This window comes from Anolis sagrei, chromosome Y (genome assembly GCF_037176765.1).
Source record: "Anolis sagrei isolate rAnoSag1 chromosome Y, rAnoSag1.mat, whole genome shotgun sequence".
NCBI lineage: Eukaryota > Metazoa > Chordata > Lepidosauria > Squamata > Dactyloidae > Anolis > Anolis sagrei.
This window is the reverse complement of record NC_090035.1, coordinates 35,191,658-35,322,667: the sequence shown is the minus strand read 5'-3', so window position 1 is coordinate 35,322,667 and position 131,010 is coordinate 35,191,658. Positions and strand designations below refer to the sequence as shown.

General features: G+C 44.1%; 2 protein-coding genes across 3 annotated transcripts in view; both read right to left on the bottom strand.

The window, feature by feature from the left end:
* Positions 1-7,023, bottom strand: part of LOC137095133 (CAAX prenyl protease 1 homolog) — a 24,942-nt gene extending 17,919 nt beyond the window's left edge. The window contains exons 1-3 of one of the 2 annotated variants that reach the window (XM_067461433.1): positions 6,965-7,023; positions 1,229-1,375; positions 656-742 (exon numbers count right to left, since the gene is read on the bottom strand). In XM_067461433.1, the coding sequence (XP_067317534.1) occupies positions 656-742; positions 1,229-1,324 (183 nt within the window). In that variant the 5' untranslated portion in view covers positions 1,325-1,375; positions 6,965-7,023. Of the gene's footprint in view, positions 1-655; positions 743-1,228; positions 1,376-6,821 lie in introns of both variants that reach the window. The other variant, XM_067461432.1, reaches the window with a different exon arrangement.
* Positions 7,024-20,059: 13,036 nt separating this feature from the next.
* On the bottom strand, positions 20,060-100,779 carry LOC137095159 (zinc finger protein Rlf-like). The gene is made up of 8 exons (XM_067461489.1): positions 100,559-100,779; positions 42,387-42,541; positions 40,598-40,679; positions 38,889-39,021; positions 36,858-37,060; positions 33,084-33,220; positions 32,619-32,760; positions 20,060-25,329 (listed from the first exon to the last, which is right to left on the bottom strand). Exons 1-8 carry the CDS (start codon positions 100,718-100,720, stop codon positions 20,641-20,643), a joined length of 5,703 nt encoding a protein of 1,900 aa, XP_067317590.1. The 5' UTR covers positions 100,721-100,779; the 3' UTR covers positions 20,060-20,640.
* Positions 100,780-131,010: the final 30,231 nt, after the last annotated feature.

The following is a 131,010-nucleotide window of genomic DNA, read 5'->3' as shown; positions in this document are numbered from 1 at the left end:
CTTTTCTCTAGAATCTTTTTACATATCCAACAGGATCAATAATTTGCCCATTCCATGTAAAAGATATAGCAAGTTAGTTTCCTGTAGAAACTGGGGAATCAACGAATGAATTCAAATTGTAATGAAAGATATTTTATCACAATAAGAAAAAATGTCCTGATGGCAAGAACCATTCCACAAAGGAACAGAGTACCATGAAGTTATAGATTCTCCCTCATTAGAGGTATTTTAACAAATGTTGGATGTCCATTTATAGGAATACTTTAGCTGTATATTATGGACTAAATCAATGGTTGGTACTCCAGGTGTTTTGGACTTCAGCAACTTACTAGCTGTTAGGAATTGTGGGAGCTGAAACCAAAACACCTAGAGGACTAATGGTTGCGAACCACTGGACTAGATGACTATTGCAGTCCCTTCCAATTATATGATTCATTCTAATGTTCCAGAAAAATAAATATCCATGATTCATTTGCTACATTTGTTGCTTTTGGGTATCCTGGAGCCATATGGCTGGCCACTGTCAGAATGGGGATACAGGATTAAATTAATATAAAAAGCTAAAAAGAGGTCTCATGGATCAGATTAAAGGCAACATTTAAAGTCAGGGAAGTGAATATTTCAGTGTTCATGTAATACAAACAAATGAACTTACCTCATACTCGGACCCAAAGCCAGCATGGCTGGAAATATCACCTGAGAGAGACCAAAGGAATGGAATTCCTCCACAGAGAAGTATCACCTATAAAAACAAAAACACTGCAGGGATCAGACTGCTAATACCTTCAACAACGCTGGGGCCAAAGCTCAATGAAGCAATGCCTGGTTGTTGTTCTTTACTTTAGGCACCAGAGAAAAGCAAATAGGTTGGCTGACAATTTTTTTTAAAGCCAGAGCAATCCCTGACTAAAGAGGTGAGAACCCAGTGAACAAGGGGGGGAAATCAGCGTGACAAGAGAACGATTTTTAATATTAGGCATCACTCAAACAAAACAGAAGGAAAAACAGAATAAAAATACTGTAATGAACATGTGGCAAATTATGGAAATTTTAGCACAAAATACTTTTTTTTCAAGTTCTAGTAGTTGAAAGTCATTCCTAATTTCTGTCCCAGGACTAGAGTCATCCTTGGAATATTTTTACCAGGGCAGTAGAAATTTTACATAAAAAGGAAACTTCTTTATGTTCTGGATTGCTAGAAAACGTACAAAAAACAAAAGATACTTACTGTGCCCTCAATTTCTGAGTATAGGCCTGACCAAAAGCTGAAAGCACTTTTATCCAGTTGATAAAGGCGGGATTTTTCAAATGTTTCCAAGTCCATAATTGGACCCAACTCCAGTGGAACATGGGTAGTTGTCTTATACACAGTCCTCTGAAACACAGCAGTAATATTTGAAACATTACAGGCAACTTCTGCAGACACCAGACATTTACTCATGAACCTTTAGGGAAATTGTGAAATATTTGAAAAATACACCAAATAAAATTTTTCTATTATGGCTGGCAAAGACATAATTTTTAAAAAGGAAAAGGGTGCAGAAAGGCTGGAAACAATAGGCTTCAAAAATCTGGATCAGACCACAAATGGGAAAGATTTAATGAGAGAAGTTTTTGAAGTACCCAGCATGATTTCCTAGCTCTCCTTGGACATCAAACACACAATGTCTTCTCAAAGCACTGCCAACTGTATTTCCCTTATTCCACCACTGCTCTTTGTTTCAGTGAGAAAAAGTAGCAGTGCTAATTAATACGCATTATTCATGACTGCAATATCTAATCAATTGTTTCCCTTTGTCCCCTCCCACTTTGTACATTTTTCTTATGAAGCAACATAGATAGAATCATAGAATTGGAAGGGACCACATGGGCCATCTAGTCCAACCCCCTGCCAAACACTTAGCTTTATGTTAACATGTTGAATATAATCCATATATCTGGAAGAAAAGGCATATGTATCATCAAAAGAGGAACTTTATTTTCTGAGGGTTACTTCCCTTATTAATACAAAGCCTTCTACACTATTCTTCCGCCAACTAAAAACCCTGTGTGCTAGAGAGAAATCCCACTAACAAATTTATTTGATAATTTCAAAAGTGAGGACAACAACTAAGACTGCCTTATTTTGACCCAATCTATGTGTAACATGAAAGCTTTAAAACACCTGGTTGAGCCCAAGGCATTTAAGTCTCCATCACTTCCTCTTTGTGGTTATGCACTCCAAGATCTCAACGTAACGCTGCCAGGTTTTCAAAATAGGAATAAGAGTCAGTTGAAATTCATGACATGCACAGTTCATAATTAGGAAGTAGTTACTAACAAGTTTGTGTTCTACCTAAGTACCTAATGAAAGTATTGATTTCAGTTATGCATCTCTGTGTAAAATTAATACATTTTCTACATTCATAAAGTATTTGATGCAGACTTTTTTTGTTTTATGAACACATAAGATACGTGAGTCGTAAAAAGGCACAAGCTCCTCTAACAAGTAACATACATTTTAATAAAAGGCACCTGGCAACCTACCCCCAACATTAGAACACCCCCACGCCTGTTTGCATACATGTTTCCTGATGAAAAGATCTGAAGATCTCAAATGTTTGGTTTCTCAACTGTATACAGTTTCAGTTGATCCTAACAATCCATCTATTTTATTTTTTCTTATAGAACAACACAGATTATTTTCTTTTATTTTTACTCCTGTGCATCCCTTAAATTAAAACTACAATTAATTTACACGGGAAATTGTTATAACAGGAAAAACCTATTGTAGCTCAGTCAAGTCAAAAAATCCATTGGCATCCCTTATTTTTGTAAATCTCCAAACTACCCCTTTCTATTGTCGAATGTCACTTTAAATCCCTGGTCGCTTCTGTTGAGCAACGACCCCTCACAAACTAATACCCATGCCAACATAAAGGCAGATCAGATAGCACACCAACTCTTGAAGAATGGGAAACCCAACTTTGCCACGAAAGTAGAAAAGAAACCAATAGCCAGACAACCAGAGACTGAGAACAACAACCTTCATGAACCTTTACATCTACCGAATTGGACATGGCTCTCAATAAATGTAAAAATAGCAAAGCAGCTGGCCTGGATGATCTACGGATGGAACAAATCAAGAATTTTGGTCCAAAAGCAAGGCGCTGGCTACTGAAGCTGATGAACAACTGCACTGCATCCTGTCAGATCCCCAAAATCTGGAGGAAAGCAAGAGTCATCGCCATCTTGAAGCCAGGCAAAGACCGCAATGGCCCAAAAAGCTACAGACCAATCTCCCTGTTGTGCCACCTCTACAAAGTTCTGGAGATACTTATTTTGCATAGAATTACGGAAAAAATAGACCCATGTCTGATTCCATAGCAAGCTGGCTTCAGGAAAGGCAAAAGCCGCACATCGCAAGTGTTGAACCTGACTCAGCACATAGAAGACGGCTTTGAAAGGCAGCAGATCACAGGAGCTGTCTTCATAGACCTGTCAGCAGCCTATGACACTGTGAACCACCGCCTTCTCCTGAGAAAAATGTATAATATCACAAAGGACTACCACCTCACCTGCCTCATAGGAAACTGCTACAAAACAGGAGCTTCTTTGTTGAGTTCCAGGGCCAGAGAAGCAGATGGTGGAAACAGAAGAACGGCCTGACTCAGGGGAGCATGCTTGCTCCATCCATGTTCAATATCTACACAAATGACCAGCCACTGCCAGAAGGGACAGAGAGTTTCATCTATGCTGATGACCGTGCCATTACTGCTCAAGCAGGGAGCTTTGGGATGGTAGAACAGAAGCTTTCCGAAGCTCAAGGTGCTCTTACTGACTATTATAGGGAAAACCAGCTGATCCCCAACCCATCTAAAACACAGACATGTGCCTTTCATCTCAAGAACAGAGAAGCATCCCGAGCTCTGAAGATCACCTGGGAAGGAACCCCACTGGAGCATTGCAGCGCACCCAAATACCTGGGAGTAACTCTGGACCGTGCTCTTACCTACAAGAAGCACCGCCTGAACATCAAGCAAAAAGTGGGTACTAGAAACAATATCATACAAAAGCTGACTGGCACAACCTGGGGATCACAATCAGATACAGTGAAGACATCTGCCCTTGCGCTGTGCTACTCTGCTGCTGTGTATGCATGCCCAGTGTGGAACACATCTCGCCACACTAAAACAGTGGATGTGACTCTTAATGAGACATGACGCATTATCACGGGGTGTCTGCGCCCTACACCACTGGAGAAATTACACTGCTTATCCGGTATTGCACCACCTGACATCCGCCGGGAAGTGGCAGCCAATAGTGAAAGGACCAAGACAGAGACATCCCCAGCTCATCCCCTGTTTGGGTATCAGCCAGCACATCAACGACTTAAATCTAGAAATAGTTTTCTAAGATCTACAGAGACACTCGATGGAACACCTCAGCAAGCGAGAGTCCAAAACTGGCAGGCTCAAACCCAGAACCTCAAGCAATGGCTGATACCAAATGAGAGACACCCCCCTGGGCACACAGAGGACTGGGTGACTTGGAAGGCGCTGCGCTCTGGCACCACGAGATGCAGAGCCAACCTTCAGAAATGGGGCTACAAAGTGGAATCCTCGACATGCGAGTGTGGAGAAGAGCAAACCACTGACCACCTGCTGCAATGCAACCTGAGCCCTGCCACATGCACCATGGAGGACCTTCTTGCAGCAACACCAGAAGCACTCCAAGTGGCCAGATACTGGTCAAAGGACATTTCATCAACTACCAAACTCACAAATTTTGTATTCTGTATTTTGTCTGTTTGTTTGCTTTGTTCTGTTAGAAATGTAATATAACTGACTGGTTGCTGATGACTATATAAATAAATAAATACTTTAAATCCCACCCCACAGATGTTTTGGCATGCTCTTTATTTAAACGATAGGGGTAATTATAAGACAAGTTTCACACCCCAATTTTTAGGAGAATTGTTTTTAAAACCTGATCTGTTGGCTGCTTTTTAGCAAACCTGTAAACATGGTACAATGTTCCAGCTAACACGAAGAAAAAAAACTTTAATTCTTTTTGACACCATCTCCAAGGAGTGAATGAAATTCAAGAATATCTACCAAAAACATATACAGGCAGTCCCCAAGTTAAACATATCTGATTTACAAATGACTCATAGTTAAGAAAAGGGCTGAAACAACAGGAAGTGAGAGAAATCCCTCGGAAGGGAAATTCACCCCTGAAAGAGTTTTCATGGGGAAAAGGGGGCCAATTCCACACACCTGAATAAAATCCAACATTATGTGCTTTGAAATGGAATATATGGCAGTGCGGATTCAGATAACCCAATTCAAAGCAGATATTGTGGGATTTCCTGCCTTGATATTCTGGGTTATATGGCAGTGAGAAAGGCCATGGGATCTCCACTGAAGTTTTAGCACTGATCCTTGTTTCCAGAACAAGCCATTTTTTCAAAATCCAATTCTCACAAGGATGGAAAGTAAGGTGAAATCTTCTGAACAGGGGCACAGGTAGCAAAATAAACACCACAAGGATCTTAACTCTTACTTATGCTATAGATAGATAGCTGAAGTTACCTTTTCTGACTTACATAAAATTCAACTTAAGAACAAGCCAACAGAACCTATCTTGTTCATGATGTGGGGACCGCCTATATTAAACAAAACAATTACTCTTCTGCATGCTCCTTTGAACATGAAACCTGTCCCACACCTGCCTGAAAGCAGCTAGAACAGGCATGGGAAAACTTGGGCCCTCCAGGTGATTTGAACTTCAACTCCCACAGTTCCTCACAGCCTCAGGCCCCCTCCTTTCCCTTAAGCAGCTGGGGGAGGGGGGGGGGAGAAAGGGCCTGAGGCTGTGAGGAATTGTGACAGTTGAAGTCCAAAACACCTGGAGGGCACAAGTTTGAATTAGAATGAATAATGTGTGGGTCAGGCTGTTCTAAGAGAAAATTTCAGGATGTCTCTGTCTTGAACTTGCTATTAGTGCTTTGAGGATGACCACAGGGCTTTCATCACACTAGAGCAGTGGTCCTCAATCTGTAGGCCCCCAAATCATTTGGCCTCCAACTTTTAGAAATCCTAATAGCTGGTAAACTGGCTGGGATTTCTGGGAGTTGTAGGCCAAAACATCTTGGGACCCACAGGTTGAGAACAGGCCCTTTCACACAACCCTATGTCCCAGAACATCAAAGCAGAAAATCCTATATTATCTGAATCTGGACTCAGATAACCCAGTTCAAAGCAGATATTGTGGAATTTTCGGCCTTCATATTCTGGGATATAGGGCTGTATGGAAGGTCCCTGGGTTATCTGAGTCCACACTGCCATATATTCCAGTTCAAAGCAGATATTCTGGGATATAGGGCTGTGAAGAAGGGCCCTGGGTTATCTGAATCCACACTGCCATATATTCCAGTTCAAAGCAGATATTGTGGGAGTTTCGGCCTTGATATTCTGGAATATAGGGCTGTGTGGAAGGGCCCAACAACTACACTAGAGGATGTAACCACTTCAAATCTGGTTTAAAGTCTCCTCCTAAACTACAAACCCCAGAATTCTGCAGGAGGCAGAAACCAGATTTAAAGTGGGTTCATTCTCTAGTGTGATAAAGTAGCAGCTCACTTCTACTTCCGGGCAGCGGAATCTGCGGCTCCGCAGAGAATCCCTATTACAGCCCAGGAAAGCCCTGCCGTGGCAGTCAGCGGAGGCCCAGAACACTTAGAGGAGGAAATGGGCCTATTTGACAGCTTGAGGCCTGCCGACAGGCTCAGCCCTCTCGGGGGGAAAGGAGGGAGGGAGGCGCCTGATGGCGGGGCTGACCTGCCGCCGGGCGAGCAGCGCTTCCCAGAGGTAGACGGCCCACGAGAAGAGCAGCACCGCGGCGAAGATGCGGCTCTCCGGCGGCGCCGCCTCAGCCCAAAGGTCGCCCCGCAGCAACGCCGCCGCCATGCCTCCCGGCCTGCCTCTTTCTGCGGCCCAGCCCTGCAACCGGTTCCTGCCTTCCTCGGATGTGACGCCAGCTTCCGCCGGAAGTGCCCTTCTCTTTCCGCTCCCAAAGCTTCATGCGATTTATTTTAAAACAAAGACTTCCGGCTCCCCTTAGGACTGGGACCAGGGAAAGGAGAAGTGGGCAGGGGACAAGTAGGCCGAGAAGAGGCCCAAAGCCACCTTTCCCACTCTAAATGGTTTCTGGCTGAGACAGAATCCTGCAGGAAACATAGAATCATAGTTGGAAAAGACCTCATGGGCCATCCAGTCCAACCCCATTCGGCCAAGAAGCAGGAATATAGCATTCAAAGCACTTCTTACAAATGGCCATCCAGCCTCTGTTTAAAAACCTTCAAAGAAGGAGCATCTACCTCACTGCTGAACGGTTCTCACTGTCAGGAAGTTCTTCCTAATGTTCAGATGGAATCTCCTTTCTTGTAGTTTGAAGCCATTGTTCTGTGTCCTCATCTCCAGGGCAGCAGAAAACAAGCTTGCTCCCTCCTCCCTGTGACTTCCTCTCACATATTTTATACATGGCCCTCATCATGTCTCCTCTCAGCCTTCTCTTCTTCAGGCTAAACATGCCCAGCTCTTTAAGCCGCTTCTCATAGGGCTTGTCTCCAGATCCTTGATCATTTTAGTCACCTTCCTCTGGACACTTTCCAGCTTGTCAATATTTCTCTTCAATTGTGGTGCCCAATATTCCAGGTGCACTGCATGAACAGGTTGTTGTAAGCGTTTCGGGCCTCACAACCTCTGAGGATGCCTGCTACAGATGCAAGAGAGAATGATTCTATAACATGGCCATAAAGCCTGAAAAACCTACAACCCAGTGATTCGGGCCATGAAAGCCTTTGACAATACACTGCATGAACACAAAGCACGAAGTAGCTGCACGCAATAACAATCTTGAGGCAATTTACTGGCAATGCATGTGGAGCAGACCCAAAACATCAGATCTGGCCTTCTCTTACTCAACTGCAGAGTACTTACTTACTTAGGCGATCCCTCATAGCCCAAGGATGATGGCCCTCCAAGTGTAGTGTCTTGGCAGTGGGTCCATAGGTGACTATAGGGCCCTATTCTTGACCCACATATTCTCCCGCAGTGAGGGCATCGGTTTCCAGGTGGAAGGCGGTCCCGGTTAGGGATAGCTTGACACACCTTCCTCTTGGCACATTTCTCTCTTTTGCCCTCCATTCATGCCTCTTCAAATTCTGCAGCATTGCTGGTCACAGCCGACCTCCAGTTAGAGCACTCAAGGGCCAGGGCTTCCTAGTTCTCTGTGTCTATGCCACAGTTTTTAAGGTTAGCTTTGAGCCCATCTTTAAATCTCCTTTCCTCATCACCAACATTCCATTTCCCGTTCTTGAGTTCGGAGTAGAGCAACTGCTTTGGGAGACAGTGAGCGGGCCTTCAGACATCCTAGCAAGTCCAGCAGAGTTGATGGTGGAGGAGCATCCCTTCAATGCTGGTAGTCCTCTCTTCTTCCAACATGCTGACATTTGTCCGCCTGTCTTCCCAAGAGATTTGTAGGATTATTTGGAGGCAACACTGTTGGAATTGTTTCAGGAGTTGAGTGTGACATCTGTAGACAGTCCACGTTTCGCAGGCATATAACAGGCTTGGGGGGGACAATAGCTTTATAAACAAGCACCTTGGCATCCCTACAGATGTCCCAGTCCTCTAACACTCTCTGCTTCATTTGTAAAAATGCTGCACCCGCAGAGCTCAGGTGGTGTTGTATTTCAGTATCAATGTTGACTTTGGTGGAGAGGTGGCTGCCAAAGTAACAGAAATGGTCGACATTTTCTAACGTTGCACCATTAAGTTGTATTTCTGGTATTGCAGAGGAATTGGCTGGTGACTGCTGGAAATGCACTTTGGTTTTCTCAATGTTCAATGAGAGGCCAAGCTCCTCCTAAGCTTTTGCAAAAGTGTTTAGAGTGGCTTGTAGGTCATCATCTCAATGCGCACAGACTACATTCCACAACACATTGAGGAAGACCAGAATGGCTTAGATACTGATCAGTGGCTCGTCCTTGTGTCAGTGTGTGGGGGATAGCCCTGATTGGGACAACACTTCACAACATTCACACTTACACAATCATGCACGTGTAACATCCCCAACCATAGACCAGGTGCAACAGGAACACATACAGGAGAACCATAGGCTCTTGGACGAATCTCAATGGATTGTCCTTGATGAATGCACCGGGGATGTCGAGGAGGAGGACAACACTTTCCACCTACACAATTCACACCAACAGGGTCACTTTTCTGGGGACCTGCACGCTACATTGCGCAAAAGGGGCCCTGCCAATCCTGAAAGTAAACAGGTCTTGGTAGTAGGCGACTCCCTCCTTAGAGGAACGGAAGCCGTCATTTCCAGACTGGATGGGATGGCTCGAGAAATACGCTGCCGACTGGGGGCAAAAATACACCATATCACTCAGAGGCTCACCAGGCTCCTCAAGCCCCATCACCGTCCTCCCCTCATGTTGATTCATGTAGGAACCAATGATACTGCTAGGCATACTTTTCAAAAGATCACAAATGATTTTCGAGCTCTAGGAACAAAGCTAGAGCAATCTAATGTACAGGTGGTCTTTTCATCCCTCCTCCCAGTCTTAAAACACGGTCCTACAAGGGCCAGAAAAATAGTACAGGTCAATAACTGGCTTAGAAAATGGTGTCAGGAGGAACACTTTGACTTCCTTGACCATGGCCTGCTTTTCTAGGAGGATGGCCTACTGGGAAGGGATGGGGTGCATCTCACACAAGTAGGAAAACACCTTTTTGCTCGCAGATCTCCAAACCTCATTAGGCGCACTTTAAACTAGGCCCACTGGGGGAGGGGGACAACAGCCTTGCGAACACTACTTTACCCACAATGTCAGGGAACCGCCAGAAGGCTAAACGGAGGGCTGCACAAACACAAAAAGGAACAAGTACCGAAAGCACAATAATCCCAATTAAACAGCTCAGGGGAAGATCTCAGGGGCTCACATGTCTTTACACTAATGCACAGAGCATGGGAAATAAACATGACAAACTCCAACTTTTAGCACAACACCACAAATATGATATCATAGTCATCACTGAAACCTGGTGGGATGACTCCTATCGCTGGAATGTAAACATCGAGGGCTATAAACTCTTTCACAGAAACCGAACAAAGGGGAGAGGAGGCGGAGTAGCCTTATATGTCAAAAACTCTTATGCTGCAGAAGAAATGCATGACAGCAATCCGGGAAACCAGCTTGAAAGCATCTGGATAAGAATCAAGGGAACTGGGACTCAAAAAGATCTTGTTGTAGGAGTCTACTACAGACCTCCAAGCCAGGAGGAAGAACAGTTGACCAAACAGGCACAGAGAAGAGATGTAGTAATCATGGGCGATTTCAACTATCCCGATATTTGCTGGAAAACAAACTTGGCCAAGAGTACAAAGTCCAACAAATTCCTCGCTTGCCTTGCAGACAATTTCATGGTCCAGAAGGTAGAAGAGGCAACAAGGGGATTGGCTACTCTTGATCTCATCCTAACAAATGCGGAGGACCTGATTGATGCGGTTGAAGTGGTAGGATCCTTAGAGGCAAGTGACCATGTGCTCCTGCAATTTGAGGTACAAAGGAAGGCCGAAACGAAGACAAGTCAAACCCGCATTTTGGACTTTAGGAGAGCTAATTTCCAAAAAATGAAGGAAACACTGAGCAGCATTCCGTGGACACAGATACTAAAAGACAAGGGAGTTACGGATGGATGGGAGTTTCTCAAGAGTGAAATACTCAAGGCACAGTTGCAAATTGTGCCAACAAAAAGAAAAAATAGGACAAGTGCAAAGAAGCCAGAATGGATGTCCAAAGAACTTCTAACTGTGCTGAGACACAAAAGAGACATGCACAAGAACTGGAAAAAGGGAGAAATCACCAAAGAAAAATTCAAACAAATAGCCAGCACCTGTAGGGAAAAGGTCCGCAAGGCTAAATCACAAAACGAGCTCAGGCTTGCCAGGGACATTAAAAACAATAAAAAGGGATTCTTTTCTTATGTCAATAGAAAAAGGAAAAACAAGGAGGCGATAGGGCCTCTTCGAGGAGAAGATGGGGCAATACTGACAGGGAATAGGGAAAAGGCAGAACTGCTAAATACCTTCTTTGCCTCGGTCTTCTCACAAAAATAAAGTCATCTTCAACCTCAGCAAGACGGAGTGGATGAGGGATTTGAGGACATCCAACTCCAAATTGGGAAACAAGCCGTACAGGAATACCTGGCTGCTCTAAATGAGTTGAAGTCCCCAGGGCCAGATCAACTACACCCAAGAGTATTGAAGGAACTAGCGGAAGTCATTTTGGAACCATAGGCAACCATCTTTGAGAGTTCTTGGAGAACAGGAGAAGTTCCAGCAGATTGGAGGAGGGCCAATGTGGTCCCAATCTTACAGAAGGGAAAAAAGGATGACCCAAACAACTACCGTCCGGTCAGCCTCACGTCAATACCAGGCAAGATTCTGGAAAAGATTGTTAAGGAAGTAGTCTGCAAACACTTAGAAACAAATGCGGTCATTGCTAATAGTCAACATGGCTTTATCAAAAACAAGTCATGCCAGACTAATCTGATCTCTTTTTTTGATAGAGTTACAAGCTGGGTAGATGCAGGGAATGCTGTGGATGTAGCGTACCTGGACTTCGGTAAGGCCTTCGACAAGGTCCCCCATGACCTTCTGGCAAGGAAACTAGTCCAATGTGGGCTAGGCAAAACTACAGTGAGGTGGATCTCTAATTGGTTAAATGGACGAACCCAGAAGGTGCTCACCAATGCTTCCTCTTCATCCTGGAAAGAAGTGACGAGCAGAGTGCCGCAGGGTTGCGTCCTGGGCCCGATCCTGTTCAACATCTTTATTAATGACTTGGATGAAGGACTAGAAGGCAGGATCATCAAGTTTGCAGACGACACCAAATTGGGAGGGATAGCCAATACTCCAGAGGACAGGAGCAGGATTCAAAACAATCTTGACAGATTAGAGAGATGGGCCAAAATTAACAAAATGAAGTTCAACAGTGATAAATGCAAGATACTCCTCTTTAGCAGGAAAAACGAAATGTAAAGATGCAGAATGGGGGATGCCTGGTTCGAGAGCAGTACGTGTGAAAAAGATCTTGGAGTCCTCGTGGACAACAAGTTAAACATGAGCCAACAATGTGATGTGGCGGCAAAAAAAGCCAATGGGATTTTGGCCTGCATCAATAGGAGCATAGTGTCTAGATCTATGAAAGTAATGCTACCCCTCTATTCTGCTTTGGTTAGACCACACCTGGAATATTGTGTCCAATTCTGGGCACCACAATTCAAGAGAGATATTGACAAGCTGGAATGTGTCCAGAGGAGAGCGACTAAAATGATAAAAGGTCTGGAGAACAAGCCCTATGAGGAGCGGCTTAAGGAGCTGGGCATGTTTAGCCTGAAGAAGAGAAGGCTGAGAGGGGATATGATAGCCATGTATAAATATGTGGGAGAAAGCCACAGGGAGGAGGGAGCAAGCTTGTTTTCTGCTTCCCTGGAGACTAGGACGCGGAACAATGGCTTCAAACTACAAGAGAGGAGATTCCATCTGAACATGAGGAAGAACTTCCTGACTGTGAGAGCCGTTCAGCTGTGGAACTCTCTGCCCCGGAGTGTGGTGGAGGCTCCTTCTTTGAAAGCTTTTAAACAAAGGCTGGATGGCCATCTGTCAGGGGTGGTTTGAATGCAATATTCCTGCTTCTTGGCAGGGGGTTGGATTGGATGGCCCATGAGGTCTCTTCCAACTCTTTGATTCTATGATTCTACATTGTCATCAGCATATTGGGTTGGAGAGGCATCTTCCTAGCTCCTTGTAAGCTGCTCTGAACCTGTAAGTTTCGTAAGTATCTATAGAACAGATTTACTAAATTATTTGGGAAGTTCTCTGTCACTTCAATAACAAAGATCATGGACTAGATGGCCAACGTATAAGGATTTATTAATTAAAAATACTACTAGTTTAAAATCCCATGCAGATTTAAATCAAGAATATGGCAATATTTCTTGGTTACACTATTTGAAAAGAAATAATATTATAATCAAGATAAAAAAGAAGCTTTAACTTGAAAGACGTAGCTTGGGAAAGGATACTTCAGAGAGAGAGAAAAAACTCATCATCAAGCTACATAATAAGCTCCTGGAGTGGTCCATGGAAACAGAAGTGGTAAAGAACTGTATGATTAGATGGTAAAAAAATCTTAAAAGGCCCATCCATTTAAATGAATGGGAACAAATTTGGAACAAGAAACTAAAATATACCTATGCCATGGAACTTAAGAAAAATTGGCATAAGATGTTTCATAGGTGGTCTTCCCCAAACTCCACCGTGTTCAAATTTTGCCATCTTTCTGTTGGTTCACAGTGTTCTCCAGATGTAAGTGGACTGCTATTATTATTGGTGTTGTTGTTCTTATTCTTATTCTTAACCTGAAGCTGGCTATCTCTCAGGAGTGGTTAGATTGTGCTTCTCCCATTTCCCAAAAGGGACTGGTCTGGATGGCCCCTTCAGGTCTCTTCTATACTAGGATTCTTCTATTATTATTATTATTATTATTATTATTATTATTAAGTAGTAGTAGTAGTAGTAGTAGTATTATACTGAGGCTGAATGGCTATCTCTCAGGAGTGGTTTGATTGTGCTTTTCCCTTATGCCAGAAGGGGCTGGACTAGATGGCCCTTGGAGGTCTCTTCCATAAAAATGCTCTGTGCATAATGACTGCCTTAAAAACAAAAGAACCAATGAACGAAATCACGCCAAATTTGGCAAAAAAAATGTCTCACAACACAAGGAGTGACCATCACTCAAAAATTATGATTTTGTCATTTGGGAGTTGTAACTTCTGGGATTTATAGGTCACCTATATTCAAAGAGCATCCTGGACTCCACCAATGATGGAATTGAACCACACTTGGCATACAGGAATCCCCTGACCAACAGAAAATATTTGAAGGGTTTGGTGGGCCATTGACCTTCAGTTTTGGAGTTGTAGTTCACCTACATCCAGAGACCACTACGGACTCAAACAATGATGGATCTGGACCACACTTGGCACAAGCACTCAATACACCCAAATATGAATGCAGATGGAGTTTGGGGGAAATAGACCTTGACATTTGGGAGTTTTAGTTACTGGGATTTATGGTTCACCTGCAATCAAAGAGCATTCTGAACCCCACGAACGACAGAATCAGGGCAAACTTCCCACACAGAACCCCCATGACCAACAGAAAATACTTGAGGCTATCCAATCCAGCTCCCTTTATCAGGGCAAGAAAATGTAATCAAAGTCCTCCTCACAAAGACCCATCCAGCCGTAGACATAGATAGATAGATAGATAGATAGATAGATAGATAGATAGATATGATTCACACACAGAGATATAGTATCATAGATTTGAAAGGGACCCTTAAAGAAGGACAACAATATGTTCCATGTTCCAGGGTGGGCAAACCAGGCACTCTCCACATCAACACTGACAAAGAAACAGCAAGAAATATTGTTTACCCACAAGCAGAAAGAAATTACATATATTAGAAACCAACACTTTTTCATTACTTTATTTTCCAGATCAACAGACTGGGCCACAGCAACGTGTGGCAGGGGAAAGCTAGTACAATATAATGTTGCTACTATATATTACTATATTAAATAGACTCATAGAATAGAGTTAGAAGGGACTCTACCATGGTATTGGGGGAGAACAGACAGGAAGGAGAGAAGGAAGGAAGGAAAGAGTTACTGAAAGAAGGAAAAAGAAAACAATATGAAAGAAAAAGGAAAGGAAAGGCAGGAAAGAGATAAAGAAGGAAGGAAGGAGAAAAGGAAATAAAAAGAGAAAGAAGGAAGGAAACAGGGAGGAAAGAAAGGAGACGAAGAAGTAGAGAAGGGGAGGGAAGGAAGGAAAGAGAGAAAGAAGGATGAAATCAAAGAGCGAAACAAGGAATGAAAGAAAGAGGTAGAGAAGGAAGAAAGGAGAGAAAGGGAAAGGGGAAGAAAAAGGGGGAAAGAATAGGTAGGTACCTCTCTTTCATAATAGTTCAGATATCTACCTCTACTTCAAAAATTCTTACTATAGGCCACAGCAATGCGTGGCAGGGCACAGCTAGTATATTATATTATTAGATTTATTTATTTATTTTTCTCTGCAGATAAATCTAGGCACACAGAGCAAACTTACCAGGAAATCTGGACTGGCTCTTGACTCTTGCTATGGGGTTGTGTCCTGGTCCCAATCCCTGCATCCTTGCCTCCCGTCCTGAGCTTAAGAAACCAACTCAAGATTCCTCCAATGCGCCTAGCTCCCCTCTTCCTGCATAGTCACATTGCTCAGTCTGTGGGAAAGGAAGGAGTGATAACAGATACCTTTTTTGTTTCTTTTTTGGCAGAGAATAGAAATAGGAGGTCTGAAGGGCACTGTTCAAGAAATCTCTGCTAGGAATGTCTTGCTGTCACAGCTACACAAAGCCAAGGCAGACACTAGACTGGGGAACTAAGGGAAGCCTCCTCCTACCCGAGGCGTTCTGTAATTCTCTGCTACTGCAGATAAACCAATGATTCTTTGGTCAGATCTTGCAAAGCATTTCAGGTTTCTGCACTGCATTTGCTACTTAGAACTGAGAATATATTACAGTGTAGGAAGTCCTTAACAGTAAGAAAACAATGCCAAGGTGATTTGTATCTAATATAGGGAGACATATATAGAATCATAAAGTTGGAAGAGACTTTCTGGGCCATCCAGTCCAACCCCCTGCCAAGTAGTAGGAAAATCACATTCAAAGCACCCCCGAAAGATGGCCATTCAGCTTCTGCTTAAAAGCCTCCAAAGGAGGAGCCTCCATCACACTCTGGGCAGAGAGTTCCACTGCTGAACAGCTCTCACCATTAGGAAGTTCTTCCTAATGTTTAGGTGGAATCACATTTCCTGTAGTCTGAAGCCATTGTTCCCTTTCCTATAGTGTCATCACACTACAGCAGGGGTCCTCAAACTAAGGCCCGAGGGCCGGATACAGTTCTCCAGGTCATTTACCCGGCCCTCACTCAGGGTCAACCTAAGTCTGAAACGACTTGAAAGCACACAACAATCCTATCTCACCAGCCAACAGCAGGCTCACACTTCCCATTGAAATACTAATAAGTTTATATTTGTTAAAATTGTTCTTCATTTTAATTATTGTATTGTTTTCCACTACAAATAAGATATGTGCCATGTGCATAGGAATTCATTCATTTTTTTTTCCAAATTATAATCCAGCCCTCCAACAGTTTGAAGGACTGTGACCTGGCCCTCTGTTTAAAAAGTTTAAGGACCGTGGTACTAGAGAATGAATCCACTTTAAATCCGGTTGCTGTCTCCTGCAGAATTCTGGGGTTTGTAGTTTAGGGAGGAGCCTTTAACAGCATCATTAAACTACAAACCCCATAATTCTGCAGGAGGAAGAAGCCAGATATAAAGTGAATTCATTCTTGAGTGTGATGAGGTCCCTAGTCTCCAGGGCAGCAGAAAACAAGTTGTCTCCCTCTTCCCTATGACTTTCCCTCATATAATTATACATGGTCATCAATTCTCCTCTTGGCCTTCTCTTCTGCAGGCTAAACATGTCCAGCTCTTTAAGCCACTCCTCATAGGGCTTGTTCTCCAGACCTTTGATCATTTTGGTCACCCTCCTCTGGATACATTCCAGCTTGTCAACATCTCCCTTCAATTGCAGTGCCCAGAATTGAACACCATGTGACTCAGGTGTGGTCAGACCAAGGCAGAACAGAAGGGTAGCATGACTTCCCTGGATCTCGACACTAGGCCAAAATCCCATTGGATTTTTAATTTGCTGCATCATATTGTTGTTTAACTTGTTGTCTACAAGAACTCCAAGATTTTTCACACGTACTGCTGTCAAGCCAGGTGTCCCTCATTTTGTATCTTTGCATTTTATTTTTTTCTGCCTAAGTGAAGTATCTTGCATTTGTCCCTGTTGAACTTCATTTTGTTAGTTTTGGCCCATCTCTAGTCTGTTAAGATTGTTTTGGATTCTGCTCCTGTCTTCTGGAGCATTAGCTATCCCTCCCAATTTGATGTTGTCTGCAAACATGATGATTATGCCTTCTAACCCTTCATCTACGTCACTAATAATGTTGTTGAAGAGAACTGGGCCCTGCGGCACTCCCCTCATGACTTCTTTCCAGGATGAAGAGGAAGCACTGGCGAGCACTCATTGAGTTAATTCACTTACCCAATTACAAATCCACCTAACCGTAGTTTGGCTTAACCCATATTTGGCTATTTGTTTGCCAGGTCATGGGGGACCTTGTCGAATGCCTTACTGAAATCCAGATACGCTACATCCATGGCATTTCCTGCATCTACCCAGCTTGTAACTCTATTAAAAAAACAATCAGATGAGTTGTTTTTGATAAATTCATGTTGACTATTACAGATGACTGCATTCCTTTCTAAGTGTTTGCAGACCACTTCCTTAATTATCTTTTCCAGAATCTTGCTTGGTATCAACGTGTTCTTCCTTTTTCTACCAACGTAAGCAAAAAGCCCTTTATATTGTTTTTAATGTCCCTGGCAAGCCTGAATTCATTTTGCGCTTTAGCCTTGCAAGCTTTTTCCCTACAGGAGTTGGTTATTCATTTGAATTTTTTTTGGTGATTTCTCCCGTTTTCCACTTCTTGTGCATGTCTCTTTTGAGTCTTAGCCCAGTTAGAACTTCTTTGGACATCCATTCTGGCTTCTCTGCCCTTCTCTTATTTTTTCTCTTTTTTGGCACTCTTTGCAATTGCGCCTTGAGTATTTAACTCTTGAAAAACTCCCACCCATCCATAACTTCCATGTCCACAGAATGCCGCTCAGTATTTCCTTCATTTTTCAGAAGTTAGCTGAAGTTAGCAGATGGCGGGTTTAACTTGTCTTAGTTTCAGCCTTCCTTTGTATCGCAAACTGCAGGAGGACCTGGTCACTTGACCCTAAGGATCTGACCACTTCAACTGCATTGATCAGGTCCTCTGCATTAGCCAGGATGAGATCAAGAGTAGCCGATCCCCTTGTTGCGTCTTCTACCTTCTGGACGATAAAACTGTCTGCAAGATAGGCGAGGAATTTGTTGGACCTTGTACTCTTGGCCGAGTTTATTTTCCAGCAAATATCAGAATAATTGAAATCACGCATAACTATCTCTCTTCTTTGTGCCTATTTAGCTAACTGTTGACAGATTTTGTAGAGTTCTTCATCCTGGCTTGGAGATCTGTAGTAGACACCCACAACGAGATCTTTTTGAGTCCCAGTTCCCTTGATTCTTATCCAGATGCTTTCAAGCTGGTTTTCCAGATTGAATTCTTGCATCTCTTCTGCACAGTAACTGTTTTTGAGATATAAAGCTACTCCCCCTCCTCTCACCTTTTATCAATTACTGTACTTGGATGATGGAATAGAAGGCATACCTATCAAATCTGCAGATGACATCATATTGGGAAGGACAGCAAATACTGCAGAGGACAGGATCAGAATCCAAAATGACCATAACAGATTAGAGAGCTAAGCCCAAACTAACAAAAATGAATTTCAACGGGGAGAAATGTACACTACTACACTTTGGCAATAAAAATGAAATGCACAGGTCTAGGATGGGTGATGCCTGGATTGAAAACAGTCCATGTGTAAGGGATTTCAAGGTCTTAGTAGAACATGAGTCAACAGAGTGATCTGGCAACTAAAAAAGGCAATGGAATTCTAAGCTGCATCAACAGGACTATTGAGGGAACTCTATTCTGTTTTGGTGAGACCTCATCTGGAATACTGTGTCCAGTTCTGGGAACTACAATTTAAAAAGGAAATTAAAGAGCTAGAATGTGTATGGAGAAGAGCAACCCAAATGATCAAAGGTCTGGGGGTCACTTAGGGAGTCGGGAATGTTTAGCTTAGGGAAAGGAAGACATCAGGGGACATCAAAACATGGCAGGTTCCTGGACTGGATAACCCTTGTGGTCTCTTCCAAATCTAGGATTTTATTATTGTACCCCAAAGCTTGCTGTTTGTTTATTTGTTTTTTTTCCATTCAGGTTGAACAGATGTTTCACCTGGCAACAAATTCTGAATAAAGTGATTTCTTAACAGGTAGCCTTATATAGTAAATGGAAACCCCTTTTCCCCCTTGGGTTCTATTTTTTTCCATTTACCATTCACCACAATACAAAAGCAAACCTGGATTTTACCTGTTTATATAAGGGACACTATTTTACTAGATCACTGTATATACAGTAGACTCTCAAGTAACCAGAACTCTCAGGCAAATGGCAAAAGCTCAAAAAATAACAATTTAAATTAAAAGCCGTTTTTAATTTAAGAGAGTAAAATTGTGGTACATTAAGTTTGTATTTATTTGCTTATAATACTGTATTTCAATACTCAAGTCAGTAAACCGTTTATGGGGTATAGTATTAGAAAGAGGAGCCCCCAGTGGCACAATGGGTTAAACCATTGTGACGGCAGGACAGGTCGGAGGTTCGAATCCGGGGAGAGCAAAGATGAGCTCCCTCTGTCATCTCCAGCTCCCCCGTGCGGTCTAACCTCACAACCTCTGAGGAAGCCTGCCATAGATGCAGGCAAAATTTCAGGAGAGAATGCTTCCAGAACATGGCCATATAGCCTGAAAAACCTACAACAACCCAATTTCCTATGGTTCTCTTAAAACCCATCGCCAAAACTCAAAAGACCCAGAAAACGAGTTAGATGACGACCAGTGCAAATATGAGCTTCTTAAGTACATCCCAATAATCATCACAATTAGCTTGGTCCTTATTTCCTTCTTGACATACCTTATAACTATTGTACATTCAATTTTGTGAGAATTCTTTCCTCGACACCAGTGCTATCTTGACAGGTTTCCCTCCCATCACCCTTTGACTTAAAACACATGGTCACATTTTGATGTGCCGGAATCAAAATTACTACAGGCACTACTCAAATCAAATGAGTCTTAAGCTGACTCTGCAATCAACAGAAATGGGTGAAAAAATTCCTTTTATTGAAACTCATAACTCAAAAAATATAAGATGCTGTAGTGTACAATATGTTACACAAAGCACCCTGAGGTGCACATTCAAGTCAAGTAAGATTTTCCTCCTCCCACCCGCCTCCCACCCCAACCTTGGTACCCTAAGTACGTGTTTCATAGACAATCATGCACATTTACTTTGCAAGAGGAAGCCCCCTTCAATATTCTGTCAAGTAGCACCAAAATATCAACTCTTTCTTAATATAACAGGGCACCTGTTTTAACCAATACTGTAGAATATGGAGAATGGGGTTGCATCCCTCCATATCTTGTTGTACTGCAGAACTTGTAATCCCTCAATGTTGACCATGCCAGTAGGGCAGGCACGAGCTGCCGTCCAACAACTTTGAGTTCTACCAACTGACCAATGCTGCTTTAGACAGATGCCATACATTCATGGGACTATACAGTCAAATCTAACTTTTAACAACAGATGCAAACATCCAAATTAAACAATTTCCCCATTTAACAGTAGTGGAGGCAGTCTCTCTCTCTCTCTCTCTTTTTCTTTTAAATAGAAACAAAAAAAATTATGAACTTCCCACACAAAGATGATCTGCTTTTTTTGTTGGAAAAAAGTCTATGAGCGAAGTGGAAAATTTAGATCTTTCAAGAACAACTACTGGTCGCAAATAATGCAGTTGTTTTAAGGCATGGTCCCCACAGTTTGTAAGCGCTTTATCCAAGATGGCCCTCAGATTTTCCAGAGAAGGAATAGGAGAGTCAGTTGACAAGAGAGGTTGTACTCCTCTCAGCTGCCCTTGCGCTTTAGAGCCATTGCTCTTCTTGGACACAGCTGCTGATACATGTTCACATTTAGCTCTGCTCTGTGGCAAATCCCTTTTAATGTCTTTAGCTCTTTTTGCCATGCCACATCTTTCAGGTTGTTCAGGTGGTTCCCATTCATACTCAGAGTTGCCTTCATTGTCGTCATCATCATCTCCTCGTGCCTCACTTTCTTGGATGAATTTCAAGAATGAAGACTCAAATCCCATTGGTTTGAAGGACTTTAGATCAAAGGGCTTAGGTGTTGGCTGGTTCTGTAATTTGGTTTTTGAAGCAGAAAGAGGAAGCTTACTAGTATTTGGTTGCCAATCACTAGCATCCTTCTCCCTTGGTAACTGTGTATATGACCTCATGCAATAAGAGTTATTCTCTCTTTCATCGCTCTCTCTGTCCTGGGATGTTCCATGAATTTTTCCCAAGTTTGTTTTGCACTGCTGAGCTGATTCAACTGCACTACGTTCTTCAAAACATCTGGATGTGGGACTGTGGGTATGTTTTAAAGTGCCTGTACACAATAAGGCACCAGCTTCTGGAGGCTTGTCACTTGCAGAACATCTGCTATTTTTACTGTCTTTATCTTCATGATCAAAATCAGAGTTCAGACCAAGACACTCCTCCCTTCCATGCTGATATGCAGAGCGTAATGTCACATCCTGTTTAGCGTTATGATTTGCTTCTTTATTTGTACTCTGAGTCCCTTCTAAACAAGGATCATTTATCACAGTACCGCATTCAACACAAAGTACAAGCTGCTCATATTGCTTTTCTATATAAACACTGGCCATCTGATGGGTACGCTTGTAATGTCTCACAATACTGCTTTCCAGTTTTACTACTGAAGGACAGCCGTGAATCATGCATGGATACTGCGTCTGGTCGTAGTTGTCTCTGCACATCTGCAAGGCCTCTTCTCTTGTTCTGAAATTATAGAACTGCTTCCCTTTGTTTTTATTATTGTTCTTCTCAACCTTCTCACTGATATGTCTCATTTTGTTACTCACATTATGCCTTCCACACCGGTCTTTCAAGCAGCTTTGTCCTTTGGCACCTCCTATGACACCATGTCGAAAATAAACATGCTGACAATAACGGCTGTACGTTGTGAAAACTCTGTTACAGCCATTGAGATCACAATGGATTTCAATCTCTTTATTTACTTCTTCCTCCTTAGAATGTTCTTCCATCAAGTGGTGTTTTAATTTGTGAAAGGAATAAAATGCCGCTGTACAGTGAGGGTGATGACAGGGGAATCTAACAGAGTCAGTTTCAGAAAGCATTTTTGAATCTTCTCCATGATCAAGTGTATGAAAGTCACTGCAGTGCTTAGCAAGTGATTTAGGACACAGAAAACTCTTGCTACATGCCTTATCTTTTTTACATTTGGCAAGTTCCCTCTTTGTTCTCGCTTTGTCCTTTTCCAAACAGAGTTGCTCTTTGTTATACTGGTGTACAGTTCTATAGTGACGAATCAAGCCTTTCTGATTAGTAAATGCAGAACTGCAATTTTTATGAACACAATGGAATGGCTTGTGGTATTTATGTAAAATGTAACAAAGATTTCCTTTGGCAACTGTTCTTTTACTTCCCCTCCCCTCTCGTGCTTCTAGTCCTTTTCGGTGGCTTTCCAATGTGGAGAGTTTAGTCTGTTTCTCACTTACACAACTCTCTCCTTCCTCACTAGATTCCAGATCTGTTTCAGAACTGAGCTCCCCCTTCTTGGAATGACACCGTTGTTCATCAGTAAGTTTACTTTGGCCATCAAGTTCTTCCTCTGTATTGGCGTAGAAGGATGACATTGAAGCCGCACTGCTGTTCAGCATATCCTCCACGCAATCACCATCCTCAACACTTTCATTTCCAAACAGTTTTTGAGTGGCTGTCATATTGCCAAGTTTATGCTTGTTTCTATAATGAACTCTAAGATGTGTTTTCCTTGTAAATGATCTTTGGCAAATATGACATTTAAAGGGTGAATAGCGGTACTGAAACATGTTCAACTGAAGCACCATCTCTTTTGAATAATTATGTTTTCTAACATAATGTGTCAATAGTGCTTCTCTGGTCACAAATTCACAACTGCAACCTTGATGCTCACAGAAAAATGGTTTGGCTGCCAACTGAGTAAGGTATTGATTTGGTAGCTTGCCTTGATGCTCTTCAAGAAAATGGTCTGAGATAGATTCATCTTCAGAGTTGGAGCCCTTGGATGAGTATGACTGCAACAATCTGGAAAAACTTCCAAATCGGCCACTAGAATTTGTTAAACTTAAATGCTTTAAGCCCAAGAGCAGCTCCAACATTGCATTCTCTGTACTTCGTGCTTTAGCATATTCACAAAAGGATGTTTCCGGAGAAGGACAAGGTTCGTCTGTTAAAAAGCATTTGTCATTAGGGCTTGTATTACCATCTAAAATGTCTGGAGAATCTCCATTTGTATCTGAATGATTCTGGAGCTCTGAGCCAATTTCTCCAGCAGAGCTATTATACAGGCTTTTATTGAACTGACCAATATCTTTAGCCTTTAGGCTATGCCTCCTTTTAGGTTTGAAATTGTATGGATGAGCCCTTCGAAGGTGTTTCTGCATACCCTTTGAATTGTTGTATGTTGATCCACAGCCTTCAAAGCCACAAGTAAACATTTTCCCATCAAAATAGACAGCCACGTTAGAATACCGTTCTTTGAAATTGAATGGGTGGAAGACCTTCTCATGAAGTAATACAGCACTAGGAGCTGCCTGACCACAATCCACTGTTTCAGTTAGTAAAGCCACCTCATTCTCATTGGTTAAGGATTCAATATTGCTTCCCATACTACTATTACTTTTGCCATCTACCTCTTCATCAGACAAAGGCTCTTGTTTAACCATCAAGGTTCCTTCTGAATTTGTAGATCCAGAAGGCAAACTAGGACTCTCCTTGAGATGGGGAGGATCTTTTTGTTCAACCACTGCAGAATCGGAAAGACAGGCATGATTGTCCCTGGAAACGTGATCCTCGTGTTTAATCGGCATCTCCTTCATTTCACCATTTGAAATATGCATCGATAGGTGATTTGTAAACTCACTTTTGGAATAGTAAAACTTTTTACAGCCATAGAAATTACAAGTGTATGATGCATCTCTAAAATGCTGGGCTTCATGGTGGTAGAGTTGTCCTAAGTCACTGAAAAAAACATTACAGCCACTGAGCTCACATTTATAACGCAGATCATCATGCTGCTGCTTGTGATGTAGCAGCTCATTGACAGAATTAAACCTAGCATAGCAACCCACAGACACACACATGTAAGGCTGAGGTCCAGTGTGCATTTGCTCATGTTCCTGCAGATGGACTGCTGACATGAAATGTCGCCTGCAATACGAACACTTCTCACGCCGGTTTTTCATGTTTAAGTAATGCATTGCATTTTCATCATTGTTTTGGTGTTCAGCTTTTAAATGAACACTTAAGTACTTGAACTGCTTAAAAACTCTGGAACAATCTGTGCCTGGACATGGATATATATCTCTGTCTTGCAGGTGACAGTCTTCTAGTTTGCTAAATGTGACATAGTCTTGAGGATTTATCTTGGGCTTTTCACGCGGCATTATTTTCAAAGGCTGATTTTCTACATGTGCTGGATAAGCAAACCTTGACAGTCTACTGTTTGTCATTTTTTTTTTCTTTATCAGCATTTTTTTCTTTGCACGGTGTTTTCCACTAGGAGGCATTTTTACATGCTCCATCACATGACGCACAAAGACATCCTTACTTTTGAACTTTTTAATACACACTGGGCATGTAAAAAGACTGCCTTCTATATGCATCTTAGAATGGTGAAGTATTCTGGCCTCAATGCACTCCCTTTTGCAAATGGCACAGAAGAATTTGTACTGAAGCCATCGCTGGTATCTCTCTGAGGAACCAATTGGCTTTTTGATTCTCACTCTCATTTTTGGCTGATTTATGCCTTCAAACCTGCCTTCTTTCTTGCCTTCTTCACAGTCACTTAGGAGACTATCTAACAGTTCAGTCTCATTGAATGACATCTCATTACAACTCAGGTCATCCTCTGACTCAGAAACTTGTTTTCCTAACAATTTAAGACAATGCCGCCTCAGTGTCTTCCAATCCCAAAATTCTGGATCAAATGGCCAATAAGCTTTTAAAGCCAACAAGAGCTCACAACGGAGTGAGTTTGGAACAGGTGCATTTTCTTCATCAAACTTTTGATCTGGTAACAGGTAGAGGTCTTCAAGCAGATTATATCCTTCTTCCTTTGGGTCAAGCAAGTATTCAGTGAGCTGGCATGCTCTTCTGACTTCAAGATCTTCTGGCAAAAGGCATGCAATTGTTTTGCATACGGAGGACTTCATTTCATTGTTTTCATTTGATCTAAGTTGTAGGGCTCTTACACATAACAAAACAGATACAGCCAGGCCTGCTTCTTCTGCCTAATAGAAAAAATGGAGGGGGTGGGTGAGAAGAAAACATACATTAATGTAAATTCTCATCTTAGAAATCATTTTGTTCACACAATATGAAAAATGCCTGAAAACACTTATCCAGATAACATACAGATTGCTCTTCCATTAAGTTGATTACAGGGGACTCCATACTCATAACAATACTATTATTCTTTCAGCCAAATGTTCACCTCCAGACATGCTGCTGCTCTAGTAACCAGTTTTTTTGAAAGATACCTATGACATTTCATTTTCTAAAATCCAGCCAAATAATTTGGGCTAAGCATTATTTATTTATTTATTTATTTGCAGCATTTATATTATGCCATTCTCACCCCAAAGAGGACTCAGGGCGAATCACAGAAAACATACACGGCAAACATTCAATGTCATTAGACATACAGGACAGACAGATGTCCCTTTTTGGTATAACTCTCCAAATATGGTTTAGAAATTGTACATCCCTCTCTGTCCCTACAATCACTTGATAATCACTTCAAGATTAAGACAGATCAAACTGTCATCTACTTACTGTTCAGGCCAATACCACAATCCCCATACTACAGACTGCATGTGGCTGTTTAGATGTTCTTCCTCCAAAGTTAAACCTGGGATGCTATTACCTTAAGCATTATGTCACACCACCTGGCCAAGTTGGCTGTAAACACGCAGATCCCGCCGTAATACAACATACAATGCCTCATGGTAAAGCATTCCACATTGTATCAGAAACTACATGAAACTGTCCAGAAGTCATTAAGTGAGCTGCCTAAAGCAACAATCTCCCATTAGGCATCAATACTAGCACACATATTTTGGGTGCTTAACAAAACTCCCTTTACCTTGGCCTTTCCCCAGCCATGAACTGTTTGGAATTATAAGTTGCTGATACTGTGTTTTCATAGGACTTTGAAATTTATTTATTTATTTTATTTTATTTATTTAGCAATGTTGTATACTGGTCTTCTCCCCTCTATCAGGGGACTCGGGCCGGTTTCCAACAATAAAATCACAAAACTATCATTAAAAAATCATATAGCATATGATTTCAAATTCAATTCAATTAATAATTCAATTAAAACATTATAATAGCAAAATGCAATCACATAATAACAAAGGTCAGTCGTCATACTGAATTCGTTGTCCATCATTCATCGTCATCTATCCGATCACAGAAATATTTATTCACTCGTTGAAAGCCAAACCCCATAGCCAGGTTTTCACCCGTTTTCTGAATGACAGAATGGAGGAGGCAGTTCTGATCTCCAGTGGGAGAGAGTTTCAGAGTTGAGGGGCCACCACCGAGCAGGCCCTGTCCCTCGTCCCCACCAGACGCGCCTGAGAGGCCGGTGGGACCGAGAGCAGGGCCCCTCCAGACGATCTTAACAACCTAGATGGTTCATAGGGGAGAATACATTCAGACAGGTAAACTGGGCCGGAGTCGTTTAGGTCTTTATAAGTTAACACCAGCACTTTGAATTGTGTTCAGAAGCTAATTGGCAGCCAGTGGAGCTGGCGCAACAGAGGAGTAGTATGCTCCCTGTACCCTGCTCGTTTTAGCATTCTGGCTGCCGCACGTTGGACTAGTTGGAGCTTCCGGGGCGTCTTCATAGGCAACCCCATGTAGAGAGCGTTGCAGTAATCTAAACGGGATGTAACCAAAGCGTGGACCACCGTGGCCAAGTCAGACTTCCCAAGGTACGGGCGCAGCTGGCGCACAAGTTTTAATTGTGCAAAAGCTCCCCTGACCACCGCTGAAACCTGGGGCTCCAGGCTCAGCGATGAGTCTAGGATCACTCCCAAACTGCGAACCTGCGCCTTCAGGGGGAGTGTAACCCCGTCCAGCACAGGCTGTAACCCTATGCCCTGTTCAGCCTTTCGACTGACCAGGAGTACCTCTGTCTTGTCTGGATTAAGTTTCAATCTGTTGTCCCTCATCCAGTCCGTTACAGCGGCCAAGCACCGGTTCAGGACTTGAACAGCCTCCTTAGTAGCAGGTGGAAAGGAGTGACAGAGTTGGATATCATCTGCATACAGATGACACTGCACCCCGAAACTCCGGATGATCTCTCCCAAAGGCTTCATGTAAATGTTAAACAACACAGGGGAGAGTATTGAGCCCTGCGGGACTCCACAGTGCAATGGCCGTGGGGTCGAGCAGGAGTCGCCTAGCAACACCTTCTGGGATCGACCCTCGAGCAAGGACCGGAGCCATTGCAAAGCAGTACCCCCAAGGTCCATTCCCGCGAGGGGTCCCAGAAGGATACCATGGTTGACAGTATCGAAGGCCGATGAGAGGTCCAGCAGAACCAACAGGGACACACTCCCCCTGTCCAGTTCCCAACAAAGATCATCCACTAAGGTGACCAAGGCTGTCTCTGTACCATGCCCCAGCCTAAAGCCAGACTGCGCCGGATCTAGATAATCCGTGTCTACCAGGAACTCCTGGAGTTGCGAGGCCACCACACATTCCAGGACTTTGCCCAAATAGGGAAGATTGGAAACTGGCCGGAAGTTGACGAATTCAGTGGGGTCCAGTGATGGTTTTTTCAACAGCGGTTTAATAACAGCTTGTTTTAAGCTGGCTGGAATGTTGCCTTCCCGAAGGGAGGCATTAACCACCACCTTTACCCGCTCTGCCAAACCCCCTCTGGCTTCCTTGACCAGCCAGGATGGACAGGGGTCTAGGATGCATGTGGTAGGCCTCACCTTCCCAGAACCCTGATGACATCTTCGAGTTGAACAGATCGAAACGAATCCATCAAAACTGGACAAGCAGATGCTTGAGTTACATCCTCAGAGACTGCCGTTAACGTGGTGTCAAAGCCCAAACGGATCAAAGTGGCTTTGTCCGCAAAGTACTGAGCAAACGCTTCACAGTGAGCTGCCGAGTTGTCGAGGGACCCATCCTGAGAGGTGGGGTTCAACAACCCTCTGACTACTTGAAACAGCTCTGCTGGACGGTTCTTTGCGGACACAATATTAGCCGAATAGAAGGAATTTTGTGCGGCCTCTATTGCTGCGCCATACGCCCTTTGGTAAAGGCGCAGGCGTGTTCGGTTTGATTCGCTAGGGTCTTTTCGCCACACGCTTTCTAGCCACCTCTTAGTTCGCTTCAGCTCCACCAACTCCTCGTTGAACCAAGGAGATGGTTTAGTTCGGCTACTTAAGAGGGGGCGCTCCGGAGAAATTGTGTCTATTGCCCTAGTCAACTCACTATTCCAGTGGGAGACCAGGGCATCGACAGAATCACCAATCGAGATGACGGGAAAATCCCCAAGAGCCGTCAGGAGTCCCTCTGGATCCATAAGCCTCCTGGGGTGGACCATCTTAATGGGTCCACCACCCCTGCGAAGGTTAGAAGTTGCAGAAAGTCTAAACCCGATCAGATAGTTGTCGGTCCATGGCAAAGGCGTGATTAACAACTCCTCCACACCGCCACCTTCTGCCCAGCCCTGACAAAAGACCAAGTCTAGTGTATGTCCAGCACAGTGGGTAGGGCCAGATACTAGCTGGGACAGCCCCATAGTTGCCATGGTAGCCATGAAGTCCTGAGAAGCTCCTGAAAGAGTGGTCTCTGCGTGGACATTGAAGTCCCCCAGCACAATGAGCCGCTGGGACTCCAATGCCAGGCCTGAGACCAACTCTGCAAGCTCAGGTAGGGCGGCCATGGTGCAGCGGGGTGGTCGGTACACCAACAGCAACCCTATTCTGTCCCAGTCTCCTAACCTCAGGTGGACACATTCAAACAAGATCGACTGTAGGACAGGGCACCTGATCAAGTCGATGGAATTTTTATAGACTACTGCAACTCCGCCTCCCCCCCCCCCCCCCGATCTCGGTTGGTGCTGCACGGCATAACCTGGCGGGCAAAGCTGGGTGAGATTAATCCCTCCAGCTTCGTCCAACCAGGTCTCCGTGTTGCACGCCAGGCCTGTTTTTTCATCCAGTATTAAATCCTGAATGGTTGATGTTTTACCGTTGACAGACCTGGCATTCAACAGCACCACCTTTAATCCGGGAGGGCCGTCTACCTTGGTACCCAAATTTACCATGTCAGGAGAACATTTTGGAATTTTCCTTAGAGTTTGCTCACGAATTAACCGAATTGGCTTATTGACTCTCCCTTTCCCGTATCTTTCCCTCCCCATCATCACCTCTATGGGGGCCCCCCGAGGACTGGAACTCCCCCCTTCCCTCCAACCCCTGTCGTTCTCCACATCCTGATAGTCCAATATTGCACTGTTATATGATACATCAGTAACCCAGGCAGTAGTTAAGCCATCATTTCCATCTTTCTCATAGTTCCATTCCTCTGCTTCATAGAACCATCTCCAATTTTCCCCCGCCATTCGACCATTATTGAAGATGATTAAAAAGTGCACAGTGTAAAGTGCGAATGCAGACTTAGAGTGATAGTTCAATAGCAGCATTGGACTTAATAAACAACAGATATCTATCCATTGCTTAAAGTGCTAGCAAATCATCTATCTCAGCAATATAATGAGGAATTAAATTACAATGGCATTCATTCACAGTGCAATACTTTTGGCAAGCAGTTGGCAGTACAAATTAACACTGGGAGGGGGCACAAGGGAAAGTGCAAAGTGCAAGTCACAATAGTTCATGAGATACTCACAGCTTGACCTTGGGCTCCAGGAGGGAACCGTACAATTCCTCTGCTGATGACTTTCAGTCAATCCGCAGGTGTTAACAATCTTCTCTGAGCATAGATGGAACAGTAGCAACTTACATACAGTAAACACAGTCAGCCCAGTTAAGTCCCCTGCCCAGGATAGAATACAGCTCTAGTACTGTAGGTTAATCACTCCACACTCACAAAGCAGAGGAAAAAAGCAAATTCAACAAGTTAGGTGATCTAAACTCCTTAGTCAAAAAACTTCCTGTTGGTTGGAATGGATGGAAGGACGAACTGATCCTTGACAAGCCGAGGATGTCTAAGGAGTCAGCTGGCGACCGACGTCTGGTTACAAATATAGATAGTAAGAGAGCAGCTTCACAACTAACAAAACTAACACAACCACAGCCTAAGGAGAATAGTGGTCAAAGCCGTACGTTGCAGGCTCACAGCAGCCGCTACACACAGGAGTGGTCAGCACAAGGCGCTCCTAATCCAAAGATGGAGCACACTGTCATGGCCCCTGTGGGGCGGATCCTCCAACCGATTGTAGATGTAACAACCTCCAGAGGATGGCCCCTAGCTGCTGCAGGCACCTCGTAGGCTAACGTAGATGGTCACCAATCCGATGAAGCTCCCCGTCCAGTACAGACACCAGCCTCAGGAGGGACTCCGTCGCTGGGAGCCGCTGAACGTTTGTCGTCGGGGTGAGCCTTTGGAATGGCTTCTGGTGGCAAGCCGCCACCAGAAGCAGCCGGCCACTCACAAAAAGGCATGGTTTGTATAACTATATAACTGAATGCATAAGTAAACAAGATAGCAATGGAAGCCAGAGGATGATAGCTTGTTAAAAGCGGTATACATTCCTGGTAGAGACAAAACTTCTCCTAAGGTAAATGGGGTGTCTACTTTTGAATTACTATTTCCATGGTTTTTATCTCCATTTTCTCCCCAATATAGGGATTCAAAGCAGGTGAGAGGTTTCAGGCACAAAAGGCACTAACCCATATCCATTTCTCAAGTATTAGAATCAAAATAAAACTGGAACAGAAGTACAGCCTTCCACAAGTTGCCAGTCTGAAATTCTCATTAGAACTATCCACTATGGCCAATAGTAAAGACTGATGAGTTGCACCCAAGCCATATCAGGAGAGTTAAACATTTCCTATCCCTGTCATAGAATACTTTAATGTCAATTGAGACTATATGTGTGTTATGGTGACATTTTTTATGTTTATATTTTGTTTGTTAATTTTATGGTTATGTTGTTTTTACTCTGTATGTTTTGTGATATTACTTGAGATCCGCTCTGAGTCCCCACGGGGAGATGGAGTTGTATATAAATGAAGTTTTTTATTATTATTATTACCAGTTAAAGTCTATTACCACAGTCCCCTCTACTATAAGACAACAGAAATCTTTCCTTCCTTGTGTACTTATCCTTTACAATTCCCTGTTTCAATGCCAGAGTTTTGCTACTGATTTACTTCCCTTGTCTTTACAGAGAAGAGATAATGGAAAAAAATCAGCAATGGTGCTGTGAAGTCTCAGCCTAGTTTTTACCCCTCTGTTTATTTCCCTGGAGGTGGACTGTTCCATTCTGCTAAGTTTTAGAGTAGGAGCTTAGGATCCCCCTAGAGGCCGAGCTAGGTTGGTTCAGCCCATTCTGGCTCAGAGCCAGGTGGAAAGACTTTTTGCTCCATTCTTTTTGGGACATAACTTGTAGTAGTTTGCCAGAAAGTGTCTGGTCTGGCTTAGCAGTCTGAACAGGCAATCCTTAGTGCATACATGCCACATAGAACACAGAAATACATGCCTCAGAGAACGTAAAGAATAGTTGTATTTGCCCAAAGAACATAGATAGTACATGCCCCAGAGTTTATAGAGAGTGCTTACCTCATAGAAAATATAGTTTTTGTTACCTCAGAGCACATACCACCATTATATCTCATAGCCTCCTGTTATCTATGTTTTTCCTCAGTTATACCTTATACCTGTTCCTTACTATTCTGATTCTATACCATCAAGAATCAAACTGCACCTTTGTATACCTTATTTTGATTCACCTTGATTGTTCAGTAAACTTCATTGGCTAATTTTAGTCTCGTCTCTAGAGTTTTATTTTGGAGGTATTAAAGTATATTTAGGGCATACCGATGCTCACTGGGAAAATAGCCGGAAACATATAGTTTTCTCTTCAGCTTCCCGGTGTGCCATCATAGGTGCAAAAAAAAGGTAATATAAATGCAATAGTAGGGTAAAAGCCCAAGAGGAATTCTATATGATCTAATGTCATTTGAAGTCTGGAATAACACTGAATGATAGAAAATTTCACAAGGACTCCACATCTACAATAGGCACAAAGCAGGGTAAACTCAGTTGTGCATGAAACTAAAAATAAGAGAGTACACAGACAAAAGATCTACTCTGCTCTGCAGCAAAATTTTATGAAGGCCAACCTTCCTAAGAGTGGCACAATTTGTTTTATGTCCAGCCTTCAATGAGGTCTGCCTTGTGATCAAAGCAAAATACACCACTATTTGCGTATTTTCAGAAAATACAAAAATTACACCCGTGTCACTTTCTTTCATCCAGAGAATAAGCAACATCAGCCAGCATATCACAAGCAGGCACATACCTCAGCTTGTATGACTCTTATAAGAAAGAACAAGTGCTGCAACGTTCTCGCAATAATGCCAAATTGCCGACATCGCTCCAGAAAGGAGTCTAAAGATGGGTCAATCCTTCTTTGCAATTTGCTCCAACACAAAGTCAGTTCCCTAGAGAGAGGAGAGGGAATGTGTATGTTTAGGATTATTGGGTAATTAGCAGAAAAGATATATGCAACATTTTACAATTCAGCCATTGTGCTCAATTCTGAGGCAGACAACAGACATTTTGTGGGATTCCTGAATTGTAGAATATTGAACAGCATAAATGAATCCAGTAACATGTATGCTGATAAAGATATTTGATCTCAACTATATCACCCAGTGAGGTTGACATCACATCAATACCAGGATATATTCAAGAGCCAACCCATCAAACAGACAGAGAACAGTTACACTACTAATGTCAATATACATTTGGATCCTCTACTTACCAAGAGCAGTATACATTTCCAGTTTGAAGCTGCTGAGTGAGGTACGTTGTGCAAAGAATAAACGCAGTACTCTCTTGGCTCTCGGCTTCTAGATTACATATCATATCAAGAACCTCTTTGCAGTCCACTTTTGCAATCTTTTTAAAAAAAGAAACATAATTAAACTGTACATATACATTCACATCTTCCTTTTTGAGTAATCAGTGACTTAACAGGAGCCTATTTCTATTTTAGAGCAAAACCATACCTTAGTTCAGAAGAAGTGTGTTGAAAACTACTGTGTGCAGCAAAAGACATTCATGAACCACTATCTATACCAGCGTTTCTCAACCTGGGGGTCGTTAGGCCATTTCTGAGGGGTCGCCTCCTCCTCCTTTGGCCCCTCCCCCCCCCCCTCCCCGCAATGGCTGACTGGCTTATCTGGAGCCTGGAGTCAAAAAGAGCCACACAAAACAATTATCAATGCAATTCATCGTCTTCTTCTTCCTCCTCTCGGCCCTTCAGCACATGAAAAGCCTATCCCTGGAGGCGAGCCCCCCCCCCCCCATCTCTCTGCCTCTTCCTTCGTTCTTTTCCCTCCCTCCCAGGGGCCTGTGCGTCTTGCTGGCCCCTCCCTCCATTCAGACCTCCCTTCCTCGCTGGCTCTCTTCACCCAAGAGGGCAGCACGTGCCTGTTCCCTCTACGTCCAAGCGCCTCCTGACCCCACCAGTTCTCCAATTTCGGGGCATCAGGTATTTATAACAAATTTGGTCCAGATCCCTCATTGTTTGAGTCCACAGTTCTCTCTGGATATTAGTGAACTTGAGCTCTAAAAGTCTGGTGAATGCCCACCAAACCCATCCAGTGAATCCAAGGAGACTACTACTATTATTAGTAGTAGTATTAGTATTATTATTTGGAGCAGAAAGGATGGGAGAGCCTATCATAAGCTTTACTTACTGTTATTATCATTATCATTATTGTTGTTGCTCCTGCAGTAATTCTATCTCCCTGTCTGAGTCTTACAATAATAATAACAACAATAATAATGTATAATATAATAACAATTCGATCTTCCTGCCTGGCAGAAAGAAGGGGGCAGGACTAGATCGCCTTTGGGGTTTCCTTCCAACTGCCTTAGTCTGATGATTATGATGATGATGATGATGATGGAGCCTTGAGACCCTTCCAAACAGGTCCTATATCCCAAGATCTGAGCCCCAGGTTTTCTGTTTATCCCAGATTATCTGGCAGTGCAGACTCATATAATCCAGTACAAAGCAGATAACCTGGGATCAGATCCTGGGATATAGGGCCCATCTGGAAGGGCCCCAGGATGAACTAGCACTGGATTTTCTTAGCAAGATGTTTTCAGAAGGAGTCTGCCTTTGCCTTCTTTGAGGTTGAGAATGTGTGTCTTTCTCAAGGTCATCCAGTGGCACTCCATTGCCATTTATTAGAATCCAAGTCTCCAGACTCCTAGTTCAAAACACATGCACATAATTAATTAATTTATTAATTTCACATATTTCTATCCTGTGTAATGTATAACAATGATGATGAAGAAGAAGAAGATTATGTATAATAGAATAGTAATTCTATCTTCCTGCCTGGCAGAAAGATGGGGTCTGGATTTGGGGTTCCTTCCAACTGAGTTTAATAATAATAATAATAATAATAATAATAATAATAATAATCTCCTGGAGTGACTGTAAGAGCAAAAAACAAAAACAAAAAACCCTTCCAGTATTTTCTGTTGGTCATGAGAGTTCTGTGTGCCAAGTTCGGTTCAATTCAATCCTTGGTGGAGTTCAGAATGCTCTGATTGTAGGTTGACTATAAATCCAAGCACTACAACTCCCAAATGTCAAGGTCTTTTTTCCCAAAGCTCCACCAGTGTTCACATTGGGGCATATTGAGTATTCTTGCCAAGTTTGGTCCAGATCCATCACTGTTTGAGTCCACAGTGCTTTCTGGATGTAGGTGAACTACAACTCCAAAACCCAAGGTTAATGCCCACCAAACCCTTCCAGTATTTTCTGTTGGTCATGGGAGTTCTGTGTGCCAAATTAGGTTCAATATCATCATTCTTGGAATTCAGAATGCTCTGATTGTAGGTGAATTATCAATCCAAGCACTACAACTCCCAAATGGCAAGGTCTATTTTCCCCAAACTCCATCAGTGTTCAAATTTGGGCATACTGAGTATTTGTGCCAAGTTTGGTCCAGATCCATAACTACATCTCCCCTAAATCCCTGTGAATTCCGCCCAAACCCCTCCATATTTTCTGTTTGTCATGGCCAATCTGTGTGCCAAATTTCGTGGGGGTCTTACATTGCAATTCATAACAGTATTTGTTTGTTTGTTTGTTTGTTTGTTTAGGACATTTATATCCCGTCCTTCACATCCTGGGCCGGGGGGGTGGGAGGATGAGACTCCGGCTTATAACCGGTAACCATTAGATGCCAACAACAATAATAAAAAAGTCGGAGAAACATTAACTAAAACATTGTCATAAGTTAAAAGACCATTTAAAAGGGACAGTAACAAAATGACAGTTATGAATGAGCAACAAAAATAATTTTATGGTTAGGGGTCACCACGACATGAGGAACTGTATTTAGGGGTCACGGCATTAGGAAGGTTGAGAACCACTGATCTATACTATAAGCACAACAAAACGGGCTCTTTTAATCAATAAAACTGTAGTTGTTCTTGACTCCTCCAGATTCATAGGAGGACCTTGTTTTTACCCCAACCCAAAAAATACTGTGTAAATTACTCCTTCTGAAACCTTCCAGGAATGACGATTTCCCCTTTTAGAAAGATTACAAGGCCCCAATGCACTATTTTAACATAAAAAATGTTTTCTCTAAATTAGATTTGAACTTCTGGTTTTGCTTTTATGGCTTTTGGGGCAGGAAATTAACCCCCAAATCCACTGTAGTAGCCTAGACCAACTATACAAACAAGAATGGCAACTACAGAATTTAATAAGCACTGCTCTTCCAAATAATTTGAGGTCATAAGCAATAACAACTTGCAGGTTTATCCTGCAAGTTATTCACCACAGGGCAGAAATCCAATTTTAAAATTATTATCAAAAATACAATATTTATTTAAGCAAAAAATGGCCTTTCTAGCATTTATGTCCTTTCCATTATACTAAAAGCAAGCTGTTTGCAGTCTTCCAAGCAATGCAATTTGCCATTATTTCCATGCCATGTATCTATCTATTTATTTACTTACCATATTTATACTCCACCCTTCCCAACCCCGAAGGGCACTCAGGGCGGCTTTACAAATAGGCAACTATTCAATGCCTTGTGTAATTACCAAAAAGATTTCTGATCAGTGTGGGTCATTTATAAACTCACATGGACGCATTCATGTTCCCACTACCACAAGATGTAACACAGAATGAGCCAAGAAGCTATTGGTGAGGACTGTTGAAAACCAAGAAATGAACAGCCACAATGAACTGAAATTTCCACAAAAAATAAGATTAAAACTATTCACACATACCTTCATTTTTTTTTTTTTGCTAAAATCGAGAAAGGCAAATGGAAGAACTACTGTTTAAATCAGAGTAAGATAAAAACCACTGTGTTACTATTGTACTTCTATAGGAATAAATTTTTGAACCTTATATTAAGGGACAGGAATTATTAGACCTCTCGACATCCTAAAGAACAGAATGGGAGATAGGTCCGGCCTGTCACATTTAGGTGTCTAGTGAGTCTCACCTAATAGTTACCATGTACTTAGTTTTGCTAGAAAACACACTACTCACCTCTTTAAAGGACTCTTCATTTGGATGCATGGAACACAAGCATGTGATATAGGCTTGGAGAAAAGGTGATGTATCTGAAATTTCTGCAGAGTCTTTACACAGTTTAGCCAAGGAGGCAGCTTGAAGAAGGCAGTTAGTCTTCATTAAATGTTTTATTCGCACCTGGAGAAAGGTGGGTCCTTCCCGTTTGATCAGCTTGTTGACTATGAAAAAGAGACAACATATTATTACACATATATTTATTACAAGAATTTGGTAAGATGCACAAGTCACTGCCATCTAAATTCCTGTCTACTTGGTCTATTATTCTAGTAACTGTAAAAAAACCTCAGGACCAATGTTTCAAGATAATGAAATCAACATGAAAACTTTTACTGATGAAATTAATTGGATTTTAAAGTATATCAGTGAATTATATTAGGATTGCGTGGATTATGGTGATAATAACATTTTATAATGTTTTAATGTATTTGATTTTAATTTTAATTTTAATGCATTTTAATTGTATACTATGGTTAAGGCATTGAATTTTTGTAAGCTGCCTTGAGACCCCTTCAGGTTAGAGAAAGGCAGGATATAAATATTGTAAATAAATATATATATAAACGATAACACCTTTTACATCTTTTTAAAAAGTCATGCTTAAAGAAAACAAAAGCATGGAGGATAGAGAAAGTGAGTATGGAAGGAGCTCTAATTCCATTTCACTTTTATCTTTATCACTGCCAAGTAAAAAAATTGACAATGTTACTACCTGTAGAATACTGAAATCACAGTTCTATAAAGCAAGGCAATGACCTAAGAATGACCCAATGTAGCCAGCAAGGCTGCAAGAATGCATCAAAAACACTGGGATATAAAAATGGATTCAAAGGAGCTCCACAAGAGATAGTCCTTAGTTCAAAATTGGCACACTAATCCAATTGGCAATATATTTGAAAGCTAAACTGTAATCAAAAGGGACAACCAACTTAACAGTAGTGATTCCAAACCAACTTTATTTCAGTGAGACTCACAAGTTCCTGACATATTTTTAAAAACTGAGTCATAACATTGAACAAGCAATTAACAGGACTTTTTATATACTTTTTATACATAGGGCAGATTTTCTTATAGCAGAAAGAAGTTATAGAGAAAAGTAACGATGACAACCCAAGATTCAAGATAAGAATTAATATACCAATAAATTATTAACTTGTGTATGTCTTTCAATTAAGTTTCAATAACTGAAACTTAGCCTAGACAAGACTAAAATGTTCTTGATCATTCAAAGGGCAGATAAGGGAATAAGGGTTCAGCCTGTTCGTGATAAGCTTATACTCCCTCTTGAAAAGCAAATTAATAGTATGGATTCCCAGCTCTCAGCATAGTTAGGGAGTGCATTTGTAAAATTAAAGCTGGTGTGCCAGCTAGAGCCACTGTTATAAATGTTTAATTGGCCACACTGATACATACTTTAGTTTTACTTGGTGGGATTGCAGCAGCTGTGAGGTAAATATGGTTTTTTTAATCCCTGTAGATAGCCCAAGGACACAAAAGAACTTACTGACTCTATGGTAAGTAGTAGGGGTGTGCAAAATTAGCCTCCAAGTTGTTTCTGACCTAAGGGGACCCTGTCACAGGTTTTTTCTTGACTAGATATGTTCTGAAGAGATTTACCATTATCTTCCTCTGACGGATCATTAATCCGTCATAAGTCAGAATGTATTTGTTAAATTCATACTTACAATGCGATATCAGACACATGGGCCAAAAACCTTTGTGTTTTCAAATGAATTTTAATTGCCTTTATTGTTTTAATTATACCTTTAACCAGACACACAGTACCATTTATTTATTTATGTTAATTTTTGTACTCGCTTTGTTTTAAACTGATCAAAGTATGTGATTGTTAGCCACTTTGTGTTCCCTCAGGGGGAATGGTGGGGTATGAATAAAGATGATGATAATGATGATGTTGATGATGATAGTCCCCTGCAAAAGAACAAGCAGAACTCACACCGGAACATTCGAGCTGCAGTCACTTCTTACCTTCTTCTGCTTCTACTGGTTGCTGTGATATAATCTTTAAAAGAACTGGATTCTTCCAAATACCTTCCTTGCAGATTTCAGCCAGGACTTCAACACTATTATCTCCAAATTCAAGTAGAGCATTATGAGAATCCTACGTTGGATTAAAGAGAAAAGTATATTTTAAAATGCTGTAATTGACCATTAGGATCCCTTCTGCATCAGTTATCTTAATATGTATAAAATGAACTACAGAATAAATTTAATCTCATGTCAGCCTGGAAGAGTAAGAAAGGAAGGCTGGAATATCAATGTATGTATCTCAGAAATTAGAGAAATTAGAGAAATCTTATATCACAAATTAGAGAGCCTAATCACACAAAATTAGTTGTCAGAATTTCAGAGGTATTTCTTCTATACAGAATGCAGAACTATTGTATTTGTAAAAGCTCAGCATGGTATAGTAGTTTGAATGCTAGACTATGACTCTGGAGACCAGGGTTCAAATCCCTACTCATCCATGAAACTCATTGGATGACCTCAGTCAAGTCACACTCTCTCAGGCCCAGAGGAAGATAATGGTAAATCTCTTCAGAACATATCTAGTCAAGAAAAAACCTGTGACAGGGTCACCTTAGGTCAGAAACAACTTGGAGGCTAATAACAAGAAAAGCTCATAGAGATCCCCCCCCCAAATGATTGCTAACATACTCATCCACTTCCATGCTATGATCTCAGCTAGTTAACTGTCTCATATCCCCAAATGCTACTATAATTCCCACACCATCACCTAACTTCATCTGTCTCTTTAAATGTTGTAAATCTGCTTCAATTCATTGCATTTAGCACACATTCCCACCCACCCCACCCCGTTTGTAAAAATAATCCCTGACCCATACCTCTCTACCTCAATTTTGTGAAGAAGATTGCAGGTGAATAGCTACTAAATTTTACAAAAGAAGTATTCTTTCTTAACAACTTAACAGTTCATAACCGAGTTGTGCAAGCTCCATGCAAAACTAAAATAGCGAACAAGAAATGGGAAACGTAGAACCCTCCATGTATCGTATTTCATCACATAACAGTCGCCATCACATAATAGTCGCACCCCCCTTTTTGGGATCCCAGTTTGTAAAAATAATCCCTGACCCATACCTCTCTACCTCAATTTTGTGAAGAAGATTGCAGGTGAATAGCTACTAAATTTTACAAAAGAAGTATTCTTTCTTAACAACTTAACAAGCAGTTCATAACCAAGTTGTGCAAGCTCCATGCAAAACTAAAGGCGTGTGTAGGGGTGAAGGCTTACACTCATGCATATCTGCTGGTGAAAGCTACAGGGTCTCCTGAAGGCCTTGCTCACCCATGCCTGCTGGCAGGATAGAAAAGATGCCTTACTGGTTGGAACTTAGAGAAGCTATAGAACAGCAAGTCTGGAGATCACTAAGTTGTTTAATAACACAATTTAAACATGCACTCTAAATCACATTATTAGTAATTACAACTGATCTTTCATAACTGATAATATAATTGATCATAACTGATATTTCAATCATCTTTCAATGTTTCTTCCAATTGCATTTCTGTCTTCATTTTCCTTTCATAGTTTCTCAAATTCTTACTATGCCAGATGATACACTTGATTCCATGCACAAAAAAGAATTTAACAACAATTTGAAAAGACATTGTTTCTAAACAAATGCCTCAGAACAGAAATGAAATATACTTGCCTGTATGGACTGAAACAACCTTAACAATGGTTTTGACTGCTCTTCACTTTCAGGCACAGAAAGTAGTAGTTCAAAACAACTCCTGAAATTAAAAGTCACAAAATAAAATTGGTAGACATATCATCATCATCATCATCATCATCATCATCATTATTATTATCCCACTTTGATCTCTTGGTTGAGATGCCAATCAGCTCACAACATAAAAAATTCAATTTAAAATCCACCACATACATATATTAAAATTCCTAAACACAGAAATAATAATAAATAATAAAACTTTATTTGTACCCCATCAACATCTCTCCAAAGGGACTCGAGGCAATACAAATTTGACTGAATACAAGAAGGAAATCAATCAAAATCACTCTAAAATTAAAAACAGTTAAATATTCTTTTTACCCTTGACTGGCTCTTTCTTCATGCAGATTTCTTTTAAAATCTGCATGAAGAAAAAAGTTTTAGCTTGCCACTGGAAGGACAGCAAAGAGGGGCCCAGTCAGGCTTCCTTAAGCAGGGAATTCCAGAACTAAGGGGCGGTCACCGAGAAGGGCCTGTCTCACACCTCTCCCAACCATACTTGCGATGGTGGTGGACTAAAAGGAGCTGCCTTGAGAATCTCAGGGCCTGAACAGGGTAGTGCCAGAAGAAACAATCTGCAAAACACCCTGGCCCTGAGGACTTTATAGAATCATAACTAGAACTTTGATTTGAAACAAACTGAAAGCCAGTTAAGTGCTTATAACACATTGGGTGTACTCAGCCCCAGTTAATCATTTGGCCACAGCTCTTTGGACCAGCCAAAGTTTCCAAACACTTTTCAAATTCAGCCCCAATTTGAACATGTTATATTAATCCAAAAAGATGTAACCAAGGCAGGTGCCACCATATGCATATTTAGCATCTCAAATAACAGGTGCAGTTAGCACACATGTTTTAAATGTGCAAAGGCACTCCTGGTTACCACAGGAATGTGGGCCTCCAGGTTCAATGCCAAGTTCAGTAGATAACCCAAACTGCTGATCTCTATCTTTGGGGGAAGTGTAATTCCATCCAGCACAGGCTGGATCCATATTCCCTCATCTGCCTTCCGACAGACCAGGAGCACTCTGTCTTATCTGGATGAAGTTTCAATTCATTTGCCCTTTTCCAGTCCGTTACTGATGGCAGACTCTGCTTTAAGGCCAGGATAATTTCCTTGACTTGGATAGAAAGAAGTAGAGCTGGATGTCATCTGCATATAGATGGCATGGCATCCCAAAACTCTGGATAATATCTCCTAGTGGTTTTAAGTATATATTAAATGGTATTGGGGGGCATGAACATAAATCTAGGCAAAGGAGGTAATTTTGCTAGTTGTCCCTCAAGGGGATTTCCAAAAATTTTGCCATGGAAAAGTTGGAAACACACCCACAGGCTATGAATCCTCAAAACTCAGCCCACTCCCATCTTTTTGTCACAAGCTGAAGGAAGCAAAAATCCAAGATGCCAAATGTCCACTTCTTGGCAACATGGGCCCCAATTTCTGTGCTGATATCTTCTGCAACAGTCTTTTCTTGCCAAAATGTTTTAGGGGAGGGTACCTTTGTCTTTCTCTGAGGCCGAGACACTGTCACTGGCTCAAGGTTTCCATAGCTAAATGGGGATTTGAACCATGACCTCCAGAATCCTAGTCCACCATTCAAACCACTACACCATGACTCTCAGACACAGAGAAACAAATTTCAAAGATCTCCCAGAGAGCACATTTAATTGCTCATTAAAACTGAATTCCTCATGTCATACTTACAGCACTAGCCTGCCAAGTACCAGAAGAACATCTTCACATTCTGTAGTCAGGTAAGGTCGGGCACTGGCAAAGCTCTGAATGGCGACTTGATAAACTTCCAGAAAAGGCAAAATGTGCTCAGAAGCATCCCGATTGCCAGCATATTGTAGCAATATCTAAAAAACAAAACAAGGGGAGAATTCATAAGTTCAACAAACAAAGTAAACTCTGGGTTGTTGTTGGTTTTTCCGGGCTATATGGTCATGTTCTAGAGGCATTTTCTCCTGACGTTTCGCCTGCATCTACGGCAAGCAAGAGGATGCTTGCCATAGATGCAGGCGAAACGTCAGGAGAAAATGCCTCTAGAACATGGCCATGTAGCCCGGAATAACCTACAAAAACCCAGTGATTCCGGCCATGAAAGCCTTCAACAATACATTAAACAAAACTCTACTTATATAAACAATGTTATGATTGCATACTGAGGAAATTAAGTTTTGCAGTAAGAAATGGCAGGTTGTCATTCTACATCAGTGGTTCTCAACCTGTGGGTCCCCAGATGTTTTGGCCTTTAACTCCCAGAAATCCCAACAAATGATAAACTGGCTGGGATTTCTGGGAGCTATAGGCCAAAACCTGGGGACCCACAAGTTGAGAACCACAGCTCTACATATTGTGATATCCTGCTAAATCAGTGGTTCTCAACCTGTGGCCCATGGACCACCAGTGGTCCCCAAGCACTAAAATATGGTCCACATCCTCACTATTACTACACCGTTGCAATGAGAGCAACTAGTATCGCGAGACCCTCTTACAATGCTGAGGCAATGGGGATGTTGGGAAGGAAGAGACTGACTGACAACATCAGCTCTAGAGTATTAAATATGGTTTTCTGTGGGCGAACAGATGGCGACTACTGGATGGCATATGTTCTGTATCAGAAACTAGAGTTGATGTGGTCTATCCAATGCAGTTTTCTGAATCAGCACTCCCAAATAACCCAACCAAACCTGTTAAAATTCAGGATGTTTAGAATCAGTCAAGGCAACTATAACACCCATTTCCCTGCTCTTCTGTTGCTAATGGCAGCTTGTAGAAGGGTTAAGTTAAGGAAATAGTAGAAGGAAAAGTGCTACAAACGTGCTTCCTAATCAAAATCTCCTTCCACTATTACCTCATGGCTGCCTTTAATCAAAATTTCAAAGAAATAAATGACATCACAAATCTTTCTCTACTGTCAATACAATTTCTGTACTATTATTAACTATCAGTCCGATCTTCACCAAATCCCAGCTGTCTTTGGCTGTACCAGTAGATGAAACATTATTCCTATAAACATATAGGCATAAAGAAACATCAGTGTTCAAAGAGTGTGCCCCATGTTCACACCAGTTTCCAATAATACTTCTAATAAATGCTGGTACAATTTGCACTAAATCCAGATTTATTTCAATGGTGAGTTATCCATCTCTCAACTGATTCACATGACTTGGGGGTGGGGTGCAGGATGGGACAACACTTTATTTTCACAGAATCTAAAAAGGAAATAAGATCTACTATCTCCATGAGGTTACACCACTACATCTTAACCATTATTGAAGCAAGGCTGCATTTACTGCACAGAATGGCAGAATATAGTATTCACAGAACCCGTGCTTTTTAAAAAAAGGCTGTTAAAACAACAAGCACTGCTTTGACTTTTTAACATATATATTTGCATTCTAATGTCTTATAATTATATTATAAAGCATATCAGTAGTACCTCCAATGATTCCAACATAATTCAATATCATTAACTAATTGGATTTCTGAAAGATGTAATCAATTAATATATATGTCTTTTATAACTTACTAGCTTGGGGACCCGGCGCTGCCCGGGTTATTAGAGAACGTGGGTAATGGCGGTTCTGTATGCCAAGTTTGGTCTTAATTTGTCATTGGATAACAGCTGCATTGTTTTCAGGAAGTGAGTGAAGGAATTTGAAGTCCCATCATCCAAACAGCATCGGGATGTAGAGTGGGTCAAGGTGGCTCTGTGTGCCAACTTTGGTCTTGATCGGACATTAGTAAGGGTTGCAGCAGTCTTGGGAAGGGAGTGGAGGTACTTGAAGTCCCATCATCCATGGTCTGTCCTCCTCGAATGTGCACCAGGATGTAGAGTGGGTCATGGGGACTCTGTGTGCCAAGTTTGGTCTTGATCAGTCATTGGCGAGGGTCTCAGTGGTCTCAGGAAGTGAGTGAAGTGACTGCAAGTCCCATCATCCATTGTCAAATTCTTCCAATCCGCACCAGGATGTAGAGTGCGTCATGTGGGCTCTCTCTGTAAATTGTGGTCCTGATCCATCATTGTTAGCAGTTGTAATGGTCTTAGGAAGGGAGTGCAGGTATTGCAAGTCCCATAATCCATGGTCCATCCCCCGCCAAACGACACCAGGACGTAAAGTGGGTCATGAGAGGTCTATGTGCCAAGTTTGGTCCTGATCAGTCATTGGATGAGGTTAACAGCGGTCTCAGAATGTGAGTGATGGTACTGCAAGTCCCATCATCCATGGTTGCAGTAGGATGTCGAGTCAGTCTTGCAGGCTCTGTGTGCCAAGTGTGGTCTGTATTGGTAATTTTCTGACTCAGCCCCCTTTGGCCTTTTCCTTTCCTCTCTTTGTCATCTCGGAATCTTGGAATTGAGGCTGGCCAATCGGAGACCATACGCAAATTTCCTTCTAATGTCCCAGTTTTTGCCATGAACTCTTTTCTCCACCAGGGGCTCCTATTGAAGCTGGCCAATCAGAGACCATATGCAAATAGCACCACTGCGGCAGCCAATTCGAATGTTGGAACTTTCAGGCTGGCCAATCAGAATGCTGGCACAAACACCGCCACACCGCCACACTTTTGTCCTCCGCATACAAGTTTTGACTTTTATTATATACTAGCTTGGGGACCCGGCGCTGCCCGGGTTATTTGAGAAAGGAATTGTGTATCAAGGTTGGTCTTTATCAGTTATTTATATGCCTCGCAGTTGTCTCAGGAAGTTAGTGAAGTTACTGTGAGTCCCATTATCTGTGGTCCATCCCCCTCCAAACTGCTCCAGGATGGAGAGTTGGTCATGGGGGTTTTGTGTGCCAAGTTTGGACTTGATCGGTCATTAGATGAATGTTGCAGAGGTCTTGGGAAGTGAGTGGAGGTACTTGAAGTCCCATTATCCCCAAACCTCACCAGAATGTTGAGTTGGCCATGGGGGCTCTATGTTCCAAGTTTGGTCTTTATTGGTTTTTGAATGAGTGTCGCTATGGTTTCAGGAAGTGAGTGAATGTACTGCAAGTCCCATCATCCATCGTCCATCCTTCAAACAGCACCGGGATGTAGGGTGGGTCATGGGGGCTGTGTGTGCCAAGTTTGGTCTTGATCAGTCATTAGATGAGGGTTGCAGCAATCTTGGGAAGGGAGTGGAGGTACTTGAAGTCCCATCATCCATGGTCTGTCCTCCAAACTGCACCAGGGTGTAGAGTGGGTCATTGGGGCTCCGTGTGCCAAGTTTGGTCTTGATTAGTCATTGGCGAGGGTCTCAGTGGTCTCAGAAAGTGAGTGAGGTTACTGAAAGTCCCATCATCCATCTCCATTTTTTTCCAAATGACACCAGGACGTAAAGTGGGTCATGAGAGGTCTATGTGCGAAGTTTGGTCTTGATCAGTCATTGCATGAGGTTTGCAGAGGTCTCAGAATGTGAGTGAAGGTACTGGAAGTCACATCATCCATTGTCCGTCCTCCTCCAAAACTGCAACAGGATGTAGAGTGGGTCATGGGGGCTCTGTGTGCCAAGTTTGGTCTTGATCGGACATTAGGTGAGGGTTGTAGCAGTCTTGGGGAGTGGAGGTACTTGAAGTCCCATCATCCATGGTCTGTCCTCCTCGAAAGTGCACCAGGATGTAGAGTGGGTCATGGGGACTCTGTGTGCCAAATTTGGTATTGATCAGTCAGTGGTCTCAGGAAGTGAGTGAAGTGACTGCAAGTCCCATCATCCATTGACAATTTTTTCCTAACCGCACCAGGATGTAGAGTGGGTCATGCGGACTCTCTGTGTAAATTGTGGTCCTGATCCATCATTGTTGGCAGTTGTAATGGTCTTAAGAAAGAAGTGCAGGTACTGCAAGTCCCATCGTCCACGCTGCATCCTCCTCCAAACTGCACCAGGATGTAGAGTGCATCATGGAGACTCGGTGTGCCAAGTTTGGTCTTTATTGGTAATTGGATGAGGGTTGCAGTGGTCTCAGAAATTGAGCAAAGGTACTGCAAGTCCCATAATCCATGGTCCATCCCCGGCCAAACCACACCAGGACATAAGGTGGGTCATGAGAGGTCTATGTGCCAAGTTTGGTCCTGATCAGTCATTGGATGAGGTTAACACCGGTCTCAGAATGTGAGTGATGGTACTGCAAGTCCCATCATCCATGGTTGCAGTAGGATGTCGAGTCAGTCTTGCAGGCTCTGTGTGCCAAGTGTGGTCTGTATTGGTAATTTTCTGACTCAGCCCCCTTTGGCTTTTTCCTTTCCTCTCTTTGTCATCTCGGAATCTTGGAATTGAGGCTGGCCAATCAGAGACCATATGCAAATTTCCTTCTCATGTCCCCGTTTCTGTCATGAACTCTTTTCTCCACCAGGGGCTCCTCTTGAAGCTGGCCAATCAGAGACCATATGCAAATAGAACTGCTGCCCAGCCAATCGGAATCTTGGAATTTCAGGCTGGCCAATCAGAGACCACAGTGGCAGCCAATCAGAAAGCTAGCACATACACCGCCACACTTTTGTCCTCCTCCACATACAAACTTTCACCTTTATTATATATATAGACTAGCTTGGGGACCCGGCGCTGCCCGGGTTATTAGAGAAAGTGGGTAATGGTGGTTCTGTATGCCAAGTTTGGTCTTTATTGGTCATTGAATAATGACTGCATTGTTTTCAGGAAGTGAGTGAAGGTACTTGAAGTCCCATCATCCATGGTCCACCCTCCTCCAAACAGCAGCAGGATATAGAGTGGGTCATGGGGGCTGTGTGTGCCAAGTTTGGTCTTTAACAGTCATTGGATGAGGGTGGCAGTGGTTTCAGTTAAGTGAGTGAAGGTACTGCAAGTCCCATCATCCAAAGTCCATCCTCCTTCAAACTGCAACAGGATGTAGAGTGGGTCATGGGGGCTCTGTGTGCCAAGTTTGGTCTTGATTGGTCATTAGATGAGGGTTGCAGCAATCTTGGGAAGGAAGTGAAGGTACTTGAAGTCTGTTCTCCTCCAAACTGCACCAGGATGTAGAGTGGGTCATTGGGGCTCCATGTTCCAAGTTAGGTCTTGATTAGTCATTGGCGAGGGTTTCAGAAAGTGAGTGAAGTTACTGCAAGTCCCATCATCCATCTCCAATTTTTTCCAAACGACACCAGGATGTAAAGTGGGTCATGAGAGGTCTATGTACCAAGTTTGGTCTTGATCAGTCATTGGAAGAGGTTCGCAGAGGTCTCAGAATGTGAGTGAAGGTACTGGAAGTCCCATCATCCATGGTCAAACCTCCTACAAAATTGCAGCAAGATGTAGAGCAGGTCATGGGGGCTTGTGCGCCAAGTTTGGTCTTCATCAGCCATTGGCGAGGGTCTCAGTGGACCAAGTTTGGTCTTGATCAGTCATTGGAAGAGGTTCGCAGAGGTCTCAGAATGTGAGTGAAGGTCTGGAAGTCCCATCATCCATGGTCAACCCTCCTACAAAATTGCAGCAAGATGTAGAGCAGGTCATGGGGGCTTGTGTACCAAGTTTGGTCTTGATCAGTCATTGGAAGAGGTTCGCAGAGGTCTCAGAATGTGAGTGAAGGTACTGGAAGTCCCATCATCCATGGTCAACCCTCCTACAAAATTGCAGCAAGATGTAGAGCAGGTCATGGGGGCTTGTGTGCTAAGTTTGGTCTTGATCAGCCATTGGCGAGGGTCTCAGTGGTCTCAGGAAGTGAGTGAAGTGACTGCAAGTCGCATCATCCATTGTCAAATTCTTCCAAACTACACCAGGATGTAGAGTGGATCATGCGGGCTATCTGTGTAAATTGTGGTCCTGATCCATCATTGTTGGCAGTTGTAATGGTCTTAGGAAGGGAGTGCAGGTATTGCAAGTCCCATCGTCGATGGTGCATCCTCCTCCAAATTGCACCAGGATGTAGAATGTGTCATGGAGACTCAGTGTGCCAAGTTTGGTCTTTATCGGTAATTGGATGAGGGTTGCAGTGGTCTCAAGAATTGAGCAAAGGTACTGCAAGTCCCATAATCCATGCTCCATCCCCGGCCAAACCACATCAGGACATAAGATGGGTCATAAGAGGTCTATGTGCCAAGTTTGGTCCTGGTCAGTCATTAGATGAGGTTAACAGTGGTCTCAGAATGTGAGTGATGGTACTGCAAGTCCCAACATCCATGGCTCATGCTCTTCCAAACTGCAGTAGGATGTCGAGTGGGTGGTCTGTGTGCCAAGTGTGGTTCTGTATTGGTAATTTTCTGACTCTGCCCCCTCTGGCCTTTTCCTTTCCTCTCTTTGTCATCTCAGAATCTTGGAATTGAGGCTGGCCAATCAGACACCATATGCAAATTCCCTTCTCATGTCCCCGTTTCTGTCATTAACTCTTTTCTCCACCAGGGGCTCCTATTGAAGCTGGCCAATCAGAGACCATATGCAAATAGCACCACAGCAGCAGCCAATCAGAACGCTGGCACATACTCCTCCCGCCACACTTTTGTCCTCCGCATACAAGTTTTGACTTTTATTATATACATAGACATAGATAGATATATAGATATAGATATAGATATGTCTCTCTCTCTCTCTCTCTCTCTCTCTCTCTCTCTCTCTCTCTCTCTATATATATATATATATATATATATATAAATGCTCATATCGTAATGAGTGGCTTAAAAACAAAAGTACTGCTGGGCCTATATGCACCAAATTTGGCAACAAAACTCCTCACCATACAAAATAAAACTGAAAACAACTGAGAAATCCTTAATAAAAGGAGAAGCCATTACAGCACATGCGTGCAGCTGTGGGGGGAGCGCACGTGCATGTAAGAGAGCTCCTCCATCGTCTCGCGGCGGAACTTGTGGCGGCAAGGGCTGCTGGGCCTCCCGAAGCCAGCCACAGCTCCACCAAAATTTAAAATCTGAAACACCAGCCTGACCGACGGAGACAGAGGGGCCTCTTCGAAGGAGGGAGCAGAAGCAGGAGGCGCCTTCTCCACCCCGTCACCGTGCTGCTGGTGCTGAACCTGCCATAGCACCTGCGCCTGGGAGAGGCCTCCCCGCCTTTCCCAGGAGGAGTTGCAGGCAGAGAGGACTCCTGCTTCTGACCCCTCCGTCGCCAGAGATTTGGCCCTCACCACACAGCCGTTTTGGGCCCAGAAGTCCTCCCTCCCTCCGTTCCCCCCAAGAGGTCTCCCAGAGGCCCTGCACCAAGCCCCGCCCGGCTTTCCGATGCAGCACGCCTCTCCTCCGGAGCCCCACCAGCTTCCGGGCCATGTGTGGCTCTTTCACCCCCCACCCCCCCCCTGCTTCCCTGTAGCTCATAGGGCAGCCACAGTGATCTGATCCTTCCTTCCCTTATCTTCTGTTTTTCCTCCCTCCCCTCCTCTTTTTTTCCTTCCTTCCTTCCTTCCTTCCTTTACTTTATCTTCTGTTCTTTATTTCCTCCCCCCCTTCCCTTTCCTTCCATTCTTTCCCCTTCTGTCCTACCTTTCCTTTTCATTATTCCCTTCTTCACCTTATCTGTCCTTCCTTTCCTTCTTTGTTATCTTCTGCCCATTCTTTCCTTCCTTCCCTTCTTCCCCGTCTGTTTCTCTTCCTTCCTACCCTTCCCCTTCCTTCCTTCTTTCCTTCCATTTCCTTCTTCCCCTTCTGTCTTTCCCTCCCTTTTTCCCCCTTCTGTCCTACGTGGGGTGAAAGAGCGAAGAGCCCACAAGCAACTCCCAAATGTCAAGGTCTTCCCCAAACTCCACCGTGTTCAAATTTTACCATCTTTCTGTTGGTTCACAGTGTTCTCCAGATGTAAGTGGACTGCTATTATTATTATTATTATTATTATTAACTTTATTTGTACCCCGCTAGCATCTCCCGAAGGACTCGATGCGGCTTACACGGGCCGAAGCCACAAAACACAATACAATAGAAAACATAACACAGCAATAAACAAAGCAAATCAAACAATTAAGCAAAATAACCACAATGACAATACATCAAGACACTATTAAAACTGGTTCGGCCAGCGCAATGGGGTACAGGGTTAAAAGTGCTGAGATGGCAGGAGGAACGTAGGATTAAAAGTGCGGTGTGCAGCAGCATTAGTTGTGCTAAAGTGCATCTAGGACTTGAGATGGGGATTCCTAATCTGCGAAGGCATATCGGAACAGCCAAGTTTTTAGGTTCCTTCTGAAAACTGCCAGAGTAGGGGCCTGACGAAGCTCTTTTGGAAGGGCATTCCAAAGTCGGGGGGCCGCCACAGAGAAGGCCCTGTCCCGCGTCCCCACCAAGCGCGCTTGCGACGTAGGTGGGATAACGAGCAGGGCCTCCCCAGATGACCGGAGCGAGCGTGTGGGTTCGTAGATGGAAATGCGGTCACGCAGGTAGGGTGGTCCCAAACCGTTCAGGGCTTTGTAGGTGAGCACCTGCACCTTGAATTGGGCTCGGAAAATAAATGGCAGCCAGTGGAGCTCCTTGAACAAGAGGGTTGACCTCTCTTGATAATGAGCTCCAGTTAGCATCCTGGCTGCTGCCCGCTGGACCAATTGTAGTTTCCGAGCCGTCTTCAAGGGCAGCCCCACGTAGAGCGCATTGCAGTAATCCATTCTAGAGGTGACCAAGGCGTGGACCACCCCGGCCAGATCCGCCTTCACGAGGTACGGTCGCAGCTGGCGCACAAGTCTCAGTTGTGCAAAGGCCCTCCCGGATACCGCCGACACCTGAGCCTCAAGTGTAAGCGAAGAATCCAAGAGGACTCCCAAACTGCGGACCTGTGGCTTCAGGGGGAGTGTAACCCCGTCCAACACAGGTTGCCACCCTATACCCCGATCCGGTTTACGATCGACCAGGAGGACCTCTGTCTTGTCGGGATTGATCTTCAGCTTGTTCTTCCTCATCCAGATCGACACAGCGGCCAGGCACTCGTCCAGCACCCGAGAAGCCTCCTTGGAATTAGGTGGAAAGGAGTAGTAGAGTTGTGTGTCATCCGCATAGAGATGGCACCCAACTCCAAAACTCCGGATGACCTCTCCCAGCGGTTTCATGTAGATGTTGAAGAGCATGGGCGACAAGATAGATCCTTGCGGGACCCCACAGGTCAAAGGCCAGGGGTCCGAGCAGGCGTCTCCCAGCTTCACCAACTGGGTACGTCCCTCCAGGAAGGACCGGAGCCACGACAGAACCGTGCCCCCAAGGCCCATCCCAGAGAGACGACCCAGGAGGATACCATGATCGATGGTATCGAAAGCCGCTGAGATGTCCAGGAGAACCAACAGGGTCACACTCCCCCTGTCCAGCTCTCTACGGAGGTCATCCACCAAGGCGACCAAGGCTGTCTCGGTGCCATGACCAGGCCTGAAGCCAGACTGTGCCTGATCTAGGTAGTTGGTATCGTCTAGGAAGCCCTGGAGCTGCGAGGCGACCACCCGCTCCAGCACCTTACCCAGGAAAGGGAGGTTGGAGACTGGTCTGTAGTTATTCAGCACCGTGGAGTCAAGGGAAGCTTTTTTGAGGAGTGGACGAACCACTGCCTGTTTCAAACCAGATGGAAAAATCCCTTGCTCCAACGATGCATTGATAATCAATACAAACCAGTCAACCAACCCCTCCCTGGCTGATTTAATGAGCCAAGATGGGCATGGGTCTAGAGGTGAGGTGGTCGCCCTCACAGCCCCAAGAACCTCCTCTACGGTTTCAGGAAGAACAAGCCTAAAAGAATCCCACAAAATTGGACAAGCAGGTACCTCCGTCACCTCTTCAGGCACTGCGATGGAATTGGAGTCGAGCTCGAGGCGTATCTGGGCGACTTTATCTGCAAAATGGTGTGCGAAATCGCGACACCGAGCTGCGGGGTCGTCAGGGACCTCCTCCACCGCAGGTGGGTGAAGGAGTTCTCCCACGACCCGAAACAGCTCCGATGATCTATTTGCTGCAGATGCTATACGAGCGGTCGTGAATGACTTCCTGGCCGCCCGTATGGCCACGGAGTATGCCTTAAGAGAGGCTCTAGCCCGTGTTCGATCAGATACATCTCGAGATTTCCTCCATTTGCGCTCTAGCCCCCTTCTCGTGTGCTTCATCACAGCCAGCTCCTCGGTGAACCTTGGTGTTGTTGTTCTTATTCTTATTATTAACCTGAAGCTGGCTATCTCTCAGGAGTGGTTAGATTGTGCTTCTCCCATTTCCCAAAAGGGACTGGTCTGGATGGCCCCTTCAGGTCTCTTCTATACTAGGATTCTTCTATTATTATTATTATTATTATTATTATTATTATTATTATTATTATGTAGTAGTAGTAGTAGTAGTAGTAGTAGTATTATACTGAGGCTGAATGGCTATCTAACTGAAAAATGGCATGATCTATGAGGAGTGGTTTGATTGTGCTTTTCCCTTATGCCAGAAGGGGCTGGACTAGACGGCCCTTGGAGGTCTCTTCCATAAAAATGCTCTGTGCATAATGACTGCTTTAAAAACAAAAGAACCAATGAACGAAATCACACCAAATTTGGCAAAAAAAATGTCTCACAACACAAGGAGTGACCATAACTCAAAAAATTATGATTTTGTCATTTGGGAGTTGTAACTGCTGGGATTTATAGGTCACCTATATTCAAAGAGCATTCTGGACTCCACCAACGATGGAATTGAACCACAGTTGGCATACAGGAATCCCTGACCAGCAGAAAATATTTGAAGGGTTTGGTGGGCCATTGACCTTCAGTTTTGGAGTTGTAGTTCACCTACATCCAGAGACCACTACAGACTCAAACAATGATGGATCTGGACCACACTTGGCACAAGCACTCAATACACCTAAATATGAACACAGGTGGAGCTTGGGGAAAATAGACCTTGACATTTGGGAGTTTTAGTTACTGGGATTTATGGTTCACCTGCAATCAAAGAGCATTCTGAACCCCACGAACGACAGAATCAGGGCAAACTTCCCACACAGAACCCCCTTGACCAACAGAAAATACTTGAGGCCATCCAATCCAGCTCCCTTCATCAGGGCAAGAAAATGTAATCAAACTCCTCCTCACAAAGACCCATCTAGCCATAGACATAGAAAGAGAGATAGATAGATATGATTCACAAACAGAGATATAGTATCATAGATTTGAAAGGGACTCTTAAAGAAGGACAACTATATGTTCCATGTTCCAGGGTGGGCAAACCAGGCACTCTCCACATCAACACCGACAAAGAAACAGCAAGAAATACTGTTTATCCACAAGCAAAAAGAAGTTACATATATTAGAAACCAACACTTTCTCATTACTTTATTTTCCAGATCAACAGACTGGGCCACAGCAACGCGTGGCAGGGGACAGCTAGTTTCATTATAACATTGCACTGCTAATTGACAGTGGTTCAGCTGTCAAACCTCCAGTTTTTGGTATACATGCCATATAGCAAACCAGAGAGGAGTTTGCAATGCAGTTACAATTTTACTCAGGAATCTTTTGAAGTAAAAAACTCCACAGGCACCAAGAGACTCATACAAAGGAACTATATCAGATTATTTGATGAGTGGATTTAAACTCATCTTCTAAGCATCACCTAGCACTACAGGGAAATTTCAGGGTGTCCAAAGTATATCAGTCCACCTAGATCCCAGAATTTAGAAGAAACACAGGGCCACCATAGAAGAAATGTGGTGTCCCCTATGTTCCTCACTTCCAGTGGACAAGCCTGTGAATTGGATTTAACTGATGGCTAGAAATGAGTCTTATTTCTTATAGATGGCCAAGTGTTTAATTATCTGCTTGAACATTTGGTTAGGTTTAAAGAAGGCTGATCTTTTCCTGACTTCTGGAAAATGGCAAAGCTAAATATTTTTGGAATGTGCCCAGTTGGGTAGATGAAAGTAAATCCATTGGCTATATTCTCTGGACTATTTGACTCTTTGGCCTACTTTTCCTATTACTATCAACAGTAATCTCTCTCATCCCTTTTATCAAGTTTCAAAATAACTTATTTTAGGCTTTCTTCTTTATGAGGACTCAAGAAAAAAGATTCAGGCATGTTTGCGAGGAAACAAACAAGTAATTAAAGAACAGTGACTGGATCTACTGGCGGAGTCTTCTGACACAAGAGAAGAGACATCTTCCAAAAGGAGATCTCTGTGTATCCCCAAATTTAGCAATTTGTTCATGTTCAGCCCCTTCCTCAAATGCAAACACACACCCCCACACAACACACACACACACACACACATACATGCTGATGTTAGGAGCCCAGGATCCCTGTAAAAGTGGAAAGAAAGTGAATATTATAATGCCCAACCCCAACATGCATGCGAGACTCCTCTCCTACTAACAACCTCTGCCCATCTCTTTTCCCAACATCCCACCATGGTTTAACATCTGGTAGCAGAAGAAGAGTGGGGAGCATGTGGATCATTGGGGAAAGGGTTTAAAATTTGGTAGCAGAAGAGGGTATTCATGGTAGGAAGATGATAAATAAAGAAGGACAGAAGAAGTGAAGTGAGGAGACTGAGCTAGTTAAGCAGAAGCTATAAACTTGAAAACAATATAAGATATGAACACAGGAGGCTGACTGTATTGACACTCAGCATTCATTTAATTATCTTCTGTTCATGGGCGAACTTTTATTAGATTCGTTTCTGCTAATGGAACAGAAAGTGATACAATTTCCTTTAAAAAATAAAGTATATTTATTGTATGTTTCACACAAAACAAAACAAATAAAGAACAAAATAAAACAACTACAAACAGAGCAAATACTGTTGATGTTTTTGATGATGATGTTTTTGGTTATTGCTAGAGTGATATTTTAGATTGTGTCTTGAATTTTGAACCTTGTTCTTTCTATGTTGTACACCGCTGTGAGTCGCCCCCGGGCTGAGAACAGCGGTCTATAAGCAAAGTAAATAATAAATAAATAAATAAATAAATACTGATCTGCTCTCCTACAAACCCTCACAAAAGCCAAAGATAGAAAGTTATAGTATCATTCACTTTTTCCAAACTATTTACCATTTAAACTTCTGTCTGGCAATCATTCAAAAAACCTCCCCACTTTCAAAACCCACAAGTGTTATTTTCCCTTCTTTCTTCTTTATATAAAGAAAAAAAAAGTTCCCAATATTTCAAAATAAAATATCCAAAGATTTCTCAATTTTTCCATTTCTGCAATTTCAAAAAAATAATAATCTCAACTTTTTTCATTTCTGAGCACACAATAATATTGCTGTGAAAGTCATATAATGTAATCCTTTATAATTCAAGCCTTTACTCACATGGCAGCCTCAATCAAAACAACTCTGGCTTTAACTATATTCTAGTTTCTAAAATAGCTTGCATCAACTCATAGAATCATAGAATCATAGAATCAAAGAGTTGGAAGAGACCTCATGGGCCATCCAGTCCAACCCCCTGCCAAGAAGCAGGAATATTGCATTCAAATCACTCCTGACAAATGGCCATCTAGCCTCTGCTTAAAAGCTTCCAAAGAAGGAGCCTCCACCACACTCCGGGGCAGAGAGTTCCACTGCTGAACGGCTCTCACAGTCAGGAAGTTCTTCCTAATGTTCAGATGGAATCTCCTCTCTTGTAGTTTGAAGCCATTGTTCCATTGCGTCCTAGTCTCCAAGGAAGCAGAAAACAAGCTTGCTCCCTCCTCCCTGTGGCTTCCTCTCACATATTTATACATGGCTATCATATCTCCTCTCAGCCTTCTCTTCTTCAGGCTAAACATGCCCAGTTCCCTAAGCAGCTCCTCATAGGGCTTGTTCTCCAGACCCTTGATCATTTTAGTCGCCCTTCTCTGGACACATTCCAGCTTGTCAATATCTCTCTTGAATTGTGGTGCCCAGAATTGGACACAGTATTCCAGATGTGGTCTAACCAAAGCAGAATAGAGGGGTAGCATTACTTCCTTAGATCTAGACACTATGCTCCTATTGATGCAGGCCAAAATCCCATTGGCTTTTTTTGCTGCCACATCACATTGTTGGCTCATGTTTAACTTGTTGTCCACGAGGACTCCAAGATCTTTTTCACACGTACTGCTCTCGAGCCAGGCGTCCCCCATTCTGTATCTTTGCATTTCATTTTTTCTGCCAAAGTGGAGTATCTGCATTTGTCACTGTTGAACTTCATTTTGTTAGTTTTGACCCATCTCTCTAATCTGTCAAGATCGTTTTGAATTCTGCTCCTGTCCTCTGGAGTATTGGCTATCCCTCCCAATTTGGTGTCATCTGCAAACTTGATGATCATGCCTTCTAGCCATCTAGATCAAACTGTATTTACTTCCAATACTTCTTAGCTTTATCACATGCCCACATTTTATTACAGTATGTTTTTATTTATATCCCGCTTTTTCTCTCCATACGGAGACTCAAAGTGGCTCACAATAAAAAGCATTATGATACAACTTAAAATTTGGTACGTTACTCACCTGTAACCATCTTTCTTCAAGTGGTCCTCTGTGAATCCACACATATGGAGTTCTGTGCCTGCGCAGGCTCCAACGGAAAACTTCCCAAGTTGAAACTTTTAAGTTTTGGTGGTAACCCTGCCCAGCTGGGCATAAAAGGTGCCCCGCGCGCACTCCTGGTAGTTCCTATGCTGCATTAGCGAGGAAAAAGGGGGAGGTTTGAAGAGGGGATGGCCGAGCGGGTTTGTGTTCACAGAGGACCACTCGAATAAAGATGGTTACAGGTGAGTAACCTACAATTTTTCTTCGTGGCCTCTGTGAATTCACACATATGGAGAGCTAGCAAGCTAAGGTCCTGGATGGTGGGAACAAACCAAACCAAATTGAGGGCTAAACATATGGTTATTACAAAATAAAGCACGTACATGTCATGAAGAGGTATTGTCAAATGTATGTCATGAATCGGTTTGCATGCTGATAGGCATGACCTCTACATATGGATGGGCCCATAAAGAGAAACACAGTAACCATAGTAAACCTGAGGGGTCTTTGGGTAAAGAGGAAATATGCCCTTACCCAGTCATAGATGACCAGCATCGGCTGGCTAAAAACACCCGAGTTCAAACATATAGCCAACGTACAGATGGCTAGAGGCCAGGAGGGCCGAAGGAACAAGTGCAAATACATTGGATAAACATGTTAAATATCAACGTAGTGCTTTGGCATGTAAGATAGACACGGTACCCACAGGATATACATTATCTTGTTGCATAAACACAGTGAGAACAAGAGAAATCAACAACTGAGCAGGAAAGTATACACTAAATAAGTGGATCCTTAGCAAATTCAAGGTGGGCAGGTGGTCAAAATTGACCTGCCGAAAACAGTGTCTCTTCGAGATTGGGTGTCCAAACGATAATGAGACACAAACGTCATGGGAGTGGACCAAATGGCTGTTTTGCAAATCAAGTCAATGGGAACACCCTTGAGGAAGGCAGTTGTCGCAGTCATGCCCCTTGTTGATCTCGGGCGGATCGAGGTTGGAGGGGCTTTTCGGGCAAGTTCGTAACATAGTTCAATGGTTGCCCCAATCCATCGAGAGAGTCGTTGTGACGATATCAGTAGTCCAGCCTTATCCGGCGCACAGGCCAGGAATAGCCTAGGTGACTTACGGAAAGGGGCAGTTCTCTGTCTATAGAATAGCAGGGCCCTTCGAACATCGAGGGCGTAGATGGATGTTGGAAAAAAGATGGTAACACAATGTCCTCGTTCTGAGGACTACACGATCAGCATGGAACAACAGATAAGGTTCATCTATCCGCAATGGGGCCAACTCCGACGGCCTTCGGGCCAATGTAATAGCCACCAAGAAGGCAACTTTCCAGGAAAGCAACCTCAAATCAGTCGTGGCTAATGGTTCAAAGGGAGGGCCCACCAATTGAGCCAAGACAAGGTCTAGACTCCATCCCGGGGTGGGAGGGTGAACTGGAGGGTGGAGGTTGGTATATCTTTTCAGGAAGGTCTTAATAAGGTGGTTCTGGAACAAGGAGGGGGAACCCAGAGTCTGAAGGTACCAAGAGATGGCTGTAACATAGGACTTCAAAGATGACTAGGCTAGGTTCTGTGTAGCAAGGGATAAAAGGAAGTCCAGAATGGTCGATATAGAAGGAGGCATCTCCTTTCGAGACTGGTCTCGAAGAAAGGCGTGAAGGCGTCCGATGCGGTAAGTATATGCCTTTGATGTCGATGGTTTGTGTGCAGCTTTAAGAATTGACCGAACCTCTGGAGGGAGGGACATTATGGAAGGATCCTCCAGACAGTTAGGTGGAGGGATGGGATGTCCGGGTGGAGAAGAAGGTCCTGCTCTCTAGAGAGTAGGTCTGGTCTGGGGCGAAGGTGTAATGCTCGACCGCTGGCGAGTTGGAAAAGGGTTGGAAACCACACCTGTCGTGGCCACTCCAGCGCGATGGGTATGCAATTGGCTTGTGCCAGCTTGATCTTCTCGATCACTCGAAGGAGCAGCAGGATCGACGGGAAGATGTAGAGGAAATCGGTTGACCACTCGAGGAGAAAGGCGTCTCCAAGGCATTCCTTGCGATCGTCCCGGGGAAGCCGAACAGCAAATATTGGGAGATGGGTGTTCTCCGGAGAGGCGAAGAGGTCGATCGACAGCTGATCCCATGTGTTGAAGATGGTTTGTACCTCTGCTGGATCGAGTCTCCATTCGTGAGACGTCGATGTTGAGTGGCTCAGTGAGTCGGCCTGATCGTTCAATCGGCCAGGAAGATGCAGTGCAGTCGGGAGTATTGAGTGTCGACAACACCACTTCCAAATTTCTATGGAAAGCTTGAGGTGTTTTCTGGAACCTGTCCCCCCTTGCTTGTTTAGGTAGTACATTGCTACCATATTGTCAGTTTGTATTTGGACCCTCTGGCCCTGCAGGAGGGGAAGAAATGCCCTGAGAGCCTTGAAGGTGGCTAAGAGCTCCAGGTAGTTTATGTGATGACCCATCTCCTGCGTCGACCAGACATCTTGTATTAAGAATCGACCCGTGTGCGCCCCCCAGGCGAAGGTCGATGAGTCTGTTGTGAGAACGGCTGACGGTTGTCGAGGGTGGAAAGGAAGACCGCGACAAACATTCTTGCGGATCATCCACCATGTCAGGGACTGTCTCACTTTCATTGGGATTGTCAGTACTTTGAGATCGCAGTCTCGTTGGGGGTTGAAGTTGTCGAGAAACCACCTCTGGAGAGGGCACATCTTCAGCCTGGCTAATAGAGTGACCATTACCGTCGAGGCAATGTGGCCCAGAAGGACTTGAACATGTCATGCCCTTATCCTTGTGGAGGCTCTGCAATAGTTGACCTCTCTCTGTAAGGCTTGGTATCTGACCTTCGGTAACGAAACTGTCTCTGACCGGGAGTCGAACTCGGCTCCGATGAACTTTATCGATGTTGATGGAAGGAGACAAGACTTCTCGGTATTGAGCTGGAGACCGAGGTCTTTGAGGAGGCCTAGGGTAAAGTCGATCTGGGATTCTAGCAGATCTGGCGATGTCAAGACCAAAAGCCAATCGTCCAGGCATGGAAAAACCCGGATATTCCATCTTCTGAGGTATGCTGCTACTACCGACATACATTTTGTAAATGTCCTTGTGACCGTAACAAGGCCGAACGGCAGCATGGAGAAGGAGTAAATCTGTTGTCCGATTTTGAAGGACAGAAAACGCCTGTGGGCCCGCCTGATGGACAAATGGAAATAGGGGTCCTTTAAGTCTATCGATGCGAAGAAGTCGCCTCAATGTAACATGGGAGTTATTGACGATACCGTAACCATTCTGAACTTCGTTACTTGAATGAACTTGTTCAGCGCCCTGAGGTTGAGGATGGGACGAAGGGAGCCGTCGGGCTTCGGTACCGTGAAGTATTGTGAGAAAAAGGCTCGATTGTCCATATGAGATGGAGATCTTTGGATTGCCTCTTTTCGAAGGAGGGAGTCGACCTCTGCTAGAATTGCCGGTGATGGGTCTGTTCTGACAACCCATCCTGTGGGAGGAAGTTCTTTGAACTGTAAGGCATAGCCGTCTTCGACAACACGAAGCACCCACGCATCTGATGTGATGCGTCACCACGCATCAATGAACTTGGCGAGGTAATTTCCAAACTGTGGAAGCTCAGAGTTCGAGATGGCGGGTTCTCTGGGGCAAGGAAGAACGGAGAGGGTTGAGGTGGAGTTGGCAAAAGTAACGGAGACAGAAACGGTATTGTCGAGGAAGGCGTCAAACTCGACATCTGGAGTTGCCGTTGGCTGGAGGCTGGCGAGATCGAGATCTTTGGTTCTGCTGGCCCCAGCGTTGTTGTTGCTAGGGTTGGACTTGAGGAGTCGGGCTGGGACGTGGTGTCTGCCTCGTCAACTGCTGTCGATATGGGTAGTTGCCAAAACGTCGCTGGCGGTATGTGTTCCAGCGGTTTCTCTGGGCCTGTGGTGGATTGTCAAAACCACATTTTGTGGCCAAGTTTTAGTCTTGGTTAGACTTCAGTTTGTCGTCAGTCCCTGTATTAAAGAGGCCCAGTGCATCAAAAGGAAGATCTTCGATGACCTGTCAAGAAGAGTGGAAAGGCCCGATGATCAAAGCCAGGAGTGCCTCCGGATCGCTATTGCATGTGCGATCATTTTCCCAGCAGTGTCACCGGTATACTTCGCCATCTGTATCTGATGGTGAACTAGGGAGGTGGCCTCCTGGGAGAGGGCTGACATAACTGCCCTATCTTCCTCGGAGAGCTTTTCAAGGAAGGGTCAGGCTCTTTCCCAAATAATCTGTTGATAGGCGCCCATGCATGCCCCATAGTTCGCCATTCAGAGTAGAGCTTTCTTCCCACGGTGTCGAAACGTTTCCCTTTGCAATCTGAAGGGGTGTTCGACTGTCTCCCGGACTAGGCTGCCTTGACCACGACCGAGTTCAGGTCAGGATGATGTTTAAGCCACTCCAGTCCTTCGTCATCGCTGCGATACTATGCTTCAATTCTCTTTGAGGTAGGGGGTATCGATGAGGGGATCTTCCAAGATGCCTGAATGACCTCTAGGAGGTAAGGCAGGAAGGGGAGCAGTGGAGCTGGAGGAGCTTCAGACTGAACCCTCTTGAAGACTGGGTCAGTGACTGATTTTGAGGTCTGTTTGATTTCCAAACCTAGCGTCTCCGCCATTCTGGCCATTTGGTCGGCAAAGGCCTGAACATTGTCAGTTGGCGAAGGCAGGTTGGCTTCGTAGGCATCATGGGTTGGAGACCTCCCGAGGGCAAGAGAAATCACCGACTCTGAGTGTACAGAGCCCTGAATGTCTTTACCTTTATCGTCCTCCTCCGAAGGTTGAGGGGAGGACGATGTGTGCCTTGATGCGACTTGGGAGGGGCCTGGACACCCCGACAGGAGACGATGGTGGAGGCGGTTGTTTCGACGCCGAGGCCTGTGCTGCCCGCACCAACCGCATGGTTTGTCGTCCCCTTTCCAGAGTCGCTGGAGGGAACAGTTGTTGCCTTGCTGCTAGGGGTGGGTTTTCGATGACCGTCTGCATCGATTGAACCAGTGAAAGAGGTGGTTCTTCCTACATCTGGACGTCAGGAGTCGGGTCCACCACTGGTCTTGGCTTTTGTGCCGATTGGATGGGAGATGACCGAGATAACGACGTCGCCAACGATGTCTGGGTTGGGTGTTTTGAGGAGGAGGAGTACGATGACGATCACTGAAGTTGTGCCCTCTTCTTCGCTGGGGGCTGTTGGAAGGACTTCCCCGGTGTTGGAGGAATCGCGGGCGGAGTAGTCTTAGCCCTGCGGGATTCCTCGTGGGTCCTCTTAAAGGCAATCTTCATTGCCTAGGTCGATGGCGGCGGCACCGTAATAGACCTTGTCGAGCAGACGGAGGCCACTGAGCTCGAGGTGGAAGGTTGTCTTGCCAGCACTGTCTGGGTAGTCAATGTGCAAGGCTGTTTTTGAGGCCGTTTAGACGCCCTGGATGACATAGATGGCGGCTTTGAGGCCTGTATTGTCGAGGCCGACTTCGAAGGACCCGATGTCGAAAGAGATCGAGGTGCAGTCGTCGCCGATGTCGAGGACGTCGTTATCGAAGAAGGTCGAGACGTCGAGGCTGTCGATGTAGAGGGTTGAGGAGCTAGAGATTCTTCGTAGAGAAGAACCTTGAGGCGCGCCGCCCTGTTCTTTCTCGACTGGGCCGTCAGCGCCTGGCAATGTTTGCAGGTCGAAGTGTTATGGCCTTCTCCAAGGCAGCAGAGACCCTTCGAGTGTTTGTCTGAGTCAGGAATCTTTCTCGGGCATTGAGTGCAATGCTTGAAGCGCGTCGTGGACATAATCGAGGAAGCTTTTCCGAGCGAGCTATGCGGCGGAAAAACAGGAACTACCGGTAGTGCGCGCGGGGCGCCTTTTATGCCCGCCTGGGCAGCTGGGCAGGGTTACCGTCAAAACTGAAAAGTTTCAACTTGGGAAGTTTTCCATTGGAGCCTGCGCAAGTGCAGAACTCCATATGTGTGCATTCACAGAGCCCACGAAGAAAAAAATATTAAAACAGTATTAAACCTCATTAATATTAAAAACAATTTAAGTTAAAACCATAAAAGCATATAAAATCACAGCCGCCATTGGTGAGCTTAAAAACCTCCTCCTTGAAAACCCTGTCTGAATAAAAAGGGTATAACCCTTGTTTGTACCCAGCCCAAATTATCAAAATGGCATGTCTTATAAAATTATTATCAATATAATATACTATTATTATTATTATTGATATAATAATATATATTTTTTGTGTCAGGAACAACTTGAGAAACTACAAGTCTCAACTATAACGCTCTCTACGTGGGGCTGCCCTTGAAGACGGCCCGGAAGCTTCAGCTGGTTCAGCGCGCGGCAGCCATGTTACTAACTGGAGCGGGACGCAGGGAGCACACAACGCCCTTGTTGTCCCAGCTCCACTGGCTGCCGATTTGCTACCGGACCCAATTTAAGGTGCTGGTTTTGGCCTACAAAGCCCTAAACGGCTACGGCCCAAAATACCTTTCGGACCGCATCTTGGCCTACGAGCCCACGAGGACCTTGAGATTGTCTGGGGAGGCCCTTCTCTCGATCCCGCCTGCCTCACAGGCACGTCTGGCGGGGACGAGAGAGAGGGCCTTCTCGGTGGTGGCCCCCCAGCTGTGGAACACTCTCCCTGCAGACATCAGACAGGCGCCCTCCCTTATGTCCTTCCGAAAAAGCCTTAAGACATGGCTGTTCGAGAAGGCATTTAATTAAGTGCTATAACAATGTGGTAAAGACGACTGGAATGGAACACGGAATATGAGACTGGTTATGATTCTACTATGAGACGAAGCGGATTATTTAGTGTAACTTTGTAATTGTTTTATTGTTAATATGTTGTTGTAATTGCCTTTTTGTAAATTGCCTTTTATATGTGTTGTACACCGCCATGAGTCGCCCTAAAGGGCTGAGAATGGCGGTTAACAAATGCATCAAATAAATAAATAAATAAATAAGTCGCTTCTGGTGTGAGAGAATTGACTGTCTGCAAGGACGTTGCCCAGGGGACAACTGGATGTTCTGATGTTTTACCATCCTTGTGGGAGGCTTCTCTCATGTCCTTGAATGGAGAGCTGAAGCTGACAGAGGGAGCTCATCTGCACTCTCCTCAAATTCGAACCTCAGACCTGTTGGTCTTCAGTCCTGCCGGCATAAGGATTTAACCCATAGCACCACCAGGAGCTCCTATTACTATTAATAATATCCTACTTTCCTCACATAAAAGAGACTCAAAGCCACAACACTGCTAAAAACAATACAATGTACAATTTCAAAACGTACAACATAATAACAATACAAAAGAATTAAACATTGAATTAGTAAAATAGATAAAATCATCAACACCCTTAGAAACCATTGAAATACATAGAACACTACATAGCACGCCCTCACTAATTCTGAACTTTGGCATTTCCTTTATTAGAATGTCTAAGGCCCTTTCTACCATGCCCTATATTCCAGAATATCAAGGCAGAAAATCTCACATTATCTGAGTGTGGACTCTGATAACCCAGTTCAAAGCAGATATTGTGGGGTTTTCTGCCTTGATATGAGGAGCCCCCGGTGGGGCAGTGGGTTAAAGCACTGAGCTGCTGAATTTGTTGACCGGAAGATTGCAGGTTCAAATCCGGGGAATGGCATGAGCACCCACTGTTATCCCCAGCTTCTGCCAACCTAGAAGTTCAAAAACATACAAATGTGAGTAGATCAATAGGTACCACTTTGGCGGGAAGGTAACGGCGCTCCTTGCAGTCATGCCGGCCACATGACCTAGGGGGTGTCTACAGACAACGCTGGCTCTTCGGCTTAGAAATGGAGATGAGAACTCACACTCCAGAGTCAGACATGACTGGACTTAATGTCAGGGGAAAACCTTTCCTTTACCTATTCTGGGATATACAGCTGTGTGGAAGGGCCCCAATTTTGATGAAACAACTCCAATTTTTCAAAAGTATCAAATTTCAAAGAGCAATTCTAAATTAATGTTCATTTAATTCTCAAGATAGAGGGAACGTATTCTCAATGGTTGATTGGGTTGTGTTGATCATTAATGCATCATTGGAGCAGGGGGTTTTCCATCTCGACTAAAACAGGCTGTGGTTCGTCCACTCCTCAAAAAGGTCTCCCTTGGGACTCCACGGTGCTGAGCAACTCTAGACCAATCTCCAACCTCCCTTTCTTGGGCAAGGTGCTGGAGCTGGTGGTCGCCTCCCCGCTCCAGGGTTTTCTAGATGACATCAATTACCTGGATCAATCAGAGTCGGGTTTCAGGCCTGGCCACGGCACCGAGACAGCTTTGGTCGCCTTGGTGGATGACCTCCGTAGAGAGCTTGACAGGGGAGTGTGACCCTGTTGGTCCTCTTGGACATCTCAGCGGCTTTTGATACCATCGATCATGGTATCCTTCTGGGACGAATCTCTGGGATGGCTCTTGGGGGCATGGTTCTGTCCTGGCTCCGGTCCTTCCTGGAGGGTTGATCCCAGATGGTGAAGCTGGGAGATGCCAGCTCGAACCACTGGCCTTTGACCTGCGGGATCCCGCAAGGCTCTATTCTATCTCCCATGCTTTTTAACATCTACATGAAACCGCTGGGAGAGGTCATCCGGAGTTTTGGAGTTAGGTACCATCTCTACACAGAAGACACACAACTCTATTACTCTTTTCCACCTAATTCCAAGGAAGCCCCTCGAGTGCTGGATGAGTGCTTGGCCGCTGTGACTGTCTGGATGAGGAGGAACAAGCTGAAGATCAATCCTGACAAGACAAAGGTCCTCCTGGTCGATCGAAAACCAGATTGGGGTATAGGGTGGCAACCTGTGCTGGACGGGGTTACACTCCCCCTGAAGTCACAGGTCCACAGTTTGGGAGTCCTTCTGAATTCATCACTTACGCTTGAGGCTCAGGCGTTGGCGGTGTCCGGGAGGGCTTTTGCACAATTAAGACTCGTGCGCCAACTTCGACCTTACCTCACAAAGGCGGATCTGGCCGGGGTGGTCCATGCCTTGGTCACCTCTAGATTGGACTACTGTAATGCGCTCTATGTGGGGCTGCCCTTGAAAACGGCTCAGAAATTTCAGCTAGTCCAGCGGGCGGCAGCCTGGATGCTAACTGATGCTCCTTACAGAGAGAGGTCAACCCTCCTGTTCAAGGAGCTCCATTGCCTGCCATTTATTTTCCGATCCCAATTCAAGGTGCAGGTGCTTACCTACAAAGTCCTAAACGGTTTGGGACCTGCCTACCTGTGCGACCGTATCTTTGTCTACGAACCCGCACGCTCCCTCTGATCATCTGGAGAGGCCCTGGGAACAAGGGACAGGGCCTTCTCTGTGGTAGCCCCCCAACTCTGGAACTCTCTCCCCAAGGACATCAGACAAGCCCCAACATTGGCTGTCTTTAGGAAGAGTCTGAAGACCTGGCTGTTTCAGTGTGCCTTTCCAGAATAGGAAACTCCTGGCTTCAAGTCCCAAATGCACTTTACTAGAGATTCAGGATTATCTGCACATTGCACCTACCCCCGAAGACCTCTATATATTACCTGTCAAGCTCAGCACTTTTAAACTTTGTCCATTACATTTGGCCCGGCCTATCGTTTTAACTGTGTCATGGTTCTATGGTTTTACTGTTTTGCTTGATATTTTATTATTTCCTTATAAGTTTATTGTGTATTATGTATTGTATGTTGTGTTCTTGGCGGCCTTGGCCTTTGTAAGCCACATCGAGATTTTGCGGGGTATAAATATAGTTAATCTATATAAATAAAAATGTAATGTTAGTTCGTGCTACCATCAGAACTTAAAAACCACTGGGGGAATTGACACCAAATTTGGACACAAGACACCTAACAGTCCAATTTATGTCCTCCTCTAAAAAAAAATGTCCAGTTTCGATAAAATAGTGAAGAGTAGAGACATCAGATCCGCCTAGTCAAAGCCATGGTATTCCCTGTAGTCACCTACGGATGTGAGAGCTGGACCTTAGGGAAGGCTGAGCGAAGGAAGATCGATGCTTTTGAGCTGTGGTGTTGGAGGAAAGTTCTGAGAGTGCCTTGGACTGCGAGAAGATCCAACCAGTCCATCCTCCAAGAAATAAAGCCCGACTGCTCACTGGAGGGAAAGATACTAGAGACAAAGCTGAAGTACTTTGGCCACATCATGAGGAGACAGGAAAGCCTAGAGAAGACAATTATGCTGGGGAAAGTGGAAGGCAAAAGGAAGAGGGGCCGACCAAGGGCAAGATGGATGGATGGCATCCTTGAAGTGACTGGACTGACCTTGAGGGAGCTGGGGGTGGTAACGGCCGACAGGGAGCTCTGGCGTAGGCTGGTCCATGAGGTCACGAAGAGTCGGAGACGACTGAACGAATGAACAACTAAAAAAAAAATGATTTTGTCATTTGGAAATTGTTGTTGCTGGGATGTATAGTTTACCTACAATCAAAGAGCATTCTGAACTCCACCAATGATGGAATTTGGCCAAACTTAGCACACAGGGCTCCATGACCAACAGAAAAAAATGGAAAGGTTTGGTGGACATTGACCTTGAGTTTCGGAATTGTAGTTCACCCACATCCAGAGAGCACTTTGGATTCAAACAATGATGGATCTGGACCAAACTTGGCACGAATATTCTATATGCCCAAATATGAACACAGATGGAGTTTAAGGGAAATAGACCTTGACATTTGGGAGTTGTATTTGCTGGGATTTATAGTTCACTTACAATCAAAGAGCATTCTGAACTCCACCAATGATGGAATTCAACCAAACATGGCATACAGGACTTCCATGACCAACAGAACACACTAGAAGGGTTTGGTGGGTATTGACCTTGAGTTTGGGAGTTGTAGTTCACCTACATCCAGAGAGCACCGTGGACTCAAATAATGATGGATCTGGACGAAACTTGACACAAATATTCCATATGCCCAAATATGAACACAGATGGAGTTTGGAGGAAATAGACCTTGACATTTGGGATTTGTATTTACTGGGATTTATAGTACAACTACAATCAAAGAGCATTCTGAACTCCCCCAATGATACAATTGACCAAACATGGCATACAGGACTTCCATGACCAACAGAACACACTGGAATGGTTTGGTGGGCATTGACCTTGAGTTTGGGAGTTGTAGTTCACCTACATCCAGAGAGCACTGTGGACTCAAAACAATGATGGATCTGGACCAAACTTGACACAAAAATTCCATATGCCCAAATATGAACACAGATGGAGTTTGGAGGAAATAGACCTTGACATTTGGGATTTGTATTTACTGGGATTTATAGTACAACTACAATCAAAGAGCATTCTGAACTCCCCCAATGATACAATTGACCAAACATGGCATACAGGACTTCCATGACCAACAGAACACACTGGAATGGTTTGGTGGGCATTGACCTTGAGTTTGGGAGTTGTAGTTCACCTACATCCAGAGAGCACTGTGGACTCAAAACAATGATGGATCTGGACCAAACTTGACACAAAAATTCCATATGCCTAAAATATGAACACAGATGGAGTTTGGGGGAAACAGACCTTGACATTTTTAGTTACTGGGACTTATAATTCATTTTTTAGTTTTTAGGATTTTTAGTTACTGGGACTTATAATTCATTACAATTAAAGAGCATTCTGAAACCCACAAACGAAAGAAATGGGGCAAACTTCCCACACAGAACCCCCATGACCAACAGAAAATACTTAAGGCCATCCAGTCCAACTCTCTTCACCAGGGAAAGAAAATGTAATCAGAGCCCTCCTGAAAAAAGAGCCATCCAGTCATAAATATAGATATATAGATATGATTCTCTCTCACACACACATATATAGTATCATAGATGTGAAAGAGACCCTTAAAGAAGGACTATGATATGTTGCATATTCCAGAGTAGGCAAACCAGACACTCTCCACATCAACACTGACAAAGAAACAACAAGAAATACTGTTTACTCACAAGCATAAAGGAATTACATATATTAGAAACCAACACTTTCTCATTACTTTATTTTCCAGATCACCAGACTGGGCCACAGCAACGTGTGGCAGGGGATAGCTAGTAATAATAATAATAATAATAATAATAATAATAAACCCACACAAATTTCTTTTTATCTTGAACTGTTACATATCTATCTTGTGTGGTTCTGCAAACACTTTCTCTGATGATATTGCTGATTTTTACACAAACCACTTTCCCTTCTTATCCAAAGATGCTGCATATTCTTTCCCCAATACAATTTCCAATTATTTGGCCCATTCCTTTTCAGGCTGCAGAGGAAATCTGAGCACTGTTCAAGAGGGTTTCACATCTTCCTGATATACATATTACAGGAAGAACATAGAAAACTAGTCCAAAAACTACAGATAATAAGATACAACTGGGATTTTATTCTGAAAAGAAGCCATCATATTGATAAAAGAAAAAGCAGGGGGGATGAATAAAATGTCACATATTGCTGGCAGACCTCCCAGATGTAACACACTGGTCAGTATGGGATGGAATGGTGGACTAAACAGATCCTTGGTCACAGGTCCGTAGCCAGGATATTGTTTGGGGGGGGGGGGCTGAGTCTGAATGAGAGAGGATCTAATCTACCTTAGCAAACCTTTTGTATCGTTATCCCAACACCCCCATGCATATGGGATATATTGAGCATGGTGATCAGATCATGACATGAATAAACATAAGTTTAAATAATAAATGTTATTTATTAACTTTCATTAACAGAATTTTTAGAATACTCTTTGACTTATTTTTTACTTTACAGCAAGTCTTCTTTTCTTCTCCCCAGCCATTTTGTCAATTACTTTTTCTGGTTTGATAGTAATGTCTCGATGGATGGAAATCATTGCTAGTCCACTAAGTCTCTGGTCTGTCATTAAACTTCTAGATACACTTTTCACTCTCTTCATGGTTGAAAATGATCTTTCCACACTGCATGTTGTTACTGGTAGAGTAGCTAACACAGTCAAAAGAAAATTTATTGACCGATAGTAGGTTTTGTCACACAGTTCCAACACTTTAACTACCTCAGTATCTTTCTTAATTGATGGTGTAATATTACACCACATTATGTACTCAGCCTTGACAGAAGCAAGTGCTGCGTCATTTTCAAAGTATTCTGACAGTTGTTCCATATGGTGAACTTTGTCTAGACCTGAAAACCCAGAGAGGAGAACCTGAAAACTGGTTAAAATATATTCATTTGACATGAACCTTTCGGTAATGTTCTGTATGAGTGAATCGACACATGGTATGAACACCGCAACTCTGAAATAATCTTCTACAGAATTAGTCCCTGGATTTGCCCTATGCATCTATCTTGAACTTTGCCTTGGAATAGTCAAGTTGCTTTGAAATATTTTTTTCAGATGTTGTTCTTGCTAAGTCAAAGAGTTTTACGAAATGATCTTTTGTATCTGCTCTCAAAACTTCTAAAGACTTTAACAGTGACGTAGCGTGGTTTATGGCAGATGCCATATCAAGACTTTTTTCCTGAAGAAAAATTGATAGGGGCAAAGTAAGGCTGAAGAGTTGTTCACAAACAAACAGGCTAACAATGAAACCACTTTTTTCCATTGCAGTCAAAAAGTTTGAAACTGAAGAAGAGATTTTCCATGGTTTCTCTGAGATTTCTTCTAAGGCAACTACAATCGGCTTAAATAGTTCAACGAATGTCAGTACACTATCATGGCTCTCAATGAAACGAGTCTCGCATAAACGTGTCAGTCTTTTTTTCTTTGTTTCTGGCACATGAACACTAATATTAATCTGCAAAATATTGTTAGCACTTGAAATGTTTCTGAAGAAATATGTTATTTCTTTTATTGTTCCAAGACAATTTCTGACAGAAGAGTTTGAAAATGTATCACTCAATGCAAGGTTCAGTTGATGACTTGCACAATGAAAATATCTTGCTTTGGGGTATGTTTCTCGAATTCTTGTTTGAACTCCACTTAGATGGCCAGCCATGGTGGCAGCTTCATCGTAGCCCTGCCCTACACACTTATTCATGTCCAATTTCAACATGTTGCATGTTTCTAGGATAACTTTAGTGACATTTTCTGCCGATTGGTCATATATGGGTATAAATCCTACAAAATCTTCTCGGATAACTGGTAAGTTTTCATTTAAATCTACATAGCGAAGGCATAACGAAAGCAGCTCTGTTACCGATACATCCATAGTTTCATCAGCCAGAATGGAGAAGCAATCAGAATTGTTGACTCTAGCAACAATCTCTTCTGTCACTAAACTGAAACTGATAGAAATTATCTCATTCTGTATTTTAGGACTTATGTATGTAGCATTTTTGCTGCAGTTAATAACATGTCTCCTTAGATTTTAATCTCCAGAGCATGCTCTAAATCGTAGTAAGGCTCGAAATTTCCCATCTTTTTTGGAAGGTTTTTCCAAGGAGAGAGGACCACTATCTCCATCTCCTCTAAAAGGCAACTCTTCCTCTGCACAAAAGAGAATTGTTTCAATAATAGGGATTAGAGCAGCTCCGTTTTCCTCCCTCTCCCTTGCAAGTTGTGTGTCTATTTGAGAGCAAATATCTTTTTGTTTTCCTGACATTATCTTGGTGAAATTGTCTGAATGTACAACACAAGCCTTGTGATATTCTGTAGCAGAGTGTTTTGTAAATGTCTCTTTGGCTTTCTTCCAGTCTCTAAAACCATGCATAACCAACTTTCCAGGAGCCCCGTGACTTCCTTTTCCTATACCATCATGATAAAACAAAAAAAACATAGTTTGCAATAAACTGCATCTTTTTTTTTTTTTAGAATAGGCCAAGAAAGGAAATCCTGAAGTGTGGTCTGTAATCCATTTTTCTTGAAATTTTCTCTTTTGATTTTTACTTTTGGTTAAAGGAAAAGTTTAAGGCTGTTTTGGGAGGAGAACTGACTGAAGAATGTTTTTCTTTGTGTTATCATCGATCTTCTCTTGTTGAATGTCTCCGATGTCAAAAGACTCTGTATGCCAATTATAAAAACATGTTTTTGAAAGTTCCGATATTTTGTCAGCTTCTGGAGTATGAACACTTTGTTGGCTTGAGTAATGGGCAGCTGATGTGGTACTGCTCGAAGAAGGAACTACAATTCCCAAACTCAAGGTCAATGTCCCCCAACCCCTTCCAGTATTTTCTGTTGGTCATGGGAGCCCTGTGTGCTAAGTCTGGCCCAATTCCATCATTGGTGGAGTTCAGAATGCTCTTTGATTGTAGGTAAACTATAAATCCCAACTGCGACAATTCCCAAATGACAAAATCAATTTTTTTGAGTGAAGGACATACATTGGGTTGTTAGGTGTCTTGTGTCCATATTTGGTGTCAATTTCCCCAGTGGTTTTTGAGTTCTGATGGTATCACAAACGAACATTACATTTTTATTTATATAGATAACTCTAAATTAACTATATATCATACATTGATTGCTCAATCCTTTTTCTTTTAAAACTTGCATGTATCCTGATTTTGATCCAACTTTTTAAATATTATAATAGCATTTAGATCTATTAAGCTAGTACAAAACAATGAACTTCAATAGGCAAGAGAAAATTTGAGGCCTACTAGCCTAGTAGGCTTCAAATTTTTGCTTGCCTATTGAAGTTCATTGTTTCGCCATAAGAGCAGTACTTACTGGTGTGATGTGTTCAAGGAACAACTTGCATGATATGACTAGACACAGTACGTTTCACTGGCTTCTTTTGTACTGTTAAGTTGTAAATATTGTAGAACAATCTTGGATAAATAAAACATATAATTTGTTGTTGAAGGCTTTCATGGCCAGAATCACTGGGTTGCTGTGAGACTACACAGAGAAACTATTGAAATCCCCCCCAAGCATGTGGACAATTTCAACAGAAAGGGGGAAACCATGAGAATGAACAAAATCTGGCTACCAGTATTAAAAAACTCTAAATTCAGGACAGTAAATGAAGAACAACCATCAGGAATTTCAGACATGAAGCCATCAAGGCCTGCTAACACCTCCTAACAAAAAAAATTCCCCTAGGAATTAAGCTATCAGGCCTTGAGCTGCAAGGACATTCACAGAATCATAGAGTTGGAAGAGACCTCGTGGGCCATCCAGTCCAACCCCATTCTGCCAAGAAGCACTCCTGACCAATGGCCATCCAGCCTCTGTTTAGAAGCTTCCAAAGAATGACTCCACCACACTCCGGGGCAGAGAGTTCCACTGCTGAATGTAAAGAACCCTTACCTTTTAGCAGCCAGGATGGAGGGCCTAGAGAAGCCTGAAAACTTAATACAGATAGGATGTGGGCATGGTGAAGCCTCGGTGGCCATTTTAGTGTAGTTCAGAGCAGGGGGCGTGTCCTAGTCAAGAAGCCAGCAGGGAATGGCCGGTATTGGTGGAGAAAAAGGGGGCGGAGTTTAGGAGAAGCTGAGAGCGAAAAAGGAGCATTTTAAGTTATAGAGAGTTGTTGGAGTTTGGGGTTTGAAGAGAAAGGGTGTTTTGGAGTGGAATGGTGTTAAGGGTTAGAAGAAAAGGCAAAGGCTTAGCAAGAAGTTTGCCAGCAGGGTAGCTAAAGCAAACTGACAGCTATTAGGAGAATAGCTGGGTAGTAGCAGGATAGAATCAGGCTAGATTTATCTGGGCTACTGAAGAATCTCTGGCAGAGACACAGTCCTGTTGGGATTCTTGTTTTGTTTTGGAGGGAGATAAGAAACTCTTTAGTAACAAAGATAGAACCATTCTTGTAACCATCACGCTTTTAAGACACAACTTTCTGTAACAACCAAGATATTGATGCATTTGTACCCATTCTAAATAATAAACTTTGTTGATTATTGTTCATCAAAACCTGACTCAAGTTTGCCTCAAAGTTTGAAGATTACAAAAGCAACTTTTGAAGAAACTAATGGTGCCAGCATACTTTCAAAGTAAATAAGCCTTTTAAAAATTGGTTAACCCTTGACAATTGGTGGTCGCTCTATATATTGGTGGCAGCATTGATTAGTGATCTGAATAGATCTTTATTATTATTTGGTCTCCAGCGAATGAGATCAATGTGCTAGATCCTTTACAATTGGTGGCAGCGAGTGAGATCTGGTTTATTCCGATCGTTATACTGAACAGCTCTCACAGGAAGTTCTTTCTAATGTTCAGGTGGAATCTCCGTTCTTGTAGCTTGAAGCCAGTCAGCATCAGTATAATACTACTACTACTACTATTAATAATAATAATGATGATAATAATAATAATAATAATAATAATAGAAGAATCCTAGCATAGAAGAGACCTGAAGGGGCCATCCAGACCAGCCCCTTTTGGGAAATGGGAGAAGCACAATCTAACCACTCCTGAGAGATAGCCAGCTTCAGGTTAATAATAAGAATAAGAACAACAACAACAACAACAATAGCAGTCCACTTATATATGGAGAACACTGGGAACCAACAGAAAGATGGTAAAATTTGAACTCGGTGGAGTTTGGGGAAGACCTTAACATTTGGGAGTTGCTTGTGGCGGGGGGGGGGGGGGGGGGACAGGCCCTTCGCTCTTTCACCCCACATAGGACAGAAGGGGAAAGAAGGGAGGGAAAGGCAGAAGATAAGGGGAAGAAGGAAACGGAAGGAAAGAAGGAAGGAAGGGGAAGGGTAGGAAGGAAGAGAAACAGAAGGGGAAGAAGGGAAGGAAGGAAAGAACGGGCAGAAGATAACAAAGAAGGAAAGGAAGGACAGATAAGGTGAAGAAGGGAAGAATGGAAAGGAAAGGTAGGACAGAAGGGAAAAGACCACACTCAAAGTAAGATGCAACCCACAGGGCCACCTCACTGAGGCTGTTGAAACATGCAAGGGTGTCAAGCAAGGCTGCATTCTGGCCCCTTTGCTGTTCAACTTCTATATAAACTCCATAGTGGACCAGCTTCAAAACATGGACTTCCACCCCCAAAGCTGGTGGGAAGATACATCTCCATCCTGCTTTATGCAGATGATGCTGCTGTACTCTCTAGAACACCCATTGGGCTCAAAAGAGCTTTGAGAGCATTAATACAACATTGCAACACAGATCAGCTCCAACTCAATTACAATACAACCAAAATCATGGCTTTCGCTAATAGGCCCAGGACTTACTCTTGGAGCATAGATGGTCATAAAATTGAAAAGATTCCGAACACATGGAAACAAGCAAAAATAACAATGATATACAAAGAAGGGACCAACAGAACAGACGTAAAGAACTACCACCCTATATCACTGCTTAATGTGGACTATAAAATATATGCAAGCATTATCGCAGAAAGACTAAAACAGTTTCTTAAAGAATGGATTCAAGAAGAACAAGCTGGTTTTCTCCCACGACGACAAATAAAAGACAACATCCGAATAGTTGTGAATGTAATAGAATATTATGAGAAGAATGTAGACAAAGAGTGCGCACTGCTCTCATTGGATGCAGAAAAAGCTTTTGATCAAATTAATTGGGAATTCTTCCTCGCTCTGGTAAAAGAATTAGACATGGGGTACCATTTCATCAATTCGATAGAAGCAATATATAACACTCAAGTACCCAAAATATGTGTGAATGGATGTACAACAGAGAACATAAAAATACAAAAGGGAACCCGACAAGGATGCCCATTGTCACTGCTGCTTTTTATTATGTCGCTAGAGATACTCCTAAATGACATCAGAAAGGACGACAGACTTAAAGGAGTTAAAATAAGGAAACACTCTTATAAGTTAAGAGCATTCGCAGACGACGTAATTTGTGTGATAGAAGACCCATTAGAAAACTTCGGACTGTGGATGAACAAAATTGAAGAATTCGGTGCAATGGCAGGACTGATCATAAACAAAAATAAAACAAAATGGCTAACAAAAAATATAACAAAAGAACGGCAAAAAATACTGGAAGAAAAAAGTGGGATACAAGTAGCAGACAAAATAAAATATCTTGGTGTAATTTTGACCGCAAAAAACTCACACCTATTGAAAAATAATTATGAGGTAAAGTGGAAAGAAATTAGTAAAGAATTGGGGAATTGGAAACACCTAAACCTCTCCCTGCTGGGAAGAATCTCTGCCATCAAAATGACAATCTTGCCTAAACTCCTTTTTTTATTCCAAGTCATACCAATAATCAGGAATGCCCAAGTGATAAAAAACTGGAATAAAGAAATCTCAAAATTTGTGTGGAGAGGAAAGAAACCAAGAATAAAGTTTACAAGCCTAATTGACGACAAAGAAAGAGGCGGGTTAGGGCTCCCTGACATGCAATCATATCACAATGCTTGCGGACTGACTTGGGTTAAAGAATGGGCCAATATAAATAAACCAAAAAAGTTAGCATTAGAAGGACACGACCTAAGAAGTGGGTGGCACGCATACCTGTGGTATGACAAGAAGAAAATAGAAAAGAACTTTGGAAACCACTTCATTAGGTCGTCAATAATTACAATCTGGGAAAAGTACAAAAGCAAATTCGACCAAAAAACTCCTTTATGGGTATCTACATTGGAGGCCTCCCAAAGAAGAGAATTGGGGTGGGAAACCTGGCCTAAATATAAAGACATACTAAAGAAGGAGAGAGAAGGATTTAAATTAAAAACACTAGAAGAGATCAGAGAAACATATGGCGAGATATCATGGTTCCAATACAGGCAATTAAACAAGGGATTCAAAAGAGATAAAAAAGATGGATTTGAAAACAGAGAAGGACTATGGGAAACGATAATGGCAACGGAAAAGAAAGGCATAACAAAACTATACAAAGCTCTTCTAAACTGGAAAACAGGGGGGGGGGGAGCATAAATAGTTATACCGCAAAATGGACGGACAACTTAGGCCACACAATTGTAACATCGGATTGGGAAAATGTATGGAAGACTAAATTAAAATGGACCAATTCTTACAGCCTAAGAGAAAACTGGATTAAAATGCTGTACAAATGGTACTTAACACCAAGCAAACTGGCTAAATACTATAAAAATGTCACTGAAAAATGCTGGAAATGCAAAGACAATAGAGGCACCTTTTTCCACCTCTGGTGGACTTGTAAAAAAGTAAAAAAAATTCTGGCAGGAGATACATGAAATAACAACTAAAATACTGGAGTTAAGAATAGAGAAAAAAGCAGCGTACTATCTACTAAGAATCTTCGATTTCGAAATAGACAAGAACAAAGATAAACTCTTTTTCCACATGGCAACTGCCGCAAGATTAGTACTGGCAAGTAAGTGGAAGAGTGAAGAAACTCTAAAGGTGAATGATTGGAGACTAAAGTTGATGGACATAATGAACATGGACACTTTGACTCAACATATAAAAACCAAACAGAGGACCGGGAGCAGTAATACAGACTGGTCTCCAATCAGGAAATATTTAGAAGGAAATTAAGAACAGAAAAGGTGAACGGAGAAGAAGAAAAGAAGACGGGAAACCTACAGTGGAAGATCACACAAATACTAACCAATCTATGGGGGTAACCAATGATTAAGGGGAAAAATATATTTACATACTAACACACTTCATGTCCCACCTCCCCATCTATGCACAACCCCCCCCCCCCTCCCTCCATGGCTAGATAAGGGATACCCCTCAAAGTCCGATCCACAGTCCCCTACCCTACTCCATAGATAGATATTTTACCCCCACCCCACCCCTACCCTCCCTAGACCTGCCCTTCTTTTAAAGTAAATCCAGTATGTCAATGATTAACACCTTACTGATGTACAGTCACTAGAAAACCTCAATAAAAACAATAAAAAATTGGACAAGTTACATCCTTCAAATATCTAGGTGTAGTTTTCCAATCTAATGGTAGCAGAAGAGCTCATGGGGATCAAGTATCCAACACTGCGCAGGGGAGCTCAGTTGCCATTCTTAAATATCTCAGGACAAGAGGGAGCCACTTCACACCGGCAGCACTCAAGCTGTTTGAAGCCAAGTCATTAGCCCAACTCTTGTATGGGGCTCAGCTGGGCCCCTTCCCCAGTTTTGCCCCATTAGAGGTGGTTCAGTCCAAGTTTCTGAGATCGGCCTTGCAGGTACCTAAATGCGTTTCTAATGCCACCCTACAACTAGAGATGGGTTTTATGAGAGTGGAGGCCAGGATGTGGGTGGCCATACTTTACCTCTGGCTCAGACTGTCCCCTGCACCCCTTGGCCTTGCCCCACTAACCATGGAGGATGACTTCCAATCCACATGGAAGCAGGCGGTAGCATCCAAAATCTCCTCGTTGGGATTTTCTCCAGGTCTACTATTAGCTATGGATTACAATCAAGCCAAAGCACTTATTCAACAACATATCACAGACACAGAACGCCAACTAGATCTGGCCTCGGCTCCAAGCTTCCTTATCAGTGAAGACAGTAGATACCTTGCCTCTAGGCCTGGGTAACAACGGAAAAATTTGTTTCTAAAATCGATTCGTTTTTTGGGGGGTTTTGCGTTTCGTTATTTAAAATAATTACAAAATTTTCCGTTAAAAAAGTTCGATATTTACGAAATTTCGTAGATGTGAAAAAAATTACAAAACAATAACGAATCGATTTCCGAAACAATAACGAATCGATTCGTTAATGGCGTACGCGACCGCGCAATACACTAAAAAACTTCCAAATGGGACAGGGGGAACTTCTGAAGCTTAATTAAACCAAAAACAACTATAAAAACCCTTAGAAAACCAAAAACAACTATAAAACTTGCCCCAGACATGCGGAAATAATAATGAAACGACCTCAAAACGATAACGAAACGAATACAATAACGAAATACAAAACATTTACGAAACGATTTAAAAATTCGTTTTTTTAAAAAAATTGCTCCAGACTGGTTCGTTATCATTTTGTAATTGAAAAATTAAGGAATTTTTTAACGAATTACAAATTGACGAAACGAAACCGCCCAGCCCTACTTGCCTCCCCTATGGCATATTTAACATACTTAGAGGTTCCTATTCATCGAAGGGCTTTCACCCTGGCCCGATGCCACGCTCTCCCATCAGTTGTACTCGAAGGCCGCTACCGGAAGATCCCTTTCCCAGAGAGGCTCTGCCCCTGTGACTCGGGTCATGTAGAAATAATAGAACATGTGCTCCTCCAGTGCCCATTCTACAGGGATATCCGTGCCAGGCTTATCTTACCTCTGATAGACAAGCACCCAGGCCATTCAGGACAATTTTATACCTCTCTGCTACTTGCAGATACTAATTCAGCTACAACCTACAATGTCGCAAAGTTCTGTGCAGCAGCATTCAAAATCCGCCAGGGAATGACTAGTTCCAAAAGTCAACTGTGTGTCCAGTAATCTTCTTCCCTGAATCTACAATTTGGTGATGGATCTGGGCATTGTATGTTTTTACCCTGTTTCCCCTTCTGCTCCCTCACCCATATTGTGTTTTTAGTAATTATATTTATATTTTTAATGTACCAAACATGCCAGGTTTGTATGGAAATGTGACACTATTTTCTGTGCTGGTCAATGACCAAAATAAATATTTTGTATTTTTATTTTTTTTGTATTTGGGGAAAGAATGGAAGGAAAGGGAAGGGAGGGTGGAAACAAAGAACAGAAGATAAAGTAAAGGAAGGAAGGAAGGAAAGACAGAGGATAAGGGGAAGAAGGGAGGGAGGGAGGGAGGGAGGGAGGGAAGGAAGGAAGGAAGGAAGGAAGGAAGGAAGGAAGGAAAAAAAGAGGAGGGGAGGGAAGGGAGGAAAAACAGAAGATAAGGGAAGGAAGGATCAGAGCACTGTGGCTGCCCCATGAGCTACAGGGAAGCGGGGTGTGTGTGTGTGTGTGTGAAAGAGCCGCGCTTGGCCTGGAAGGCGGCGGGGCTTGGGAAGAGAGGCTGCTGCATCGGAAGGCCGGGCGGGGCTTGGTGCAGGGCCTCTGGGAGACCTCTTGGGGGGAACGGAGGGAGGGAGGGAGGATGCCCGGGCCCAAAACAGCTGTGTGGTGAGGGCCAAATCTCTCGACGGAGGGGTCAGAAGCAGGAGTCTTCTCTGCCTGCAACTCCTCCTGGGAAAGGCGGGGAGGCCTCTCCCAGGCGCAGGTGCTACGGCAGGCTCAGCACCAGCAGCACCGCGACGGAGTGGAGAAGGCGCCTCCTGCTTCTGCTCCCAGAAGAAGCCCCTCTGTCTCCGTCGGTTAGGCTGGTGTTTCAGATTTTAAATTTTGGCGGAGCTGTGGCTGGCTCCCAGCAGCCCTTGCCGCCACAAGGTCTGCCGCGAGACGATGGAGCTCTCTTACATGCATGTGTGCTCCCTCCACAGCTGCACGCATGTGCTGTAATGCCTTCTCCTTTTATTAAGGATTTCTCAGTTGTTTTCAGTTTTATTTTGTATGGTGAGGAGTTTTGTTGCCAAATTTTGTTGCATATTGGCCCAGCAGTTCTTTTGTTTTTAAGCCACTCATTACGACATGAGCATTTATATATATATAGATAGTAGTATATGTAAAAATAATATATATAATATATATGTATTATATAGAAATATAAATTATAATATATGAAGTATTCTCATATGTGTGTGTGTGTATCACCAACAAGTAATCCAATATCCATCCATATATGTGTGTGGGTGCATGCGCGCGTGCGCGTGTGTGCATGTGTTTACACTGCCATATAATCCAGTCCTAAGTAGATAATCTGGATTTTACATATCAGTGTGGAAGGGTTGACTTTGGGTGCATCTACACTGTAGATTTAATATAGGAAAATAAAGCTGGTGAGAGGAGGAGAAAATCTATTTTCTGTCGCTTTGAAAGTGGTTTTAGGCATATGTGTGACGATGTGTAACTTTTATTTATTGTTTTAAAAAAAGTCAGACAGTCCCCCTTGATGGACTGTCACCTTGTCGTGGTGAGGGGTCTTGCGCGTTCCGATGAACCTGTAGGCACAACAACTGGAGTCGTGCATTCCCAGGAGTGGCCGCGAGGGAGGTTCCAAACCAAGCACAGTCCGAAGACCCAAAGACCTCAACGGCGGAGCAAGCGGAGGATAACATGGTACATGTTACAACGGCTGCGAAGGCAGAAGAAGGCTGCAACAGACTGAGAAGCCACGGTCATTGTGTTAAACTACACCACCAGTGGAACCTCACTCTGTGAAGTCTGTGTGTTGATCAGTTGTGCACTGACCTCCACACATTAAAAAAACCCACGCACAGGCGTCTTCCAAAGAAAATAAAAACAAACCAACCAAAGTCCCATGGCGATCAGCGAGTGGCGACGGGGGCAGGACTGTGAAATCTGGAAGCCCCTAGTCACAGACTGGCACATGGGCGGTGGGTACGGACTCAGTCATTCTACCTCAAGGTACGAGGCAGTTGAGTAGTTCGGCAGCTGTATCCGCGACTGAGCAGCCCTTTTGAGGACCCACTCTGCTCACCCCACATGGGGAGGGGGCTAGAAAAGGTGCCCTAAACATAGTCTGCCTCACTTATCCCTGACTGGACTGCCGCGTCCAGTGGGGTCACCACCCTGCGGCCAAAAAAGGAAAATAAACATTGGTACGTGGAACGTACGGACTCTGATGGACAACAGTGGCAGTGAACGCCCCGAACGCAGAACTGCCATCATTGCAAAGGAGCTGGGACGCTTCAGCATCGACATTGCAGCCCTTCAGGAGACCCGGAGAGCAGGAGAGGGACAGCTGAAGGAAAAAAAAGGAGGCTACACCTTCTTCTGGAAGGGACTGCCTGAAAAAGACCAAAGAATGCACGGAGTTGGCTTCGCCATCAGAAATGATCTGATGAAACATCTGTCTGAAGCACCCACTGGCATCAACAAACGACTCTCAACCCTCCGAATCGATCTTGCCAAAAACCAACGGGCAACCATCATAAGTGCCTATGCACCAACACTAGATGCTGACGAAGACATCAAGGAGAAATTCTACTGTTAGCTGGACACCGTCCTATCGGGGATACCTAAGGAGGACAAAATCATCCTCCTGGGGGACTTTAATGCAAGAGTCGGGCGAGACTTCGACCTGTGGCCAGGGACCATAGGAAAAGACGGGGTTGGAAACAGCAACTCGAATGGCATCCTGCTTCTCACCAAATGTGCGGAGCACAACCTTGTCATCACCAACACACTCTTCCGCCAGAAAAACAAGTTCAAGACATCATAGAAGCACCCCCGGTCAAAGCATTGGCACCTCTTAGACTATGTAATCACACGTGCCAGAGACCGCCGTGACGTGCTCCTCACAAGAGCCATGACAGGTGCTGGTGACTGCTGGACTGACCACAGGCTAATTCGATCCTCGATAGCTATCAAGATCGCTCCCAAGCGCAGATTCCAAGGAAGGAAGACAAGGTGCAAAATGAACACCCAAGCCCTTCAGGAGCCCTCCACACGAGCCCATCTCCAAACAGCACTCAAGGACCATCTATCCACAGTACACCCCGAAAATGTCGAGGAACATTGGAACAAACTGAAGACCTCCATCATCCAAGCCTGCGAAGAAACTATTGGATACCATGCCAAGAAACATCAAGACTGGTTTGATGAAAATGACATCGAGATCCAACAGCTAATTGACAAGAAAAAGAAAGCCTTCCAAACATGGCAGAGAGACATCAACTGTGCTGCTAAGTAAAAGATCTATGCCAGTGCAAAAGCTGAGGTCCAAAGAAGGACAAGAGAACTCAAGAACATCTGGTGGACAAAGAAGGCCGAAGAAATCCAACACCTGGCAGATACCCATAATGCTCAGGGATTTTTCAAAGCCACAAAGGTCATCTATGGACCAAGAAACCATGGCATACAACCTCTACGCTCATCAGATGGAACCACACTCCGCACTACGTTGGAAAGAACACTACCAAAGCCTCCTGAACCGCAGCTCCAATGTGGCCGAAGAGGTCCTCTCACAAATCCCACAACAACAAACCAGGAATGAGCTTGCAGCACTGCCTAGTTTGGAAGAAGTCAGCAATGCCATCAGCCAAGAGAAGAATAACAAAGCCAGTGGAACAGGTGGGATCCCTGCTGAAATCTTTAAAGAGGGAGGACCTGAGCTGACACACCAACTCCACCAGCTCATAGAAAAAGTGTGGGTGACCGAGAAAATCCCAGCAGATTTCAAGGACGCCACCATCATCACCCTCTTCAAAAAAGGGGAAAGAACAGACTGCGGAAACTATTGAGGTATCTCCCTTCTAACCTTCGCTGGGAAAATCCTCACAAGAATCCTTGCAAACCGCCTTCTGCCCCTCTCAGAAGACACCCTCCCAGAATCTCAGAATGGCTTCCGCCCCTCCAGAGAAACAGTGGACATGATCTTCACTGCACGACAGCTCCAAGAAAAATGCAGGGAACAAAATCAACCTCTGTACATGGCATTCATCGACCTTGCAAAGGCATTTGACACAGTGAATCGCAGTGCTCTCTGGACCATCCTCCACAAAATCGGGTGCCCTAACAAATTTGTGAACATCCTGCGGCTCCTCCATGATGACATAATTGCAACAGTCTTGGACAGCAATGGCTCCCAAAGTGACCCATTTAAAGTGGAATCCGGTGTCAAACAGGGATGTGTTATTGCCCCAACTCTATTCTCCATCTTCATCGCTATGATACTTCACCTTGTTGATGGAAACTTCCCACCGGAGTGGAAATAATCTATCGGACAGATGGCAAGCTATTCAAGCTCAGCAGACTGAAAGCCAAAACCAAGGTTACAACAACAGCTGTTATAGAACTCCAGTATGCTGATGACAATGTCGTCTGTGCGCATTCAGAAGAAGATCTACAAGCCACTCTAAACACCTTCGCAGAAGCATATGAGAAGCTCGGTCTGTCACTGAACACTGAGAAAACCAAGGTGCTGTTCCAGCAGTCACCAGCCAATCCCTCTCCAATGCCAGTAATACAGCTTAATGGTGTAACATTAGAAAATGTGGACCATTTCCGCTACCTTGGCAGCCACCTCTCCACCAAAGTCAACATCGACGCCGAAATACAACACCGCCTGAGCTCTGCAAGTCCAGCATTTTCCCGAATGAAGCAGAGAGTGTTTGAGGACCGGGACATCCGTAGGGAGACCAAGTTGCTTGTCTATAAAGCTATTCTCCTCCCAACCCTGCTATATGCCTGTGAGACGTGGACTGTCTACAGACGTCACATGCAGCTCCTGGAACGTTTCCATCAGTGCTGCCTCCGGAAAATCCTGCAAATCTCCTGGGAAGACAAGCGGACAAACGTCAGTGTGCTGGAAGAAGCAAAGACCACCAGCATTGAAGCGATGGTCCTCCAACATCAACTCCGCTGGGCCGGCCACGTTGTCCGGATGCCTGACCACCGTCTCCCAAAGCAGTTGCTCTACTCCGAACGGAAAATGGAACTTTGGTGGACAGGAAAAGAGATTTAAAGATGGGCTCAAAGCCAACCTTAAAAACTCTGGCATAGACACTGAGAACTGGGAAGCCCTGGCCCTTGAGTGCTCCAGCTGGAGGACACCTGTGACCAGCAGTGCTGCAGAATTTGAGGAGGCACGAGTGGAGGGTGAAAGAGAGAAACGTGCCAGGAGGAAGGCGCGTCAAGCCAACCCCAACCGGGTCCGCCTTCTACCTGGAAACCAATGCCCTCACTGCGGAAGAAGATGCAGAGCAAGAATAGGGCTCCATAGCCACATACGGACCCACAAGGAAATCCATAATGGAAGACCATCTTACTCGTCCAACGAGGGATCGCCTAAGTAAGTAAGTATTTATTTAATGGTTATGTGTTTAAACAATAGTTAATAAATGGTAAGTATGTAGGATTATATTTTGTTAGAGATGGTGGCTGGTGGCTTGAGCTGAATTGCCATAGCAACGGGGGCGGAGCCAACTATCACTTCATGGCGCAGCTTTTTGAAAGTGGCAGTTGTAAGCCGGTGAGCTACAGGGAAGGACTGGTTTCTCTAGTGGGAGAAACAGGGAGTTTATTTGTGACCAGAGGGGTTACAGGAAAGGACCTGGTAGTGATAAAACTACAGGAGGTTATTGATTCTGGGTTAAGAATCAAGGTTTGGCTGGGAGCCAATTCTGTTGAATAGGCCTTTTGGCTTACTTGTTTTGTTGGGACAGTTGTCCAGGAAAAATACATCTGCGTATAGAAACCTCTTGAAGTCTGTGCCTGAGGTTACTCATGAAACCTTACTAATGTAACCAGTCAAGATTCGTGCCTCTTGTGAAGAAACAATCAAATCTGTTATACCTTGCTTGTTCCAATAAAATTGTTACTGTTTTCCTCAAGCCTGGCCTGATACAGTTTCTCTTAAGTCAAACAGCCTGCATAAGAAGTAAAGTCAAGCCAGGGACAATAAACGCTAAGCTATCAATACTTCTATAAATAATAGTCCCTTTATAAACCAGCTCATAAGCTGATATTGATCATTGCCCGGCTTTCCTCATAGATTAGGTGGCAGTAGTTTTACCCTCCTTTACAATATGTATGCATGAGTCCCCTTTCAGGGGGAGAAGGGAAGGTATAAATATAGGAAACAAATCTATATAAATAAAAATGTAATGTTCGTTTCTGGGAAGGACAATGTATGTCCTTCACTAAAAAAATTGATTTTGTCATTTGGGAGTTATAGTTGCTGGGATTTATAGTTGATTCATAATCAAAGAACATTCTGAACCACACCAACAATGGAATTGAACCAAACTGGGCACACAGTTCTCCCATGACCAACAGAAAATACTCGAAGGGTTTGGTGGGCAGTGTCCTTTGGTTTTAAGAGTTGTAGTTCACCTACATCCAAAGATCACTGTGGGCCAAACAATGTTGGATCTGGACTTGGCACGAATATTCCATATGCCCAAATGTGAACACTGGTGGAGTATGGGGAAAATAGGATCTTGATATTTGGGAGTTGCAGTTGCTGGGATTTGTAGTTCACTTACAATCACAGAGCATTCCGAACCCCATCAACGATAGGGGTTCAGAACGGGCCAAACCGTTTCAGAGCGGCGCCCATCGCTCGTTCTATGCTGGAATGGAGCAGGAGGCGCCTCGTGGCCGCGGGGCGGAGAGAGTGCAGCAGAAGATCCCTGATGGCGAAGAGAGTGTGCGTTATTGGCGGCGGAGGCGGCACCAGGTGGGCGTGGCCAGGCAACGCTGGTTTCCCTGGTGGCTTCCCGGGAGGCTTCCCCCTCCGACATGGGAGGGAAGGAAGGAAGGAAGGAGAGGGAGGGAGGGAAGGAGGGAGGGGAAGGGGGAAGGGAGGGAAGGAAGGAAGGGGAAGAGGAGAGAAAGGGGGAAGGGGAAGGAAGGAAGGAGGAGCCTGGCCTAGTGCAACCCCGGCCGAAGCTGCTCTGGGGGAAGAGAGAGAAACACCACTGACGCAAGCGGCGAGGGGCTTTGCACGAGGCCTGGCCACGCCGCGCAAGCCGCATCTGGCCACGGTGAAGGAGGGAGCTGGGTGCCACTCGCTGTGCCAGTTCTATTTGTATGGCCATGCGTGTGCATGCGCTTGGTTCTCAGTGCTGTAATGGCTGCTCTTCCCTTGTGTGGATTTTGGGGTTTCTGCTGTTTCTTTGGGGGGGAGGGTTGAGTGGAGGACATATATTGGACTGTTAGGTGTCTTGTGTCCAAATTTGGTGTAAATTCCCCCAGTGGTTTTTGAGTTCTGATGGCAGCACATACAAACATTACATTTTTATTTATATAGATTTGAATTACATGTATAGTAAACATGGGTTGCTTACCTGTAAACGTGTTTCTTCGAGTATACTGTCTGTGAAATTCGCACATATGGGTTTATCCCCGCGCATGCGCAGCAAATTCGGACATTTTAAGCTCATTAAAGAATTTCAGCTAAGATCCGCCCATCCTCCCAGTCATATAAAAGGCTCCATGGGCGGAGCTACCTTAGTTCCTCGCCGCCGGCAGCAGCGAATCACTAGGCATGACTTTAGAGGGGAGGACGGGCAGGTTCGTGCGAATTTCACAGACAGTATACTCGAAGAAACACGTTTACAGGTAAGCAACCCATGTTTCTTCTTTGTACTGTCTGTGAAATGTGCACATATGGGTGACTTAACAAGCTATGTACCTGGAGGTGGGTCATGCCACGCAGGTGAAGAGGACGGCTCTGCCAAATGATGCATCTTTCTTGGCGAGGATGTCCAGCTTGTAGTGGGCAGCGAACGTAGATGGCATCAACCATGTTGCTGCTTTGCAAATGTCTTCAACAGAAACTCCCCTTAAAATGGCTTGAGAAGCAGAAACTGCCCTTGTAGAGTGGGCCTTAATTCCTGGAGGGGGAGGTTTACCTGCCAACTGATAGGCTAACTGGATTGTAGATACTATCTATGAAGCAAGCCGTTGGGAAGTCACTGGGAGGCCCAGAACGTCCTTTCTATATTTGAGAAACAATTTAGGAGATTTTCTGTGAGGGGCCGTTCTATGTAAGTAGAAGGAGAGGGCCCTTTTAACATCTAGGGAATGAAGGGCAACTTCGAGGGGGGATGAGGGTTTTGGGAAGAAGGCTGGTAGAACAATATCTTGGCACATATGGAAATGGGACACGACCTTAGGAAGGAAGGTGACGTCTGTGAGTAGGACAACTTTGTCCTCATGGAAGCGGATGAAAGGGGGGTCAGAACGAAGAGCCGTTAACTCACTGGCACGTCGTGCCGAGGTAACTGCAACGAGGAAGGCAGTTTTCCATGAAAGATGAGAGATGTTGATAGTTGGCATGGGTTCAAAGAGGAGTTTCGAAAGTTGGGAGAGGACGAGCTCTAGGCTCCAGGCCGGGAGAGGCAGGGCTACAGGTGGATGGATATTTTTATATCCTTTGAGAAAAAGCCGAATTAGAGGGTCTTGGGATAGTTGACCTGATTTTCTTTTGTACCAGGAGAGTGCCGCAAGGTAGCATTTGATAGAGGAAAGGGTATAGCCCTTATTGGATAGATGAACTAAGAAATCCAACACAAGGGACACAGGGGCTGAAGTAGGTTGATGTCCCAAAGGTTGTAGGAATTTTTGGAACATGTTCCATTTGTACGTATAGGATTTTTTGGTAGACGACTTTTAGGCTGCCTGAATTATGAGTCGGACTGACTCGGAGAGGTGGGACATGGTGTGATCATCCATGCCGTCAATTGAAGGCAGGAGAGGTCTGGATGGTGGATCAGACCGTCTTGGAGTGAGAGGAGATCGGATTCTGGTGGAAGGCGAAGGAAGGTCCCCTGTGACGCCTGAAGGAGAGGGGTCAACCACGGCTGGCGTGGCCACCACGGGGCGATGAGAATGCAGTTCGAGTTGTCTGAAATGAGTTTCGCTACAACCCTGGTGAGGAGGGCAAGGGGGGGAAGGCGTACAGAAGGCCCCGCGACCACTGAAAAAGGAAGGCGTCTCCTAAGCAGCCTGGGAATGCGCAAGGGCGGAGGCTTGCGCAGTAGAGAGTGCAGTGGGTGTTTGTTGGGGATGCGAAGATGTCTATCTGTGGAGTGCCCCACTGCAGTGTTAGTGAGTGGAAGTGTTTGGGGTTCAGACGCCATTCGTGATTGTTGGATGGCGTCCTGCTCAGAAAATCTGCTAGGGTGTTCTCCTCTCCGGGGAGATGAATTGTTATGAGATATGTGTTGTGGAGGATACACCATTCCCAAATTTGGGTGGCGATGGAGAGGAGAGTTTTGGAGTGAGTTCCTCCTTGTTTGTTTATGTAATATTTGACAGTTGTGTTGTCTGTTAGTATTTGTAATGTTTGATTGGAGACTAGGTTCGAGAATGCTCGAAGAGCTTTCTCGACTGCTAGTTCTAGGGCATTGATGTGGTTTTGTTGTTCCTGAGGGGACCAGCATCCGCTGATCATGACACCCTGAAGGTGAGCACCCCATCCCAGGGAGGAGGCGTCTGTTGTCAGGGAGAGTGATGGGTGAGGGCTTATGAAAGGTAGCCCCGAACATACATTGGACTCCTTTGTCCACCATGACAGGGATTGGAGTATTGTAGGGGGGGTGGAGGGTCATGGATTGTTTGTCGTGAGTGGGGTCGAACACTGAGAGGAACCATGACTGAAGGGGATGAAGGCGGAGGCGCGCAAATGGGGTGACATTGGTGGTGGAAGACATATGGCCAAGGAGGGACTGGATAGACCAGGCAGAGCAGCGGCCCTGTAACTGGAGGTTGATGATGGAGTCTCTGAGTTTGAGGAATCGATCTTCTGGAAGGTAAGCCCTTTGTGTGATGGTGTCTATGATGGCTCCAATAAACTGTATGTTTTGGGTTGGTTCCAGGTGCGACTTGTCGTGGTTGACCAGCAGGCCGAGATTCTGTAAAAGAGACAAAGTATAATGGATGTCAGAAGACACCTGATTACGGGATTTTGTGGCCAGTAACCAGTCATCTAAATATGGAAAAACGGTAATATCACGTTGGCGGAGGTGGGAGGCAACTACCGCCATACATTTTGTAAACACCCTAGAAGCGGCCGAAAGGGAGCGAATTAAAGGAAAAGGAGTGGTTGTCTATGGTGAAGGTGAGGTATCTACGATGAGATTCCCTAATTGAGATATGGAAGTAGGCGTCCCGGAGGTCAATGATGGCCAGCCAGGCGCCTTTCCCAATGAAGGGAAGGATGTTAGGTAAAGTGACCATACGGAATTTATGTGGTTTGATAAAGTAGTTGACATCACAGAGGTCGAGAATGGGGCGGAGGCCACCATCTCGCTTGTCCACAAGGAAGTACTTGGAAAAAAAGCATGAATGTAGGTGATGAGGAGGGGTGGGGGATATAGCTCCTTTGAATAGGAGAGACTGGGCCTCATCCCATAGGGTGGATGATTGGGTCAGGACAACCCTCTCTGGTGGAGGGAGGGTGTCAAACCCTATGGCGTAGCCTCTGTCTATGATATCGAGGACCCAGGTGTCGGTAGTTATGGCCTGCCATTGTGGTAAGAAAAAATGAAGCCTGTCAAAATAAAAAATGGTGAGGGTCAGGTAATGGTTGGTATGTGGGGGACGGGGTAGCGCTAAAAGCACCGTTTCTTGTTGTCAGGTGGTTTGGAGCCCTGGTACTGACCGTTAAAGAGAGGAGGTCTCTCGGATCCTGTAGTGGGGAATTGAGGGCGTTGTTTGCCTCTGTATGAAGAGGGATTGTAGTGGCCCCGATGTTGAGGATAGTGGTAGTATGTTCCCCATCTCTGGCGGTTGTAAGGTTGGTATGGTTGGTTGCCATATTTATTGACAGTCTGGTTTATTTTGTGAGAATGTTCTAGTTGAGAATCGGTCTCCGGATTAAAGAGGCCGGTCTCATCCATAGGTAGGTCTTCAATTAATGAGCGTTGTGAGGTTGAGAGAGTAGAGGATCTGAGCCAGGCATGGTGTCTCAGAGTGACCGCTCCTGCTATGAGTTTGCCTGAAGAGTCAGCAGTATTTTTAGCCAGCTATTTCTGGACAGTGGATAAAAGAAGTGCCTCTTGTCTAAATGCTTTTGCCATTGCTTGGTCAGCTTGTGGCAGTAAGTCAAGGTAAGGGCCAAGTTTATTCCAGAGGAAAGTTTGGTAAACGCTCAAGTAAACGCCATAATGCGCGATACGAGCAAAGAGGCATGCAGAGGAATAGAATTTCTTTGCCATAGCATCAAGTTTCCTCCCTTCTTTGTCAGAAGGGGCTGATTGGTTTCTTTGGACTGGCTTTGGTTGAGCATTAGTGACAATAGAGTTTGCTTTGGGCAGCTTTGAAAGCCAAGGTGCAGAGGAAAGGTCAATGCGATATAAGTTTTCTGCCCTTCTGGGGGTGGCTGGAACCAGATGTGGGGCTATGCCTGTAGTCTTTAGTAGCTTCAAGAGATAGGGAATGGTAAGAAGGGAGGTAGATGTTTGAGGCTGTTGTTGTTCAGCTGATGTGAAATATGGATCTTGAACCACATCAGTGGATTCAGAGGGTATAATGTTAAGAGCCCTTGATAGCCTGATCAAAAGGGCTGAGAAGTTTTTAAAATCTTCTGGTGTTATCTCTGGGTCGGGGGGGGGGGGGGGACGGAAGGTGGAGAGTCAGTGGATGAGTCCAGATCAATAGTTTTGTCCTCAGGGAGGGGGTCTTCCAAGGCGGGGGCCGAAGGAGGGATGGCTGTGTGTGGAGGAGAGGAAGCAGTAGGAGGAGGGGCTGCTATGGAGGCTGAAGGGGGCGGGCGAGAGGATGAAGGAGCATGGGGAGGAGGAGGACGAAAGGTTTCTCCTGGAGGGTAAAATCCCAGGTAGAAGGGAAAGGGGTAGGGATAGTCACAAGGGTAAGGAAACCGTGGGTCAGGATAGCGACCTGGATGCCTCGAGGAGGAGTGCGAGGGGCTCCTGGATCTGGATCAGGACCGGGAGGAGGAAGGAGATCGCCTCCGGCGCCGTGAGCGCCTGCCACGTGGTGGAGTAGGAGGCTCAGAGTTGTTTACTGGTACCGGGGAGTGAGGGGGGAGTTGAGGAGGAGGAAGTTGTGCTGGAGGGAGGGAGGGAGGCGAATCAAGGAGGGCAGTTGCAGCCTCGTGGTCGGTACCGAGCTGGGAGGAAAGAAGTTCAAAGGGGAGGAGTTGAGGGGGATTTTCAATCTCCAGGAAAAGAGAGGGTTGATCTCGCCCCGTTTGGAGCAGCTGGAGCGGCTGAGCCGAGGGCTCTAATGTGGGAGGGCTCAAGGGCTGATTGCCAGTGAGTTGCCGTCCCAGAGTTTTATCCTATTTGTCCTTAGATTTTTGTTTTGGGCGCTGAGAAGGCTGTTTTGAAGATTTTGATTTCTTTTGCAGCGGTTCTGCAGCTGGGAGAGAAACTGCGGCATGAGTATTTTCCTCCTGGGTGGGAGGTGTTTGGGCAGGCTGGGCCTCCTGTTGAGGAAGGAGGGACTGATCCCCGGGCTGGGGAGGACGGGGATCATCTGGTGCTAAAGCCTGCTCATAAAGGCGAGCTTTTAGGCGTGAATCTCTGCTTTTTTGGGCTCTGGTGGTAAAGGCCCTGCAGATCTCGCACGTTTGTCGGTTGTGTGATTAACCCAAGCATAGGAGGCATTTAGAGTGTTTATCTGCCTCAGGGAGATTGGCTCCGCAAGCGGAGCATTTTTAAAAAAAGGAAGAAGAAGAAGCCATAGCCTTATCTGGATTCCGAGTCAGGGATTGGAGAATGGAGAGTAGTCTAGGAAGTCCGAGGTCAATAAAACAGAGTCAATAAATTGAGAGAGAGCGATGTCCGTGTCTTTGCTGCTGGCGTGGAAAGAGGAACTAAGGTAGCTCCGCCCATGGAGGAGGATGGGCAGATCTTAGCTGAAATTCTTTAATGAGTTTAAAATGTCTGAATTTGCTACACATGCGCGGGAATAAACCCATATGTGCGCATTTCTTTTAGGCGTGAATCTCTGCTTTTTTGGGCTCTGGTGGTAAAGGCCCTGCAGATCTCGCACGTTTGTCGGTTGTGTGATTCGCCCAAGCATAGGAGGCATTTAGAGTGTTTATCTGCCTCAGGGAGATTGGCTCCGCAAGCGGAGCATTTTTTAAAAAAGGAAGAAGAAGAAGCCATAGCCTTATCTGGATTCCGAGTCAGGGATTGGAGAATGGAGAGTAGTCTAGGAAGTCCGAGGTCAATAAAACAGTCAATAAATTGAGAGAGAGCGATGTCCGTGTCTTTGCTGCTGGCGTGGAAAGAGGAACTAAGGTAGCTCCGCCCATGGAGCCTTTTATATGACTGGGAGGATGGGCGGATCTTAGCTGAAATTCTTTAATGAGCTTAAAATGTCTGAATTTGCTGCGCATGCGCGGGAATAAACCCATATGTGCGCATTTCACGGACAGTACAAAGAAGAAACAAAGTAACAAAAGCTTGCATTGGTGCTTTCCCAAAAGGTGAACAGTGCTTCACCTGGGGGAAATGAAGCAGTTGATGCAGTAGGGAAATGCAGCATGGAACATATACAGGAATATCACACTAATCTAAATGAATTCAAGTCTCCACTACCAGATGTATTACATCCAAAACATTTAAAGAGATAACAGAATGATTGCAGAACTTTTGGTAATCATCTGTTATAATTAAAGCTAATTTTCTGCGACCTGCACACCAGGAATCTGAGCAATGGGTTCAAATTTCAGGAAAGGAGATTCCATCTGAACATCAAGAAGAACTTCCTGATTGCAACAGCTGTTGAACAGTGGAACTCTGCCTCAGAGTGTGGTGGAAACTTCTCCTTTGGAGGCTTTTAAACAGAGGCTGGATAGACATGACAGGGGTGCTTTGATTGTGCTTTCCCTGCATGGCAGGGGGTTGTATTAGATGGCCCATGTGGTCTCTTCCAACTGTATTATTCTTGAATTCTATGATCTTTGAAGGCAAAATGTCACCATCTTCGGAAAAAAGGGTGCAAACCATTACCACCCAGTCAGCCTATCACCAATACCAGAATATACTTTTGAGCCGATCATAAAGCAGTCAACATGGGTTTCTCAAAAACAACCATGCCAGACTAAGTTTCTATCTCCCTCTCTTGTTTGATAGAGTTATAAGCTTGATAGATAAAGCTTCTGGAGAGAAGTGACCAGTGCAATGCCACAGAGTAGTAGCTTTGGTCCAGTTTTTTATCAATGACCTAAAGAATTAGATCAAAAATGTGCAGTGAGCATAACTGAATTGATGTTTCACAATTTTGCTATCACTGGTAACCTATCCCAGAAGCCTCTTATCTGACTTCAGTGCATTAAGCCCATAGTTAATGCCACATCTCCAGATCACTTTCATGTTACAATCTCTGTCACAAACAAGTGCATTTATCTAAAAATATTCAGTACACTAGATACCTTGAGTCCCATTTAAGAGAGGAAGGTGGAATATATATAGTAATTGTAACCATCTACACAGATTTCATATCAAAGTCAATATACTGTTGACATTTTCAGCACAATACACAAATATGGATAACCATTTCAGTAAAAGAAAAAAATACTACCCCCTTTTTAAACAAAACCACCCGAACAAAATGGTTATGTTTGAAGAGTCCCACATTACAAAAAAAAATGGCTTTGACGTTGTCAACATACATTTTTGTAATGAAATGGTAACATACTGTCATTCTTAAATTGTAAGACAAATTAGTATGTATCTTGCAATCAATGGTGTATTGGAATCAAAGAAATATGTTAATATTACAAGGACGCTTGCAAACACAAAATCTAATATAAACATGGTAATCATGACAGAATACATCTACACCAGAGCTTTCCAAATATTCCATGTTAGTGACACACGTTTTAGATTTTAATTATTTTATGACACAGTAATTCAGTTTGGCTAGCAAACCACAGGTTAATCAACACTTTATAAAAGATACACACATACATAATTTGGAATAACTAAATGTATAGGCACATAGCATGAAAATATTTCATTTTTTATTTTAAAAAATATGGTATATGATTTATTATTTCACAAAGATTCAGAAGTTTCTCATTTAACACATCACAATATAAATAGTGCCTACAATTAAAACATTTGTCAATGTAGCAATGCAATTGTATCTTGTTAAATGTTTTTATTATGAAATTTTAAAAAATTAAAAAACTTATTAAAATTAATAAAACAAAGATCTCAACTATCATCTAAAAAAATGCAATAGTTGTAGACCAGGACTTCTTAAACTTTTTTAAGTTTTGCTTTCACTTTTGGTCTGAGAAATGTTTTCATGACCCAGAGAATATCGATAAATAAAACAGATATAAAAACCAAGCATTTAATGATAACAAATCTGAATTGGAAAGGCTTGCTAACAGGCTGATTTTCCATTTCATGAAGTACACCTGAAGCAACTTCTGCAAAATTCATTGTAAACATACCGCTAAGGCCCAGGTTATTTGAAGGACCATCGCTATCTCTAAGAACAGAACCCCCGATGGCGCAGTGGGTTAAAGCCCTGTGCCAGCAGGACTGAAGACCGACAGGTCGCAGGTTCGAATCCGGAGAGAGGTGGATGAGCTCCCTCTATCAGCTCCAGCTCCTCATGCGGGGACATGAGAGAAGCCTCCCACAAGGATGATAAAACATCAAAATTATCTGGGTGTCCCCTGGGCAACGTCCTTGCAGATGGCCAATTCTCTCACAACAGGACGCTCCTGACACGACAAAAAAAAAAATCTCTAAGAACCTGTTAGAAACCTACCATCATCTGGTGAGGGCCTTCTCTTTGTCTGACCACCCCCTCAAACATGTTTGGTGGGACAAGGGAGAAGCCCTTTTTGGTGGCTGCTCCTAGACTTTGGAACTTCCTTCCAAGAGAGACCAGGATTGTTTGCCTTTTGCAAGCAGATGAAAACATTTATTTGCCATCAGATATGAGGTACTCTACTGGGTATGGTGTGAGTGGAATGTTGAATTAGATCAGGGGTCCTCAAACTTTTAAAGCAGAAAACAGGTGGTTCAGTGCCTCAAACTGTTGAGGAAGGGGAAAACTATAGTTTGAAAAACACACAAACAAATATGCACACTGCACGTATTTTAGGGATAGTGCAAAAAAAATTGAAAGAACAATACAATATTTTAAACAAAAAATAATTATAACCAAAACAAACCTGCCAGTATTTCAATGGGAAGTGTAGGCCTGCTTTTGGCTGATGAGACAGTCGAGTTAATTAGGATTGTTGTTGTTGTTGTTGTGTGCCTTCAAGTCGTTTCAAACTTAGGGTGACCCTCAGTCTAAAGTTTAAGGTGGGGGCCGAGTACATGATCTTGGAGGACCACATCCAGCCCACGGGGCTTAGTTTGGGAACCCCTATGTTAGATGTTTCACTTTTAATGAGATGTTACTTGCAATTCATTTATTTTAACATTATTTTAACTTTGTAGCCATGGCACAAGTATTTCATTGTTTTTAAATGTTTGTTTTTACCTTGTTTTAAATCATAGTGGTTTGCATCATGTTAATGTTAGCCACTTCGACTCCCTATGGGGAGATAGGTGGGATATAAATAAATACAGGCAGTCCCCGAGTGATGAATATCACTTTGTTTACTACACAAACAGGGGTGTGAAAGATGTCACCCCTAAAAGCTCCATCACCAACCTCGTTTCCACGATAAGTCAAATTTTTCAAAATCCAATTATCACAGAGACAGGAAGTGAGGCAAAATCTTCTGAATAGTGGTACCGATAGTAAAACAAACATTATGGGGTGTTAAACCTTCCCATCCTATCCACTTGGCTGAAATTACACTTCGAATCTCACCGCGCTAAAACAGTGGATGTTGCTTTTAATTAGACATGCTGCATTATCACAGGATGTCTACATCCTACACCACTGGAGAAATTATACTGTTTAGCAGGTACTGCACCACATGACATCCGCCAGGAAGTAGCAGCCAATAATGAAAGGACCAAGGCTGTGACATCTCCGGCCCATCCCCTTTTCGGATATCAGTCACCACGCCAATGCCTTAAAGCAAGAAATAGTTTTCTAAGATCTACAGAGATACTTGCAGGAACACCTCAGAAAACAAGAGTCCAAGAGTGGCAGGCTAAAACCCAGAACCTCAAGCCATAGCTGATACCAAATGATAGACTCCCTCCTGGGTGCACAGAAGACTGGGCGACTTGGACGGTGCTTGGACGGTGCTGAACAGACTGTGCTCTGGCACCACAAGATGCAGAGCCAATCTTAAGAAACAGAGCCACAAAGTGGAAGCCATCAAATGTGAGTGTGGAGAAGAGCAAACAACAGACTACCTATTACAAAGCAGTTAGAGCCCTGCCGCATGCACAATGGAGGACCTTCTTATAGCAACACCAGAGGCACTCCAAGTGGACAGCTACTGGTCAAAGAGCATTTAGTATCATGCCAAGTTTTTAAAAGTCTGTATTTTTAAAATACATTACAACTGTACCTTTGTTTCGCTTCTGGTGCTATAAATAAACAACATATTAATGGCAAAAATTCAATGCCATATTTGTTGTTGTTCATTCGTTCAGTCGTCTCCGACTCTTCGTGACCTCATGGACCAGCCATATACATATACATATACATATACCATATACATATAGAAAAAAATTGTAATGACTAAATAACATATCACTATAAATTAAAATCATTGAAACTATTGAACATAAGACATAAACAACATTTAATCATTAAAACAAAGCATTAAAAACATCCTAGTATAAATATTAAAATTACATGATCCAAAAATCATACACTGTAGCCATTCCGATTGTAACTGCACATATTTCCTAATTATTCTTTGCACTGAATTATTTTACTGGCCAAATGTTCGATATCACAACCATGTCTTTGTTTTCTTTCTAAAAGTCGGGGAGGGGGGGGGGGGGCGCTGATCTAATCTCTCTGGTGAGAGGGCCAAGGAGCCACCACTTAGGCCTTGTCAGTCGTCCCTATCAACTGAACTTGTGACAGAGGTGGGACCGAGAGCAGGGCCTCCCCAGAAGATCTTAACCTGTTTGTTCTTTTCTCTGTCATCCTGTATCATCTGCTAGATGTTAATAATTTAAAAAAAAAAGACTATGACAGATGAGATGGGTCCTTAAGAATGCTCTGAGCTTTCTTAAGGCTGTGAGACTTATAAAGTTCTTCCAAAGAGATGAAAGACAGCTAATGATTCTCTGTGCAGCAGCAGTGACCCTTTGGAGCACCTTCCTGTCACTGTACAGTTACCAAACCAATAAGAACAACAAAGCAACAAAACAGTCTGCATAGCACAATGGCATAAAGCCTTGTGCTGGCTGGACTGCTGACCTACAGGTCAGCAGTTCAAATCCAGGGAGAGCGGGTTGAGCTTCCTCTGTCAGCTCCGGCTCCCCATGCGGGGACATGAGAGAAAATGTGGTAAAATGTGAAAACATCCCTAGGCAATTTCCTTGCAGCCAATTTTCTCACACCAGAGTGACCTGGAGTTTCTCAAGTCCCAACATATCTCCCTCCCACCTCAGAGTTTACAATCATCAGGGGAGGCCTGCTCTTGATCCTGCCACCCTCGCAAGCATGATTGGTGGGGACGAGAGACAGGACTTTCTTGGTGGTGGCCACTCCGTCTATGGAATGCACTCCCCATTGAAATCAGGCCGACCTCTCTCCTCTCCTTTAGAAAAATGCTTAAATCTTGACTTTGGGGCCAAGCATTCGAGCAGCAAGTGCAATGACTTATGAGAACTGTCAATGAATAGACCCTGGATCGGAACTCTGGATTACAATTTGGATTGGGGGACTTAGGCTTGGTTCAGTTTGAATACTTTAATAGTAAAAATTTTAATGTATTTTTATAATCTTGTGGGTTTACTTGATGTTAACTGTCTGTACTGTGAATGTTGGAGCCCCCGGTGGTGCAATGGGTTAAACCCCTGTGCCGGCAGGACTGAAGACCGACAGGTCGCAGGTTTGAATCCAGGGAGAGGTGGATGAGCTCCCTCTATCAGCTCCAGCTCTTCATGCGGGGACATGAGAGAAGCCTCCCAAAAGAATGATAAAAACATCAAAATCATCCAGGCATCCCCTGGGCAACGTTCTTGCAGACGGCCAATTCTCCCACACCAGAAGAGACTTGCAAGCCGCTCCTGACATGACAAAAAAAAACCCTGTGAATGTTTATTTATTGGCATTTAGTTATTGCCAGTTGTAAGCCACCCTGAGTCCCCCCTCGGAGGTTGAGACGGATGGGATATAAATGTTGCAAAAAACAAAAAAAAAACATCTTTCTGGATGGCCAATTCTCTCACACCAGAAGCGACTTGCAGTTCCTTAAGTCCCAACATCCTTGTAGACAGCCAATTCTCTCACACCAGAAGCGGCTTGCAGTTCTTCAAGTCCCAACATCCTTGCAGACACCCAATTCTCTCATACGAGAAGCAACTTGCAGATTCCCAAGTCCCAACATCCTTGCAGACTGCCAATTCTCACACCAGAAGCGACCTGCAGTTTCTCAAGTCCCAATATCCTTACAGTCAGCCAATTCATCTTTGCAACAGCACCAAGACTGGCGCAGCTGGCTGGGAGTCAGCTGCATCAGATCACTACTGACTGAAAGGTCATGAGTTCAAAGCCAGCCCGCGTTGGAGTGAGCTTCCGACCATTGTAGCTCGCTGTCAACCTTTGCAGCCTGAAAGACAGTTGCATCTGCCAATTTAGGTACCGCTTATGCAGGGAGGCTAATTTAACTAATTTACGACGCCATAAAAATCTCCAGCAAGCATGCAAAGATTGAGGAAATACGCCATCTGTGTCACAAATACATGTGAAGCGACAGCTCCCCTGGTGGCCAGAATACCCTCATGAAGCTGGAATGTTAATGGCTTCTGTGTGTCTGTCTATAGATGTTGTATGCCTATGGCATTGAATCTTTGCCATGTATATTATTTATTTATTTATTTATATTCCGCCCTTCTCACCCTGGGGACTCAGGGCGGAGCACAGCATATATACAGCAAACATTCAATGCCGGGACACAAATTCTTATATACATACATAAACATTAAAAACATTTATCAAAATATTGAAACACACTATTTTAAACCGTCCTAGTTCATCCATGCAGTTCATCCATGCAGTTCAAATCTAATTGACCTGGTAACCTTTCCTATAGCTGCTTTTTTTGCCCTGTCCCGAAAGCTTGGTCCCACAGCCAAGTTTTTACCATCCTTCTAAAGGACAGGAGAGAGGGGGCCCACCTGATCTCACCAGGAAGGGAGTTCCATAGTCGGGGAGCAATCACCAAAAAGGCCCTGTGTCATCCCCATCAATCATGCCTGTGACAATGGCGGGACGGAAAGTAGGGCTTCCCCGGAGGATCTTAATCTCCGCGATGGTTCATAGGGAGAGATGTGTTCGGACAGGTAATTTGGTAATTTTAATCCGCCCTGAGTCCCCTGCAGGGTGAGAAGGGCGAAATATAAATACTGTAAATCAATACTGTAAATAATAAATTCCCTCACACCAGAAGAAACTTGCAGTTTCTCAAGTACCAACTTCCTCGCAAACAGTAATTCTCTCACACCATAAGCGTCTTAGTTTCTCAAGTCGCTCCTGACACACACAAACTCCCCCCAAAACAAAGCACCACAAAGTCCAAACAGAAGGGTGTAAAACTCTATATCAGCCACTAGGTGGCGTTCAGAAAACTTCAAAGTGTCGCCACAGTTAAGGAAGCAGCGTTGCAGACAAAATGATGCTTCACAAAAGAACTACACAAAATAATCAAGGAGACAAGGGGCTTTTTCACAAAGCCTTCCCAACGGACGAAGGCATCGAGGAAGACACCAACTAGAGGCAGGGCATGGATTGGTGGCCCAACAACACAAACTTCGGTGGGGACAGAGGCGTATTGGCGCGGGAACAACCCTTCGGCCCCGCCTCCTCAGCGAAAGGCCGTTGCTTGGCGCCGAGGAGGTGGGGTCGAGGGGCCGTCCCCATCCGAATTAAGGCGCCTGCTAGGCCTCGCCGAAACGCGCCACATGGAGCTAGCCGCCCGCCCGGAAGCGCCTCCGCCGCGGCCCAGCTTCCCCTCCCTCCTTTCCTCACCTGGCAGAACTCCCGACAGTAAGCCTCCGAGGAGGAGGAGGAGGCCCCGTTCGCTCGCCGCTCTCCCAGCTCGGCCTGCAGTTGCCCCAGCCGGGAACGGAGGCCCGCGGCCAAGCGCTGCGTCTCCGGCCGCAGGGCCGCGTCAGCCTCGGCGTCCGCCATCTGCACCCGGCCCCAGCGCGCGTAGGCAACAGTCACGTGACGCTCCCGCTCGCAGCCGCTGACCACTTCGGCCGGGGACGGCCTCACGTGATCGCAGGCCCCGCCCCTTTTTCCTTCCTACGCAGGTTCTATTGGTCGCGCGGTTCGGTTGGCTTGCCGTGACGCCAATACATCGCGTCCCGAGTGGCTTGTTTGCCTTCTTTCCCTGAGGTGGTGGCCAATGGAGCGCCTTTTCCGTGTGATGCAAGGCTCTTGCGCTGGGGTGCTGCGGCAAAAGTGTCTAATACGAGTATGGACCAACCTGGGCCCTCCAGGTGTTTTGGACTTCAACTCCCACCATTCCTCACAGCCTCAGGCCCTTTCTTTTCCCTCACAGCCCCATAACTCAGGCCTGGGCCAACTTGGGCCCTCCAGGTGTTTTGGACTTCGGCTCCCACCATTCCTCACAGCCTCAGGCCCTTTCCTTTATAATCATAATCATAATAATCATAATAAAACTTTATTTATACCCTGCTACCATCTCCCCAAGGGACTCGATGCGGCTTACATGAGGCCGAGCCCACAATACATCAATAATAAAAACAATAACAACAAGCAATACTGGAGGGGACATGGTTTTTTTAAAAAAGGGATTTTTCAGAGATTTTCCCAATGCCCACATGTCATGATTTACTGCCATATTTGCCTATTTCTGCAGTAGGCCTATGTTCACAGAAAATGCTGATTGTTTGAGAAATCAGTGCTCCAAAGAAGTTACTATTCAAGGATAATAATATATCCGGACAAAACCAGCTAGCTGTAGTTAGAACCCCCAAGTTTCCCAGTCACTCTGAAGCCATGTTTGCAACAGACTAACAGATAAGATACAGTCATGGTCAGAGAACAATGGACCATAGTTATGTTATAGTTGTGCCATTGTTAGGATCCCACGTGTGCTATAATATCAATCAAAATCATAAACAACAAATGAACAACTGCATAGCCAACTTAGAGCAATGAAATAATTTGTCTTTGGGAACCAATGAAAATGTATATTCCATGTACTATAAATGCTCTGCAGCCCCATTGGGGGTTGCGACAAACCCTTTGATTGCATCCCTGTATGCTTGTTTGTCGTTATTGCTATGGCCACGCAATAATAAATAGTTTTTTGCAGTTCAAAAAATTCAACTTTCATGGTGTCCATCCTTACCCTATTGGAAAGAGGGCTTCTGCCTTTTTGGGAAATATTCTGATTTTGTTGCCCCTACAATACAAAACAATAAAAATAAACTCATAACAGAAAATAAGCAATAAACATTAACAGTAACGCAATGAAGTTTCCTTCCCCCCACACCCGCATAACTCAGGCCTGGGCCAACTCGGGCCCTCCAGGTGTTTTGGACTTCAACTCCCACCATTCCTCACAGCCTCAGGCCCTTTCCTTTTCCTCCTCAACCTCAGTTGGTCCATGCCTGGTCTTTATTTATTTATTTCCAGTTTTTATACCAATTTGATGCCATTAAAGATAACAAAGCAATATAACAACAATTAAAACAATAAATAGCACATTAATTAAAACAATAAAAACAGTATTAACCGCTGTATCACCATTCCAGTCGAATTCCCTATCCAAAGTGCTATTTATTTATTTGTGACATTTATATGCTGCCCTTCTCACCTCAAAGGGGACTCAGAGCAGCTTACAAGTAAAAAGTAAATACAATATATTATTATTATTATTATTATTATCATATCACAATATTAATATTATATAGTACAATTGTACTGTAACAGTATATTGTAATATTATTAGTAATATTGTTGTTGTTTATTTGTTCAGTCGCTTCCAACTCTTGGTGACCTCATGGGCCAGCCCACACCAGAGCTCCCTGTCGGCTGTCACCTCCCCCAGCTCCTTCAAGGTCAAGCCAGTTACTTCAAGGATACCATCCATCTTAGTGATATTACATTTAATATAAAATACATAATTATAATATCATTTTTATTAGTAGTAGTATATTGTATTACATTATAACATTATCAATATTATATGTATATACAATGTATTATATTAAATTGTATTATATTATAAGCACAGTGCAGGAGACAAGATGGAACTTCCTTCCTGGCCCCTCTCTTCAATCTGATCTCAGAGCAGCAGTTGATGCTGGAGGTGGGGGGCTCCCAACTGATGACACTGAAGGCAAGATGGAACTGCCTTCATGGCCCCTCTCTTCATTCATTTATTATTATTTATGCCTGCTGTCCAAAAGCCTGGTCCAAGAACTACAACTTCAATTTCTTCCTAAAAGACAGGAGGGATGAAGCCAATCTTACTTCGTTGGGAAATGAGTTCCATGGGCAGGGGGCTACAGCCAAGAAAGCCCTATCTCTCATCACCACCAGATATATTTGTGACGCTGGTGGGAGCGAGAGCAGGGTCTCCCCAGGTGATCTTAAACTGCAAGGCGGGACGTAGAGGGAGATGCATTCGGACAAGTAAGCTGGGCCAGAAGCATATAGAGCTTTATAGGTCAAAACTAGCACTTTGAATTGAGTTTGGAAGTGGATTGGCAGCCATTGGAGCTGACATAACAAGGGGGTGGTGTGCTCCCTGTATTTCGCTCCAGTTAGTAATCTGGCTGTAGCCCGTTGGACTAGTTGAAGTTTCCAAACAGTCTTCAAAGGCAGCCCCGCGAAGAGTGTGTTGCAGTAATCTATTTGGGTTGTAACAAGAGCGTGGACCACTGTTGCCAGATCAGACTTCCTAAGGTACAGGTGCAGCTGGCGCACAAGCTTTAACTGTGCAAAAGCTCCCCTGGCCACCACCGAAACCTGGGGTTCCAGGCTCAGTGATGAATCCAAGATCACTCCCAAGCTGCGAACCTGCATCTTGAGGGGGAGTGTAACCCCATCCAACACAGGCTGTAACCCTATGCCCTATTCGGCCTTCCGACTGACCAGGAGTACCTCTGTCTTGTCTGGATTCAATTTCAATTTGTTTGCCCTCATCTCGACTATCACAGCGACCAAGCACCGGTTGAGGACCTGGACAGCCTCCTTAGTAGCAGGTGGGAAGGAGTGATAGAGCTGGACGTAGGTGACACCACACTCAGAAACTCCGGATGATCTCCCCCAGCGACTTCATGTAGATGTTAAACAACATGGGGGACAGTATTGATCAGTTGGTGCATGCCTGGTCTTTACTGAACATACAACAGTTTCAAACTGCATTATATAGTAGTGTACCTGGGGCCTCATATAATGTAGTTCAGTACAGTCAAACTGCATTATGTGAGTCTGTAATGACCACATTCTCCCACCACTTACCTTATCCAGGGTTTTATCAATTTTATCCTAATAAAATACAAAGTACAAATCCTAGTACATTTGGCCCGCCCACTGTGTTCTATTTCTCTATTATGTTATTTTGAAACTGTTTATTTTATTTTGTTATTTCATGTGTTTATTTTGATGGTATTTTTGCTCCTTTGTATTTTATTTTGCTGTATTGTAATTTTGGGCTTGGCCTCCTGTTAGCCGCCCCGAGTCCCCTTTGGGGAGATGGTGGGCGGGTACAAATAAAGTTGATTATTATTATTATGTAACACAGTTTCAAACAGCATTATATAGTAGTGTACGTGGGGCCTCATATAATGTAGTTCAGTGCAGTCAAATTGCATTTTATGAGTCTATAATTTTTTTCGTGTCAGGAGCAACTTGAGAAACTGCAAGTAACTTCTGGTGTGAGAGAATTGGCCGTCTGCAAGGACGTTGTCCAGGGGACGGCCAAATGTTTTGATGTTTTACCATCCTTGTGGGAGGCTTCTCTTATGTCCCCTCATGGGGAGCTGGAGCTGACAGAGGGAGCTCATCAGCACTCTCCCCAGATTCAAACCTCTGACCTGCTGGTATTCAGTCCTACCGGCACAACTGTTTAACCCATTGCGCCTCCTGAGTCTATAATGACCATATGACACAGTTTCAAACTGCATTATATTGCAGTGTAGGTGGGGCCTCATATAATGTAGTTCAATACAGTCAAACTGCATTATATGAGTCTATACTGACCATATAACAGTTTCAAACTGCATTATATAGCAGATTAGGTGAGGCCCTGTAAAATGCATTTCAATGCAGTCAAATCTGCATTATATGAATCTTCATTGACCATATATTGCAGCCCCACTCTGCAACCCACTTGCACTACAGACTGTTTTTAATTCCACAGTGATTCTCTACCAAGCACTTTTATGTCAGGACTCGGTTTCCTGGCCTTGGATGGTGGCGCAAAAAACCAGATTCCTGACATGGAGGACTGATAAGGGTTTGCAGCTGGTGGCCTTGGGAAGGGCAGTTGGTGAATTGGCGGGGAACATTGAGCGGGATCTTTGGTCGGCGGGAAGAGGGGATTCGAATGTGGGGGAGGGTATATAAGGGTTGACTTGTGTCTGTATGCCAATCCTGGCTTTCATTGTGTATATGCATCCAGTAGTAAAAGTTTCCTGTTTGATCACGGATTGGCGTCCTGTGTCATTTCTGGGAGCGGCTGCTGTGAGCTTACATTAAGCCAGGATTCATCAGTACCATCCCACGGCCGTGGTGAGGTACCCCTATGCAACAGGAGGAAGATCCAACGGAGGGGGGAGAACCAGCCTCCCCTTTTGGGAATGCGGAAGAGGAGCTGGAGAGAGTGAATGCCTTGGCTTCATCGACTGCGTACGCCCAGCCCAACGGAGTCACACAGAGGCGAGTGAAGGGGGCAGAGGCAGCAGCGAGAGAAAGCAGCGGGCTAGATTTTCCCTCCCCGCAGAGGTTGGATTTCCTAGAGGAAAAGTTGGCATCCATGGAGACCACCCTCGCGATGATGTCAAAAGTGATGGAGGGGCTGGCCCCCCTGTTAGAGGAACCACCACCCCGAGGGGAATCGATGTGGAGCGCGGAGGAGAGGAGTGACCGGGGACCCGGGGCACGTCCCAAGACGCAGACGAGTTGGAGGGCCGCTGCGGAGAGTGATGAGGAGGAGGAACAACCCCGGGGACTGGCGTCCCAGCAGACGTTCCTGGTGCCCCCGGCCGGAGCCGGGCGCGGCACAGGGCGTCGGGAGTTGCCCCCGGAGCAGCGAGGGCTCCAGGGGGGGCCACCGCTAGCGGAGAACCGGGAGAGGCAGCCCCTTCTCTACCAACCTAGAAGGGAGGAGCTGAGGATCGAATTCGGAGAAGCCGGGAACCTTGCGTACTTCCTGACTATGGTGAGGGGATATCTAGAAGATAACGCCCTTACCTTCGGGTCGGAGGCAAGCAGGGTGCGAGCAGTGGGCGCAGCACTGAGAGGGGGAGCAGCGGAGTGGTATGTCCAGCTCCACGCCAGGCACGACCCATGTTTGGGATCTACGAGGCGATTCCTGGCTGCGATGGAGGCGCGCTTCAGGGATCCGCTCGAGAGGGTCCGGGCGAGGGAAAAGCTGCAGACGATAACCCAAGGACATCGTTCCGTATCTGAGTACGTGGAGGAATTCCGGTTGAGGGCGGAGAAGGTCCCAGAGTGGTCCAACACCACCAAAGTCCAGATCTTCAAAGAGGGCCTGCGGAAGGAAATCTTGACCTGGGCGCTTCATCGCGACGACCCGGAGGAGATAGGTGGATGGATTGAGCTGGCCGGCCGCATCGAGACGACCTTGGCACAGGTCAAGAGGCATCAAGGAGCGGCGCCGCAGCAGACGAGAGCAAAGGAGGAGAGTCGGAGAACGGAGAGAGGCACGGTCGGGAAAGCCCCAACCGGGGGGCCCAAGGAGCAGAGGGGCGGCTGTTATGTCTGCGGTCGCCTGGGCCATCGAGCTGCCGAATGCCGACAAAGGAAAGGGGGAGAGTCCCATTTCCCAAAGTTCAAACCGGCTGCAGGGAAGAGAGCGGAGGAGAGCCCCCCTTCTAGGGCCCCAGTGGGAGATCTGGTGAGTCACAGCCCAGGAATGCTAGTATTCCCGATCAGGCTAGAAGGGGAGGGGAAGTGGGCCAGCTGCAAAGCTCTCATGGATTGCGGCTGCTCAAGAAACATTATGGCCCCAGAGTTAGCAGACGAACTGAAATGTGAGAAAACCCCCTTGCAGAGCCCCATAGCATTCTCGCAGCTAGATGGATCAGTGGCGGCTGGAGCCCCGGCGCGATTCGAAGTGGGAGAAGTGAGATGTAAAGTGGGGAGCTGGGAAGGAAGCATAACCTTTGTAGTATCCCCTATGGCTACTTACAATATAATACTGGGGATGCCATGGTTAAAGGAAGCCAACCCACAGATCAATTGGAGGGAAGGCAGCATAACATTCCAGAGCGAAGAAGGAGGGGAGTGTTGCAAGGGGGAGGAAGGCACGGCAGGCAATGTGCAGGAGATTCCCCCTGAGTACAGAGACTTCGAGGATGTATTTGACGAAAAGGAAGCAGATCAGCTTCCCCCTCCTAGGAGGGTCGAGGTGAAAATTGAACTCAATGAGGACGCTAAGCTGCCCAGGAGTAGATTATACCCCATGTCGGTCAAGGAGATGGAGGAACTGAGGAAATATATTGATAAAAACTTGGCCCGAGGGTTTATAAGGCCCTCCGAATCACCCTTGGGGGCCCCAGTGCTGTTTAGGCACAAAAAGGATGGCTCATTAAGACTGTGCGTAGACTATAGGGGGCTGAACGCAGTGAGCACCACCAACAACTACCCCATGCCACTGACTAAGGACTTGCTATCGAGACTGTCAGAAGCAAGGGTGTTCACGAAAATTGACTTGATCAAAGCTTATCATAAGCTGCGTATAAGGCCCGAGGACAGGTGGAAAACGGCGTTCACCTGTGCGCTCGGCCATTTTGAATTCTCCGTTTGTCCCTTTGGTTTAAAAGGCTCTGGATCAGCATTTATGCAAATGATTAATGAGGTGTTACATCCATTATTGTATCGCGGGGTGTTTTGCTTTGTGGACGATGTAATTGTATTTACCCGGGATAGGCGATCTCATGTCAAATTGGTGAGAGAGGTGCTCCAGAAATTGAGGGAGGCAAAACTGTTTGCAAAGCTGCCAAAATGTGAGTTCAATAGGGAGCAGATAGATTTCCTGGGATACCGAATCTCCAAGGGAGGGATAGCAATGGATCCGGCAAAGGTGGAGGATGTCAGGGGGTGGAGCCCTCCCCAAACGCGCAAACAGTTGCAATCATTCCTCGGGTTTGCAAATTTCTACCGGGGTTTCATAGAGGAATTTGCTCAGATAACAGTGCCCTTAACTGAACTGCTAAAGACAAAGGGAAAGGGGGAAACGGTAAAGGTACGATCCCCGGGAGCAAAGTTAGATTGGTCAACTGAGTGCCAAAGGGCTTTTGAAGAACTGAAACGCAGATTCACTGAAGAACCAGTATTAATCCACCCCGATTTAACCAAACCGTTCGTGATCCATTGTGACGCATCAGATTGGGCTTACGGGGCGGCCCTGATGCAAAGGGACCCAGAAGGGAGGTTGAAACCATGCGGGTTCATCTCAAAAAAGTTCAGCGAAACTGAACGAAACTGGCCGGTGTGGGAAAAGGAGGCTCTGTCAGTAGTGAGGGCCCTAGAGACATGGAGGCACTTATTAGAAGGAAGCGGCATCCCCTTTGAAGTGTGGACTGACCATAAAAACTTACAATACCTCACTTCACCCAGGCAATTGTCAGCGAAGCAAATAAGATGGGGGCAGTATTTCAGCAGATTTGATTTTAAGCTGCGTTTCCAAAAGGGGAAACAAAATGTGGTCGCAGACACGTTGTCGAGAATGCCGGAGGATGGAGGGAGGGGGCGAGGCCCAAAAGGGAGCATATTCTCAGAACAGCAGTGGGGCATGGCAGTACAAACCCGAGCGCAAACGGAGCGCAATCAAAGGCTGGTGGGGGTTGAGAGCAAGGACGGGGGATGGGAGGAGGAGATAAGACAAGCATGCAGGGAGGATGAGTGGCTGGAAAGAAATAAGGAAAAGGTGGAATGGAAGGATGGATTGGGATTTGTGCACAGGAAGTTATACATCCCAGGCAACCTAAGGGAAAAAATGATGATTAGATGCCATGGCAACAAGGGAGCAGGACACTGGGGAGTGACGAAAACCCTGAAAATGTTGGCACGTCAGTGTTGGTGGCCCGGGATCAGGGGTGACACCAAAATGTATGTATCCAAATGTAATGCGTGTGCACAAAGTAAGGCAACCACACAAAAGCCAACGGGGTTATTGCAAAAGGTGGCAGAGCCATCAAAACCTTGGAGGGTGATTGCTATGGACTTTGTGGGCGAACTCCCAGTCAGCAGGGGTCAGCGCTATATATGGACAGTGATGGATTTATTCTCAAAACAAGCACATTTCATAGCGCTGCCTAAATTGCCATCTGCAGAAAAATTGGCTGAATTGTTTATCAAACATATCTACCGGTTGCATGGTTGCCCGGACCAGGTGATTAGTGATCGAGGGGTACAATTTACAGCCCGATTCTGGGAAGGATTCATGCAGTTGATGGGGGTGGAAAGGACCCTGAGTTCAGCGTTCCATCCCATGACCAATGGGGGGGTCGAGCGCACACAACAGACTTTAGAACTGTTCCTAAGGACATACACAAACCAATGCCAGACCGATTGGGCCGATCTACTCCCGTTTGCAGAGATTGCATACAATGGAGCTTGTCACGCATCCACAGGGAAATCCCCCTTTGAGGTAGTATACGGCATGGAAGTAACCCCTTTACCAAAGCTGCCGAGTTGGGGGGAAGAACTGGAGGGAAAGGAAGGGTGGTCAGACAAGATGAAAGCAAATTGGGAGGAAGTGGCAAAATCACTCCGAGAAGCCCAACGAAAATACGAACTGTTCGCAGACCGGAGAAGGAGGGAAGGAGATAGTTTGGAGGAAGGGGAGTTAGTGTGGCTGAGCACCAAAAACCTCAAGCTAAATACCCCCTCTCGGAAGTTGTCTCCCAAATACATTGGTCCCTTCAGGATTTCTAACAAAATAAATGAGGTGACATATACTTTGAAACTGCCAAAGACTTTGGGGAAGGTACACCCAACATTCCATTGTAGTCTGTTGAAGAAATACCAAGGCCCACTGGACAAAGAAGGGACATGATGGAAATATGTGTTTCCCTTCCAGGAAGAAGAGAAGGAGGAGGGGGACATTATGTCAGGACTCGGTTTCCTGGCCTTGGATGGTGGTGCAAAAAACCAGATTCCTGACATGGAGGACTGATAAGGGTTTGCAGCTGGTGGCCTTGGGAAGGGCAGTTGGTGAATTGGCGGGGAACATTGAGCGGGATCTTTGGTCGGCGGGAAGAGGGGATTCGAATGTGGGGGAGGGTATATAAGGGTTGACTTGTGTCTGTATGCCAATCCTGGCTTTCATTGTGTATATGCATCCAGTAGTAAAAGTTTCCTGTTTGATCACGGATTGGCGTCCTGTGTCATTTCTGGGAGCGGCTGCTGTGAGCTTACACTTTTAGGTAACTGTTAAAAGTCTGCATTTAGTATTCTGCTATTGTCATTTCACATATGCACATTAATGCTGGAAGCACTGGAAAAATAATAGTTAAAATTCCATCTTTAAATACAGCAAATTAAGCACGTGTTGAGCCTAGTTGCGGTGATGCAACACGTTAAACCACTAGAACTAGAGGCCCAAAGAGCTGATGTAGTTATTTAAAATGTCAAACCCTTGGTTCTTAGAAGTACTTGGTCTGCTCTCAGATATCCTCTCTCTCTGGTAAATTTAGCTCTCCGGCTGATCATTACATTTGGACTACATCTCCCAGACTGAAAGGCTATAGTCTGGAAATGTTAGTCCAAGACGTAATGCTTCCAAATTCTCCATCTATTCAGCAGGGGACCAGATCTGGAGTTGTTTCACACTATACCATTTTAGCAATTGTGATTCCACTTTTTCTGCCATAGCAATTCTGGATTTAGCAGGATATTTAGAAGTCTCAGTCACATTGCTCTGGTTCCAACTAATGGCCACTAATTCTCCATTAATTTGTCTAATCCTCATTTTAGCTGGTGACCGTTAACACATTTTATAGCAGCAAATACAACAACAATATTTTTTACCTATCTCTCCTTGTGGCTTGAGGCAGGGTACCATACAGTTAAAAAAACAACTAAAACACACTTTAAAAATACATATAACAAAATTAACTCAAGACCAACAGCAGTAAAATGAAAGTTAAAACTTACAAATAATAACACTATGTGCAAAGTTTCAAAAATTTTCTGTACCTGACTTAAAAGTGTTATTCCTGTTCAACTTATTTTGAAAGTAATTGCTTATTTATTTATTTATTTATTTATTTATCGTGTCAGAAGCAAATTGAGGGTATATAATGTATAGAAAAACCACAAAGAAAGTTATACTAAATTTCATTTGATCAGAAGCTGGCCACTTGGATTGCCTCTAGTATCACTGTAAGAAGGTCCTCCATTGTGCATGTGGCAGGGTTCAGACTACATTGTAGTAAATGGTCTGTGGTTTGCTCTTCTCCCTATTTGCACTTCATGGACTCCACTTTGTAGCCCCATTTCTTAAGATTGGCTCTGCATCTCGTGGTGCCACAGCACAGTCTGTTCAGCGCCTTCCAAGTCGCCCGGTCTTCTGTGTACCAAAGTAGTTGCTATACTCCAGAAACTTCATTTTTGTGGCTGCCACAAACTGTTGAATTGGTTGATACTCAAAGAGAATTTTATTGAAAACTTATAGCAAAATATGCTGCAGGATGTCCCTCCCGCAAAAACAAAGGTTTTGTAGTTTAGTAAACTTTTTCCATGTTTTTATGATAGAACCAATTATGAAATGACATGTATAACCCAGGAACAAATTTTTGAAACTGTGTTATATAGTATAATACATGTAATTTATCCGTGTGTTAGCTATGCACTGTGATCTGAATACCCCACCTAGCTGTTTCACTGGATGGCACTTACTATTAACTGTAAGTGCCATCCTATGGATATGGGCAGTAAATAATCAACCCATCTCTCTACCACTAGCAAACACCCAATTTTATAATTATTTTTTGATCATGGTCTCCTTAAAAGGCATCCGAGCCCTGTGGCTACAGTTTCAAACATGGTCGTTTGTTGTGAGAATTACCCTGTGCTGAGAAGGAGTTGAAATAAAAGCAAAAGTGAGAGAGAGTAAGAAAGAGAAGGTGCAAGGAGCAAGAAAAATAAAGAAAGAGTCTGAAGTTCAAGAGTACTTTCAGCTGACCTCTCACTGAAGAAGCAAATTGACACAAAAGGCTGCTGGTTAGTGAAGGTACCCCCTCAATGACTGGACTTTGCTCCACATATCTTTGCCTGGATTATACCTTGGCACTGGGATTTGCTCTAACTCTGAAATTTATATAGATTTTGTATTTAACAAAGCAAATCCATAAAGAATTTTTAGCATCTAGGTAATTTTATAATTCTTACTATTTTAATATTTATTTATTTATTTATTTATTTATTTATTTGATGCATTTATTAACCGCCATTCTCAGCCCTTTAGGGCGACTCATGGCGGTGTACAACACATATAAAAAGGCAATTTACAAAGAGGCAATTACAACAACATATTAACAATACAACAATTACAAAATTACACTAAAAATCCGCTTCGTCTCATAGTGGAATCATAACCAATCTCATATTCCTTGTTCCTTTCCAGTCGTCTTTACCACATTTTTATAGCACTTAATTAAATGCCTTCTCGAACAGCCATGTCTTAAGGCTTTTTCGGAAGGACATAATTATTATAATTATAATTATTTTACCATTTTTATTATTTTAGTTATTATTAATTCAATATGAGACTTAATTCTCGAGCATATTTTCCTGCTTTCTAATAATTTCAATAAAATTATAAGGATAAAACTTTAAAGTAAAAGTAACATCATCTTTGTACAAAGCCCAGGAGTATCTAAACAATTTTGATTTTAGGCATAGTTAAACTTTCAATGCCACAGGACGGTCTCTACATGGGCCCAGTTATGCAGAGCTTCTGCTCTTAAAAGTCTGCCTACTCTTCTCCAAAACTCGATTTTAGAATATTATGACCCCAAAAAATGCTGAGAAATAATTAATAGCAAGTGAGCACTGGTTGAATCAAGAATTCACAGATCTCACCACATTAGACAGAGCAAGTACCATAAAGACTGTTTGCACTACAATGGAGTCAAGAGATGATGGTGATGAAGCAGAATCCCTTAACCAAGTGCTGCTAATTGACCCATTGACCTAGATCTAATGGAAGTGACTCCTCACCAGCATTGAAAAGACAATTGTCTTCACACAAAAGGCATCCAGTTATCTTATGGATAGAATTTGAGGGTTAAATATCTTACTTTTCTATTAACTCCAGTAAATAATGCTGTTTTATTTAGTTAATATGTATTCTGTGCCCTTTACAGAATAAAATTTCTGGCAATAAAATTGTTTTTTCTATAAAACTGTACATGCCAGGTAGTGTGCTTTGTTGGGCTGGATATTTCTTACCCAGAATACATTAATTGTTCACTATAATTTGTATTTGGTCTTCAGATGTCTCTCCTTTCTCCTGAATATTAGGAATATAGATTAAAATGTAATATAGATAGTTGTACTCAAGGCTGTATGAACTATATTCTTTTCCCCTACAACAATATATAGTTGAACTGCAACTCTCATAAAGTGTTTTGATCTATCTAGATATCTACATATACCATAGAACGTTTGTATATCTTTATACAGAGAGGGATAGAGTAAACTGACTAGGCATTTATGAATGAAAGAAAGGTGAGAAATAAATTATTAATATCATCATCATCATCATCATGCATGCATAGTTAGCCAAGATGTTTCAGGCTACTAGGAGCTATAAGCCAGCAACATTTGGAGGGCCACACATTCCTTTACTATATCAGATTTTTGCTGCTTGTGTAGTTCCACAAGCATCTTTTAACTGCAACATCCTTTGTAAATTGTCAAAAAATTAACCACTTCTATTATGAATCCTACACTGAACCAAAATTAATAATAGCATGTTGATTTTCCCCATTTGGATATACTTTTTGGGTCTGTATAAATTATTGTGACAGAGGATCGATGTGTTTTCTGAACAGATTTCATATGAGTCCTACTTGCAACAGGATGTGGGAACCAGACACTCCCATTAATTTTTTTGTTACAATTCCACCAGTCTGCTTCTTCAACTTCATCCCAATGCATTCTGCAGTCATTTGATTTATGCAACAGAGCATGACAACAGGAAAGTATTAATAAATATAGTTTGTAAATTCCCCTCCACCTTTTCTGCAATCCTGGTAATGATTGGGGGGAAATTATGTGTTTTAAAATGCATTTCAATTGTATTTATTGTATTTAAACTGTATTTTTAACTCAACACACAGAGTATGGTTTAATTGTTTGTTTTTTTAAAATAGTATTTGCTTTGTTTAAAATTTATCAAAATGTGTGGCTATTAGCCACCTTGAGTCCCCTCGGAGAGAAATGTGGGGTATAAATAAAGTAAATAATAATAATAACAACAACAACTTTCAAATTCAGACTGACAAAGTTTTGGAACACAATACACCAGACATCAAAGAAAAGAAAAAAGTTTGGATTACTGATGTCGCCATGCCAAGTGACAGCTGAATTGATTAAAAACAACAGGAAAAACTCAGCCGTTATCAAGACCTCAAAATTGAACTGCAAAGGCTCTGGCTTAAACCAATACAGGTGGTCCCAGTGGTCATTGACACACTGGGTGCTGTGCCAAAAGATCTCAGCCGGCATTTGGAAACAATAAACATTGACAAAATCACTGTCAACTGCAAAAGGCCACCTTACATGGATCTGCGCGCATCATTCGAAAATACATCACACAGTCCTAGATGCTTAGGAAGCGTTATACTTGTGATCTTGTGATATGAAATCCAGCATATATATCTCGTTTGCTGTGACATACTGTGATAATAATGCCATCAAAGCCAGAATTGAAAAGTCAACAACAGATTCCAGGTATAGACTCTGCAAGGAAGCAGACAAAACGATGGATCACATACTAGGCTGCTGCAAGAAGATCATGCAGACAGACTACAAGCAGAGGCATAATACCGTTACTCAGATGATTCATTGGAACTTGTGTCACAAATACTATCTGCCTGTGACAAAGAACTGGTGGGATCACAAGCCTGAAAATGTTACAGAAAATGAACATGTCAAATTAATCTGGGACTTCCAAATTCAGACAGACAAGAGTTTTGAAGCACAATACTCCTGACATCACGATCATGGAAAAAAACAAATTATAGATTGTCAAGGTTTGTGACGACGCTAGTGGTGCCACCTATATGTAGAACTGTTAGTTGCAAGATTTAAACTATTGTATCATGCTTAATCCTGCCTTTTTTTACCCTGCCTATGTATAGTTGGATTGATTAGTTATTTATTGCTGTCAGTGTTGTTTGCACCAGTTGAATTGCTTTCTCAGCTCAATTGTTTGGCTCCACCTCTTCCTGGAGGAGGAGAGTGCTTCCTTTTTTCATTCCACCATCAGATTTTCTACCAGATGGACGTAAGAGATTTGGCTCTAAAAGCCCCTGATTAAGTTACTTCTCAGCACCAATTCTGAGGTTCTTACCTTTGAGACTTATGCTTCATGTTCAGATCAGCCTGAAGGACATTGGGAAGTCTCAAGCGCCTTCAAACCAGTTCTTTTGGCACCAGAGGAAGGCCTTGGCACCAGAGGAAGGCCATTGGAATTGGGGTTGTGATTATTCCGATATTCACAGCCATTGAGGAAAGAGAAAACTTGGAAAAGCTTCTCAGCTGCAAATTCTTTGGTCCCAAGACAAACAGAGACTATGAAGTATATTTTCCTTCAGCCCTTTGAAACTTCCAGCTTATTGCCTTAAAGAGATAACTCTTTGTGAACAATATATCTTATTTTGAGTTATCTACAGTGTTTGGGTCTTTGAGAGTTCCAATTTCCTAAAAGAGAGCAAGAAGCAATCCCCTGGGGAAAAATGTCACGTCGATGCCTCTTTCACTAAGAGCTATAGCCCCCAGGTACGACGGCACAAGGTTGCAATCCCTGATGATAGCAGAATTGACAAGAAGCAACTGGAAAAGCTCACACAATATGAGGATTTAAAGATAGAATTGTGAAAACTCTGGCACAAGCCAGTAAAGGTGGTCCCAGTGGTGATCGGCATATTGGGTGCAGTGCCTAAAGATCTTGGCCTATACTTAAAAACAATCGGCGCTGACAATATTATCATCTGTCAGCTGCAAAAGGCCACCCTACTCAGATGTGCACGCATTGTTCATCGATACATCACACAGCCCTAGACACTTGGGAAGTGTCCGACGTGTGATCGAATACAAAAGCCAGCATACTGATCTTTTTGCTGTTTACTAATCTTGCTGTGTATCTAATAATAATAATAATAATAATAATAATAATAATAATAATAATGCATTTTAAAGTTGCCCTGGATGAAAGTCATTTTCACAACAACCATAACTGCTATTTGCATTTAACCCACCAGACAATATCTCATTAAGTGCCCACTACATTTTTGTTAAACTAGCCTCATGGCAGGTGCCTGGCTGAACAGCTTTATGCAAATTCTAAGCAAAAACAAAAAACTTGTACGGTAGTGAACAGAGGAATACATTCATTCCTCTATCAATTATTTACTTTAAGCTATCCCTGCGTGTATAAAATTATGCATCCCTTTGTCCTCTTGCCCTATAACCATGGAGCAAGTCCTGGGCATGGCACTACTTCTGGCTTCCACAGGTAAGAACAGTTTTGCCTATATACAGGGGCGGCTCAACCCATTACGCAAAGTAAGCATTTGCAGTATAGTTGATTTTGCCCAGGGGTGCTCTTGAGGTGCTCTTGGGGGAAAATAGACCTTGAATATGCGAGTTATAGTTACTGGGATGTATAGTACACCTACAATAAAAGAGCATTCTGAACTCCACCAATGATGGAATTGAACTAAATATCGCACACATAACTCCTACGATAAACAGAAAATATATATCAGTGATCAGTGTGGGGGGGGGGGGCAAAATATTGTTTGCTTACTGTCGAAAATTACCTAGGGCCACCTCTACCTATATAGGTATAGGTCGATGGTGAAGCACAAGAGGTCATGTTACAGTATGTCACAGCATGATATTGGCATGTAATTGTGAAACTATATCAGTCTGATTTTTAAAAACACCATCTTTTTAATTTTAAGTGTTGACCACTCTTATCTTCTAATTGCTAATTTGGGGACAGTCTTTTTATTATTATTACTATTTTTCTAAATCGATCAACATGTCACTTTCTAAAGTACTACACTTTATTGCTCTTTTTTTTTAAAATGTATCCAGTTGTCTACATCTTCCCCACTGAATCTTAACTCGTTGAAAGCATGGTAATTCACTGAGAGCATTAGCTGCTGCCAATGAAAAACAATGCAATTAAACATAATGTAAAGTCTTCCTGCAGTGCCTAATTGGCGATATCATCCCTTGAGGACCGGGTAGGGGGGATCATGCTGCATCTATGCTATAGAATTAATGCAGTCTGGCACAACTTTAACTGCCTTGGCTTAATGCGATGCAATCCTGGGGGTTGTGGTGTGGTTAGGCTCCAGAGAGGGATAAAGACGTAAAATTACAACTCCCAGGATTCCATAGAATTGAACCGTAACAGTTAAAATGGTGTCAGACTGCGGCAATTCTATGGGGTAGATGCAGAACGAGCCTCTCTACCTAGTCCTTAAGGGATGGCCAAGTGATTCTCAACCTTCCTAATGCTGTGACCCCTTAATACAGTTCCTCATGTTGTGGTGATCCCCAACCATAAAATTATTTTTGTTGCTACTTCATAACTGTAATTTTGCTACTGTTATGAATCGTAATGTAAATATCAGATATGCAAAATGTATTTTAATTAACTGTACCAAATTGGGCACAGATACACGATATGCCCAAATCTGAATACTGCTGGGGTTGGGGGGAATTGATTTTGCCATTTGGGAGTTGTAGTTGCTGGAATTTATAGCACACCTACAATCAGAGCATTCTGAACGCCACCAACGATGGAAGTGAACCAAACTTGGCACACAGAAATCCCACGACCAACAGAAAATACTGGGTTTAGTAGCCTTGAGTTTTGAAGTTGTAGTTCACCTATATCCAGAGAGCACTGTGGACTCAAACAATGATGGATCTGGACCAAACTTGGCACGAATATTCAATATGCCCAAATGCGAACACTGTCAGAGTTTGGGGAAAATAGACCCTGACATTTGGGAGTTGTAGTTGCTGTGATTTATAGTTCATCTACAATCAAAGAGCATTCTGAACCCCACCAAATATAGAATTGGGCCAAACTTCCCACACAGAACTCCCACAACCAACAGTAAATACTGGAAGGGTTTGGTGGGCATTGTCCTTGGGTTTTGGAGTGTTAGTTCATCTACATCCAGAGAGCAGGAGAAGGGCTTTTGATGAGAGGATTTGCTGTCTGTTCCCAAAAACGAAGATAAAGACAGGCAGAGAGATCTTCAGCCTTCTCTGCCAAAAGGGTTCCTAAGACCATTAGAACTATTTCTTTTCTGATGGTCTTTGGTGACCCCTCTGAAACCCCCTTGCGACCTCCTCAGGAATACTGACCCCCAGGTTGAGAAACACTGACCGGCACTACAGACAGAGTTCACATTACATTTGATTGCATTGTTTCCATCAGAAGCAACTTATGCTTTAAATTAAATACCATGTCTAGAATCCTTGGAAGAAGGGTAAACTAGAAACGTGAGAAATAAGACATCAAACTAATGTGTTGTGAGGAATACATGACTCCTGAAATTAGTCTCAGAATAGTTTCATAGCAAAATAAGTGGATCTATATGTGCCTTAATGGGTTGATATGGGGAAGGATTATTCATTGATCATTTTTGGGCAGGAAAAATGTCCAGGCATATTCCCATCACAAAAAAAACTCACACTATACTGTAAAGAGTTACTGAATTTTATTTACATGATACTTGAGGCTCTGAGAGTAGGAAATCTATGATAATAGTTAGAAAAAAGTCTCAGCACAGTTGAGATCCTAGTTACACGGCACTTTTTAAAGCCATGTTCACACATCACACTAAACCATAAATTCTTACTGTTAGCCATCAGTTATCTAAATATATAAAAATGCTCATGTCATAATGAGTGGCTTTAAAACAAAAGAATGTTGGGCCAATATCCACCAAATTTGGTAACAAAACTCCTCACCATACAAGGTGTGACCATCAATAATAAAAAAATAAATTAGAATTGAAAACAACTTAGAAATCCTTAATAAAAGGAGAAGCCATTACAGCGCATGCGTGCAGCTGTGGGGGGAGCGCACGTGCATGTAAGAGAGCTCCTCCATCGTCTCGCGGCGGAACTTGTGGCGGCAAGGGCTGCTGGGCCTCCCGGAGCCAGCCACAGCTCCACCAAAATTTAAAATCTGAAACATCACCCTGACCGACGGAGACAGAGGGGCCTCTTCGAAGGAGGGAGCAGAAGCAGGAGGCGCCTTCTCCACTCCGTCACTGTGCTGCTGGTGCTGAGCCTGCCATAGCACCTGTGCCTGGGAGAGGCCTCCCCGCCTTTCCAGGCAGAGAGGACTCCTGCTTCTGACCCCTCCGTCGAGAGATTTGGCCCTCACCACACAGCTGTTTTGGGCCCGGGCATCCTCCCTCCCTCCCTTCGTTCCCCCCAAGAGGTTTCCCAGAGGCCCTGCACCAAGCCCCGCCCGGCCTTCCGATGCAGCATGCCTCTCTTCCCGAGCCCCGCCGCCTTCCTGGTCAGGCGCGGCTCTTTCACCCACCCCCCACCCCCGCTTCCCTGTAGCTCATGGGGCAGCCACCGTGCCCTGATCCTTTCTTCCCTTATATTTATTTATTTTATTTATTTGCTTCACTTTTATACCGCATATTTCAGCCCTTGACAGGCGACTCAATGCGGTTTACAGTGCAATTAAAAACACGGCAATACAACAACCGGGACGACAACGTCGCTCCACAACAATTAACATAGACAGACAAATCAACAAACAACATATATAGCGCCTCCGTTAAAGTCAGATCCATTCTCATAGTCATTGTGCCATTCCTATGTTCAGTTACCGTCTTCCTTAGTTAGTTGCATTGCTTAGCCGAACGCTTGTTCGTAAAGCCAGGTCTTGACCATTCTCCGAAACGCCAGCAACGAAGGTGCCTGTCTGATGTCAGCTGGCAAGGTATTCCATAGTCGAGGGGCCACCACTGAGAAGGCCCTGTCTCTCGTCCCCGCCAAGCGTACCTGTGACGCAGGCGGGATCGAGAGCAGGGCCTCCCCAGATGATCTTAATGTTCTAGTCGGTTCGTAGGCGGAAATGCGTTCGGAGAGGTAAGCGGGGCCAGAACCGTTTAGGGCTTTATAGGCTAAGGCCAGCACCTTGAATTGAGCCCGGTAGCGGATTGGCAGCCAGTGGAGCTGGCTCAACAGAGGAGTGGTGTGCTCCCTGAGTGCCGCTCCAGTTAGCAACCTGGCTGCCGAGCGCTGGACCATCTGAAGCTTCTGGGCTGTCTTCAAGGGCAACCCCACGTAGAGCGCGTTGCAGTAATCAATCCGGGATGTGACCAGAGCGTGGACCACCGTGGCCAAGTCCGACTTCCCAAGGTACGGGCGCAGCTGGCGCACAAGTTTGAGTTGTGCAAATGCTCCCCTGGACACCGCCGAAACCTGGGGTTCCAAGCTTAGCGAGGAGTCCAGGATCACACCCAAGCTGCGAACCTGCATCTTCAGGGGGAGTGTAACCCCGTCCAACACAGGCTGTAACCCTATACCCTGTTCGGTCTTCCGACTGACCAGGAGTGCCTCCGTCTTATCTGGATTCAATTTCAATTTGTTCGCCCTCATCCAGTCCGATACAGCGGCCAAGCAACGGTTCAGGACCTGAACAGCCTCCTTAGTAGTAGGTGGGAAGGAGTGACAGAGTTGGACGTCATCTGCGTACAGATAACACCGCACCCCGAAACTCCGGATGATCTCTCCCAACGGCTTCATGTAGATGTTAAATAACATGGGGGACAATTTTGAGCCCTGCGGGACCCCACAAGTCAATGGTTGTGGGGTAGAGCAGTTGTCCCCCAGCAACACCTTCTGAGTACGATCCTCTAGGAAGGACCTGAGCCACTGCAGAGCAGTGCCACCAAGGCCCATTCCCGCGAGGCGTCTCAGAAGGATACCGTGGTCGACGGTATCGAAGGCCGCTGAGAGGTCCAGCAGAACTAACAGGGACACACTCCCCCTGTCTAGCTCCCTGCGCAGATCATCCACTAAGGCGACCAAGGCTGTCTCGGTACCATGTCCCGGCCTGAAACCAGACTGTGCCGGATCTAGATAATCAGTGTCTACCAAGAATGTCTGGAGTTGTGAGGCCACCACACGTTCCAGGACTTTGCCCAAGAAGGGGAGATTGGAAACAGGCCGAAAGTTGACGAATTGAGTGGGATCCAGTGATGGTTTCTTCAACAGCGGTTTTATCACAGCTTGTTTTAAGCTGGCTGGAATTTTGCCTTCCCGAAGGGAGGCATTAACCACCACCTCCACCCACTCGGCCAATCCCCCTCTGGCCTCCTTTAGAAGCCAGGATGGGCAGGGGTCTAGGATGCATGTGGTAGCCCTCATTCCTCCAAGCATCTTGTCCACATCCTCAGGTTTCACCAATTGAAATGAATCCAACGAAATCGGATAAGCAGATGCTCGTGTTACATCCTCTGAGACTGCCGTTAACATGGTGTCCAGGTCGGAACGGATCGAAGCGACTTTGTCCGCAAAGAACCAAGCAAAAGCTTCACAGCGGGCCATCGAGTTGTCAGGGTTCCCATCCGACTTGGTGGGATTTAATAGACCTCTGACAACTCGAAACAGCTCAGCCGGACGGTTCTTTGCGGACGCAATATTGGCCGCAAAGAAAGATTTCTTTGCCGCCTTTATTGCCACGGCATATGCCCTGAGAAGGGCGACATACCGTGTTCGATTTGACTCGCTCAGGTCCGAACGCCACACGCGCTCTAGTCTCCTCTTCCTTCGCTTCATTGCTGCCAGCTCCTCGGTGAACCAAGGAGCTGGTTTAGCTCGGCTACTTGAGAGGGGACGTTCCGGAGCAATCGTGTCTATTGCCCTAGTCATCTCCCTATTCCAGTGAGACACCAGGGCATCAACAGGATCACCAACCAAGGAAGCGGGAAAATCCCCAAGAGCCGTCAGGAATCCATTCGGATCCATAAGCCTCCTGGGGCGGACCAACTTAATGGGTCCCCCACCTCTGCAGAGGTTGGGAGGTGCAGTAAGTCTAAAGCTGACCAGATAGTGGTCGGTCCATGGCAACGGAGAGATGGATAACTCCTCAACACCGCCACTCTGCTCCCATCCCTGACAGAAAACCAAGTCCAATGTGTGTCCAGCACTGTGAGTGGGGCCAGATATCTGTTGGGACAGCCCCATGGTTGCCATGGAAGACATGAAGTCCTGAGCCGCTCCTACTAGGGTAGTCTCAGCATGTACATTGAAGTCCCCCAGCACAAGGAGCCGTTGGGACTCCAATGCCAGGCCCGAGACCACCCCTGCTAGCTCAGGTAGGGAGACCGTAGTGCAGCGAGGTGGGCGGTACACTAACAGAATCCCTATTCTGTCCCGGTCACCCACCTTCAGGTAGACACATTCAAAATTAGTTGACTGCGGGATGGGGCCTCTGGTCAGGGGAATGGAATTCTTATAGACAACCGCAACTCCGCCTCCCCGCCCTCCAGGTCTCGACTGGTACTGTACGGAGAAGCCTGGTGGACAAAGCTGGGTCAAATTTACTCCTCCGGCTTCGTCCAACCAGGTCTCCGTAATGCACGCCAGATCTGCCCGCTCCTCCAGAATTATATCTTGGATGAAAGATGTTTTTCCGTTGACAGATCTGGCGTTCAGCAGTACCAGCTTCAACCCAGAGGGACCGCTATCCTTGGTACACCCACTTACCATGTCAGGAGACCGATTACAAGTTCTTAAATTTCTTTTTCTATCCCTAGGCCGAATTTGAGTTATTTTAAATTTTCCGTTATCTCTAGGCCGAATTGGCGGTCTCCCTTTCCCGCATCTCCGCCTCCCCGATATGGTTTCTATGGGGACCCCTCGGCCAATGGAATACCTCTCCTCGTCCATATTGCACTTCAATTTTGTGGCTTCATCCCATAGTTCTTTCCAGATTATTTGTTTCAATGACTTCTCTTTATGCCATACAACCTCCTTCCAGTCCTTTCCTAACCTTGCAATGCTATTTCTATGATCTAGCCCCCCACTCCACTCTCTGTTCCCTTCCCAGTTTATCAACAATTTTGTTAACAAATACCAAAGGATGAGAGCCGACATGGATAACAGCGATGGGGCAACGTTGGTACAAGTTACTGGCTTCAAGTATCAGCAGATGTTAAAGTGCAAGATGCAATAAAGTGCTTTGATCTAACCCGTTGGTAATAATTAAAGTGCTGTAATGGAGGTTAATGGGATTAAAGTGCGAGAGTTTAAAGTGCACTCAGCAATTGAAGTGACAAGGTCTAAAGTGCAGGTTACACCTAGTGGCTTAAGTGCTGGCAGATGGAGAATTAGCAACGTTGGCCAAGATGGTCATAATAATAGTGTAACAGCAGTACAACAAGATTTAACCCCCCTCCCCCCTATACAACAGACATAGGGCAGAGTCAAGGGTGGAGATCTTATGAAAGTCTTATGAAAGATGATAGAGTTTTACAAGAAAAGGTAAATAAAGGCCCCAATGGCTACTAGAGTCTGACGCTAGTTGATAACGTTTCTTCCGGAGTGGAGGCGATAGGTGAAGGATGACAATAAAAGATGGTATCTCAAAGAGGCGGTTGATGGAAACTTTGTAACAGCAGCTATGTCCAAAAAATGATTCCAACCAACCAGCGATGGACTTACAGTCTCAATGTGGTAGTATCCTTTAGCTATGAATCGCTCAGTAGATGGAAAAGCTGGCGCGTTGGTGAGAAGGCGCGATGGATAGCCGATGCGCCGAACGGCAGCTGGCGCGCTCCAAAGGCCGGCGCGCCGGAAGCAGGCGGGACGCGCGCTGGAGCAGGAGGTCTTCACTCAAAGGCCGCCCGAGTCCTCCAAACAATGGCGACCAGGGCCTTCCGGCAAGGTGGAAACGCCGGCGCGTCGGCAGGGAGGCTCCGCGGAGGTCCCACTGGGGAAGTCGGTACTCCACGCCGAGGTCGGCGCCCCAGGGCCAGACGGCGTGTTCGTAGGCCGGCACGTCGGAGAGCCGGTGCCCGGCAGGAAGGTTCTCACCCAGCGGCCGCCCCAGTCATCCAGGCAATGGCGGCCAAGGTCCTCCAAGCAGAAGAAGCAGGAGGGCGCCGGCGCCGGCGCCGAGGACAACGGAGCAGCCAAGCCAAGCGCCGAAAAGCGGGCGCCGACAGAACACCACGGGCGAAGATCCCGCAACCCAGGGAGGATCGGCCCCCGGCCAGGAGCAGGAGCAGGAGCAATAGCGCGGCTGGCCAGAGCACGGGTAGCCCGGCGGCCGCGGAGGCCAGGGCCCAGAGGCAGGCGGAGGCCAAAGCAGCAGGCAGCCAGCACCGGAGCCAAAGCAGCAACAGGGGGGCCGACAAGGCAGCCCACCAGAGATTGTAAGTCCAGTCCGTGGGAAATCAACGACTTAGGTGGTCAGGCTATTAGCGGTCAGGCGGCCGGGAGGGAACGCTCTTGCCAGGCCTGGATGGAAATGGCCTCGGCGTTCTACCTCTCCTCTTCCTCTCTCTTAGCTTCCCTTCTTCAGTAAAACCCACCAAAAGGCCCCCCGAGGGCTCCTTCGAGTCCTCGGGTTGCCAGTGGGGGTGGTTGGTAATCGGGGAAGCTCCGGATGGTAAGGATTAGGGAGGTGGATTGAGAATCTCACCAGACCGCTCCGTAGGTCAGCTGTTGCCTCTCCGCCATCTTAACCGGAAGTTTTAAAAATGGAAGCAATAACGCAAGCCGAGGCAATTAAGATAGTAATTGATGACTAGGTAGGCTGCTGTAAAGGGTGATCCGGTGAGTTGGAGACAACTTTAGCGCGATGGAACACACACGCTGTAGGTAAACACAAGCGTTGCAGAAAGTCGACAGGCCAAAACCTTAGGTCGCAACAAGATGGAACACGAGTGGAGCAGCAGCCTGGAGTAAAACACACGATGAAATGCTGGAGCAGCCACACAACAGGAGCAGCAACGCAACTTGGAGCAGCAACACAACTTGGAGCAGCAACACAACGCTGGGGCCGGGAGCAGCAGCAGCACCAGATGAAATGTCTGAGCTGGAGGAGCCACACAACAGGAGCAGCAACACAACTTGGAGCAGCAACACAACTTGGAGCAGCAACACAACGCTGGAGCCGGGAGCAGCAGCAGCACCAGATGAAATGTCTGAGCTGGAGGAGCCACACAACAGGAGCAGCAACACAACCCTCTTTTTCCTATTCTTGCAGGCAAAGATGTTAAGCAAAGAGGAGCTGGGAGACAGCAGTTTTAAGGCCTCCTTCTCTGACCTGCTTCTCTCACCGGTGTAGGAGTGAGCAGCCAAGACACCCTCTTTCTCCTGTTCTTGCAGGCAAAGATGTTAAGCAAAGAGCAGCTGGGAGACAGCAGTTTTAAGGCCTCCTTCTCTGACCTGCTTCTCTCACCGGTGTAGGAGTGAGCAGCCAAGACACCCTCTTTCTCCTGTTCTTGCAGGCATCTTCTGTTTTTCCTCCCTCCCCTCCCCTCCCCTCCTCTCCTTCCTTCCTTCCTTCCTTCCTTTTTTTAAAATAGTTTTTATTGAAGGTTTTTTAGGGAAATACATCAAGAGAGTGTCAATCATTGATGTATCATTGATAAAATAGATCTATAGGTAGTGTGTCGAGTTCAGGAATGTGAGGGGAGGGGAGGGTGGGGAAGGGTGTGCATAGGGTTTGGGGAGGGTGTACGTAGAGGGTGGAGGTTGGGGAGAAGAGAGGTTAGTTATATTATCTAATGATTAGAGCCCGGTTCGCATGTTAGATATAGAGTGGTATGATATCTTCGCGAGCTTCCTCTTTGTGTTATGATTAATTGATATTAAAATATTTTCTGACTGGGGACCAGTCTACTTTGCTGGTCATCCTTGGTTGCTTGTTTTTCAAGTGTTCTGATAGGCAATCCATATTCATTATATCTAATAATTTGAGTGTCCTTTCGTCGATCGTAGGGGTTTCTTTGTACTTCCACTTTTTAGCTACCACTATCCTTGCTGCAGTAATCATGTGAAAGAGCAGCTTGTCTTTATTCTTGTCCAGTTGGAAATCGAAGATGCCTAAGAGGAAGTATTCCGCCTTCATTTCTTTCTTGACTTCTAAGATTTTATCTGTTATAGTATGTATCTCCTTCCAGAAATTTTTAATTTTATCACATGCCCACCAACAATGAAAGAAGGTTCCTTTTTTTTCTGGCATTTCCAGCAAAGTCCCGGTGTATTTTTGTACCATTTTGCTAGTTTACTGGGCGTTATGTACTAATGGTACATCATCTTTAGCCAGTTCTCTCGCAGGTTGTATGAATTTATCCACTTCAGTTTGTTATTCCAGATCTCCTCCCAATCTTTTGAACTTATCGTGCGCCCTATATTCCTTGACCATTTTGTGAGGTAGTTTTTATTTTGGTGCTTTTCGGTCTTCCACTCCAGCAATATTTTATAGAGTTTAGTGATACTTTTTCTTTCTAAGCACATTATTTTATCCCAAGATTTTTCTCTTGGCTCGAAGCCCATTTTTTTTATCTTTATTGAAGGCTTCTGCCAATTGTCTATGTTGGAGCCAGGTAATCTCACCATAAGTTTGTTTGATTTCTTCGAGTGACTTCAGTCTATATTCTCCACTATTTTTCTTAAGGGCGTCCTTATAACGGGGCCACTTCTCCCATCCCAATTCCCTTCTTTGGTATGCTTCGAGCGGTGATATCCAGAGTGGGGTTTTTGAGTAGAATTTCATTTTGTATTTTTCCCAATTTTTTATTAGGGAAGACCAAATAAAATGGTTGCCAATTTTTTTTTTCTATTTTTCTTTTTGCATACCACAGGTATGCGTGCCATCCACTGCGTAAGTCATGGCCTTCTAGTGCCAGGTCCTTGTGCTTGTTGATATTAGCCCATTCTTTTACCCATATTAACCCACAGGCGTCGTGGTAGAGTTGTAAGTCTGGCAATCCCAGTCCTCCCTTTTCTTTCTTGTCGATTATGTGTTCGTACTTTATTCTCGGTTTTTTGCCAGCCCATATGAATTTTTTGATTTCCGTATTCCATTTCTTGATTATCTGCTGATTTCTTATTATTGGTATGGTTTGAAAAAGAAAGAGTAGTTTGGGCAGGACCATCATCTTTATGGCGGATATTCTTCCTAATAGTGACAGTTTGAGATTTTTCCAATTGGTTATCTTTTTTTATGTCTCTCCATTTTGTTTCGTAATTGTTTTTCATTAAGTTCATATTTTTTGCTGTTAATATTATCCCTAGATATTTGATTTGCTTCACCACTTGGATACCACTGTTTTCCTCCATTTTTTGTCTCTCTTTTGTTATATTTTTTGGTAATATTTTGGTTTTATTTTTGTTTAGGTTGAAACCTGCCAATGTGCCGAATTCTTTTATTTTTTTTTTGATCCAATGTTGTAGCGTCTCCACTGGCTCTTCTACAATGCAGATAATGTCATCTGCAAACGCTCTTAGTTTATAAGAGTATTTCCTGATTTTGATTCCTCTAAGCTCCTTATCGTTTCTTATGTTGTTAAGCAGGATTTCCAGTGACATATTAAATATTAACGGAGACAGTGGGCATCCTTGACGCGTACCTTTTTGAATTTTGATTTTTCATCTATTTGTCCGTTGATTAATATGTTGGCTTCCTGCTCGTTGTAGATCGCTTTTACAGCATTGGTAAAATAGTAGCCCATATTCAGTTCTTTCATTAGTGCCAGGAAGAAATCCCAGTTGATCCTATCAAAGGCTTTCTCGGCGTCTATGGTCAGGAGAGCACATTCTTTGTCGATGTTTTTTTCATAATACTCTAATACGTTGATGATATTTCTGACATTATCTCTAATTTGGCGCTGGGGTAGGAATCCTGCTTGTTCCTCCTGGATCCAGATGTTTAGGAATTGTTTTAGACGTTCTGCCAAGACGGCCGCATAGATTTTATAATCGACATTTAATAATGAAATGGGACGATAGTTTTTAACATCAGTACCTTCAGTATTTTCTTTGTGTATCATTGTTATTGTGGCTTGTTTCCAGGTGTTTGGTATTTTTTGAAGGGCTTGGTTTATCAGTTCCTTTATTTTGGGAGTCAGCTCTTTTTCGTACGTTTTGTAGTAGGCTGCCGAAAATCTATCTGGACCCAGTGATTTAGTAACATCTAATCTTGAGATGACTGTTTTTATCTCTTGCTCCGTGGCTTCTTTATTGAGAGACTCTCTTTGTTCTTCTGTTATTTTCTGGAGTTTTTGTCTTCCCAGGTATTCCATGATCATATCTGTTTGGTCCCGTCCTTTCGAATATAATTCTTTATAGAATTTATTGAATTGCCGTATTATGTCTTTATCATTGTTGTATTCTCTTTCGTCTGTTTTGATTTTTGTGATATATTGCTTTTGTTTCCTTCTTCCAATTCTTCTTGCCAGCCAGGGCCCGATCTTGTTTGCGTTGTAAAAATGGTTTTGTCTTGCATATCTTAATTTTTTAGCGAGCTGTTCCGTTTCTAGTTCAGTCCTTTGTCTTTGTAGTATCTCTAAGTCCTTTCTAGTCTTATTGTCGCCAGGGTTTTGCTTCAGATTACTTTCTGCTGTTTCCAGTTTTAATTGTATATTTTGCAGTTGTTCGTTCCTTTTTCTATTCCTTATTGCGTTTTGTTGAATGCAAATTCCTCGAATTACTGCTTTTCCAGCATCCCAAACCATCTGTATGCTGACGTCTTCCGTTTCGTTGTTCTTGAAGTAGGTCTGTATTTGTGTTCTAATGAACTGTTGTATTGTCAGATCTTTTAGTAGGTTGTCGTTGAGGCGCCAATTCGTTTGTTTTCTTTTATGATTGAAGATTGTTTCAATGGGGCTGTGGTCCGAATCTTGTCATGTTAGGATCTCAATCTTGTTTATTTTTGAAGTTAGTGATTTTGTGGTCCATATCATATCGATCCTGGACCAGCTCTTGTGTCTAGCTGAGAAATAAGTGAAATCTTTTTCCGCGCAGTGGTGTTCCCTCCAGGCATCTTGTAGGTTAAATTCTTCAAGAAGATTGATGACCGATTTTGGTAGCAGGCTTGATTGCTGATTTTTTTCTCTTGGTTTTACTCTTTCTGTCCCACTGGGTATTTATTATACCGTTAAAGTCGCCCATTACTATGAGATGGTCATAATCCTCTTGCTGGATGAGTCTTTTCAATTTTTGAGTAAAAGAGGTTTTCGGCCCATTTGGCATGTAGATGTTACAGACCAGTATTTTTTCGTTGTCAATTGATACTGTTACGCCCAGTGCTCTTCCTTCCTCGTCTCAAAATACGAGGTGCGGGTTTAAGTTTGGATTTACATAAAGAGCTACCCCTCTTTTCTTTTCAGGTGCAAGCGAGAAGAATTCACTTCCTAATTTTTTCTGGATTAGATGTACTGAGTGTCTCTGGGTGATGTGGGTTTCTTGTATTGCTATGAGATCATACATATTTTTTCTGGCTAATTCTGTGGAATATCCTTCTTTTGTTGGGTGAGTTCAGGCCATTTACATTTTGAGAATAGCATTTAATTGTTCTTTACATTTTCATCCTGGTTTTCTGGAACTTTTTCCAGGGTTGTCGGCATAGGTCCTGTCACTGTCTCTATTTTTTCTAGCGATTCTGTCCTTATCCTTTTAACCTGCATTTTTAGGCCGGGAACATATTGGTAGTCCTGGTTTTCGTTGTCTTTTTTCAGTGTTGCTAGAAAGTCTTGTGCTTTTCCTTCTGACGTGATCCACATTCTTTCGTTTTTATATGTGACCATTAATCCTTCTTCCTTTTCCCAGCGGTATCTTATGTGTCGTCTTCTTAATTCTTCCGTGAGTGGTAAATATTTCTTTCGTCTTTGTATTATTGATTGCGGGTGTTCCTTTAAAATTGTTATCTTTTTTCCTTTGTAGTGTGGGGGATTCAGGTTGCTTTTCCTTAGCATTTCGTCTCTTGTATGTTTCCTGCCGAATTGTACCACGACGTCTCTGTCTACTTTATTCCTTTTTGCATAGTTCGTTGACACCCTATACGTTCGGTCGATGTTTGTCTCCGCATCTTCTTCTGATATTTCTAAAGTCTCTGCTACTATTAATGTGATTATTTCTCTCAGGTTTTCTTTTGCTTCTTCTTGAATATTTCTGAATCTTAAAAAGTATTCCATTTCTTTTTGCTCTAACAGGGTATGTTTGGCTTCTAGTCTTCCTTCCGCTATTTCCATAGTTTCGACCTTCTTTGATAGGTCTTCTTGGTTTTTTTCTAATTTCTCTATTATTGCCTGGGTTTTTTCCCCCTCTTGCCTCATTAAGTCCATTTCTTTTTTCATCAACCCCAGTTCCAATGTTATCTCTGTTTTTAATTTTTCCATTTCATCTTTGATGTCCTTCTTTAAACTCATCCTTTGGTTCTCTGCGATTTTTTGGTATGCATCTTGTTTTTCCTGTGAGACTTCGAGCTTTTCTTGTAGTTTTTGGATTTCTTTTATGATGTCTTTTGCCGTTGGGTTACTTGGTATGGGGGTGGGTGTGTTTGGATTTTCTGGTAGGGAGCTTCTCCTTTGTTCAAGTTTGTTTTTGGGGGTTGCCATGCTGATCAGCCTCTTTATTAGTTCCCCAATTTTGAAATCTTTCTCCTTGGTGTGCCTTGGTCTGCTTTTTATTTATTATTATTGTTGTTGTTGTTTTTTGTTTGTTTTTTTTAGATTTAATTTGTTGTTGCTTTTTGGGTGAGTGTATTTATTTTATAATTTTGGTTGTTGTTCTTGTTGTTATAGTGTTTGTTTGTGTTGGATCTCTGTTCTTGTTATTATTGTTCTAGTTTTTATTTTATTTATTTATTTATTTATTTTTAATTATTATTTATATATATTTTTTATTCTATATTTTTATTATTTTTTGTTGGTTTGGGCTCACGTTGCTTCTCCCCAACAAATCTTTTCTCGGTTTCCCCGTCAGTATTTTATTTCTTTCAGGTT

Bases quoted from the DNA above. Each gene is read 5' to 3' on its own strand.
- LOC137095159 (XM_067461489.1), bottom strand. From the start codon at position 100,720: ATGGCGGACGCCGAGGCTGACGCGGCCCTGCGGCCGGAGACGCAGCGC. The intron at 33,221-36,857 runs GTGAGTAGTGTG...TTTTTTAAAAAG, and splicing joins ATGAAGAGTCCTTTAAAGAG to ATTGCAAAAGTGGACTGCAA. The intron at 32,761-33,083 runs GTAAGTAGAGGA...TCCTCTCTCTAG, and splicing joins GGAAATGTATACTGCTCTTG to GGAACTGACTTTGTGTTGGA.